This window comes from Gigantopelta aegis, chromosome 3 (assembly GCF_016097555.1).
Source record: "Gigantopelta aegis isolate Gae_Host chromosome 3, Gae_host_genome, whole genome shotgun sequence".
Lineage (NCBI taxonomy): Eukaryota > Metazoa > Mollusca > Gastropoda > Neomphalida > Peltospiridae > Gigantopelta > Gigantopelta aegis.
In genome coordinates this window covers 1,929,797-2,051,753 of record NC_054701.1, presented here as the reverse complement: position 1 = coordinate 2,051,753, position 121,957 = coordinate 1,929,797, and the positions used below count along the sequence as shown (strand labels likewise).

At 38.3% G+C, this 121,957-nt stretch overlaps 4 protein-coding genes across 6 annotated transcripts; 1 reads left to right on the top strand and 3 right to left on the bottom strand.

Annotated features, from left to right (window-relative positions):
- Positions 1 to 827: 827 nt before the first annotated feature.
- Positions 828 to 27,985, bottom strand: LOC121367370 (zinc finger and BTB domain-containing protein 41-like). Of its 3 annotated transcripts, none has more exons than XM_041491503.1 (9): positions 27,813 to 27,923; positions 17,469 to 18,681; positions 16,810 to 17,016; positions 15,822 to 15,961; positions 9,159 to 9,232; positions 6,661 to 6,744; positions 5,814 to 5,908; positions 2,966 to 3,373; positions 828 to 2,854 (listed from the first exon to the last, which is right to left on the bottom strand). In XM_041491503.1, the coding sequence occupies exons 1-8, from the start codon at positions 27,833 to 27,835 to the stop codon at positions 3,002 to 3,004; spliced, it is 2,208 nt and encodes a 735-aa protein (XP_041347437.1). In that variant the 5' UTR covers positions 27,836 to 27,923; the 3' UTR covers positions 828 to 2,854; positions 2,966 to 3,001. The 3 variants fall into 3 exon arrangements, with proteins under 3 accessions (XP_041347437.1, XP_041347436.1, XP_041347438.1); XM_041491502.1 differs by having other exon boundaries at positions 828 to 2,943; positions 2,981 to 3,373; XM_041491504.1 differs by having other exon boundaries at positions 828 to 3,373; positions 27,904 to 27,985.
- Positions 27,986 to 27,988: 3 nt separating this feature from the next.
- Positions 27,989 to 55,495, top strand: LOC121367368 (zinc finger and BTB domain-containing protein 17-like). The gene is made up of 9 exons (XM_041491501.1): positions 27,989 to 28,078; positions 32,328 to 33,404; positions 33,752 to 34,068; positions 36,961 to 37,167; positions 45,233 to 45,369; positions 50,294 to 50,367; positions 50,674 to 50,757; positions 51,355 to 51,449; positions 52,195 to 55,495. Exons 2-9 carry the CDS (start codon positions 32,351 to 32,353, stop codon positions 52,900 to 52,902), a joined length of 2,676 nt encoding a protein of 891 aa, XP_041347435.1. The 5' UTR covers positions 27,989 to 28,078; positions 32,328 to 32,350; the 3' UTR covers positions 52,903 to 55,495.
- Positions 55,496 to 59,149: 3,654 nt separating this feature from the next.
- Positions 59,150 to 68,212, bottom strand: LOC121367367. Its single transcript, XM_041491500.1, has 4 exons — positions 67,876 to 68,212; positions 64,034 to 64,158; positions 63,483 to 63,601; positions 59,150 to 59,263 (listed from the first exon to the last, which is right to left on the bottom strand). Exons 1-4 carry the CDS (start codon positions 68,146 to 68,148, stop codon positions 59,151 to 59,153), a joined length of 630 nt encoding a protein of 209 aa, XP_041347434.1. The 5' UTR covers positions 68,149 to 68,212; the 3' UTR covers position 59,150.
- A 10,038-nt stretch (positions 68,213 to 78,250) lies between these two features.
- LOC121367366 (telomerase-binding protein EST1A-like) lies at positions 78,251 to 120,830 on the bottom strand. The gene is made up of 20 exons (XM_041491499.1): positions 120,698 to 120,830; positions 113,638 to 116,116; positions 112,848 to 113,012; positions 111,868 to 112,051; positions 108,668 to 108,885; positions 107,627 to 107,705; positions 107,280 to 107,390; positions 106,325 to 106,501; positions 103,564 to 103,625; positions 102,862 to 103,007; positions 101,752 to 102,007; positions 101,036 to 101,133; positions 100,625 to 100,728; positions 99,132 to 99,308; positions 91,220 to 91,360; positions 86,856 to 87,006; positions 84,203 to 84,414; positions 80,789 to 80,870; positions 78,393 to 80,339; positions 78,251 to 78,360 (listed from the first exon to the last, which is right to left on the bottom strand). Exons 1-19 carry the CDS (start codon positions 120,765 to 120,767, stop codon positions 80,209 to 80,211), a joined length of 5,043 nt encoding a protein of 1,680 aa, XP_041347433.1. The 5' UTR covers positions 120,768 to 120,830; the 3' UTR covers positions 78,251 to 78,360; positions 78,393 to 80,208.
- Positions 120,831 to 121,957: the final 1,127 nt, after the last annotated feature.

The window sequence follows — 121,957 nt, the reverse complement described above, 5'->3', positions numbered from 1 at the left end:
AAATAAGTACCACGCCACCGTTCCTCATTATAGTAAAAACTGAATATTAATTTATAAGATTTATATAAATTTGTCTTTGGTACTTAGGTACACTAACCACAAATGATAATGTAACGCAACCTGTAAGGCTGTAAGTGTAATACCGTAAATGTACTAATTAAATTTTGTATTTCTTGTTCATGTTCTTAACATTTTTGGATAATTTTTTTTTTTTTTTTTTAAATATGTATTAAATCATAATAATATTTAAACTTTAAAAAAAAAAAAAAAAAAAAAAATTTTTTTTTTTTTTTTTTTAATGCCAAGATCTAAGGTTAAGAAGTATATATGACATTATAAAGTATTCATATAACTTATTGTAATAATGTTTTTTTTTAAATCTTGCGATTTTGGGTTAAATTGTGTGAATTTAAAAATCTCCTGCTTTTTGACAAAATCTCCTGCTTTTTCAACACACACCTCCTGCTTTCTCTTGTCTAAAGGTTGACAGGTCTGGTGTAGATGCACATTTTCAGACTACTGGAGTCAGCGATAATCGGTAAGTGTATGCCAAGTATTAGATGCATCTTTCCCATCAGCCTATATAAATAACATGACCTGCCTGTTCAATTCCTTTCAATTTCAAATTTGGATGCCATTCACAATTATATAATTTTATGTAATCAAAGCTGTGTCACATTATCATGCACTACGTTTTGCAAGAACATTTAAAAAAATCAAACAGCCCATACTCCGCATATGGAAAATCATTTATACTTCCATGTTGTTTTTAGAAAATTCTCTCATCTAAAACATCAACTAATACAAATCAAAGACGCAGTTAAATCTGGATTTCATCATTTAATAACATGATCTGCGACTGAATGAGTTCATCAAACAGATCACAAAAATGTATTAATATTAAAGAACTTTATATTGTAATTTTTCCTTTGACACTTCCATTATTATTCAAATATTAAACAATTTACTTACAATTATAGTGCCACGATATCCCCGAGTTCCAGCATTGCTTAGCAATGTTTGGCCATGAAATTGAATTGTTTTCAAACCAAATTTGCCAACAATTAACTGTGATAACAATATACTGTGACAGCTTATACCCTGCACCTTTAGAATGAAAATATGCACACTGTAATAGAAATTGGACTTCAATGTACAAACACCATACACCCTCCAAGCACCACATATGGAATATTACATCATAAATAAATCATTACAACAATTCTTAACAATCCACTGGATAATGTTTATTTGATATGCCATCAAATTTAATTAATGCAACTGCTACATTAAAATTACTAGTAAAAATTATTAAAATTCATAAACTATATTTATGTTGCAGAAATCAGATTTATGATGGAAATATGCACAGCCTATCTTGAAGCTCGAAGAGATCCAGCCCATTTGTAATTCTTCACCATAACAAAATGACAGTGCATGAAAACTTGTTACTGGCTCCAAAATAAGTTTAATATAATTTAGATAATTTTGAATTGGTTAATGTTCAATTATCAATATGAAATAGTTAACAAATGCCCTCATGACAACAGCTCTGTTCCTGGACAGTCAAAAAGTTAATTCCGTATAACACCACCATTAGAGCTCATTGATTTATTAAGGCTATTGAATGTTGAACATTTGTTAATTTGACATATTTTAGATAGCAAACCCGCTACATTTTTCCATTAGTAGCAAGGGATCTATTATATGCATCAGCACAAACAGGATAACACACACCACGGCCTTTGATATACCAGTCGTGGTGCACTGGCTGGAATGAGAAATAGCCTAATGGGCCTACTGATGGGAATCAATCTCCGGATAGTGAAATGAAGGTCAAATACTAACAGGAATGAACCATTTTTAAAACATTTATTAATATTAATTATTATTTGCAAAAATGAACAAAACGGTTCACTCCAACACTCACTTCAAAAATGTATGACCTCTTTTGAAAATCTAATTTTATACATATCTGAATCTACTGACAATATACCTTTATTTGGCCGTCTGTAGCGTACACTGGTAGGATAACCTGAATATAACGCATAACCTGTTTATTTTATACAATAATCATTTACAAATATAAATATACTAAAAAATAAATATTTTTCAAATATTAAAAACTATTTAAGTGCTTCGTCCCAACTTGTAAATCAGTAGTGTATATTTCGAGTCACAGTTGTGGATCAGTAGTGTATATATTGAGTCACAGTTCTGTATCAGTAGTGTACATTTTTGAGTCACACAGTTGTGGATCAGTATTGTATATTTTGAGTCACAGTTGTGGATCAGTAGTGTATATTTCGAGTCACAGTTGTGGATCAGTAGTGTATATTTTGAGTCACAGTTGTGGATCAGTAGTGTATATTCGAGTCACAGTTGTGGATCAATAGTGTATATTTCGAGTCACAGTTGTAGATCAGTAGTGTATATTTTGAGTCACACAGTTGTGGATCAGTAGTGTATATTTTTGAGTCACACAGTTGTGGATCAGTAGTGTATATTTTGAGTCGCACAGTTGTAGATCAGTAGTGTATATATTTTGAGTCGCACAGTTGTAGATCAGTAGTGTATATATTTTGAGTCGCACAGTTGTGGATCAGTAGTGTATATTTTTAGTCGCACAGTTGTGGATCAGTAGTGTATATATTTTGAGTCGCACAGTTGTAGATCAGTAGTGTATATATTTTGAGTCGCACAGTTGTAGATCAGTAGTGTATATATTTTGAGTCGCACAGTTGTAGATCAGTAGTGTATATTTTGAGTCGCAGTTGTAGATCAGTAGTGTATATTTTGAGTCGCACAGTTGTAGATCAGTAGTGTATATATTTTGAGTCGCACAGTTGTAGATCTGTAGTGTATATATTTTGAGTCACACAGTTGTAGATCAGTAGTGTATATATTTTGAGTCGCACAGTTGTAGATCAGTAGTGTATATATTTTGAGTCGCACAGTTGTAGATCAGTAGTGTATATATTTTGAGTCACACAGTTGTTGATCAGTAGTGTATATTTTGATAATAGTTTTGAAAGTTGATCCCTGTGTAGGGTATTGAAAAATCGTTATCTCCTGGCCCACCCCCCTGGCCCTGCATGGTTGACACGGTTGTTTCCTCCACCACATCCTTGTTGGTCTGAGATGAACACGTGCTGGGTTTGTTAACGTTTGTTGTACTCAGAGTCTCGGGAGCGACATCGAGGTTCTCCGACGCAGGGATTCTCGATCGTCCACATCGTCCCAGATTGTAGAGATGTGACAGTCGTCTCTTGTCGGGAATATTCAGACTGTGAACTGTTCTCAGATGTTTGTCGAGATTTCCCCGAACTGAACACCGGTGACTACACAGATGACATGCAAATGGCTTCATATCCTGCATGAAAATGTATGCAAGTTAAATCACAAAATAATGGGGGTTTTAAACAATTACTAGCAAATAATGACAGTCCATTAAAAAAATGGCCATGGTAGCCACATCGTCAAGATTTTTTAAATGCTCTTGACTTCTTAAACTCAGTCCTCTGCTCAGTCACAATTTTATTGCAAACCTCAGTATAACGTGCACTGTAAACAACAGAGAATTTTGAAATGTGCATTTATTATAAATGAAAAATTGGATGTAAAAGATAGGTTGGGAAGGGAGATAATCAGTATGATCTAATGGAAGATTATTAAATGGAGGCGACCAGCTTTGGTGGTGATGTCGTTAATAGGGATGGGATGGTTCGTTTTCGGTTTGGTTTTCAGTTTTTGGTCCACGGTTCGATTTATTCACGGTGTGATTAATTCATGATACGTTTTACAAGTAGTAAAGGTACGCCAATTATTATACATACATTTTTATAAACTATTTTAAGAACAAGACATTTTATTTTTAATGGTCATTTGTAAAATAATTCTAAATATAAAATTATATCTTGACTAAAAAACAAAAATGGTAAAAATGCCATGTCAGTGTGTTGCATCTGGGATACATAATGTGTCCCACAGGATTTGAGTTCAGAGAGTTGGCAAAATAATTTTGGGGCGAGAATGCTAGGGATAGTCTCTCTGGGTTTTTTTTTTTTTAATTCAGTTGTCTTTAGATGCATTCTGGAAAACATAATATATGGGTGTCATGGACACATTATAGAAATCTAAAACAAAGATATATGTCAAGACATATTTCTGTAATGTTTATTGTTACTTTGATAATGTCAAATCTTTGATGAGAAGTATATATATATATATATATATATTTTATTTTTTTTAAGTTTGGATTACTCGATATAAGCACAAATACATAATACATAGGCCTCCTGTTGATTATTTAACTCAACACAAGTTACATAAAAAGGCTGATTAAAAAGAAAAGGATAAGCAAGCACAAGTACATGCACATAATATATAATAGTGAATTACTTAACTAGTTTTTTTTTTTTTTTAAATAATTGTACTGAAAGTGAAAAAATAAATCTGCAAAGATTTATTTAAAAAAACAAAAACAGTGCAAAGTAGTTTGCATACATTGTAGTTCAGGAACTGTGAACAATTTCATCTTGATAAAAACTTACGGAAATTAGCGATGTTGAATCATTTTAAATTAATATAACAGAAATTGGGCACCATTTTATAATTCTTGAAATTAACACGTCTTTACTTTCAATGTTGACAACTGGGACGAAACATACTTAATTGTTAATCTCTCGATGGATTAATCACTGAGGTCAGTCTCTGGTAAGAAATTGCAGGTTCTGTGCAGGATCCGAACGGCATCTATCACCCATACAAACATGTTAGGTTCAAGGGAATCGAATACTGTGATTTGCCGAAATACTTTACGGGTCAATGGCAAAACCAGCAATGTGCGGAACGGTTTATACATGTACCATTTAAAAAAAAAATGGAATGAACTGCAGTTCACAAATTGAGAAACTGTGCACCAATCCGTGGGCCTAAAACCGCAATTTTTGGTAACATTGGTCCCATCCCTAGTGGTTAAGTCATTGGAAACAAAGGCTGGTAGGTACAGGGTTTGCAGCCCGGTACTGGCTCCCACCCAGAGCGAGTTTTAACAACCACTAAACCCTCGTCTCTCTCACTAACCATCAACAACTTAATAACTAACCCACTGTCCTGGACAGACAACCCAGACAGCTGAGGTATGTGCCCAGGACAGCGTGCTTGAACCTCAATTCGATATAGCACAAAATGAAGCATCAGTTGGAAAGGGAAATAAGTAGTGAGATTAGAGATTGTAATGCACCAAATCAAATGTACTGCCCGAGTGTGTTTTTAGGCTGCTTACTATAACAGTTGTATTACACAATGTTATCCTTATATGAAATGAGAACTGATTTTGTCCAATATTTAAGAGTCATACTTTCATATATGGTGTTTTTAACTGCATACATTAACATTGTCGCCTATGTGATTTTACTTGGTATAGTACATCCTATAACATATATTTATTACATTACTAATGGCAATCAGTGGTATCAGATGGAAAGGTGGTAAAGTGCTTGCTCGATGCGCGGTCGGTCTGGGATCAATCCCCGTCATGGTATGTACTACCCTGTCTGTGGGAAGGTGCATACAAAAGATCCCTTGCTGCTAATCGAAAAGAGTAGCCCATGAAGTGGCGACAGCAGGTTTCCTCTCTCAATATCTGTGTGGTCCTTAACCATATGTCTAACGCCATATAACCATAAATAAAATGTGTTGAGTGCGTCATTTTCAGATAAAAAGGGAAATAATCCATGGTATCGGTCAGGAGGGGAAATAATCACTAGGAGTGAATGGACATTCGATCTATGTTGTGACTCCAGACTTACCCTCTGTGTGTGCATCAAGCGGACGTGCTGTTCCAGCTGTCGTTTTGACGGAGACGAATAGTTACATGGCTCAAATGTACACTGATGGATTTTATCTGAAAAACAATAACAGTACATTTAAACAAAAATTATAGCCTTTAGAAAACAAGTAGACGTAAATATATCAACAAAAATCACGATTAAAATGCATTTTGTATAAACAGAATGTCTTAATCTACCATGTAATTTTTCTAGGTGAATTCTCTATCTGTTATGCAAGTCCTTTTTCAAATATAATCTCACAAAACCTTGTCAAACATTTGTTTTGATAGAATAAAAATCTTTATAAAATCAATATCAATGAGACAAGCACTGTAAACCGCATGTTGACCATACAGCTAAATGTATGCTTATATAAACATGGAGTATAATGATCAAGTAAAAGTGGATGTTTTTGTTAGATATTTTTAATGGTTATTAAAACCAATAAAGACCTGAAAAACAAGAAAGGGGGGAAAAAGAAAGATTAATGAATGAGCTTATTGATTATTAATCATCAGTCATTGGATGCCGAACATTTGGTAAGTTTGACAAATAGTCTTAGAGAGGAAACCCGCTACATTTTTCCATTAGTAGCAAGAGATCTTTTATATGCACCATCCCACAGACAGGATAACACACACCACAGCCTTTGATATACCAGTCGTGGTGCACTGGCTGGAATGAGAAATAACCCAATGGGGATTGATCCCAAACAACCACTCCCCCCCCCCCCCCCCCCCCCCCCCGCCGCATCAATTAATTGCTTTACCACTGAGCTATGTCCATGAATGGATGGATGGATGGATGGATGATAGGTATACATTACCCGAATGCCACAACATGTGAGAACGCAGAGCTCCTCCGGTTAAATATCCCTTGCCACACACTTCACAAACATGGTCTCGCACACCTGTACAGGTAAAATAAAACACACACATCATAAACATGGTCTCGCACACCTGTACAGGTAAAATAAAACACACACGTCATAAACATGGTCTCGCACACCTGTACAGGTAAAATAAAACACACACGTCATAAACATGGTCTGGCACACCTGTACAGGTAAAATAAAACACACACATCATAAACATGGTCTCGCACACCTGCACAGGCAAAATAGAACACACACGTCATAAACATGGTCTCGCACACATGGACAGGTAAAATAAAACACACGTCATAAACATGATCTCACACACATGGACAGGTAAAATAAAACACACACGTCATAAACATGGTCTCACACACCTGCACAGGCAAAATAAAACACACGTCATAAACATGGTCTCACACACCTGTATAGGTAAAATAAAACACACACATCATAAACATGGTCTCGCACACCTGTACAGGTAAAATAAAACCCAGGTCATAAACATGGTCTCGCACACCTGTACAGGTAAAATAAAACACACGTCATAAACATGGTCTCTCACACCTGTACAGGTAAAATAAAACACACGTCATAAACATGGTCTCACACACATGGACAGGTAAAATAAAACACACACGTCATAAACATGGTCTCACACACCTGCACAGATAAAATAAAACACACATCATAAACATGGTCTCGCACACCTGTATAGGTAAAACAAAACACACACATCATAAACATGGTCTCGCACACCTGTACAGGTAAAATAAAACCCAGGTCATAAACATGGTCTCGCACACCTGTACAGGTAAAATAAAACACACGTCATAAACATGGTCTCGCACACATGGACAGGTAAAATAAAACACACACGTCATAAACATGGTCTCACACACCTGTACAGGTAAAATAAAACACACACGTCATAAACATGGTCTCACACACCTGCACAGGCAAAATAAAACACACGTCATAAACATGGTCTCACACACCTTTATAGGTAAAATAAAACACACACATCATAAACATGGTCTCGCACACCTGTACATGTAAAATAAAACCCAGGTCATAAACATGGTCTCGCACACCTGTACAGGTAAAATAAAACACACGTCATAAACATGGTCTCGCACACATGGACAGGTAAAATAAAACACACACGTCATAAACATGGTCTCACACACATGGACAGGTAAAATAAAAAAACACACGTCATAAACATGGTCTCACACACCTGCACAGATAAAATAAAACACACATCATAAACATGGTCTCGCACACCTGTATAGGTAAAATAAAACACACACATCATAAACATGGTCTCGCACACCTGTACAGGTAAAATAAAACCCAGGTCATAAACATGGTCTCGCACACCTGTACAGGTAAAATAAAACACACGTCATAAACATGGTCTCGCACACATGGACAGGTAAAATAAAACACACACGTCATAAACATGGTCTCACACACCTGTACAGGTAAAATAAAACACACACGTCATAAACATGGTCTCACACACCTGCACAGGCAAAATAAAACACACGTCATAAACATGGTCTCGCACACATGGACAGGTAAAATAAAACCCAGGTCATAAACATGGTCTCGCACACCTGTACAGGTAAAATAAAACCCAGGTCATAAACATGGTCTCGCACACCTGTACAGGTAAAATAAAACACACGTCATAAACATGGTCTCGCACACATGGACAGGTAAAATAAAACACACACGTCATAAACATGGTCTCACACACCTGTACAGGTAAAATAAAACACACACGTCATAAACATGGTCTCACACACCTGCACAGGCAAAATAAAACACACGTCATAAACATGGTCTCACACACCTGTACAGGTAAAATAAAACACACACGTCATAAACATGGTCTCACACACCTGCACAGGCAAAATAAAACACACGTCATAAACATGGTCTCGCACACATGGACAGGTAAAATAAAACCCAGGTCATAAACATGGTCTCGCACACCTGTACAGGTAAAATAAAACACACACGTCATAAACATGGTCTCACACACCTGTACAGGTAAAATAAAACACACACCTCATAAACATGGTCTCACATATGTATGATAACAGTCAAGGAATATGTGAAAATAATGTATCTGGTTTGGGTCTCTTTTTCTTCTGTTGATGATCGGAAGATGAGGAATAAGTTGTATTTGTATAAGTTGCAACTGTGAACATTTGCAGTTAATTCCACAATAAGTTTTCACACTGAGATCTACAAGTCTACTTCTCATTAACCTGAAGTCTGACATCAGTCAAAATGTAAGTACTGTAGTAGATAAATGTGCAGGTTTAAAATGAAGTATTTTAAATACAGCTACAATAATCCTGAAAAGACAAAACCTTTTTGACATTTAATTACATGGATTTTACTGTTTAAATAACAGTATACCTGTGTGTACACACCTGTGTGAAGTTTTTTGTGGACAGTAAACTTGTGTTTCCTTAGAGTTTCGAAGTCACACTCATCACACTTGAATCTGTAAATGGATAAGAGCAGGAAGAAATCATTATCACTGAGCAGAAAATAAACCATCAGATGCAAACACACATGATTTTTATTTGATTTTATCTATAAAACACTTCACCTTTCAACCAGTATTTCATTGGGGTTTTAGTAAAACAAAGCACCAAACCACTTGTAAAAGATTATTTAACCTATTTTAACCATATGTATTAAAAATGTTGATTAGCTCTGTTAACAGCTATGATGATATCAAATACAAATGATGTTGGGGTTTGGTCAGTATTTATATGGCTGACTGTTAATGATGTTGGGGCTTGATCAGTATTTATATTGGGCTGACTGTTAATGATGTTGGGGTTTGGTCAGTATTTATATTGGGCTGACTGTTAATGATGTTGGGGTTTGGTCAGTATTTATATTGGGCTGACTGTTAATGATGTTGGGGCTTGATCAGTATTTATATTGGGCTGACTGTTAATGATGTTGGGGTTTGGTCAGTATTTATATTGGGCTGACTGTTAATGATGTTGGGGTTTGGTCAGTATTTATATTGGGCTGACTGTTAATGATGTTGGGGTTTGGTCAGTATTTATATTGGGCTGACTGTTAATGATGTTGGGGTTTGGTCAGTATTTATATGGCTGACTGTTTGGATGCACCAAGAGAGCTTCATGACCTGTATATTAAAGGTTATAACAGAGTAACATGATAACATAACGGCCGCTCGAGCAAAGATCCCATACCATCAATAAACTGTAGTTCATGTGATGACAATACATTTTCTCTCTAACACACAAACTGAATAACTCACCCAACAGTCATCCAGTCTGTACCAAACACAGTTATGGAGTGGGTTTTTTTAACAATATTACTAGAGAACATTAATTTATTACTAATCTTTAATGGATGTCTAACATCTGGTAATTCTAATATAGTCTTCAGAGGAAACCTGCAACACTTTTCCAATAGCAGCAGCAAGGGATCTTACACGAGCATTTTGATATGTATACCAGTCATGGCTCACCATTCAGGACACGTCGTGGACGTCCGCGTGTTACAGGGGATCTTACACGAGCATTTTGATATGTATACCAGTCATGGCTCACCATTCAGGACACGTCGTGGACGTCCGCGTGTTACAGGGGATCTTACACGAGCATTTTGATATGTATACCAGTCATGGCTCACCATTCAGGACACGTCGTGGACGTCCGCGTGTTACAGGGATCTTACACGAGCATTTTGATATGTATACCAGTCATGGCTCACCATTCAGGACACGTCGTGGACGTCCGCGTGTTACAGGGGATCTTACACGAGCATTTTGATATGTATACCAGTCATGGCTCACCATTCAGGACACGTCGTGGACGTCCGCGTGTTACAGGGGATCTTACACGAGCATTTTGATATGTATACCAGTCATGGCTCACCATTCAGGACACGTCGTGGACGTCCGCGTGTTACAGGGGATCTTACACGAACATTTTGATATGTATACCAGTCATGGCTCACCATTCAGGACACGTCGTGGACGTCCGCGTGTTACAGGGGATCTTACACGAGCATTTTGATATGTATACCAGTCATGGCTCACCATTCAGGACACGTCGTGGACGTCCGCGTGTTACAGGGGATCTTACACGAGCATTTTGATATGTATACCAGTCATGGCTCACCATTCAGGACACGTCGTGGACGTCCGCGTGTTACAGGGGATCTTACACGAGCATTTTGATATGTATACCAGTCATGGCTCACCATTCAGGACACGTCGTGGACGTCCGCGTGTTACAGGGGATCTTACACGAGCATTTTGATATGTATACCAGTCATGGCTCACCATTCAGGACACGTCGTGGACGTCCGCGTGTTACAAGGGATCTTACACTAGCATTTTGATATGTATACCAGTCATGGCTCACCATTCAGGACACGTCGTGGACGTCCGCGTGTTACAAGGGATCTTACACGAGCATTTTGATATGTATACCAGTCATGGCTCACCATTCAGGACACGTCGTGGACGTCCGCGTGTTACAGGGGATCTTACACGAGCATTTTGATATGTATACCAGTCATGGCTCACCATTCAGGACACGTCGTGGACGTCCGCATGTTACAAGGGATCTTACACGAGCATTTTGATATGTATACCAGTCATGGCTCACCATTCAGGACACGTCGTGGACGTCCGCGTGTTACAAGGGATCTTACACGAGCATTTTGATATGTATACCAGTCATGGCTCACCATTCAGGACACGTCGTGGACGTCCGCATGTTACAAGGGATCTTACACAAGCATTTTGGTATGTATACCAGTCATGGCTCACCATTCAGGACACGTCGTGGACGTCCGCGTGTTACAAGGGATCTTACACGAGCATTTTGATATGTATACCAGTCATGGCTCACCATTCAGGACACGTCGTGGACGTCCGCGTGTTACAAGGGATCTTACACGAGCATTTTGATATGTATACCAGTCATGGCTCACCATTCAGGACACGTCGTGGACGTCCGCGTGTTACAAGGGATCTTACACGAGCATTTTGATATGTATACCAGTCATGGCTCACCATTCAGGACACGTCGTGGACGTCCGCCGCGTGTTACAGGGGATCTTACACGAGCATTTTGATATGTATACCAGTCATGGCTCACCATTCAGGACACGTCGTGGACGTCCGCGTGTTACAAGGGATCTTACACGAGCATTTTGATATATATACCAGTCATGGCTCACCATTCAGGACACGTCGTGGACATCCGCGTGTTACAAGGGATCTTACACGAGCATTTTGATATGTATACCAGTCATGGCTCACCATTCAGGACACGTCGTGGACGTCCGCGTGTTACAAGGGATCTTACACGAGCATTTTGATATGTATACCAGTCATGGCTCACCATTCAGGACACGTCGTGGACGTCCGCGTGTTACAAGGGATCTTACACAAGCATTTTGATATGGATACCAGTCACGGCTCACCATTCAGGACAAAATAAACTCAATCGAAGCCCACTGAGATTTGTTCTGTGACCCAAGCAACTCGGGCGACTGCTCTACTGACTGCGCTATAGCCTGCCCCTCGTATCGAACCCAAGAGCTGACTGGGGAGGTGCAAGAGTTCACTGGGGAGGTGCAAGAGCTGACTGGGGAGGAGCAACAGCTGACTGGGGAGGAGTAAGAGTTCACTGGGGAGGTGCAAGAGTTCACTTGGGAGAAACAAGAGTTCACTGGGGAGGTGCAAGAGTTCACTGGGGGGGGGTGCACAAGTTTACTGGGGGGGGTGCACAAGTTTACTGGGGAGGAGCAAGAGCTGACTGGGGAGGTGCAAGAGTTCACTGGGGAGGAGCAAGAGGAGCCATGACGTCCGCGTGTTACAAGGGATCTTACACGAGCATTTTGATATGTATACCAGTCATGGCTCACCATTCAGGACACGTCGTGGACGTCCGCGTGTTACAAGGGATCTTACACGAGCATTTTGATATGTATACCAGTCATGGCTCACCATTCAGGACACGTCGTGGACGTCCGCGTGTTACAAGGGATCTTACACGAGCATTTTGATATGTATACCAGTCATGGCTCACCATTCAGGACACGTCGTGGACGTCCGCGTGTTACAAGGGATCTTACACGAGCATTTTGCATTTCACCATTCAGGATATGTATCTTACACGAGTCAGTGGCTCACCATTCAGGACACGTCGTGGACGTCCGCGTGTTACAAGGGATCTTACACGAGCATTTTGATATGTATACCAGTCATGGCTCACCATTCAGGACACGTCGTGGACGTCCGCGTGTTACAAGGGATCTTACACGAGCATTTTGATATGTATACCAGTCATGGCTCACCATTCAGGACACGTCGTGGACGTCCGCGTGTTACAAGGGATCTTACACGAGCATTTTGATATGTATACCAGTCATGGCTCACCATTCAGGACACGTCGTGGACGTCCGCGTGTTACAAGGGATCTTACACAAGCATTTTGATATGTATACCAGTCACGGCTCACCATTCAGGACAAAATAAACTCAATCGAAGTCCACTGAGATTTGTTCTGTGACCCAAGCAACTCGGGCGACTGCTCTACTGACTGCGCTATAGCCTGCCCCTCGTATCGAACCCAAGAGCTGACTGGGGAGGTGCAAGAGTTCACTGGGGAGGTGCAAGAGCTGACTGGGGAGGAGCAACAGCTGACTGGGGAGGAGTAAGAGTTCACTGGGGAGGTGCAAGAGTTCACTTGGGAGAAACAAGAGTTCACTGGGGAGGTGCAAGAGTTCACTGGGGGGGGGTGCACAAGTTTACTGGGGGGGGTGCACAAGTTTACTGGGGAGGAGCAAGAGCTGACTGGGGAGGTGCAAGAGTTCACTGGGGAGGAGCAAGAGGAGCCATGACGTCCGCGTGTTACAAGGGATCTTACACGAGCATTTTGATATGTATACCAGTCATGGCTCACCATTCAGGACACGTCGTGGACGTCCACGTGTTACAAGGGATCTTACACGAGCATTTTGATATGTATACCAGTCATGGCTCACCATTCAGGACACGTCGTGGACGTCCGCGTGTTACAAGGGATTTTACACGAGCATTTTGATATGTATACCAGTCATGGCTCACCATTCAGGACACGTCGTGGACGTCCGCGTGTTACAAGGGATCTTACACGAGCATTTTGTTATGTATACCAGTCATGGCTCACCATTCAGGACACGTCGTGGACGTCCGCGTGTTACAAGGGATCTTACACGAGCATTTTGATATGTATACCAGTCATGGCTCACCATTCAGGACACGTTGTGGACGTCCGCGTGTTACAAGGGATCTTACACGAGCATTTTGATATGTATACCAGTCATGGCTCACCATTCAGGACACGTCGTGGACGTCCGCGTGTTACAAGGGATCTTACACGAGCATTTTGATATGTATACCAGTCATGGCTCACCATTCAGGACACGTCGTGGACGTCCGCGTGTTACAAGGGATCTTACACAAGCATTTTGATATTATACCAGTCACGGCTCACCATTCAGGACAAAATAAACTCAATCGAAGCCCACTGAGATTTGTTCTGTGACCCAAGCAACTCGGGCGACTGCTCTACTGACTGCGCTATAGCCTGCCCCTCGTATCGAACCCAAGAGCTGACTGGGGAGGTGCAAGAGTTCACTGGGGAGGTGCAAGAGCTGACTGGGGAGGAGCAACAGCTGACTGGGGAGGAGTAAGAGTTCACTGGGGAGGTGCAAGAGTTCACTTGGGAGAAACAAGAGTTCACTGGGGAGGTGCAAGAGTTCACTGGGGGGGGGGGGGTGCACAAGTTTACTGGGGAGGAGCAAGAGCTGACTGGGGAGGTGCAAGAGTTCACTGGGGAGGAGCAAGAGTTCACTGGGAAGGTGCAAGAGCTAACTGGGGAGGAGCAAGAGTTCACTGGGGAGGTGCAAGAGTTCACTTGGGAGGAACAAGAGTTCACTGGGGAGGAGCAAGAGTTCACTGGGGAGGTGCAAGAGCTGACTGGGGAGGAGCAAGAGCTGACTGGGGAAGTGCAAGAGTTCACTGGGGAGGAGCAAGAGTTCACTGGAAAGGTGCAAGAGTTCACTGAGGAGGGGCAAGAGTTCACTGGGGAGGAGCAAGAGCTCACTGGGGAGGAGCAAGAGCTCACTGGGGAGGAACAAGAGTTCACTGGGGAGGGGCAAGAGTTCACTGGGGAGGTGCAACAGTTCACTGGGGAGGAACAAGAGCTCACTGGGGAAGAGCAAGAGCTCACTGGGGAAGAGCAAGAGCTCACCGGGGAGGTGCAAGAGCTCACTGGGGAGGTGCAAGAGCTCAATGGGGAGGAGCAAGAGCTCACTGGGGAGATGCAAGAGCTCACTGGGGAGGAGCAAGAGCTTACTGGAGAGATGCAAGAGCTCACAGGGATGGGGCAAGAGCTCCATGGGGAGGGGCAAGAGCTCACTGGGAAGGGGCAAGAGCTGACTGAGAAGGGGCAAGAGTCCACTGAGGAGGGGCAAGAGCTCACTGGGGAGGAACAAGAGCTCACTGGGGAGGAACAAGAGTTCACTGGGGAGGGGCAAGAGTTCACTGGGGAGGAACAAGAACTCACTGGGGAAGAGCAAGAGCTCACTGGGGAGGAGCAAGAGCTCACTGGGGAGGAGCAAGAGCTCACTGGGGAGGAGCAAGAGCTCACTGGGGAGATGCAAGAGCTCACTGGGATGGGGCAAGAGCTCAGTGGGGACGGGCAAGAGCTCACTGGGAAGGGGCAAGAGCTGACTGAGAAGGGGCAAGAGTCTGATGTGGATATAACCAGGAAAATAATTAAAAAACAAACAGCTGAGGCAGCATACTGGGTACGATACAATGAAAACAAATAATATCAATCTGAAAATCATACATGCACTACCTCCTGCTATACACAGGAGTACACTGGACCGACTGTACATCAAACCATCACGGGTAGGAAGGCTGCCAGAATAAATATATTATATAACAAAACATCACAGGCAGGAATGGCTGTCAGAATAAATATATTATATAATATATTGGTGACAGTAATGTCAACGAAAACAATGCGAGCACTTACAATTTACATTTCTGGGGTACTGGTATCTGGTGTTTCTGCCATAGATGTAATGTCAGATTGCGGTTGTCAGCGGTAACATGGCAACACAGGTGACACAAAAACTGTTTCTTGTGGCCCAAATGAATATTTGCTATGTGATCCTGAAACAATAATATCTGGTGTTCAACATTTGAAGAATAAAATACTTATATAGTAGAATCTAAATACATTTTTTTATTATTTCTGATTATGAAGTGACATTAAAACCTGTATTAAGACTAGGTTATCGCCAACTGAAACAAAACTTGAAGTCACTACCAATATCAAGAACCTTTTCAGTCAAAATAAATATTCTTTCGAGATGATACACAAATTTATTCACTGGTTTAGCCTAATGTGTACTCTTATGTATTCTTAATTAGCCTACTGATGTAATGTCAGAGTCTAGACCATCACTCATGTATTCTTAATTAGCCTACTGATGTAATGTCCGAGTCTAGACCATCACTCATGTATTCTTAAATAGCCTACTGATGTAATGTCCGAGTCTAGACCATCACTCATGTATTCTTAAATAGCCTACTGATGTAATGTCCGAGTCTAGACCATCACTCATGTATTCTTAAATAGCCTACTGATGTAATGTCCGAGTCTAGACCATCACTCATGTATTCTTAATTAGCCTACTGATGTAATGTCCGAGTCTAGACCATCAGTTAATTTCACTTTTACATTTTAATTGATCAAAAATCCACTGAATACATAGGAAAACATTCAGGACGGAGACAACTTAGCCGGTTTTAACAGAAATCAGACTGTGTGATCAAGGATAGTTTAGGAGTGTTCGTACATTGTAATAACTGCCTCATCCCTGCATCATCAAATGTGGAACAGCCCTTATGGAGCATACCCATTTTTGTTTTAAATACTGACCTTGGTTACCCATTTCATATTTATTTATTTATTCCCTAAACATTCTCTCCACCTCCCTCCACTACAGTGTGTTTACCTTGACAATGAATGGGGAGGAGAAAGACTTGCCGCAGATATGACAGGAAAACTTCTCCGGGAAGATGTGACTCTGGACGTGTGCGTTCAGCTCGTTTGCCAGTTTGAATGTTTTACCACAGTGTTCACAGATGTTCGGTCGGTCTTCAGTGTGGGTGGCGAGATGCTTCTCAAGACGTTTCGGGATATTTGTCTCAAAATTACAAATCTGTAAAATAAACATCAAACATCAAATTAACATACACATACATGTTCAAATGCTACATACACATTAATAGCATTTGATATTAGTAGTTTGGCCAACAAAGGTACCTACATCGTAATATAAATATATACAATGCATGTGGTACAGTAATATACATGCAATTAATGATCAACTGAATCACAAAAATATCAACCGTTGTTATTGATTTTATCTATTACCCCCTTCTCTCTGTCAGTCTACACCTACCTACACCTATCTCTCCCTCTCCCTCCCCCTCCCCCTCCCGCGCTCTCTCTCTCTCTCTCTCTCTCTCTCTCTCTCTCTCTCTCTCTCTCTCTCTCTCTCTCTCTCTCTCTCTCTCTCTCTCTCTCTCTCTCTCTCTCTCTCTCTCTCTCTCTCTCTCTCTCTCCTTGAGTAGTTTCAACAAAATAAGAAAAATCAAAATCACTAAACACCTCACATCTGTAGACTGTGTACTTGCTCTCATCAAACGGGATGTCGTGCTTCGAATGGCGGTGACTCTCCAGCTCCATGAACCGTATTGATTTGTGACCACAGAATTCACACGAATAGTTTCTCGAATACACTTGTCTCCGACGCATCTTCTTCTGAGACTTGTGTAATTCGGGAAATTCTGACTTAACGTCTCCATCACTGATATCAACACTGTCATTATCAGAGTTATTTATTACCACTTGTTTCGTGCTGCACTTAACATTGTTTTTAATTTTATTTTTCCCTTTTGAGTGAAGTTTCCGTCCTTTACATCTCAGTTTAAACTGATTTTTTCTTGCTTTACACTGGCCCGCAGGTCTTCCTCGTCTTCTTTTAACCGGTGGGGCACCCAAATCTGTGGCATATGTCATGGAAATGTCTGGCACACTAACCAATGGGTTTTCAATTTGTGGCAATAGTTTTTCATCAATACTGTCAACATTCTTCAAATCTGTGAAGCCATCATCCACTTTTTCAAGTTTAACAGAGCTTTGACAAAGGAACAATTTATTGTCCGATGTCACACAGTCATTCATAGAAAACCTTTTGGGAGTATCAGATTGTTGCAACTCTGTAGTCATGGCAACACTAGCATCATCTTCTGGTTGAGAGTCATAGTATTGCAACTTACATGTAACAGTGTTGTCGGCTATTCTTTCACTGGAAAGTTTTCCATCTGACTTAATTGTCTGTTCATCAGACAGCTGGCTTTCGTCACTCTTTATATTACCAGCACTGTTACCAGTTTCCTTCTCAGTTACAATCTCTCGGCTTCTACTTGTCAAAAATTCATGGCACAGATTTACAGCTTCGACAATAGCAAGCTTTTCGAAGAAGGCCATGTAGGAGTCGACATTATCTTCATGAAGCACAAGTCTCCCTGTGTATAAAAACTGAACGACGCCCTTCAGCTCATCAAGGGTTAAATCTGGTATATCATACGACAGCTCAGACTGCCGACCCTGATGTAAAATCCATTTCTGAAAGAAAGTACTGTTAGCCAGCAAAACGAGGCTGTGTGTTCTGAGCATTCCGTTTTTGGCATCAAGTCGGAGATCGCAGAATTTCTCAGTCTGCTGCATGTCATATAACAAGTCGAGAATGTGGTCACTGAATCCTGGAGCAGAGTAGATGGTAGTCGAAGCCTGTGTCATGTTGCTTTTCGTAATTAACCTAAAAAAAAACACCTTTAAAATCTGTAATTATAGTTAAACGTGTACAATGATATGTTTTTATAAATAATGCATCTCATACTAAAACGATTCCATTGATGTGGATCCACAACAGGGTGCTGGGGTTATGTCCCACCCCCAGAATTTGTTTATGTCCAGCAAAACTAAATTATTTTTAGAAAAAAACCCTTCAACATTTTTCCATTAGTAGCAAGCAATCTTTAAATTATTTGCACCATCCCAAACAGGATAGCACATACCACAGCCTTTGTTATATCAGTTGTTGTTCACTGGATGGATCCTAGACAGACCGTGCATCAGGTGAGCGCTATACCACTAGGCTACGTCCAGTCTCTCGATCCTAGACAGACCGTGCATCAGGTGAGCGCTATACCACTAGGCTACGTCCCGTCTCTCGATCCTAGACAGACCGTGAATCAGGTGAGCGCTATACCACTAGGCTACGTTCCGTCTCTCGATCCTAGACAGACCGTGCATCAGGTGAGCTCTATACCACTAGGCTACGTCCCGTCGCTCCATCCTAGACAGACCGTGCATCAGGTGAGCGCTATACCACTAGGCTACGTCCAGTCTCTCGATCCTAGACAGACCGTGCATCAGGTGAGCGCTATACCACTAGGCTACGTCCCGTCTCTCAATCCTAGACAGACCGTGAATCAGGTGAGCGCTATACCACTAGGCTATGTTCCGTCTCTCGATCCTAGACAGACCGTGCATCAGGTGAGCGCTATACCACTAGGCTACATCCCGTCGCTCCATCCTAGACAGACCGTGCATCAGGTGAGCGCTATACCACTAGGCTACGTCCCGTCGCTCGATCCTAGACAGACCGTGCATCAGGTGAGCGCTATACCACTAGGCTACGTCCCGCCTCTCGATCCTAGATAGACCGTGCATCAGGTGAGCGCTATACCACTAGGCTATGTCCAGTCTCTCGATCCTAGACAGACCGTGCATCAGGTGAGCGCTATACCACTAGGCTATGTCCCACTCCCTTGGGAACGTAACAGATACCCATACTGGAGTGGGTGGTCTAAAACCGGTTGTCTGTATGCTACTCCGCCAGCACTTAAAAGTCCTGCCAGGTTTCAACTACCACACATTTGTATTGTTGAGAATCCTTGAACCGGCTTATTAACAACAAACAATTTATGCGCTCGCACATTGTATTGTAATGAACAATCAGTTTGATGAAATCATGTTTTACCTTGTTCAATTTGCTTCGAAATCAAGCAAATCCTTTTATAACAATGATAGTTTCTGTTGTGAGGAGATTAAACGTATGACACAGTCTAATGTTGACATTCTTCTGATCCTCTCTTAAAACAGGCTATTGTTTTACCAACAGTGATGCATGTTACATGACTTCATCAAAACTTTTATAGAATGAATCTGTGAAGCAGACGAGACTTGTAAAACTCAGCTTTGTTCAATATTATTATCATTCCAGCCAGTACACCACGACTGGTATATCAAAGGCCATGGTATGTGCTATCCTGTCTGTAGGATGGTGCATATAAAAGATCCCTTGCTAATAATGGAAAAATGTAGCGGGTTTCCTCTCTAAGACTATATGTCAAAATTCTAACTGTTTGACATCCAATAGCCGATGATTAATAAATCAATGTGCTCTAGTGGTGTCGTTAAACAAAACAAACTGTTTTGTTCAGTATTACACATCATTTAATATACTAGTAGTGCTGCATTGAAAAATTGCTGTCATGTATACGGCACATTTGCCTTTGTAAAACAAATTTTTTATGCCTACGTGTACAGGTTTGTCTTTCCTGATTTGTGTAATTTGTTTTGGGATGTTTTTTTGTTAATTCAACAAAACTATTCTGATGTCGGTTTTCATGTGTATGCAGATTACATCAGTTGTTACTTAAATAGACCAATTTATGGGATAGTCTGTTTTAAAGTATTCCACTGTTAAAAATTCACATACTCTGCAGTTTAAAAGCTTAAAGTTTGTTTTGTTTTTGATGACACCACTAGAGCAGGGGTCGAATTAAAAAAATTGGGGGGCATGGCAAGTGTTGCCTTCGGTTTAATAACAAAAATTAGGGCACCAAGGCAAATGTTTTCTTCAAAAGAGGGGCACAAAGGCAACTGACTTTCTATCAAGTTTCTGAGACAAACATTATTTCTCCTTATGGTCTTGGACTCTAATGGTTATTTTTTATACAGCAGGGTTGAAAATTAGCAGTCGCCCAGTCGCCCATGGTGACCTTTATTGGCTAAGGGTGACTAAGAATTTTACAAAGGTAGTCCGTTGGGCAACCATCAAATTAAGTGTCTGGCGAGTATGGTAACAGTTAAAAAAATAAATGCACTGAAACTTAATCTATCCTGTAGTTTTAACTCATACCCACGTGAGTGCATGCAGACATATAAAAATAACAATGGAATTTTCCATTACTACAGGGATTATTCCAAAGGTGAGTTAATTAATTGTCATTGTTTGTATGATTCCAATGCATTCATAATTCCAATGAAACATGTCGTATACCCTCAGGATAATTTGGAATGTTTTCAAATTATTTTCAAATCACTGGCATGATTCTGCAAGTACGGTTTTGATTGGTGGACATGAGCTCCAACTGGCTGCTGTTAGATCCACATGTAATAGTGGAGCTAATTTTAATTATATATATATATATATATATATATATATATATATATATATATACTGGATTTCTTTTTCAAAATATGTTGTTTTGTTTTTTGTTTTTTTTATTAGCCCAGAAATGTCGATAGTCTCATGGATGGGGCCCTGAATCACTATGTTACAGATAATGTTGAACATAAATAATATTAAATATATATATAATACATAATGAGTATTGTTAGACTAAATATGTTCAGATTGATTGTACATTTTTCCATAGAAAGATGGAGGGAGGGAGAGATAGAAGTGAGAAAGGAGAGAGAGAGAGAGAGAGAGAGAGAGAGAGAGAGAGAGAGAGAGAGAGAGAGAGAGAGAGAGAGAGAGAGAGAGAGAGAGAGATGAAGTAAAACAGGACAGCAAGACAGTTTTAACATTAAAAAAGCATACATGCACATACATACACATACACGCAACATAGCTTGATAACAAATGTATACATGTGATTAGTTTCCTATCAGTTGTATTATAGTTTGTTAATGTTCTGTGATACTGCGGGAAGTAGATATTTTATTAAATTACTATATATTACATCTGTTGCTGGAGACGAGAAGATTTAAATAATAATAATAATAATAATAATAATTATTATATTAAATATTTTCAACTAATGAATGATACAGTGACCACTTGGTAAAAAAATTGTCAAGACTATTCTTACTAAAATATAAATGTTTTTCTACAGAGTATCTTTGTTTAATTTCTTTTTTAAAATGAATGATATTTAACTTAATCTTTTGCACTTTACATTTATATATGAAATACTTGGCTAGAAGTAGCAAGAGATCAAAAATATTATCTGTGTTAATGTTGTCTTTAAATCCAAATATGACTAGTTCGAGAGACAGTTATATGTTACATAAATGATTACAGTACTTCGATAACCAGTTTAAAAATGAATTCCAAAACGTTTGAACAAAGTTACATTCCCAAAAAAGATGTTCTATTGTTTCTTTATTTACATTACAAAAGGTGCATGTTTCAGTATCAATAAGTTTTAGCCTGAAGGCAAAAATATTTGTCGTTAGTATTCTGTGTAATATCCTATATTGGAACCATCTTAATTTTACTTGTTGTGTGGTGAGGAATGGTTTCAAATAAATAATGGGCCAGATAAGATCAGTACTAAAACGATTTTGCCATTTTGCCATAGCGGTATTTGGTACGTTCTGAATATGTGAATGTGTAATAGTATAATTTTGATCCTTTTTTAATGGAACAAAGTTTTTTTTGGACAGGCGAATTGTCTAAAGGAATATGTGTGTCTATCTTACTAATTTTAGTTTTTTTTAAGGTATACCTTGAGTGAATTAATGACTCCCCGATATTCTAAAAAAGGCACATGTAAGTCATAAATATAATTAAATTCAGTTAATGTAAAGAATTCTCCACAATCATTAACTAGGTCGCATATTTGAGAGATGCCTTTTGCGAGCCATTTTTGTTTTAGAAACGTTTTCCTTTCGATTTTTATATGACAATTATAGAAGATTGGTTCTGATAAAAAAATCTTTAAAGTCTGTTACCTTAACAGTTGTAGAGAAATCACAAAAAGCCCCAATACAATCCTTCCAAAACAAGTTGTTAATATTTTTATAACATCTTTGAGGGAAATCATTACCAAATACAGGAATATTACGTAGTTGGGGAAAACATACCAATAAAAGAGGTTTCCATTTTGAATCATTACTTTCCAGTTTTCGTAACCAAGTAATTTTCAAAGCTTTAACATATTTAAATATATCTATCATGCCTAGGCCTCCCTTTTAATAGATTTACACATGGTATTTCTTTTAATTCTATCCGGCTTTTGGTTCCATACAAACTTAAATAATATTTTATTTAATTCACGCATAAAATATTCAGAGGGATTAGGTAGTGTTAAAAGTAAGTAGCTGAGTTTAGATATTAATAAGTATTTTATTATAGCTATTCTACCAAGTGGTGTGATAATTCTTCGTATCCAATTATTTATTAGTTGTTTAATTTCAAACAGTTTAGAATTATAGTTACGTTTAGTCATTTCAACTAGATTAGTACTAAAGGTAATGCCAAGTGCTTTAAAAGTGGAAGGATTCCATTTTAAATGAAGGTTTTGTAAATATCTTACTGCACTGTTCTTAAATGAGCCAATCCATATGACTTCAGATTTATCATAATCAATTTTTAGTTCAGATAATTTCGCAAATATATTCAAAGTATTTATTGTCTCTTCAAGGGACTCTCTACTACCATCAAGTATAAAATCTGTATCATCAGCGTACTGTGAAATGAGATACTCTTTATTTTGTACTGAAATTCCTTTAATTTTCTTATTTTTGCGTACAAGTCCTGCCAGAATTTCTACACAAAGGAGGAATATATATGGCGATAATGGGTCCCCTTGTCTGCATCCCCTGTGTATTTCAAACGATGAAGATATATTGCCATTAACTACAACACATGATTTAATATTTTTGTAAAAAACTGATATCCAACGTTTAATATGAGTCTTATGTATAAATGACCATGAAATAGAGTCGAACGCTTTTTCAAAATCTACTCTTAGTAACATACCAGGAATATTTTGGGATTCAGTGTAGTATAAAATGTCATACAAAATCCTTATGTTATCGCCAATATATTGTTTGACATAAATCCAGTTTGATCTTCATTGATTAAGATATCGAGGACCCTTTTTATTCGTTCAGATATACATGTGGATGCTAATTTATATACAACATTTAAGAGTGAAATAGGTCGCCAGTTAGTTAGATAACGTTTTGGTTTATCCCCTTTAGGTATACAAGTTATTAGTCCTAGTTTCTGTGTTATCGATAATTCATCATTAATAAAAGCATAATTAACAGACCTCAATACAAAGTCACCTATATCTGGCCAAAATGTTTTTAAAATTTCAGCAGAGAAACCGTTGACTCCTGGACTTTTATTATTCTTCACACGTCTTAGAGCATTTGATAGTTCATCATACGTTAACATACCTTCTAAATCGTCAGCTTGCTCTTTAGTAAGTTTATTTAGGTCTTTTTCTGTAAGTAAGTCATTTAAATCTATTTTACTAGTGGCGTCTTCTTTAAAGGCATACAAGTTTTGGTAAAAACGTTTAGTTTCATTAATAATTTCATTTTTATCTGTAACTATAGAACCATCTTGTTTCTCATTGATTTACTAATAAAATTCCTATTTTCTAAATTACAAAAATAATTATTTATTTTTTCACCTTCATTAATTAATCCATTTAGCTCTTGATCTGATATATATACCGTCCATTTTCTTTTGTCTTTTGTCACAACTTTTCAAAATATGTTATTTGAGTTGGTATGCAAATTCGTCAGTTTCCTTTTGACGCAAACGGATTACTTACACATGGTTATTATTTAACAAAGAACATTCAAGTTTTGATTTTGGCTGTGCAGTTAAATTTTTATGTGATGATTGGAGGGCTAGTTGAATTTGAGAAGGGCCAGTAAGATTTTTCTTCAACTGGCCCTGCTGGCGGCCATGGTTTTCATTTTAATTTTCAACCCTGATACAGATATATGCCATAACAATTATTTTACAAGGTTAATAATATTTAAATTAGCATATATTCTATATTTCCTGAAATGACCGAAGTAGCAGATATGCTACCTTATTAGAGTAATATACAAATTTATGAAAATTCAAAAACCCACATGGAAGTGTTTAATGTACACTAACACCTGTAAGTTGAATGAATATGATCTAATTTTTGGTATTTATTTTGACTACTTGGTAGTGCTGCAACAATAAATCAGTATACCGGTATATCACAATGTTTAATCAGCTCGATACGAACCACAGTACAGTTTTGTGTATTGCGATTTTTACACTTTATTGTTTTCTTGTATCTTATTTGACAAACAAAAAACCTAGCACTTTACTAATTATACCATGCTGCGCACTCGGGACTATAGGCTGTCAATCAGATTCAAAACATTGAAAATGTACAAATAACCATACATACTACTCATCTGTTTATGCAGTAACTTTAACTCAGTAATGACACGAAATGGCAGCAAGCTTACATCCGTCTTTACATTACTTACATCAGTCTTTACATTACTTACATTGGTAGTTAGATTGCTTACATTGGTCATTACATTGCTTACATTGGTCGTTACATTACTTACATCAGTCTTTACCTTACTTACATTGGTCTTTACATTACTTACATCAGTCTTTACATTAGTTACATTGGTCTTTACATTACTTACATTGGTAGTTAGATTGCTTACATTGGTCATTACATTGCTTACATTGGTCGTTACATTATTTACACCAGTCTTTACATTGCTTACATTGGTCGTCACATTGCGTACACTGGTCGTTACATTGCTTACATCAGTCTTTACATTGCTTACATTGGTCGTTAGATTTCTTACATTGGAATTTACATTACTTACGTCAGTCGTTGCATTACTTACATCAGTTGTTACATTACTTACATCGGTCTTTACATTACTTACATCAGTCGTTACATTACTTACACTGATCTTTACATTACTTACATTGGTCGTTACATTGCTTACATCCGTCTTTACATTACTTACATCAGTCTTTACATTACTTACATTGGTATTTACATTACTTACATCGGTCTTTACATTACTTACATCAGTCGTTACATTACTTACACTGATCTTTACATTACTTACATTGGTCGTTAGATTACTTACATCAGTTTTTACATTACTTACATTGGTCTTTACATTGCTTACATCAGTCTTTACATTACTTACATTAGTCTTTACATTGTTACATTGGTCGTTACATTACTTACATCAGTCTTTACATTACTTACATTGGTCATTACATTACTTACATTGCATTACTTACATTGGTCGTTAGATTGCTTACATTGGTCTTTACATTGCTTACATTGGTCGTTACATTACTTACGATGGTCGTTACATTACTTACATTGTTAGTTAGATTTTTGGTATTTATTTTGACTACTTGGTAGTGCTGCAACAATAAATCAGTATACCGGTATATCACAATGTTTAATCAGCTCGATACGAACCACAGTACAGTTTTGTGTATTGCGATTTTTACACTTTATTGTTTTCTTGTATCTTATTTGACAAACAAAAAACCTAGCACTTTACTAATTATACCATGCTGCGCACTCGGGACTATAGGCTGTCAATCAGATTCAAAACATTGAAAATGTACAAATAACCATACATACTACTCATCTGTTTATGCAGTAACTTTAACTCAGTAATGACACGAAATGGCAGCAAGCGAAAAATTACATGCTTTTTAGCCTGTGAGATTTTACCGAAGTCGATATAGGTGACCATCTAGTATATGTTTGTCATTGTAATGTTGGTTTGGGTTTATTCACTATTTTTGTCTGGACAAAACGTGGGGAAATCTACCAGTAATTAAAGGTAGGTCCTAGAAGAGTACAAAAATGTTCCCTGGTGTCATCTAAAGCTGTCAAACACCCCAACGGTGTTATCTGTTATTAACTTTCTGGACACAGTACTGAATACTCAAGTCATACTTATATACATATATATATGGTAGTTAAAATTCATACATTTTATTCCTTTAATTTATTATTTATTTCATCATGTTACATTGACACAATTGGATTTGTTTCCCTTCTGCCTTCATTAAATAAAATCTATAAATAATATTAAATTTAAATAATATCAGATATATCACAATACATACTGCAATACGGTTTGCTGTATCGCAATATATATACGCAATACGGTTTTGACCGTATCGTTGTACTCCTACTACTTGGGCACTAGAGGGTTAAAATAAATTAATGCTTCAAATATGCGGGCACGGCACAAAACTACTTCATCGGGCCAGCCTTCCTGCATCGCCTGCAGAAGGACTGCTACTCAGAACTGGCTTAACAAAATTAAGCTTGTTAGTGACTGCAACGTCCCAATCATCTTGCCAAATCAAAAATACATATTGGCGCAATCACGTGGTCTACGTCTCGAAATAGATCGTCGAGCTTTGCAATTGTTGCGACGGAGTGTCACAAAGCGTAGCTGAATGTGGGTGCTGTCGGGTTTCTTTCTGTAGTAAGTGTATTGGTGATTAATATGTGGATTTTTTTGGATCACTTAACTCGAAAATTATTGATGTAAAGGTATTTGACGTCAAACATAGGATTGTTGTGGTATTAGAGCGGGACTCGTTGCCTACCGTTTGGTAGTCAGGAATTGCCAAAAAAAGACATAGGTTGGTCTCTGACTGTAATGAGAGCGTGTTTATGTCCAAATGTCCGTCTAGCTCTCTTACAGTCAGAGTACTCGGGCTACATCGCTATGTGACATGTCCCTTCCCCTGCTGTTTTTGACAGACCTGTACCGGCTGTAGCAAAAGGAGGGGGTGCACCCCCACAAGATGACAAAAATATATGTCGCAATAAAGTCAGAAAAATAACTTACAACAATTTTTTTTTACCAAACATCTGAAGTTAACTGGCTTAATTTGACGGTGTAGTTACACACCAAAAATAAGAAATTATTGCACGAGTACCTGGATTGCCAACCGATATTTGTAGATGTTACGCTTCTAACGTTTGCATGAGAAAGGTAACAGGCGTAAACCCAGTCGTGCACGCAAGGGGAGACAAGCCATGTAAAGTGTTCGTCCAAATATTTAAAATAATTATGATTTTATTGTTTATCTAATGGTAATTCAAAAGAAACAGGTATACCGCATGTTAATATATGTATGCTAACGAAAAACACGAAATGACTTAATCGTTTAATTAGAATTGTCCTGGTACATAAATAAAATAAGACGCATAGGCACTTCTTAAGTCGGCCATTTTGGAAAATTGTAGGCCTACATTATTGTTCCAAAAGTATTAAGTCTATAAATTCGTCAGGATCGCTATGTATATATTTTGTCGCTTTGTAGAATGTGAAATTTTAAGAACTTTTCTAATCAAATAGTCACATTTTAATAGCATAAATTTTAATTTTGGGGTGTTAATGTTTCATGATTGAACAAATATTGTGTCCACTGCATTGATTCGATTGAATCGATGATTGAGCACCAAGCATTTTTTTTATAAACTTAAAGTTAAAACCACATAGACATAAATAAAATTAATTAATACAAGCTGGTCGCATTTCACAGCAAGAAATATTGTCAGCGTAGTGATAAGCACAGCAGGTTATCAAGTATTTCAGAGGTCAAATTTGTTATTTTTGTAAACATTTTACTCATGTAGTTTTTCAGCTTTTTATCAGATTTGTGTGTGAGAGAGAGAGAGAGAGAGAGAGAGAGAGAGAGAGAGAGAGAGAGAGAGAGAGAGAGAGAGAGAGAGAGAGAGTGTGAGTGTGTGTTTGTGTGTCTTTAAATTGATTTTAACACAGTAGACTGGTTTGGGTGATTAAGTTTTGTTGTTCCCTATAATTCTGTTCTTTGCAATAAAACTGTCAGGAGTTACATCCCTTTGTTCAATGCCGAAAAGACAAGTTTCCTGTTTTTTAAATCATAAATGAACACAAGTTGTATTAAAAATATCTTATTATTAAAAACATATTATTTAATCCATATATATGCTTATTAAAAATATATAGGGCCTATATTATCTACATTGTATGTATATACAATGTATATTCTCGCCCAATTTTTTGTATAAACTTGATAATACTATTAAAGTTACAGGATTGCGATTCTTAATTAATTTTCTTTATTAAAATTATTGGTTCCCAAGTGTAATCCAAGCATTAAAAGTGCCAAATGCTGTAACAAAGATCAAATGGTGTCATTTTCAGTCCACTACAGGACCAACTGGAGTGGACTATCAATATTTTGTCTGTCTATAGGTCTGTCTGTCCATCCATCCATCCATCCATCCGCCTGTGTAGTTTCCTGGACTTTTTTTTCCACAATGCCACAAAATATTGATGTGAAATTTTATGTATAGATTTATTATGTAGAGTTAAGATCAAGTATGACGTTCATGGGGATTTGCCAATTTTTGACAGGGAAATGTTTTTATGCCTGGTAGGGGACATGTATTGTTTTAGCAGTGCTCTCAGAATGTTTGTTTAAATCAAAATTAATAAGCATGATTAAAGTTCCAGCTGTTTGCTAACTGGTATTTGTCACTATCTGCACATTATGTTGAAAGGCAAGGTGAACATGAGTTACATAAATATATATAATTTACTTCATCAAACAATCAGTAGCCCTGCTGGGCAAAAAAAAAGTGTACCGTAAACCATTTTCTGGTTACCTAAGATTTTGAAATATCCCCTGTATTACTCAGTTTCTGACTTAGACCTCACAAACAAATATGTGTGTATCCATTTTCCCAACCTAGCCTAATTTTATGTACTGACCCTAAAATGTTTGAAGCAAAAAAACATAAACGAAAATATTTTAAAAACAAATTATGATTCCTAATTTTTTGCAAAATTCGGAACACCTCAGCCGATTACAGTTTCTCAGTTTGATTCGATTTAAAAACAAATAATAATAATAAAATAAAATTCCTACCTACCTACCTACATATTTAAGTTTTAGGCCTTATGGAGACTAAATATACTTATCATCAGTTTGTTTGTTTTGTTTAACGACATCACCAGAGCACATTGATTTATTAATTGACTATTGGATGTCTAACATTTGGTTATTTTGACAGTCTTAAGTGAAGAAACCCGCTACATTTTTTTCATTAGTAGCATGGGATCTTTTATGTGCACCATCTCACAGATAGGCTAGCACATACCACGGCTATTGATATACCAATCGTGGTGCACTGGCTGGAACAAGAAATAGCCCAATGGGCGCAAGGACGGGGAGCGATCCAAAACCGACGGGGAGCAATCCGAAACCGACTGCGTATCAAACGAGTGCTTCACCACTGGGCTACATCCCGCTCGTTACCAACAGGTGTTCTGTTTTGGTGTGGGATCTTTTGATGGATGTGTCTGTTGCACGTAGTAATATGCACAATAGAATTAGAAGGTTTGTGATGTCATCAACTTTTACATGAAGAAAGTAAACAAATGTTTGTAACATTTGTAAACATTTTGCAAAATTGAGGTTAAAAAATAAAACAAGCAAACAAACCAAGATTGAACTTTACCTACTCATACATATGGAAACATCATTAATACCTTTTTTCTATGATTTTGAAAGACTGTAATTTGAAAGAAAACTTATATACATTTTTTAAAACAATTGAGTCAATATTACGTTTGTGTCAATATATATATCTTTTGGGTCCCAATATAGACTTTTATATAGAAACATTGTCTTTATGTGTCGGTATTAATATTGTGTTAAAATAAAATAAGGTAGATATGAATTGCATGATCTGAAATCAATGCTGTACTGGTATTGTGAGCACCATCAAAAGAGTTGCTGACATTTGACTGTAAACAGTTCACATGTGAGATGAACAAACTTAAAAGAAAATGCAAGCAGACGACGATTGTTACAGAATGCAACTAGTTATATGACTTGTGGCTTTGAGAAATTGATGACTGGTAAAAGTAGGTTAATTACTCAATTAGTTGTTAAGTAATAAAGAAAGCAGCGATCTCACTGTTTTTTCAATGACACCACTGTCAGAGCATCTGAGTCGAGAGATTCGGAGTACGGCTGCCCCATTATCACACCTAGTAACAAACGGTGTGACTTCAGTGGAATATGCATGTGCCAGTTACAGTCTCTGGGTCATTCCATGTCATTTAACCCAATGGGTGTAACCAGACCGATTCCGATTTTGATAAAAATTGGTATACATATTTGTTTTGGTCTCAAACGCCTAAATATAACACTTCAGCTTCATCGGACCAATACTTTTGGAAATATGACCCTTCGAAATTTTACATTTTTGGTCAAAACGGGCGTGGCCGCCAATCTTTAGACCCCAATATTTCAGCAACCAGTAGGCCAATCTTCATAATGTTGGTGTTGCTGGAAACGGAATTCCAGAAGGAATCCAAATCATTACTTTTAGTATAGGCTTAACTCAAGGGTTCCTGACCTTTTGGCCTTTTGTTTGACCTTGAAATTGACCTTGTGTATCACGTGATCTTGAAATGACCTTTAGTCAGAATTATAGCCCAGGATGTTAGTAACAACATGTAGAAAATCTAGAGGTGTAATATTCTTTATAGGTCAGCATTATTCAATCAAAGTATGCATACCTGAGGCAATAATGTATGCTTTGCACATATTAAACATTGTTTAATGCATGTTGGATGCATCAGTCATCAACAACCCACTTCTTCCAAAGTCTTGCTATTCTATTGGTGTCACCTTTGCTGATACTATACATTCTCCTTGAATTAGACACAACACACATAGTTTTGCTTTTTGATCACTGGTGTAACAGCTTTCAACTCGTCTGCCATTTCCTCCTCCACATTTGAGACAGATGCCAACTCTGGTGGGTCAGCTTAAGCACTCCACTTAAATGTATGTAATCGGTAAAACTGAAGTGTTCCTTTGATTGTCTTAGCCTTTTGAAACCTTCCTTTGAGCTCAGTTTCACAATTGGTAACCTCCTCTGGTGTAACTTTGAAAAATCGAATGCCCGGGATGTTTTCTGTGCAGAATGACATGATTGTCTATATTGTAAGAATTGGATCACTGTATGGACGCTGAAGACTGGCTTTTGTCAGAAGCCTCTTAACTGTACCTCCAATGCCGTCACAGGCACTTTTGCCCTGCGAGGTGACAAAAAAGGTTCCACTCTGCTTCTAACCCAGTCTTCCATATGATTACAAAGATTGATAAAATTTATATTTTTATGTGGTCCCCACGATTTTGACACAACATTGCTTGGCTGTATATTGATACACAATGAAGATGGTAAAGGGGAAAGTTAAGCCTATATGTATACGCCACGGTGTTTAAAACTTTTGTTATAATGTCCTTTAAACTTATATTACATGTTAGTAAATTCTGACAATGTGATGTATTTTCAGAATTGCCTGCCATGCATTAGCTGATGGCCGTGGAAGAGAAGAAAGCTATAGCGTACACAGCCACAGGGTTTTGTGATAACGTCCTGCACACATTGTACGAGTTGCAGCAGTCGCAAAAACTTTGTGATGTTTCTCTACAAGCCAAGGACGGTTTTGTGTTCGTGCACAGTCTCGTGTTCGCAGCCTGCAGTACGTTCTTCCAGCAGTGGCTTCTCCAGAAACCAGCACACAAGAAAAAGAAGTTGATCTTTGAAGTTCCTGAAGTTACTTTGATACAACTGAAAGAGTTGACAGAATTTTTCTACACAGGTCGATTAGTTTTAACCCCTGAAAATATTGACGCATATCTTAAACTGTTTAAAAAGTTATGTATAGAAGAAGCAGTTACCCTTTGTAATGAATTTGTTTCTAGTCAATTGAAAGCAGCAACTATGGATGTTAAAAGCAGTACTGAGTCATCTCAAAATGGCAGTGTTTTTGTTAGTGGAATGCGTGAGGTAGATGAAGAAAATATGCATTCTGTTGGTGGCAGGCTTACAACTCTTATTGCAGCTGGTAAAAACAATACATCTAATGAAAACCTTATCACTGATATGATGAGAAATGATGGTGCTGTGAATTTTGATTCTGTGAATCATCTTGAAGACAATAATGGCAGTGTAGCAGATGTGGACCAGTACACTAGTATTAGTAGCAAGCACAAGGATGTGGGAATGTCAGTAGAGACAGAAGGATCTGGTAATCAAGACGTTGCAGACAACAGTGCAGTGTTCGACGGTACTGACCGAGACGGTACTAACCGAGACGGTTCTCACAGAGACGGTTTATCTCTGGGCTGTGTGCTGCCGACAGGGTCCAAGTCTTCGAGCAGTGTGTCACCTGTAAGAAGGAGCGAGCGGGCGCGGCGGGCCTCAGCTAAGTATGTTGCTTTGAAAGAAGAAAAGACGAAAACTGCGCAGAGAAAATGTACAAGGGAAAACTCCACAGGTGACAAAAACCTATGTTCTGAGCAGAGTCTCGCAGGTGAAGAAAAAGAACAAATATTGGTCGAACAAGGCAAGAAAAAGTCTAATAAAAGTAAGTGGAAAACCAAATATTGTGTGTTGAATTTTTTTTTATATATAACTTGATATTTTATTTCAAAAACTTTTATTTCAGTAATTTCACATATAAAATTTTACATATATGTATTTTGTATAATTTGGATCAAAGGGAATCGCTAGTTTATTGATACAATGCTCTATATTTGAAACATTTCAGTAGTTTTATGACCCAGATGTATTACATGTACAATTGAGTAGATTAATTCATTGTCTATTTTAGCAACCTCAAACTCTTAGTACCCTTTTAATATTGACTTCAAACTACTACAAACTCATTTATTTTATCATTTATCATGTTATTGTCATTGTGGTTATTTACAGGAAAACAAAAGATGGAAGTAGCACCTGATGAAAGTATAATGAGTAAATCATCACTAACAAAATGTAAAAAGTTAAAGTTTACAATATCCGAAGATGTGAAAGTGAAGAAAGAGGATGAAGGGAAGACCACGAAGAAGAGAAAAAAGAAACTGACTGTGAGAAAAATACAGAGAAGAATGAAGAAATCAACGTCAGAAACATTTGAGTGTGAATTTTGCAACCATTTCGCTGTTAACTTCAAAGCTCTGGAGATGCACAAACATTCCAAACACGACATTCCTTACGATCCAACTCGTCATACAATATACACGTGCAAGGTTTGTATCCTTACGCTCCAACACGTCGTACAATATACACGTGCAATGTTTGTATCCTTATGATCCAACACATCATACAATATACACGTGCAAGGTTTGTATCCTTATGATCCAACACATCATACAATATACACGTGCAAGGTTTGTATCCTTACGACCCAACACGTCATACAATATAAACGTACAAGGTTTGTATCCTTTCGATCCAACATGTCATACAATATACATGTGCAAGGTTTGTATCCTTACGACCCAACTCGTACAATATACATGTGCAAGGTTTGTATCCTTGCAACCTAACACGTCATACAATATACACGTCTAAGGTTTGTATCCTTATGATCCAACATATCATACAATATACTCGTACAAGGTTTGTATCCATAACATCCAACACTTCGTACAATATACACGTGCAAGGTTTGTATCCGTATGATCCAACACTTCGTACAATATACACGTGCAAAGTTTGTATCCGTACGATCCAACTCGTCATACAATATACACGTGCAAGGTTTGTATCCGTAAGATCCAACACTTCGTACAATATACACGTGCAAGGTTTGTATCCGTACGATCCAACTCGTCATACAATATACACGTGCAAGGTTTGTATCTGTACGATCCAACACGTCATACAATATACACGTGCAAGGTTTCTATCTGTATGATCAAACTCTTCATACAATGTACACGTGCAATGTTTGTATCCTTACGATCCAACACATCATACAATATACACATGCAAGGTTTGTATCCTTACGACCCAACTCGTCATACAATATACACGTACACGTTTTGTATCCTTACGATCCAACACGTCATACAATATACACGTGCAAGGTTTCTATCCTTACGACCCAACTCGTACAATATACATGTGCAAGGTTTGTATCCTTACGACCCAACACGTCGTGCAATATACACGTCCAAGGTTTGTATCCTTACGACTCAACACATACAATATACACATACAAGGTTTGTATGCTTACGATCCAACTCATACAATATAAACGTACAAGGTTTATATCCTTTCGATCCAACACGTCATACAATATACACGTGCAAGGTTTGTATCCTTACGATCCAACACGTTGTACAATATGCATGTGTAAGGTTTGTATCCTTACGATCCAACTCGTCATACAATATACACGTGCAAGGTTTGTATTCTTACGGTCCAACTCGTCGTACAATGTACATGTGCAAGGTTTGTATCCTTACGATCCAACACGTACAATATGCATGTGTAAGGTTTGTATCCTTACGATCCAACTCGTCATACAATATACACGTGCAAGGTTTGTATCCTTACGGTCCAACACGTACAATATACACGTATACGGTTTGTATCCTTACGATCCAACTCGTCATACAATATACACGTGCAAGGTTTGTATCCTTACGATCCAACTCGTCATACAATATACACGTGCAAGGTTTGTATCCTTACGATCCAACACGTCGTATAATATACACGTGCAAGGTTTGTATCCTTACGGTCCAACTCGTCATACAATGTACACGTGCAAGGTTTGTATCCTTACGGTCCAACACGTAAAATATACACATGTAAGGTTTGTATCCTTACGATCCAACTCGTCATACAATATACATGTGCAAGGTTTGTATCCTTACGATCCAACTCGTCATACAATATACACGTGCAAGGTTTGTATCCTTACGATCCAACATGTCGTATAATATACACGTGCAAGGTTTGTATCCTTACGATCCAACTCGTCATACAATGTACACGTGCAAGGTTTGTATCCTTACGGTCCAACACGTAAAATATACACATGTAAGGTTTGTATCCTTACGATCCAACTCGTCATACAATATACATGTGCAAGGTTTGTATCCTTACGATCCAACTCGTCATACAATATACACGTGCAAGGTTTGTATCCTTACGATCCAACACGTCGTATAATATACACGTGCAAGGTTTGTATCCTTACGATCCAACACGTCGTACAATATACATGTGTAAGGTTTGTATCCTTACGGTCCAACACGTACAATATACACGTATACGGTTTGTATCCTTACGATCCAACTCGTCATACAATGTACACGTGCAAGGTTTGTATCCTTACGGTCCAACACGTAAAATATACACATGTAAGGTTTGTATCCTTACGATCCAACTCGTCATACAATATACATGTGCAAGGTTTGTATCCTTACGATCCAACTCGTCATACAATATACACGTGCAAGGTTTGTATCCTTATGATCCAACACGTCGTACAATATACATGTGTAAGGTTTGTATCCTTACGATCCAACTCATACAATATAAATGTGCAAGGTTTGTATCCTTACGACCCAACTCGTACAATATACACGTGCAAGGTTTGTATCCTTTCGATCCAACACGTCATACAATATACATGTGCAAGTTTGTATCCTTACGGTCCAACTCGTCATACAATATACATGTGCAAGGTTTGTATCCTTACGACCCAACTCGTCATACAGTATACACGTGCAGGGTTTGTATCCTTACGATCCAACTCGTCATACAATATACACGTGTACGGTTTGTATCCTTACGATCCAACTCGTCATACAATATACACGTGCAAGGTTTGTATCCTTACGATCCAACTCATCATACAATGTACACATGTTGAATTGCAAGCAAAGCTGTACTTGGCCTCCCAACTCTAGAGGTTACCAGTATGCACTCACCCCATTTCCTGTTGCTGGCATCTGTGCAGTGAGAATTTATGATACATGTTTTTAATTAATTTCTCGTCTCTTTGTTTATCACGACACTGGGGATCACCGTCATTTTATTAGAGTTGTTTACCATTTTGTGTTCAGTGATATTATTTGCTTCTGATGTTTATTTTCACTGCATGTTGAATGTTTCACTTCCAGGTTTGTGGCTATGAAACCCTGATGGCGGCCCGACTAGACATCCACATCGCCAGCCACTCAGACGATCGTCCGTTTGTTTGTGAGACGTGCGGCAAATCCTTCAAACTGTCCTGTGAGCTGACCATGCATGCCAAGGTTCACATAAATCCATCCATGCTCGACTGTACACACTGCGGAAAAACTTTCTCAACCGTTTATAATCTCAAGGTTTGCACCATTTTCATTTCATACCTTTAACTTGGCAAGAATATCACTATTTTAATTTTTTTAACAGTAAATTATTAGTTTGATCATCTGACATTGTGATTTGTAATTTTTTTTTAGAAAAATCTTACTTGGATTAACTCACAACTGTATGAAATGGTATGTTTTAAAGGAATAATATCCATCTAATAAATTCAACCTAAGAAATACAATAACCATCTAGTAAATACAACCTAGAAGTATAATAACCATCTAGTAAATACAACCTAGAAATATAATAACCATCTAGTAAATACAACCTAGAAATATAATAACCATCTAGTAAATACAACCTAGAAATATAATAACCATCTAGTAAATACAGCCTAGAAGTATAATAACCATCTAGTAAATACAACCTAGAAGTATAATAACCATCTAGTAAATACAACCTAGAAATATAATAACCATCTAGTAAATACAACCTAGAAATATAATAACCATCTAGTAAATACAACCTAGAAATATAATAACCATCTAGTAAATACAACCTAAGAAATATAATAACCATCTAGTAAATACAACCTAAGAAATATAATAACCATCTATAGAGGGGATGATTTTCCGCGATCACGGAAAAACGGACGGAATCACGGAATTTAGTAACTGAAACAGAATTTGCAATTTTAAAAAAATAACCTTCAAAAGTTGTATTTCTGGTTCAATCACCATAATAAATATTTTTAGTAGTTTTAAGATTCAATATTGATAATATACACATAGTGTTTTGGTATGCGAACTTTCATGGAGTGTATTGTATGCCTAAATATTTTCAGAACCGTTAATTCTCGGAAGTTACGCTTAATTGCCGTAAGCTTGCAACAAAGCATGTGACTGTTTACCTGTGTAACTTTACATAGTGAAATTTAACTTGAAATATAAAAATAAACATTTATTAATACCATTTTAGAATGTTGATTATATAATAAGATTTCTAGGACGTTCAATTTCGATATTTTTCAATAATACTTATTACGATTCAAAAGCATAGCCAATTTACACAACGCTTTTGCCAGAAAACGTAATTTCGTAAAACTTCGGGCATATTCGTTAACTTGTACGGAAACATTTCACATTTATAGTCCGTCCCACGTGGAACGCCTTTTTTCATGCTACGGAATTTACTACATGTTATTTATTTCTGAACCGATTGTTTTCTAAATTGCACACAAAAATAGCATTTTACTTTTTTTCTCACCGGTTTATTATTGTAACACATGTAGCACGTGCTACAGACCCTGCGGTTCAGGGGTTCCCGCGGTGAGGCATTGTGTACATTTTCCCCCTCTCCCCGAGGGGGTTGCAAAATATATATCTTGGAAATTGGGCCCAGCTGTTATTTGTGCTACAGGCCCCGCGGATCCTTAAACCGGCTCTGAATATATAATTCTAGGCAAATATATATTTTTTTAAAGTTATAAAATAATGTCGAAACTTTAAATGATCGACAGAACAGTGTTTAGTTTCGGTTCACTCACTACCACTGGCCTATATCCAGATTGACCCGACCTCGTTTGAATATGTAATTTGTGCACACAGCACGCTAGTTAGGTTACAGAGAAACATACATGTGTAATCGAGTGAGTACTAAAATAGTAATTCTTATGTGTGCCCCCCCCCCCCCCCCTTTGTTTTTTTGGTTCACGCTTTGTAATCATATGTAAATGTTATCATGTATTTATTTATTTATACATACTTTTTGGCAACTAATGTAAGATTACGAACAATACATTACCAAAGTTCTTGTTCATATTTTCGTGAAAATAGCGGGGTTTGTTAACGGTGTGTTTTGTTTATAAATGAAACTTACCCATACCATAATCCATCAGATGAAATGAAACTGAAAGCCACACAATCAACAATTATTTATTGTTTGAATTCAAGGGAGAACGGATCTCTTTATTATTATTAAATACAAAAAATAATTAACCGTAATTAAGTTCGTGGCTTTGTTTTAACCGCGGCTTACTTAAAGGTGCGGTTTATTTACGGATGAAGGTGGGAACCAAGTGGTGCGGTTTATACACTTCTTTTTTATTTAAAGTTTGTTTCAAAAATTATTTTTACAGTTATTTAAAAAAATAGCAATAGCAAACCAGCTCAGAGCTGGAACAATATAACAAATGTATATAGTTTATAACAATAAAACATGACACTAATTGAACACAAAAACGGAAAAAAAAACAGAATTTGCAAAAATCTGAAATGGAATGTGGCAAAATCTGAAACGGAAAATCATCCCCTCTACATCTAGTAAATACAACCTAAGAAATATAATAACCATCTAGTAAATACAACCTAGAAATATAATAACCATCTAGTAAATACAACCTAGAAATATAATAACCATCCAGTAAATACAACCTAGAAATATAATAACCATCTAGTAAATACAACCTAAGAAATATAATAACCATCTAGTAAATACAACCTAGAAGTATAATAACCATCTAGTAAATACAACCTAGAAATATAATAACCATCTAGTAAATACAACCTAGAAATATAATAACCATCTAGTAAATACAACCTAGAAGTTTATAACCATCTAGTAAATACAACCTAAGAAATATGATAACCATCTAGTAAATACAACCTAGAAATATAATAACCATCTAGTAAATACAACCTAAGAAATATATTAACAGCCTAAGAAATACAACCTAGAAATATAATAACCATCTAGTAAATACAACCTAGAAATATGATAACCATCTAGTAAATACAACCTAGAAATATAATAACAACCTAAGAAATATAATAACCATCTAGTAAATACAACCTAAGAAATATAATAACCATCTAGTAAATACAACCTAGAAATATAATAACCATCTAATAAATACAACCTAGAAATATAATAACCATATAATAAATACGACCTAAGAAATATAATAACCATCTAGTAAATACAACCTAAGAAATATAATAACCATCTAGTAAATACAACCTAAGAAATATAATAACAACCTAAGAAATATAATAACCATCTAGTAAATACAACCTAAGAAATATAATAACCATCTAGTAAATACAACTAAAGAAATATAATAACAACCAAAGAAATATAATAACCATCTAGTAAATACAACCTAAGAAATATAATAACCATCTAGTAAATACAACCTAAGAAATATAATAACAACCTAAGAAATGTAATAACCATCTAGTAAATACAACCTAAGAAATATAATAACCATCTAGTAAATACAACCTAAGAAATATAATAACCATCTAGTAAATACAACTAAAGAAATATAATAACAACCAAAGAAATATAATAACCATCTAGTAAATACAACCTAAGAAATATAATAACCATCTAGTAAATACAACCTAGAAATATAATAACCATCTAATAAATACAACCAAAGAAATATAATAACCATCTAGTAAATACAACCTAGAAGTATAATAACCATCTAGTAAATACAACCTAGAAATATAATAACCATCTAGTAAATACAACCTAAGAAATATATTAACAGCCTAAGAAATACAACCTAGAAATATAATAACCATCTAGTAAATACAACCTAAGAAATATAATAACCATCTAGTAAATACAACCTAGAAATATAATAACCATCTAGTAAATACAACCTAGAAATATAATAACCATCTAGTAAATACAACCTAAGAAATATATTAACAGCCTAAGAAATACAACCTAGAAATATAATAACCATCTAGTAAATACAACCTAAGAAATATAATAACCATCTAGTAAATACGACCTAAGAAATATAATAACCATCTAGTAAATACAACCTAGAAATATAATAACCATCTAATAAATACAACCTAGAAATATGATAACTATCTAGTAAATACAACCTAGAAATATAATAACCATCTAGTAAATACAACCTAAGAAATATGATAACCATCTAGTAAATACAACCTAGAAATATGATAACCATCTAGTAAATACAACCTAGAAATATGATAACCATCTAGTAAATACAACCAAAGAAATATAATAACAACCTAAGAAATATAATAACCATCTAGTAAATACAACCTAAGAAATATAATAACCATCTAGTAAATACAACTTAAAAAATATAATAACCATCTAGTAAATACAACCTAGAAGTATAATAACCATCTAGTAAATACAACCTAGAAATATAATAACCATCTAGTAAATACAACCTAGAAATATAATAACCATCTAGTAAATACAACCTAGAAGTATAATAACCATCTAGTAAATACAACCTAACAAATATGATAACCATCTAGTAAATACAACCTAGAAATATAATAACCATCTAGTAAATACAACCTAAGAAATATATTAACAGCCTAAGAAATACAACCTAGAAATATAATAACCATCTAGTAAATACAACCTAGAAATATGATAACCATCTAGTAAATACAACCTAGAAATATAATAACAACCTAAGAAATATAATAACCATCTAGTAAATACAACCTAAGAAATATAATAACCATCTAGTAAATACAACCTAGAAATATAATAACCATCTAATAAATACAACCTAGAAATATAATAACCATATAATAAATACGACCTAAGAAATATAATAACCATCTAGTAAATACAACCTAAGAAATATAATAACCATCTAGTAAATACAACCTAAGAAATATAATAACCATCTAGTAAATACAACTAAAGAAATATAATAACAACCAAAGAAATATAATAACCATCTAGTAAATACAACCTAAGAAATATAATAACCATCTAGTAAATACAACCTAAGAAATATAATAACAACCTAAGAAATGTAATAACCATCTAGTAAATACAACCTAAGAAATATAATAACCATCTAGTAAATACAACCTAAGAAATATAATAACCATCTAGTAAATACAACCTAAGAAATGTAATAACCATCTAGTAAATACAACCTAAGAAATATAATAACCATCTAGTAAATACAACTAAAGAAATATAATAACAACCAAAGAAATATAATAACCATCTAGTAAATACAACCTAAGAAATATAATAACCATCTAGTAAATACAACTAAAGAAATATAATAACAACCAAAGAAATATAATAACCATCTAGTAAATACAACCTAGAAGTATAATAACCATCTAGTAAATACAACCTAGAAATATAATAACCATCTAGTAAATACAACCTAAGAAATATATTAACAGCCTAAGAAATACAACCTAGAAATATAATAACCATCTAGTAAATACAACCTAAGAAATATAATAACCATTTAGTAAATACAACCTAGAAATATAATAACCATCTAGTAAATACAACCTAGAAATATAATAACCATCTAGTAAATACAACCTAAGAAATATATTAACAGCCTAAGAAATACAACCTAGAAATATAATAACCATCTAGTAAATACAACCTAAGAAATATAATAACCATCTAGTAAATACGACCTAAGAAATATAATAACTATCTAGTAAATACAACCTAGAAATATAATAACCATCTAATAAATACAACCTAGAAATATGATAACTATCTAGTAAATACAACCTAGAAATATAATAACCATCTAGTAAATACAACCTAAGAAATATGATAACCATCTAGTAAATACAACCTAGAAATATGATAACCATCTAGTAAATACAACCTAGAAATATGATAACCATCTAGTAAATACAACCAAAGAAATATAATAACAACGTAAGAAATATAATAACCATCTAGTAAATACAACCTAAGAAATATAATAACCATCTAGTAAATACAACCTAGAAATATAATAACCATCTAGTAAATACAACCTAGAAATATAATAACCATCTAATAAATACAACCTAGAAATATGATAACCATCTAGTAAATACAACCTAGAAATATAATAACCATCTAGTAAATACGACCTAAGAAATATAATAACCATATAATAAATACAACCTAGAAATATAATAACCATGTATTGATGTTCATGGAATTATTCGTTGCTGAAAAGTTTAAGTTTATATTAAATGTGCCTCCATAAATCATCGCTCCACTGAATAATCCTGTTGACAGTTCATTCAAGTTTTCTACGTGAGGAGACGGCATTGTTGCTAAAGTCGACGACAGTCACTTTTCACACCCTTGTTTTGGCTTCTTACACAATAAATATAGCATATCTTACCGTAATTTCACTAGAAATCCATATTTCGTAAAAGGTGCAATTTTTTAATCACAAGATTTTGTTCAAAGACATCCAGGTGCATTAGTAATGTTAAGAATAAAAAAATTCAATAGCAATTTTACATTGGAATTTTTTCAAAAAGGAAACGTCATGTACCCAGTTTATGGTTATTGTAAGGAGATGCAAAGTGACGTCATTGGAATACTGACGTCATTTAAATTCAAAATTAGCTGTACTATTACAATGCTGTGCCACATTAAAATAAAGACTAGTCTACTAATTCTGGACAAAATATTAATTTGAAGTTTTGAAAGATGAAAGAAATAAAACGTACCTTTTGTCAAATATATCATATCACAAAATTACGGTTGGAGATGTTTTATTTATTGAAAAAGAATAAGAATTGTGTACGATGTAACGAAGCCAAAACAAGGGTCCAAAAAGTGACTGTCGTCGACCTTAACTATCGTGGATTAAAAGCTTGTTGGTTAGTAGTGTTCCCATCTCAAGTTTTGGTATCGCGCTCATTATATTGTAAATATTTGTCACCATTTTCGTCTGTTTTCAGTTCAAATTTTCCATAAAATAACATTTTAAACAAACCAAGCACAAACTTTGTTTATATATCGCGAAGGGCATTCCCGGTAACCATGTGCTATAAATAGTAGCGTTGAATACGGTATAGTTCCGGCAGTTGGAGTTGAATACAGAAAGTTGTATTCAATTCTTGTATTCAGAGCTGTATTTATATAGTAAGATTTAATGGGTATGTAATAAAACCTAGAAATATAATAACCATCTAATAAATACAACCCAAGAAATATAATAACCATCTAGTAAATACAACCTAGAAATATAATAACCATCTAATAAATACAACCTAAGAAATATAATAACCATCTAATAAATACAACCTAGAAATATAATAACCATCTAGTAAATACAACCTAGAAATATAATAACCATCTAGTAAATACAACCTAAGAAATATAATAACCATCTAGTAAATACAACCTAGAAATATAATAACCATCTAGTAAATACAACCTAGAAATATAATAACCATCTAGTAAATACAACCTAGAAATATAATAACCATCTAGTAAATACAACCTAAGAAATATAATAACCATCTAGTAAATACAACCTAAGAAATATAATAACCATCTAGTAAATACAACCTAGAAATATAATAACCATCTAGTAAATACAACCTGGAAATATACATGAAGCATCCCAGTATTTCTTTTCTAAATCAAGTCAATCAGTCTATGTAGAAGTGGTCTTCTTGTGGTTTTTAATGTTTTAATTTAGTTCCTATAAACTTTAATGTTTGTTAATGTACGGTACCATGTGTTTTGTAAATGCACCATACTAAATCTTGTTCCAATTACATCATTGTAAAGTCTAAAACATAGATGAAATGAGGCTAACTTTCTTTATTCCAAAAAGAAAAAGGTGGGCAATATTTACCATCAAACTTGAGTTTTTCACTAGAAGATTTGGACGAAATAATGACTGAGTATAATTGTTTGTCTTTGTGAATAGTAGCAAATATCTATCAATCGAGCACGCTAATGATGAAACACTGCCAGCCTTTCAAATTCATAATGGTGATCAGTAGTGCTGCTTCTGCTGCTGCTGCTGTTGCTGCAAAAACAGTTGTTGAAGTATTATCTGAAACTGCATTTTTAACATGATTGGGAATTTACTTGATTATTTGTATGAAATTGTTGTCGTAACATGATCTAAATTTCTAGACCTCAAACACTGATAACCATGAAGATAGTCACTGAGCAAATTCTGTGGTGAGTGGTATAATATGTAGTAATACTTAGTCTTGTTTTAAAAAAAAGAGTTGTTGTTTATGAACTGCTAGTTATTGAATGAACAAGAAGGTGTATAATATATTACAGGATCACATTGAGCACCAGCACTTTGGCCGGAAGAAATTCTTGTGTCATCTGTGTTGTCACCGAGCAGTAAATCGACTCCACTTAGACCGACATCTTTATAAGTTGCACAGAGTCCCACTACCAGCAAAGTGCAACCTGTGAGTAGATGTGCTGTAAAAATGTACAAGTCATTCAAATATATCTGGTCATAAAAGAAAATATTCTCCATTTAGACACTGAGAAGCAAGGTGCCATGCCAGTGTTTTTTAGATGATGATGATGATAACTAGTTTAACGCGCCCATATACCACTAGGGTTTCGAACACGCCCATCCCGAGTCCGACCTCCGATAAGATTGGTGGCCTGACTCGGGATGGGGGGGGGGGGGGTGAAAATAGGCAGAATTTTGAAAATAGCAATTAGTAAAAAAGTTAATAAAATAAATTTAAAAAATAAAAATGTTACAAGCCAAAAATAAAAAGAATTGACTGCTCAGCCGAATATTTATATAATTTGGAGCATTTTAGAAGGACAGTCCAAAATTAAATAAGAGAAAGAAGAGAGGATCAGACTATTTAATAATATACTACTCAAAAGAATTTAAGGGTCAAAAATTTATAACCAAATAGGTTTCAGAGAGTATTAGATTGATGATGTAAACTACACCAAAAATTTAATTTATTGTTCCATATTTACAAAAAACCACAAATAAACGTCACTTTATATAAGAAAGTCACATGACATGCTGTCAAAGTTGAAGGTTGTCAAACATGGATTTTACACATTAGAACATTTGTTTAATAGTGTGTGAATCCACCCCTGGCGCGAATACACTCGACACATCGTTGCCTCATGCTGTTGATCAGACGTCTGAAGAACTCTTGGGGAATGGCCTGCCACTCTGCCATAAGAAGTTGACCCAGATCATGAAGGTTGGCCGGAGGGGCATGGTTATCCCGAACTCTCCTGCCTAATTCGTCCCAGGCGTGCTCTGTTGGGGCCAAGTCAGGCGAATATGCTGGCCAATCCATCCTGGCGATACCTTGTTGTCTGAGAAAGTCCGTTACCACCCTGGCGCGGTGGGGTCTGGCATTGTCATCCTGCAGAACTGCCCCGCCGCCAATCTGCTAAAGGCCTGGGAGAACCAACGGCCGGATAATCTCATTCAGATAGCGGATTCCATTCAGATTGCCATCCACCACATAGAGGGGGGTCCTGTGGTGGATAGAGATGCCGCCCCACACCATGACGCTGCCACCACCGAACCGGTGACGTTGTCTAATGTTAACGTCAGCGAAGCGCTCCCCAGGACGTCTGTAGACACGAACCCGACCGTCGTTGAACTGGAGACTAAACCTGGACTCATCAGTGAACATCACTCGACCCCACTGAACACGTTGCCACTGCAGATGAAGCGTGCACCAGTGACGTCTGGCTGTTCTGTGACGTGGTAGGAGTGGTGGTCGAACAGCCTGGCGACGGCAGCGTAGATTATTGGCTCTCAGACGATTGCGTATGGTTTGATCAGACACTCGAGTTCCAGTCGCAGTCCGCAGATTGTCACGTAATCGGCGTGCAGTGGTTGTGCGTTGACGTAGAGCCATATTGGTGATGTAGCGGTCCTCTCTATTTGTAGTGCTTCGGGGTCTTCCCGAACGTGGACGATTTCGAACAGAATTCGTTGCTTGGTACCGTTGCCACAGTCGGCCAACGACACTCTGACTGACACCAAGTCTCAGAGCAACATTTCTTTGCGTATTGCCATCCTGAAGCCAAGCAATAGCCCTTCCTCGATCTTCGATAGTCAGTTGACGTCGTACCATTGTCGAATTTGGAGTGTGCACCGTACACGAACGCAAGCTCCAATTATACGGAAACTCAGCATTGGGAACATGGAATACACATGCAAAGCGTGCAAATGAAGCGCTTTGTGAAAAAGCAAGTTATGGGCACTTAGCAGACCTTTCGCTTTCGCCCTAATTTACGTGCAAATGTAAGCATGTTTTCGCCATTAGAACTAGTCGACAGTGTCAATGACAGTGGATTTTAATTCATTTATGGGTTGCTTAGACCCACTTTCGTCAAAATGGAACAATACCATGCGTGACATTATGGTCTAGCTAATATAATTGACATTCAGAAAATAATGTCGAAAATATCGTCTGACCCTTAAATTCTTTTGAGTAGTATATTTAAAAAAAAGAGAGTAATTTCGACATAAAATTTTGAACGCAGATCTAAAAGTTTAAAGTCCGATCGATATGTCCACGCGAGTGGCCTCGTTACGGCCGTTTGGGTGCACAGCTTAAAGGGACGAGATGGGTTGCATCCGGTCAAGAAAACCCCTAGCTTGACAGTCAATAGACGTTGAAGGTGTAGTGCTGTGCTGAAATACAGATCTTGAGAAGCCAGATCCGTCTGAACGAGAGAGAGTATCAGACTAGGGTATAGTCCAGTCGTCATGGGTTGGTATAGTGGTGCGGACGGGCCCGACTCCGGAGGATACGAGATGGTATCACTATAAAGCAAGGGAAAGTCTAGAAAAAGAGTAGTAGGGGCTGACCCTGCTTCCTATTTCTTCTTAGAGTGGGGCGGTCAATCTTCCAGTGCTGCTAGGACAGGCTCGGACATGTAGAGACTAAACGCGAACAACCGTGGCATTCTGCAGAATGGCCGTCATACAAGTCACGACAAAAACAAGTCGACAGTCAGACGGAGAAATGACGTGGAGGCAAGGTAGAAAGCTTCATTTTGCTGACAAAAACAACGAAATGAAGGACCCCCAAGTCGAGCACACGAAAGCACGTGCAGTGTGCACAAGCGAAACAAACACGTCTTATCGCATGGAGCTCCAGACTGGGAATCGTGTTTTTTAGTACAAACTGTTACAAACATGGTGATAGTTTTGTGTGTTGTATAAAGGCAGCTGATGGGAATTGTTGATACAAATAACACATGAGTTTATTAAAACTTTAGTTGTGTGAGCTGTGCATTAGCAAATGATGTTACAATACGATTTCAGCTTTAATTAATATGATTTCAGCTTTAGTGAATATGATTTCAGCTTTAGTGATACTATGATTTCAGCTTTAGTGATACTATGATTTCAGCTTTAGTGATAATATGATTTCAGTTTTAGTGGTAATATGATTTCAGCTTTAGTGATACTATGATTTTAGCTTTAGTGGTAATATGATTTTAGCTTTAGTGATACTATGATTTTAGCTTTAGTGGTAATATGATTTCAGCTTTAGTGATACTGTGATTTCAGCTTTAGTGATACTGTGATTTCAGCTTTAGTGATACTATGATTTCAGCTTTAGTGATACTATGATTTCAGCTTTAGTGGTATTACTATTTCAGCTTTAGTGATACTATGATTTTAGCTTTAGTGGTAATGTGATTTCAGCTTTAGTGATATGATTTCAGCTTTAGTGATAATATGATTTCAGCTTTAGTGATATTACTATTTCAGCTTTAGTGATAATATGATTTTAGCTTTAGTGGTAATATGATTTCAGCATTAGTGATAATATGATTTCAGCTTTAGTGGTAATATGATTTCAGCTTTAGTGATACTATGATTTAAGCTTTAGTGGTGATACTATGATTTCAGCTTTAGTGGTATTACTATTTCAGCTTTAGTGGTAATATGATTTCAGCTTTAGTGGTAATATGATTTCAGCTTTAGTGGTAATATGATTTCAGCTTTAGTGATAGTATGATTTCAGCTTTAGTAGTATTACTATTTCAGCTTTAGTGATATGATTTCAGCTTTAGTGGTAATATGATTTCAGCTTTAGTGGTAATATGATTTCAGCATTAGTGATAATATGATTTCAGCTTTAGTGGTAATATGATTTCAGCTTTAGTGATACTATGATTTAAGCTTTAGTGGTGATACTATGATTTCAGCTTTAGTGGTATTACTATTTCAGCTTTAGTGATATGATTTCAGCTTTAGTGGTAATATGATTTCAGCTTTAGTGGTAATATGATTTCAGCTTTAGTGGTAATATGATTTCAGCTTTAGTGGTATTACTATTTCAGCTTTAGTGATATGATTTCAGCTTTAGTGGTAATGTGATTTCAGCTTTAGTGATAATGTGATTTCAGCTTTAGTGATAATGTGATTTCAGCTTTAGTGATATGATTTCAGCTTTAGTGGTAATATGATTTCAGCTTTAGTGGTAATATGATTTCAGCTTTAGTGGTAATGTGATTTCAGCTTTAGTGATAATGTGATTTCAGCTTTAGTGATATGATTTCAGCTTTAGTGGTAATATGATTTCAGCTTTAGTGGTAATATGATTTCAGCTTTAGTGGTAATGTGATTTCAGCTTTAGTGGTAATATGATTTCAGCTTTAGTGGTAATGTGATTTCAGCTTTAGTGATAATGTGAATTCAGCTTTAGTGATAATGTGAATTCAGCTTTAGTGATAATGTGATTTCAGCTTTAGTAATATGATTTCAGCTTTAGTGATATGATTTCAGCTTTAGTGGTAATATGATTTCAGCTTTAGTGGTAATATGATTTCAGCTTTAGTGGTAATGTGATTTCAGCTTTAGTAATATGATTTCAGCTTTAGTGATATGATTTCAGCTTTAGTGGTAATATGATTTCAGCTTTAGTGGTAATATGATTTCAGCTTTAGTGGTAATGTGATTTCAGCTTTAGTAATATGATTTCAGCTTTAGTGATATGATTTCAGCTTTAGTGGTACTATGATTTCAGCTTTAGTGGTAATATGATTTCAGCTTTAGTGGTAATATGATTTCAGCTTTAGTGGTAATGTGATTTCAGCTTTAGTGGTAATGTGATTTCAGCTTTAGTGATAATGTGATTTCAGCTTTAGTGATAATGTGATTTCAGCTTTAGTAATATGATTTCAGCTTTAGTGATACTATGATTTCAGCTTTAGTGATAATGTGATTTCAGCTTTAGTGATAATGTGATTTCAGCTTTAGTAATATGATTTCAGCTTTAGTGATACTATGATTTCAGCTTTAGTGATAATATGGTTTCAGCTTTAGTGATTTAGTGACATATTTGATAAGAATGTGTGTTTTCTCGTCTGCAGGTTTTCGTGTGAGATGTGTGGTTTCGAGTCATTCAAGCGGTACAGGTTTACGGAACACATGAAGAGACACAAAGGCAAGTTGTCCTGTTAATAAACTTTGAGAGGTCAGACCCACAATAACCATAGATTGCAGCATCAATTGTCAAGATAAATGTGATATTATGTAATCCTATAACAGCCATTGATTTCAGCAATATTCATTATAGATTGGGGGAACAGATTTCATATGAATGTGTAGTTTGTAAAAATGGATTTATTTGTTATAATAGGGCAGGTGAAAAAAAACTTCATATGTGTAGTTTGTAAAAAGAGATTGGATATTGACAAGTAAAAAAGACTTCATATGTGGTTTCTAAAAGGCGATTTGATATAATTGACAGGTGAAAAAGACTTCATATGTGTGGTTTGTAAAAAGGGATTTGTCAGCCAGCCAGCGCTAGCCAGACACATGATATGGCATGGAGGCAAGTGACATAAACTATGATGATTAATTTATGGACATATTTTATTCTTTTGTCCTTTCCTTGTTATCTTCTGTCGTCTTCATCTGCATTTTCACATCCTTTACCTCCTCTGAGGTCCATACCACCCCCCCCCCCCCCCCCCCGCCATAGTAGCAGCATCGTCGTCATTTTACTTCTTTTCCCTGTCCAACTCCACATCTCTGTTCTTGTCTCCTTTCCTGCCACATGTTTGCCAATCCTCATTGAGGGTATTTTTAGTGTATTTATTCTGACCATTTTGTTCATCATTCATATCTGGCTTTGTTATATGCTATATAGAAATACCTGATATGCTTCCCTACAGCAGTAATAAAAGATTAGAGATGAGCTAAATTGCTGCTGAAGATGTGTATTATAATAAATGTAAATATATTTTAATCATTATTAGTTTGCATCTAATTGTTTTATTTTTTGTACATACCGTGACTTTTGTTTCATGATGGCATACTGTGTATTCATTCTTTGTTTGTTTGTTTGTGTGTTCACAGTCTCTATAAGTAGTTTTATTTGTGTGTTCACAGTTTCTATAAATAGTTGTGGTGATATATCTGTTTTCAGAGAAGAAGTTTAAGTGCACCTATGGCGATTGTCAGTATGCCACCGTCCAGAAGAAATCGTTAGAAGAACACACGCGCCTGATGCATACTGGAAAGGTAAATATAGTTGACACTCTTCACACAAACAATTACAATTCTTAACATTTATGCTGAAATTGATCAAAAATTAATTGTTGTTGAATTTAGTGAATATATTTCATTATTATTTCACCAAACACTCATTTGAAAATAAAATATTATGTAAATTAATTTCTTTAAAGAGCTTTATTTGGTTAGATTTGTTTGACTGATTGAAACTTAAAGTTGATTGCATATTTTGGCATAAATTCATCAAATTGTTTTGGTCAAGCTGAAGGCCATGAAATTGATGATGTTATAGCTTGTGACAGAATACACAGCAGATTCTAATAGAATTGAGCATTCACTTTATCTGTTTTTGTATGAAACACAAAAGCATTAGGAAAGTGCTTGCAATTATTAAAAAATAATTATTGGTTTGAAAATCTTTTTCTTATTTTATTGTGATAAATGTTTTCCGGTTTTGAAATTATGGAGTTTGCCTTATTTTCCAGAGCCCGTACTTATAAAACTTTAGAAAGTAAACTGAAAGTTTCAATGATGTCACATACATGCATTTTGTATTACATTGCTATGATGTTAAAGTTGGAAGATGTTATTAAAGACTTTTTTTAGACATTTTATAAAAGATTTTAAAATCTAGATAGGTATTATTGTGACTTTATGGTCTATATATAGGTATTATTGTGACTTTATGGTCTATATATAGGTATTATTGTGACTTTATGGTCTATATAGGTTATATTGTGTTTATTTTCTTCAGGACGTGAAGCCGTATGTTTGTCACTTGTGCCCTCACAGAAGTGGTTTGAAAGGAAACCTCGACAAACATCTGCGAAGTGTGCACAAGCTTGATCTGGTTAACAAACGCCGGGCTAGGTACCGCTATAATCCGGTATCCTCGGGGGATGAATTCGAGAGGTCTTTGGACATCACTTCCGATGATTTCTCCATGGAAGGTCTGTCGTTAGTGAAAAAAGAACCGATGTCGGGGGAAGATACGAAGCCCATGAAACAGGCCCAGTTTGAGGCAGCCCTCAATGAGGCAATCGCTCGCTCGATGAAGTACGACGGGAGTTCGGAAACGGAGAGCTACCTGGAGGATAAGAGCCACAAATCTCAGATAACACAGACGGTACCGGACATGGAGCCCGATCAGTCCTGGCAACCCAACACCGGCTGTTCCGCCAACTCGGCCAACTCCCTCGACATCCAGGCGGACAGTTCGGGGATCGCGGACTACGGCGCACTGCAGGACGATGTGGCCAGTGCGGAGTTCACGGCGGAGAGTGCCGACGAGGCAGCGATAATCATTCACGAGATGGTGCCGGTTCAAACGGACGCAGCGACGACCACGATCGGTAATATAGGACTGGAGGAAGGCACGGCCGGGACCCAGCTCACAGTCATATGTGACAGCAAGTCGGACGCGTTTTCAGTGCTAGAATCGGTCGGCTTCAAGTTCATTTGAAATTAACTAAGATGAGTTCAGCTTGTTAAAATGATTATTCAGATTAATGATTCTGAAAACCTCTGAAAATTATAACGACGACAGTTTTATTTGCACAATGCTCCACAAGTCTGGTTTTGTATTAGCCATTTGTTCACTCTTACATTATATTTACGACATCATTTACGTAGTGATAATAATGGGTTATGCAGAAAATAATGGGTTACCTGACTTTGGTTTTATAACACAAAAATGGCCAGTTGTCAGGGTTTTTTAGGCCTGTTATGGTGTTAGTGTTATTCCAGAAATACAGGTGCCATTATTATTATTGACATGTTTTGATGTTCAGTATTGGTTTTGCCTAAAGTTTGATGGATTTACTGCAGTATTTAATTTGTTATGGTGAAAAAACTGTCGTTTGTTTAAAAAAACATGTCTTGACCAAAGCATGTTGACATAAGTGAAGTTATAATAGGATGTCAATTATACAGGCAATGCTACACACTGTGCTGTGTGTGAAGCCAGGCAATGCTACACACTGTGCTGTGTGTGAAGCCTGGCAATGCTACACACTGTGCTCTGTGTGAAGCCAGGCAATGCTACACACTGTGCTATGTGTGAAGCCAGGCAATGCTACACACTGTGCTATGTGTGAAGCCAGGCAATGCTACACACTGTGCTATGTGTGAAGCCAGGCAATGCTACACACTGTGCTATGTGTGAAGCCTGGCAATGCTACACACTGTGCTATGTGTGAAGCCAGGCAATGCTACACACTGTGCTATGTGTGAAGCCAGGCAATGCTACACACTGTGCTATGTGTGAAGCCAGGCAATGCTACACACTGTGCTATGTGTGAAGCCAGGCAATGCTACATACTGTGCTATGTGTGAAGCCTGACAAGATGTTTTAAATACAGCAGTTCAGTGCTTGAACAATGAAGTTAACCACACAATCATGTATTTATTCAGCAGAATCCATCAGTGTGAATACAGGTAAACAAGTCTAATAAACTGCCTGACTAAATATTACCTGAAAATACACTGAACCAACAAAAGACAAATGTTAATTTAGTTTTCTTTATTTACAAGTATTCAGTTTGAATCTCACTAGTGTTTGTGTCTGCTAACATTATCAGTGTCTTGTGAGCTGCATTGTAGGCCCATTTTGATATTCTCTTTACCCATAGGCATACAGGCTTCCAGTTTTGTAGGTACGCAAGGCTGCTATTTGCCCGAATGAAACGAAAATGTCAGTATCCGGTGTTTAACATTTATTAATATTACCATTACTGTCAAACAGCTACATATGGTTGCAAGTGCATTTTTACATATATTACAACTAATACTGTGGGTAGAATGATGGGAAAATGTGGTGAAATGGTTTCAGGCCAGCTTATTTTGCCTGAAATTCTTTTATCTTTTTGCATGAATTTGAGCAGTTGCCCCCCCCCCCCACTGTATTGTACACTTATATATTTACCATATTAACTGTATCAGGGAAACAAAAGTATATATATATATACAGGCGGACCTGTATGTAACGGCCATTCAAGGGACCTGGCAAAAGTTGACATTATGAACAGATGGCTGTTATATACAGGTAAATAAAGACATAGGTTACTATCAAAACTACTACTAAAGTTGAATGCTTAAATGTATCAAGTCATGAAAAATATAAAATAACAAAATATATACATAATTTTTACTACATAGAAATGTTATTAGAAACATAAATTGAAGTTATTCAAAGAGTAAAGTGAACGTGTTTTGTTGAAAGTCACTCTATTATTCACCTTTTGAAATGTCATTTATCTTCGATTGCTTTCATTGTTTCAACTGCATTCTGTTACCTATTATATTAGTGCACAAGACACAAACAGTTGCAGGTAAGACATTATTATATATTAAAAACCGGCCAGTTTGCCAATGTGTAATGGCTGAACAAACATCATGGCAGATTGCCGCAAACTGTTTGTGTTATGTCTGACTAGCACTTTACTTTATCAAGTATCAAGTGAGTGACATGTATTTACTTTACTTTGTCAAGTGAGAGACATGTATTCACTTTATCAAGTATCAAGTGAGCGACATGTATTCACTTTACTTTATCAAGTATCAAGTGAGAGACATGTATTCACTTTACTTTATCAAGTATCAAGTGAGAGACGTGTATTCACTTTACTTTATCAAGTGAGAGACATGTATTCACTTTACTTTATCAAGTATCAAGTGAGCGACATGTATTCACTTTACTTTATCAAGTATCAAGTGAGCGACATGTATTCACTTTACTTTATCAAGTATCAAGTGAGAGACAAGTATTCACTTTACTTTATCAAGTATCAAGTGAGAGACATATATTCGAAAGTTGGACATTGATTGGAATTATTCAGTCATGCACTATTTGCTGATTATTCAGTAGGATTGAATTGATAAAATTCATGTCAACAGCATTTGTAGTTTACCATTTGTAACTTATATAGAAGGATGCTCCAGTGTGCCAAAATAATTATTTATATTTGTACATTTGCACCAAACAATGAGTTTGTAATGAAATTAATTAAATATCCAAACATTATCTGATTTTTGATGAATAAAATGCATCCAGTGAATGAGCAAGGCATGTTGATAATTACTAGTCTTTCAGATCACATTGGAGAGAGGGTGGCATCTTGATAATTATCTTAGATCACATTGGAGAGAGGGAGGTATGTTGATCATTATCTTGGATCACATTGCAGAGAGGGAGGCATCTTGATAATTGGAGAGGGAGGCATGTTGATAATTATCTTGGATCACATTGGAGAGAGGGAGGCATGTTGATAATTATCTTAGATCACATTGGAGAGAGGGAGGCATCTTGATCATTATCTTAGATCACATTGGAGAGAGGGAGGCATCTTGATCATTATCTTGGATCACATTGGAGAGCGGGAGGCATGTTGATCATTATCTTAGATCACATTGGAGAGGGAGGCATCTTGATCATTATCTTGGATCACATTGGAGAGAGGGAGGCATCTTGATAATTATCTTGGATCACATTGGAGAGAGGGGGGCATGTTGATCATTATCTTGGATCACATTGCAGAGAGGGGGGCATCTTGATAATTATCTTAGATCACATTGGAGAGAGGGAGGCATCTTGATAATTATCTTAGATCACATTGGAGAGAGGGAGGCATGTTGATCATTATCTTAGATCACATTGGAGAGAGGGAGGCATGTTGATCATTATCTTGGATCACATTGGAGAGAGGGAAGCATGTTGATCATTATCTTAGATCACACTGGAGAGAGGGAGGCATCTTGATAATTATCTTAGATCACACTGGAGAGAGGGAGGCATCTTGATAATTATCTTAGATCACATTGGAGAGAGGGAGGCATCTTGATCATTATCTTGGATCACATTGGAGAGAGGGAGGCATGTTGATCATTATCTTGGATCACATTGGAGAGAGGGAAGCATGTTGATCATTATCTTAGATCACACTGGAGAGAGGGAGGCATCTTGATAATTATCTTAGATCACACTGCAGAGAGGGAGGCATGTTGATCATTATCTTAGATCACATTGCAGAGAGGGAGGCATCTTGATAATTATCTTAGATCACATTGGAGAGAGGGAGGCATCTTGATCATTATCTTAGATACGTCATTATGAGACTACTTTTCAAGTTTGTAGGCACAACGTTTACAGTTGGTCAACATTGCTTTTAGTTTACAGATGTTTTGATTTTAAGTCGACAAAACAGTCGTCTGTGATGGAAAAGGTCAGATACAGAATAGCCAGTCAGATTTTTCAATGTTAATATTTAAGGGGAGGAGACATCTTTTTTATTTACCCTCCACTCTCAAGATTAACAGAACCGTTTACCGTTGTGAGGTACAGGGCTCGAAACAGGAAGTGAAATATTGTCTGCTGTTGTTTTTGTTTAAAGTAGACCACAAGAAATATGGTCTGCCAAGAAAATCTACAGCTTACAGGAAGTAAGACGGTGAGTGGGTTGTTTGGGGACAGTGAGTGGGTTGTTTGGGACAGTGAGTGGGGTGTTTGGGACAGCGAGTGGGGTGTTTGGGGACAGCGAGTGGGGTGTTTGGGACAGAGAGTGGGGTGTTTGGGACAGTGTGGAGACCTCCGAGATGTACCATACTTTAGAACATTATAAAATTAAACTGTAAGAGAATCTCAAGCTCAGCCTCAGCTATGTAGAAGATGAGATGATCGTACATACATCTTCTTGAACAATGACCTGTGAATTTGCATAATTTCAACAGGTGAATGTTTATTTAACCTGTTGGACCCTGAAATGGACTGCTTCTCACAGGCCGCTATTTCAAGCCCTACGATATGGCAATTCCAAACCAAGAGAAAAATGTTTTGCGAGGGCCAAGGTTTCTTACAAAACCATTTTGTGCCATGGATTGAAATTGCCATATCTACACCAATTCTTTTTTTTGCCTACTTAATTACAAAGTTTTTCTTCTTAAAAGAAGTTTTTGTTCCTTCATCATTAGAATAACGAAGAATATTGTATTCTTAACTATACATCTGTAAGGGGCGGGATGTAGCCCAGTGGTAAAGCGCTCACGTGATGCGTGGTCGGTCTAGGATCAATCCCCGTCGGTGGACCCATTGGGCTATTTCTTGTTCCAGCCAATGCTCCACAACTGGTGTAACAAAGGCTGTGGTATGTACTATTCTGTCTGTGGGAGGTGCATATAAAAGATCCCTTGCTGCTAATTGAAAAGAGTAGCCCATGAAGTGGTGACAGTGGGTTTCTTCTCTCAATATGTGTAGTCCTTGACCATATGTATGATGCCATATAACCATAAATAAAATGTGTTCAGTACGTCATTAAATAAAACATTTCCTTCCTATACATTTGTAAAGAATGTCTGAGAGTATAGATGGCTTGATTCATCCAGTTTGTAAAGAATGTCAGAGAGTATACATGGCTTGATTCATCCAGTTTGTAAAGAATGTCAGAGAGTATACATGGCTTGATATATCCAGTTTGTAAAGAATGTCAGAGAGTATACATGGCTTGATTCATCCAGTTTGTAAAGAATGTCAGAGAGTATACATGGCTTGATATATCCAGTTTGTAAAGAATGTCAGAGAGTATACATGGCTTGATATATCCAGTTCGTAAAGAATGTCTGAGAGTATAGATGGCTTGATTCATCCAGTTTGTAAAGAATGTCAGAGAGTATACATGGCTTGATTCATCCAGTTTGTAAAGAATGTCAGAGAGTATACATGGCTTGATATATCCAGTTTGTAAAGAATGTCAGAGAGTATACATGGCTTGATATATCCAGTTTGTAAAGAATGTCAGAGAGTATACATGGCTTGATATATCCAGTTTGTAAAGAATGTCAGAGAGTATACATGGCTTGATTCATCCAGTTTGTAAAGAATGTCAGAGAGTATACATGGCTTGATTCATCCAGTTTGTAAAGAATGTCAGAGAGTATACATGGCTTGATTCATCCAGTTTGTAAAGAATGTCAGAGAGTATACATGGCTTGATTCATCCAGTTTGTAAAGAATGTCAGAGAGTATACATGGCTTGATTCATCCAGTTTGTAAAGAATGTCAGAGAGTATACATGGCTTGATATATCCAGTTTGTAAAGAATGTCAGAGAGTATACATGGCTTGATATATCCAGTTCGTAAAGAATGTCAGAGAGTATACATGGCTTGATTCATCCAGTTTGTAAAGAATGTCAGAGAGTATAGATGGCTTGATTCATCCAGTTTGTAAAGAATGTCAGAGAGTATACATGGCTTGATATATCCAGTTTGTAAAGAATGTCAGAGAGTATACATGGCTTGATATATCCAGTTTGTAAAGAATGTCAGAGAGTATACATGGCTTGATATATCCAGTTCGTAAAGAATGTCTGAGAGTATAGATGGCTTGATTCATCCAGTTTGTAAAGAATGTCAGAGAGTATACATGGCTTGATATATCCAGTTTGTAAAGAATGTCAGAGAGTATACATGGCTTGATATATCCAGTTCGTAAAGAATGTTAGAGAGTATACATGGCTTGATATATCCAGTTCGTAAAGAATGTTCGTAAGTATATATTATGATTTTGATATATCCAGTTTGTAAAGAATGTTCGTAAGTATATATTATGATTTTATATATCCAGTTTGTAAAGAATATTTGTGAGTACATGTCTTGATACATCCAGTTTGTATAGGAGCATAAAAAAAACCTAGAACAAAAAACAAACAATATCCATGGTTTATTGACTGCCAAGTAATTTATCAATTTGTTTCTTCCAGTCTTGCACGGTCCATTCTTCCGCGTTAACTGTCATGTCGTTTATCATGAACCATGGAACAGAATGAACACCACCTACAAGGTTAAGATGTTATTATTACAGCGTAGTGTCTCCTAGATATTCATGAACCACAGAACAGAATAAACACCACCTACAAGGTTAAGATGTTATTATTACAGGGTAGTTAGTGTCTCCTAGATGTTCATGAACCATGGAACAGAATAAAGCCCACCTACAAGGTTAAGCTGTTATTATTACAGGGTAGTTAGTGGCTCCTAGATGTTCATGAACCACGGAACAGAATAAACACCACCTACAAGGTTAAGATGTTATTATCACAGGGTAGTTAGTGGCTCCTAGATATTCATGAACCACGGAACAGAATAAACACCACCTACACAGTTAAGATGTTATTATTACAGGGTAGTGTCTCCTAGATATTCATGAACCACGGAACAGAATAAACCCCACCTATAAGGTTAAGATGTTATTATTACAGGGTAGTGTCTCCTAGATATTCATGAACCACGGAACAGAATAAACCCCACCTATAAGGTTAAGATGTTATTATTACAGGGTAGTGGCTCCTAGATATTCATGAACCACGGAACAGAATAAACACCACCTACAAGGTTCAGATGTTATTATTACAGGGTAGTGTCTCCTAGATATTCATGAACCACGGAACAGAATAAACCCCACCTCCAAGGTTAAGATGTTATTATTACAGTGTAGTGGCTCCTAGATATTCATGAACCACGGAACAGAATAAACCCCACCTCCAAGGTTAAGATGTTATTATTACAGTGTAGTGGCTCCTAGATATTCATGAACCACGGAACAGAATAAACCCCACCTCCAAGGTTAAGATGTTATTATTACAGTGTAGTGGCTCCTAGATATTCATGAACCACGGAACAGAATAAACACCACCTACAAGGTTAAGATATTACAGCGTAGTGTCTCCTAGATATTCATGAACCACGGAACAGAATAAACACCACCTACAAGGTTAAGATGTTATTATTACAGCGTAGTGTCTCCTAGATATTCATGAACCACGGAACAGAATAAACACCACCTACAAGGTTAAGATGTTATTATTACAGGGTAGTTAGTGTCTCCTAGATATTCATGAACCACGGAACAGAATAAGCACCACCTACAAGGTTAAGATGTTATTATTACAGGGTAGTGTCTCCTAGATATTCATGAACCACGGAACAGAATAAACCCCACCTCCAAGGTTAAGATGTTATTATTACAGTGTAGTGGTTCCTAGATATTCATGAACCACGGAACAGAATAAACCCCACCTACAAGGTTAAGATGTTATTATTACAGGGTAGTTAGTGTCTCCTAGATGTTCATGAACCATGGAACAGAATAAACCCCACCTACAAGGTTAAGATGTTATTATTACAGGGTAGTTGGTGTCTCCTAGATATTCATGAACCACAGAACAGAATAAACACCACCTACAAGGTTAAGATGTTGTTATTACAGGGTAGTGTCTCCTAGATATTCATGAACCATGGAACAGAATAAACCCCACCTACAAGGTTAAGATGTTGTTATTACAGGGTAGTGTCTCCTAGATATTCATGAACCATGGAACAGAATAAACCCCACCTACAAGGTTAAGATGTTATGACAGGGTAGTGTCTCCTAGATATTCATGAACCACGGAACAGAATAAACCCCACCTACAAGGTTAAGATGTTGTTATTACAGGGTAGTGTCTCCTAGATATTCATGAACCACGGAACAGAATAAACCCCACCTCCAAGGTTAAGATGTTATTATTACAGTGTAGTGGCTCCTAGATATTCATGAACCACGGAACAGAATAAACCCCACCTACAAGGTTAAGATGTTATTATTACAGGGTAGTTAGTGTCTCCTAGATGTTCATGAACCACGGAACAGAATAAACCCCACCTACAAGGTTAAGATGTTATTATTACAGGGTAGTTAGTGGCTCCTAGATGTTCATGAACCACGGAAGAGAATAAACACCACCTACAAGGTTAAGATGTTATTATCACAGCGTAGTTAGTGGCTCCTAGATGTTCATGAACCACGGAACAGAATAAACACCACCTACAAGGTTAAGATGTTATTATCACAGCGTAGTTAGTGGCTCCTAGATGTTCATGAACCACGGAACAGAATAAACACCACCTACAAGGTTAAGATGTTATTATCACAGCGTAGTTAGTGGCTCCTAGATGTTCATGAACCACGGAACAGAATAAACACCACCTACAAGGTTAAGATGTTATTATTACAGGGTAGTTAGTGTCTCCTAGATGTTCATGAACCATGGAACAGAATAAACCCCACCTACAAGGTTAAGATGTTATTATTACAGGGTAGTTAGTGTCTCCTAGATGTTCATGAACCATGGAACAGAATAAACCCCACCTACAAGGTTAAGCTGTTATTATTACAGGGTAGTTAGTGGCTCCTAGATGTTCATGAACCACGGAACAGAATAAACACCACCTACAAGGTTAAGATGTTATTATCACAGGGTAGTTAGTGGCTCCTAGATATTCATGAACCACGGAACAGAATAAACACCACCTACACAGTTAAGATGTTATTATTACAGGGTAGTGTCTCCTAGATATTCATGAACCACGGAACAGAATAAACCCCACCTATAAGGTTAAGATGTTATTATTACAGGGTAGTGTCTCCTAGATATTCATGAACCACGGAACAGAATAAACCCCACCTATAAGGTTAAGATGTTATTATTACAGGGTAGTGTCTCCTAGATATTCATGAACCACGGAACAGAATAAACCCCACCTATAAGGTTAAGATGTTATTATTACAGGGTAGTGTCTCCTAGATATTCATGAACCACGGAACAGAATAAACACCACCTATAAGGTTAAGATGTTATTATCACAGCGTAGTTAGTGGCTCCTAGATATTCATGAACCACGGAACAGAATAAACACCACCTACACGGTTAAGATGTTATTATTACAGGGTAGTGTCTCCTAGATATTCATGAACCACGGAACAGAATAAACCCCACCTATAAGGTTAAGATGTTATTATTACAGGGTAGTGTCTCCTAGATATTCATGAACCACGGAACAGAATAAACCCCACCTATAAGGTTAAGATGTTATTATTACAGGGTAGTGGCTCCTAGATATTCATGAACCACGGAACAGAATAAACACCACCTATAAGGTTAAGATGTTATTATCACAGCGTAGTTAGTGGCTCCTAGATATTCATGAACCACGGAACAGAATAAACACCACCTACAAGGTTAAGATGTTATTATTACAGGGTAGTGTCTCCTAGATATTCATGAACCACGGAACAGACTAAACCCCACATATAAGGTTAAGATGTTATTATTACAGGGTAATGGCTCCTAGATATTCTGGATTTTTTTCATGCCCAAAACTTCATAAAATGTATACACGGTAGAGATGATAAATAATTTAAAGTGTTGAAATTTACCTGGCACTGGTAAAGAATTTTCATTCATTAATTTCAACTGATTGTTCGTGCTTATATCCAGTTAAAGTTTCAAGCATGCTGTCCTGGGCACACACCTCGGCTATCTGGGCTGTCTGTCCAGGACAATGGGTTAGTTGTTAGTGAGAGAGTTGGTGTAACACGTACCCATTGAGTCATTAAAACTCGCTCTAGGTGGGAGCCGGTACCAGGCTGCGAACCCAATACCTACCAACCTTATGTCTGATGGCTCAACCACGACACCACCAAGGCCGGTTGGTAAAGAAGGAAAACCTGAAGATTTATTGTTTATTAGAAATATTCCTTGCTAAGCCTCGTATCTGCTTTGTGACAGAAACCTCAAATTCTAACACTAAATATATCAGTATTTATCATATACTAGTAATATCTTACATTTTCAGTGCAATCAAAGTATGTGATATTTTTAAGATCACATACTTTAAGAATTTGATAACTTTGCAAATTAAATGTAAATTAATCGAGGTCACGGCACTAGGTTTATTGACACTCAAGCAAATGTACTCTCCATAATTGACATGCATTCATAGTCATCGAATAAAAGCATTTCAATGGCAAATTGACACTGAAAGCTGTCCAGCGTTCAGAAAACAAAAAAAACGTTACGCCCTAGTTTGTTTTGATGTAAGGACTTAGACCACTGTGGTGACTAAGATAAACACTTACGCTGCGTTGGACCCGGCAGTGGGACATGAGCCCAGTACCTACCACACGGCGTCTTTCTGTTTATTCTATTTCTGTTTGTTCACTGACAAAACTCACGTGAACACGAATATTTCCAGCCAACTCTTGTGTCATCTTCAACATGTAAATCGGAACAACACAGTTGTGTGAAGTCGTCCTTGTCGACTTTGAATGTCTCAACCATATCCGTGAATTGCCTGAAACAAACAGTTATATGTCTTCCATTTGCAGTCTTGAGTTTCTATAACGGTCAAGACAACAAAGAACATACATTTGGTACAGAATTGGATATTCTAAGCAAGATTCTTCAGGTTTTAACCAATATTGTACGACGGACATTAAATGTCAAGTGTCTAGGACTTTCCAAAGTATGTACTTTTTCCAGATGTGTTTGAAACTGCTACAAACAAAATTACACCCAGAAACACATTGGATTTTTCCAAAATTGATAATTAAATCAAAAGATAAGTAATGTTTAATTTTAAATTAATAGTAAACAGCTGGAATGGCTTACGGTATTTTATTATTTATATTATTGGTTATTATGTTTTAAGTTTGTACAAGTCATGTAAAAAAAATTATAGCTGTGTCATCGGTTAGAGAAATTAAAATGCAGGTAGGAGTCTTACGTCATAACATCGTGTTGTGTCTTGGAATGCGCATTCTCTCTAAACAGTGACATGTTTGAAAAGATGGCTGCCATCCAGTTATACGTTTGTTGGTCCCTGGTCAGTGTGGACACGGAGTGTACAGTCTGTGAAGGAGAGCAGCGATTGGTTAACTAAACTACATATTATTTGTAACCACAGTATGTGACGGAGAGCAGCGATTGGTTAACTAAACTACAGATTATTTGTAACCACAGTATGTGAAGGAGAGCTGCGACTGGTTAACTAAACTACAGATTATTTGTAACCACAGTATGTGAAGGAGAGCAGCGATTGGTTAACTAAACTACAGATTATTTGTAACCACAGTCTGAAGGAGAGCAGCGATTGGTTAACTACAGATTATTTGTAACCACAGTATGTGAAGGAGAGCTGCGATTGGTTAACTAAACTACAGATTATTTGTAACCACAGTATGTGAAGGAGAGCAGCGATTGGTTAACTAAACTACAGATTATTTGTAACCACAGTATGTGAAGGAGAGCTGCGACTGGTTAACTAAACTACAGATTATTTGTAACCACAGTCTGAAGGAGAGCAGCGATTGGTTAACTACAGATTATTTGTAACCACAGTATGTGAAGGAGAGCTGCGATTGGTTAACTAAACTACAGATTATTTGTAACCACAGTCTGAAGGAGAGCAGTGATTGCTAACTAAACTACAGATTATTTGTAACCACAGTCTGTGAAGGAGAGCAGCGATTGGTTAACTACAGATTATTTGTAACCAGTGTGAAGGAGAGCAGCGACTGGTTAATTAAACTACAGATTATTTGTAACCACAGTCTGTGAATGAAAGCAGCGATTGGTTAACTAAACTACAGATTATTTGTAACCACAGTCTGTGAATGAGAGCAGCAATTGGTTAACTAAACTACAGATTATTTGTAACAACTGGCTACATTGGATATCATAAACACTGGCTACATTGGATATCATTAAACCTCCATCTCATGTCCGCAGTGATATTCTACTAAACCTCCATCCCATGTCCCCAGTGATATTCTACTAAACCTCCATCCCATGTCCGCAGTGATATTCTACTAAACCTCCATCCCATGTCCCCAGTGATATTCTACTAAACCTCCATCCCATATCCATAGTGATATTCTACAAAAACCTCCATCCCATGTCCCCAGTGATATTCTACAAAACCTCCATCCCATGTCCCCAGTGATATTCTACAAAATCTCCATCTCATGTCCCCAGTGATATTCTACAAAACCTCCATCTCATGTCCCTAATGATATTCTACAAAACCTCCATCTCATGTCCCAGTGATATTCTACAAAACCTCCATCCCATGTCCCCAGTGATATTCTACAAAACCTCCATCTCATGTACCCAGTGATATTCTACTAAACCTCCATCTCATGTCCCTAGTGATATTCTACAAAACCTCCATATGTCTCCAGTGATATGCTACAAAAACCTCCATCCCATGTCCCCAGTGATATTCTACAAAACCTCCATCTCATGTACCCAGTGATATTCTACTAAACCTCCATCTCATGTCCCTAGTGATATTCTACAAAACCTCCATATGTCTCCAGTGATATGCTACAAAAACCTCCATCCCATGTCCCCAGTGATATTCTACAAAACCTCCATCTCATGTCCCCAGTGATATTCTACAAACCCTCCATCCCATGTCCACAGTGATATTCTACAAAACCTCCATCTCATGTCCCCAGTGATATTTTACTAAACCTCCATCCCATGTCCCCCGTGATATTCTACAAAAACCTCAATCTCATGTCCCCAGTGATATTCTACAAAACCTCCATCTCATGTCCCCAGTGATATTCTACAAAACCTCCATCCCATGTCCCCAGTGATATTGTACAAAACCTCCATCTCATGTCCCTAGTGATATTCTACAAAAACCTCCATCCCATGTCCCCAGTGATATTCTACAAAACCTCCATCCCATGTCCCCAGTGATATTCTACAAAAACCTCCATCCCATGTCCCCCGTGATATTCTACAAAACCTCCATCTCATGTCCCCAGTGATATTCTACAAACCCTCCATCCCATGTCCACAGTGATATTCTACAAAACCTCCATCTCATGTCCCCAGTGATATTTTACTAAACCTCCATCCCATGTCCCCAGTGATATTGTACAAAACCTCCATCTCATGTCCCTAGTGATATTCTACAAAAACCTCCATCCCATGTCCCCAGTGATATTCTACAAAACCTCCATCCCATGTCCCCAGTGATATTCTACAAAAACCTCCATCCCATGTCCCCCGTGATATTCTACAAAACCTCCATCTCATGTCCCCAGTGATATTCTACAAACCCTCCATCCCATGTCCACAGTGATATTCTACAAAACCTCCATCTCATGTCCCCAGTGATATTTTACTAAACCTCCATCTCATGTCCCTAGTGATATTCTACAAAAACCTCCATCTCATGTCCCCAGTGATATTCTACTAAACCTCCATCCCATGTCCCCAGTGATATTGTACAAAAACCTCCATCCCATGTCCCCAGTGGTATTCTACTAAACCTCCATCTCATGTCCCCAGTGATATTCTATTAAACCTCCATCACATGTCCCCAGTGATATTTTACTAAACCTCCATCCCATGTCCCCAGTGATATTCTACAAAACCTCCATCCCATGTCCCAGTGATATTCTACAACTAAACCTACTTCCCATGTCCCCAGTGATATTCAACAAAATCCTCCATCCCATGTCCCCAGTGATGTGCTACAACTAAACCTTCACCCCATGTCCCCAGTGATATTCTACAACTAAACCTTCATTCCACATCTTCAGTGATATTCTACAACTAAATCTACTTCCCATGTCCCCAGTGATGTTCAACAAAATCCATCCATCCCTTGTCCCCAGTGATATGCTACAACTAAACCTACTTCCCATGTCCCCAGTGATATTCAACAAAACCTCCATCTCATGTCCCCAACAATATTCTACTAAACCTACATCCCATGTCCCCAGTGATATTATACAATTAAACCTACATCCCATGTCCACAGTGATATTCTACAACTAAACCTACATCCCATGTTCCCAGTGATATTATACAACTAAACTTACATCCCATGTCCCCGGCGATATTCTACAACTAAACCTACATCCCATGTCCACAGTGATATTCTACAACTAAACCTACATCCCATGTCCACAGTGATATTCTACAACTAAACCTACATCCCATGTCCCCGGCGATATTCTACAACTAAACCTTCACCCCATGTCACCAGTGATATTCTACAACTAAACCTTCATCTCACGTCCCCAGTGATATTCTGCAACTAAACCTTCACCCCATATCACCAGCGATATTCTACAACTAAACCTACATCCCATGTCCCCAGTGATATTCTACAACTAAACCTACATCCCATGTCCCCGGTGATATTATACAACTAAACCTTCATCCCACGTCCCCATTGATATTCTACAACTAAACCTACATCCCATGTCCCCGGTGATATTATACAACTAAACCTTCATCCCACGTCCCCATTGATATTCTACAACTAAACCTTCACCCCCATGTACACAGTGATATTCTACAACTAAACCTACATCCCATGTCCCCAGTGATATTCTACAACTAAACCTACCTCCCATGTCCCCAGTGATATTCTACAACTAAACCTTCACCCCATGTCCCCAGTGATATTCTACAACTAAACCTTCATCCCATGTCCACAGTGATATTCTACAACTAAACCTACATCCCATGTCCCCGGTAGTATTCTACAACCACCTGCTAAGCGTGTACCAACCAGACCCAGGAATGTGTTTGATGTACCTTGCTGGCCATGAACGAGAATGCGTGGTATGGTAACGGTACCAGGTGGGTCTTCAGCCGTATCTGGTCATCGCGGTAACCGTCCACCACCTCCATCAGTCTAGAGAACAAAGCCTTGCTTTTGGGACAAAACAGATCGACGAACAAATCAATTTTCATCTCAGCTTCTGGCTTTCCATTCTTGTAGACAAAACCAACCTCCCGTCTCAGTATCAAGACTGATCCACAAATAGCACCAATAGCGAACAGGTAAACAGAAGTTGTGAAGCTCATTTCAGCTTAGAAAGGGTCACTTGTTGGAAAATGATAAAATCTCAGCTTCTAACTGCACATACATTGATTTTATTGTATTGCTCTACTTAAATATAAATATAAATCCAGGTATGACCAGCTGGTGCGGTACACACACCAATAGTCCGTGTTAGAAACGTCATTACAAGGTGATGTAGATCAATAACAGACAGGTTTTCATTCCTTACATGTGTGGGATCTTCAGATTGCACTGGCATCGGTGGTGTAGTGGTTAGGCCATCGGTCTACAAGCTGGTAGGTACTGGGTTCATTTAATCCAGATACCGACTCCAAACCCCGAGTGAGTGCTCCGCAAGGCTCAATGGGTAGGTGTAAACCACTTGCACCCACTAGTGATCCATAACTGGTTAACAAAGGCCATGGTTTGTGCTATCCTGCCTGTGGGAAGTGCAAATAAAAGATCCCTTGCTGTTCATTGGAAAGAGTAGCCCATGTAGTGGCGACAGCGGGTTTCCTCTCAAAATCTGTGTGGTCCTTAACCATATGTCTGACGCCATATAACCGTAAATAAAATGTGTTGAGTGCGTCGTTAAATAAAACATTTCTTTCTTTCTTCAGGTGCTTAGAAATAGTCTGTGTTAGAAACGTCATTACAAGGTGATGTTGATCAATAACGGGCAGGTTTTCATTCCTTACACGTGTGTTATCTTCAGATTGTGCACGTGCTTAGAAGTCATGAATTCCTGCACTTTATGAACAGGTTATAGTTCAAAGTAGAAATCTCATTTCCAAGCTGTACAAGTACTTGGCAAGTAGAAATCAAATTGTTTTTGTAATCCAACTGCACTTTTAAACATGCAGTATGGTTTAAAACACAGCAAATACACAGGTGATATAATTGGGGGTGGGGGGTGGGAGAATGCACTAATGTAGGAAGTGGGGGGGACATCCCCCCCCCCCCCCCACTTTTCAGATATTTTGCTTTATAATAGTGTAAAAGTGTGTAAATATAGAAGTGTGCCCCCCTCATTTTTTGGCACCTTCCTACGCCACTGGAATGTGTGAAAGTGAATGGTGGGGTGGAAGTAAACTATCAAGTTAACTACAATCCATGATGTGACATCAGTACAGATAAGGAAGGAAATGTTTTATTTAACGACGCACTCAACACATTTTATTTATGGTTATATGTCATCAGACATATGGTTAAAGATCACACGGATATTGAGGGAGGAAACCTGCTGTCACCACTTCGTGGGCTACTCTTTTGGATTAGCAGCAAGGGATCTTTTATATGCACCATCCCATAGACAGGATAGCACATACCACAGCCTTTGATGTACCAGTCGTGGTGCACTGGCTGGATTGAGGGAGGAAACCCACTGTCCCTACTTCATGGGCTACTCTTTTCAATTAGCAGCAAGGGATCTTTTATATGCACCATCCCAGACAGGATAGCACATACCACAGCCTTTAATGCACTAGTCGTGGTGCACTTGCTAATAGCCTAATGGATCGATCCCAAACCGAACATGCATTAAGCAAGTGCTTTACCACTGGGGTACTTCTCGCCCCTCAGTACAGATAAATATTGGAAATCACAACATTTCTAAAATTTAAGATTTCTTTTTGTTCTCAAGATTTTTTAAGTTGTAGACACTTTACATACTGTGCTTCAATATGCTTTCAATAACTGTCCTTTTAAATTATTCTTTTGAGGGGTCGGATGGGGTGAATCTTATTCAGTTGAAATTTGAAAAAATATCTTGAAATGACTAAATGCATCAGGATGTAAAAAGACCATAAACATTGTTTTTTTTAAACATGGTTGAATTAAAAAATTAGGATATGAGAGAGAGAATAAAACAAAAACACTACAACAATGTCAAATGAACACACTCCATAACTTTAATACACATACAAACATTTACATCAACACAATGTCACTGAAAATAACCCAATTCAAACTTGTTGAATGAGACGCATTTACAATTTGTATAAATACGTCAACAAGACACGTTTAAACAAAATGTACACAAGTCAATGTAAGAGCATGTCTATTTGTTACAATGCTATGTGTTCTCAAGGAAGAGTTGCACTTGTTTAGTGTGAACCTAGCATCCAGGCAATATGTACATGATGTTGTGAAACTACAAGTGAATATAACTTTGAAAACACTGTGTCACCTGTGTGTACTGTGATCTGTAACTATACTGATGGAAAGAAATTAGGGAACACATCGTATTTTAGACCAAATTAGATTTTACTGTTAGAGTAGTAATGCCTGTATATAATACAGAGATGTAATGTTTGATTTCACTGTTAGTAATGCCTGCATATAATACAGAGATGTAATGTTTGACTGAAGGATGGCAAGCCCCTGGTAACCGGGGTTGGAAGGGGATGTGCCCCCCATTTGAGGATGAAAATGTACAGTATTTTGTTTTTTCTACTCTAAATAAATAAAGGTAAAAATATGACTTGTGACCACCACCATAGAAGCTGTGCACTCACACAAACCACCCACCCCTACCCCCAACCCCACCCCACTAAAGATTCTATACACACTCCAGATATTGTGCCTTTGTGCCTATTTCTAAGATGGTAAATTCCTGGATGACGGGTCTTACAGCAGTCAATATTGGCCGTTACTATAATGTGGTCCCTTATTTCTTTCTACCAGTAAATAAACTCTTCTCAAGAGTATATCCACGGTCTGACCACAGCTTTCTACTGACCGACAAGAAATGTAATATATGCCTGCTTTCTTCCACTTTCTACCTCTGTAGTCTATGTAACATCAAAGGGCTGTCGAATGAAGAGAGTATGACCCTCACTCTTCTTCAACCGTAGTAACAATATTATATAATAATGATGTTTATTTACAGTCTCTCCCCCAGTTAAGTATTCTACAAGAGACCAGCACCAAGAAGGTAACCAGTGGTATTTCACACTTCGTTTACCTCTTGATAAAAAATATTATAATAATAGTTTTTTAAAATAGAAACAATTTTTTTTTTAAAGGACAAACGAAAGCCCATAACTCAGAAGAAAGATGAAACGTGGTTTTCAAATACGACAGTAAACAACATTTAAAGTTGTCAATCTTGGAAGAAAACTTGGGTACATAGTTATCCATAATATACAAGACAAACTGTCTCAAAATATACACAGTAAAATGAAGGTGGAAAACAAGTGTAAAACAAGTTCAACAACAAAAGGCCATCTGTATCGTTTGCCATGGTATTTTATAGGTTCATCTTGCTAAGATTCTGAACAATTTTGAAGAATGAATTCAATGAAAGTTACAAGATGTTATTAATTTTTAAAATAACAAAAACAGCCGTTACCAATGCTAAATGGTGACTATAATATTGAAATATTAATACATGTATAAAATGATCATCGGTATGGTTAACGAGTGGTAACTGATAATTTTAACAACAAAAGCCACTTACAGCATAAAATGACAGGACTGTTTTGATCTGTAATGGACACAACAAGTTGTGTACTGGGGATCAATGCTAAAATTTACTTCAAAAATGTTCTTTTTATGACTAACAGTGATAGTCTCACCTTTAATATTGACCAGTGGTCAGTAAAGGATATAGGTTAAGGGGTGGTACAAGAGCTGAGGGATATGGTGCCGTTTGTAGGGTGGTCCAAGTCGGGGTGTCCTCCAACCCACCCCTGATCACTTGCACGTTCTTTAATATCACATTAAAACATTCGTGACTAATGATTTCAGAATTATCTAACAAATTCTACATGACTTTAGTGCAACTATTGGATATTCGTACAGTCTGTTACATGGATACAGAATATTTTTCTTATTAAATTAAAACATATTTGAGGCAAAGTTATATAGATCGTGACAAACGATCTATTTGATGTGTTAATTTTGCTGAAGCCTAAATAGTAGTAATGAGAAAACCGCTAGCTGAAAGAAGAAGGCAAGTTAATAGCTGGAAACCGTCACCAAACACGGACATTGCAAAACAACGGTAAATGTCAAATATCAATCAGTGTTCATCTTATTGAAAGTAAAATCAAACATCACGCACATAATTACATGTCTACTATAATAAGAAACAATAAAATGACTTTTAAATTAAAATTACAAATATGACAAATTTCTAAAATATTAAAAGCTGCCTGGAGTTAAAAATACGACTACTATTTGTTTTTCTTGTAGCTGTGTGTTTGGGCCTCCTGGTATTCGGAAAGGATGGAAATGTGTGAGGCAGTTGTTAGACCCATCAGCAATTTGACTAACTGTCATATAAGACATGTTAAAAACAAAAAAATCTGTCACAGAAATTAATGACAGCCACAGTGATGAAATATTTACATACAATGTTGTGTAGTTGTAAGTAACTAGACTTGTAAGTAACTAGACTTGTAAGTAATTAGACTTGTAAGGCAGAAACCTGCTACAACAGTGAAACCATTTTAACTGCAAGCTATTATATATTTTGACAAAGCATATTTAGCAAGCCAAAACATCCATATTAATTTTCTAAACAATTTTATTCCCACAGGGTCTGAATATTCACTTCCACCCCCCTTCCTCCCAGGGTAGGAGGCTGCCTTAAATGAAAGTGAAACAAGAAAATACTCCAATTCAGCTATTGGTGGATAGGACCGGTAATTCTGTTTACAGTCTGTATTTACCTGAGGTGATTTACCTGAGGTTCTTGTACATCCACCCTGCTTGTGCTGGGACCCGGCCAGAATCTCCCAGCACAGAACTGGTGCGACTGTGGCGGAGGTAATACATCCACCCTGCTTGTGCTGGGACCCGGCCCGAGTCTCCCAGCACAGAACTGGTGCGACTGTGGCGGAAGTAATACATCCACCCTACTTGTGCTGGGACCTGGCCCCAAGTCTCCCAGCACAGAACTGGTGTGACTGTGGCGGAGGCAATACATCCACCCTGCTTGTGCTGGGACCCGGCCCAAGTCTCCCAGCACAGAACTGGTGCGACTGTGGCGGAGGTAATACATCCACCCTGCTTGTGCTGGGACCTGGCCCCAAGTCTCCCAGCACAGAACTGGTGTGACTGTGGCGGAGGTAATACATCCACCCTGCTTGTGCTGGGACCCGGCCCAAGTCTCCCAGCACAGAACTGGTGTGACTGTGGCGGAGGTAATACATCCACCCTGCTTGTGCTGGGACCCGGCCCAAGTCTCCCAGCACAGAACTGGTGTGACTGTGGCGGAGGTAATACATCCACCCTGCTTGTGCTGGGACCTGGCCCCAAGTCTCCCAGCACAGAACTGGTGTGACTGTGGCGGAGGTAATACATCCACCCTGCTTGTGCTGGGACCCGGCCCAAGTCTCCCAGCACAGAACTGGTGTGACTGTGGCGGAGGTAATACATCCACCCTGCTTGTGCTGGGACCTGGCCCCAAGTCTCCCAGCACAGAACTGGTGCGACTGTGGCGGAGGTAATACATCCACCCTGCTTGTGCTGGGACCCGGCCCAAGTCTCCCAGCACAGAACTGGTGCGACTGTGGCGGAGGTAATACATCCACCCTGCTTGTGCTGGGACCTGGCCCCAAGTCTCCCAGCACAGAACTGGTGTGACTGTGGCGGAGGTAATACATCCACCCTGCTTGTGCTAGGACCCGGCCCGAAGTCTCCCAGCACAGAACTGGTGCGACTGTGGCGGAGGTAATACATCCACCCTGCTTGTGCTGGGACCCGGCCACTCCTACAGAACTTGTGACTGTGGCGGACCCCTGCTTGTGCCCCGGCCCAAGTCTCCCAGCACAGAACTGGTGTGACTGTGGCAGAGGTAATACATCCACCCTGCTTGTGCTGGGACCTGGCCCAAGTCTCCCAGCACAGAACTGGTGCGACTGTGGCGGAGGTAATACATCCACCCTGCTTGTGCTGGGACCTGGCCCCAAGTCTCCCAGCACAGAACTGGTGCGACTGTGGCGGAGGTAATACATCCACCCTGCTTGTGCTGGGACCCGGCCCCAAGTCTCCCAGCACAGAACTGGTGCGACTGTGGCGGAGGTAATACATCCACCCTGCTTGTGCTGGGACCTGGCCCCAAGTCTCCCAGCACAGAACTGGTGCGACTGTGGCGGAGGTAATACATCCACCCTGCTTGTGCTGGGACCCGGCCAGAATCTCCCAGCACAGAACTGGTGCGACTGTGGCGGAGGTAATACATCCACCCTACTTGTGCTGGGACCTCGCCCAAGTCTCCCAGCACAGAACTGGTGTGACTGTGGCGGAGGTAATACATCCACCCTGCTTGTGCTGGGTCCCGGCCCAAGTCTCCCAGCACAGAACTGGTGTGACTGTGGCGGAGGTAATACATCCACCCTGCTTGTGCTGGGTCCCGGCCAGAATCTCCCAGCACAGAACTGGTGTGACTGGTGGAGGTAATACAGGCACACACCCACATTAAACGTATTAACATTCTTATTACTTACACCTGAACAAGCACTAACAGTATGTACACAAACTGGTGCATATATGTTTAAACCTTCGTACTGAGGTCACATACTTGCAAAGGCTTTTCATTGGTCTTAATAAACAGATTCAACTGTATTTTGTACAAAGGCACATCAAGAGAAAAAAAACAAAAACATTTACAACCCTTGCAATAATATTCAACTAAACTGATGGCCATGATGGCAAAGAGACGAGATTAAAACTTCCTGAAGTGGATGCGTGTATTTACAGATGGCGGCAATAAAACATGTCAACTTGCGGAAATACACCATAGCAATGTTAACAACTGTTAGTGTACACTGTAACAACTTAATCAGTAAACAATTATAATTAATAGTGCTTCATAAGAACAAAATTAAAAATAAAAAAAATCTAAATAACCAGTGTTAAACAAATTGTACTAACCATGGGAAGTAAACAAAGATAACATTTCAAAAATAACACAGAGTTGTCTCTTTGTTGCTGCATACATTGCTATTACACGCCACATACGTGAGGTAAAATATGTTAATTCAAACAGTTAAAACATCACAAAGTGCTCAAAGCAAAATCCTGAGCTAAACCATTTAATACCAGCGATGAAGACCGACACATTCAACACACGACATCTCTGTCCAAAAACATCGGTGTCCGATGTAACCATTTACTGCCTAATTAAAAAAAAACTACTTTCACAGGCACCTAGAAATTATATTTGAAGTCAGCACAAGCTAATTAGGAGGATTGTACCCCAGAAAATATTTATCTTTGGATGATGTCAAGTGTGATGTCATAACAACATACAGGTAGCAGTGTTTTGGATAACATTACCAGCTGTTTTAAAGGTATAATTTTTTTTATGTTGAACCAAACACTAAAGTTTTCATCTGGAGGGGTAGGAGACCACCTCCCCGCCCCCCCCCCCCCCCCCTCAACTTGCTTCATCAAAATGTTCAGTTAACATTCAGTAAAAGGGGTTCTCACGTTATGCGTTTTGTAGTAATGACTTACAGTAAACTCGAATGAATTTGTGTGAACCCCTATATAGTAACAACTTTTGTAGGTACTACAAATCATGACATCATAGCAATTAGAACACGTCCTATTCCTAACAACAAATAGCAAGCTCTCAACCAATCAAATCACATTATGTACACCCATAAAGAATTCTGTCCTGTAGCATTTTTAGTTGTCTGTTTACAAACATGTCAAAATATTTAGATTTCTTGGCTCCATATTAAAGCCGATATTGTCGAAAATGTGGTCAGTAATTGGTTGATTATATAATAATATCAGTAAGATTTCTACATTAATATTTCCTTTATTTCAATGGAAATATGTATGCACTAATAATTTTCCACAAAAAGTTTAAACTGACACGAGATATGTTATGTCATGGAAACATATGATGTCTCGCACATTACGATTCGAGTCCCTACCACACGTCTTTTCTTTGAAAATCTTAAGATGAGAAGACCGCTTAGGAAAACAAAATATATATCTTCAATTTCAGACTGTAGAACATACTAATAACAGGCCTTCCATAAAACTAAGGTAAAAGATTTCACGACTTTGTGAGATAACTTAGAGATGTTTTATGTTTTACAACAGAGAAAATTAGAAACGGAGTTCTACGTGTGAAATACACGACCACGACAATATGGAATACACGACCACGACAATATGGAATACACGACCACGACAATATGGAATTCAGTGAACAAGAAAACTGTCATGCAAAAGGTTTCAAAGCCAACGGTAAGTGATAAATAGTATTTGTCAACATGTATTCACAAATTTGGACCTGTTCTAACACTTTGAAATATTTTAGATTAAACGATTTTATTTCTTAATGTAACTTCTTACTCACTTAAATTGTGTATTTAATACTAGTTTTAAGTAATATTGTTTCTGAACTAATGATTGTTAGTACTTGTGCATACTGTGTATACATATACCTGTATAAATACGAAGTGTATTAACTTTATGACAGGCAGAACATTATATACATGGATGCACCAGTGAGCTAGACTTGTTGTCCGAGACCTGGCTCTGACCACCGATAGTTCCCCACATGACTAGAACTATTGTTATCAGTGTCAGTGTATGAAGTGTGGTTAGACCAGCACAGACAAACAGCAACATTATATACATGGATGCACCAGTGAGCTAGACTTGTTGTCCGAGACCTGGCTCTGACCACCGATGTTTGCCCACATGACTAGAACTATTGTTGTCAGTGTCAGTGTATGAAGTGTGGTTAGACCAGCACAGACAAACAGCAACATTCAGTAGATAGTCTCATTCACAACACTACCATTCGCCTGCAGTGCAGATGTCTTCTAAACACGTCTAATCAACTAAACAATCTTTGACTACATTCAGATGTAAGTGAAAAGCTACTGTCTGATCCGGCATCTTTCAAGTACCCAGTGAGTACACCATGCGAGTACACTCACCGAGTATATCCAGCCAGTTCATTTTTAATGTACCCAGTGAAGTATACCCAGTGACTACACCCATGGAGTGAATCCAATGAATAGTTTATATGATTATCAAGCCTTGCTAGTGACCCTAGAAACATCAAACTCTGTACAGCATTTTCAACTCTACCCAATAAAATGTAAAACATCCGACAACACTAACAATACTCCAGCAACTAAAATGATCCAGTTAATTTACAATGCTGTGACAGCTGGATAAACTGGCTTCTTGTTTAGTTTAATCTCACAAACATGTAACAGAACCAATTTCATTCAATGCATGTTTTTCGTAAATTCCTCCAAAAGGGTTGCTCAAACTACTAAAGACAACATGCATTTCATTTCATCTGTGACTGATTCAGTAATCCCCTCCGTTTGTTACATCCTACAAGACAGATTGCTTAAACGAGACATTCACTCAATGATCCGTGCCTCTCTCGTTACATGTGGTAATCAAATGCTTCTCGAATGGTTCGTTATGCCAGCATGTCATATAGTGACGCATGTACTGTTAACCAGAGTGGTTCGTTACGCCAGCATGTCATATAGTGACGCATGTACTGTTAACCTCAGTGGTTCGTTATGCTAGCATGTCATATAGTGAAGCATGTACTGTTAACCTGAGTGGTTTGTTACGCCAGCATGTCATATAGTGAAGCATGTACTGTTAACCAGAGTGGTTTGTTACGCCAGCATGTCATATAGTGAAGCATGTACTGTTAACCAGAGTGGTTCGTTATGCCAGCATGTCATATAGTGAAGCATGTACTGTTAACCTGAGTGGTTCGTTATGCCAGCATGTCATATAGTGAAGCATGTACTGTTAACCAGAGTGGTTTGTTACGCCAGCATGTCATATAGTGAAGCATGTACTGTTAACCAGAGTGGTTCGTTATGCCAGCATGTCATATAGTGACGCATGTACTGTTAACCAGAGTGGTTCGTTACGCCAGCATGTCATATAGTGACGCATGTACTGTTAACCTCAGTGGTTCGTTATGCTAGCATGTCATATAGTGAAGCATGTACTGTTAACCTGAGTGGTTTGTTACGCCAGCATGTCATATAGTGAAGCATGTACTGTTAACCAGAGTGGTTTGTTACGCCAGCATGTCATATAGTGAAGCATGTACTGTTAACCAGAGTGGTTCGTTATGCCAGCATGTCATATAGTGAAGCATGTACTGTTAACCTGAGTGGTTCGTTATGCCAGCATGTCATATAGTGAAGCATGTACTGTTAACCTCAGTGGTTCGTTATGCCAGCATGTCATATAGTGAAGCATGTACTGTTAACCTCAGTGGTTCATTATGCTAGCATGTCATAACCTCAGTGGTTCATTATGCTAGCATGTCATACATGAAACGTGTACTGTTAACCTCAGTGGTTCGTTATGCCAGCATGTCATATAGTGAAGCGTGTTTTGTTAACCTGAGTGGTTCGTTATGCTAGCATGCCATACATGAAACGTGTACTGTCAACCCGAGTGGTTCGTTATGCTAGCATGTCATACATGAAACATGTACTGTCAACCCGAGTGGTTCGTTATGTCATACACGAAACGTGTACTGTCAACCCGAGTGGTTCGTTATGCTAGCATGCCATACATGAAACATGTACTGTCAACCCGAGTGGTTCGTTATGTCATACACGAAACGTGTACTGTCAACCCGAGTGGTTCGTTATGCTAGCATGTCATACATGAAACGTGTACTGTCAACCCGAGTGGTTCATTGTGCCAGCAATCAACATATCATAGAGTGAAATGTGTACTATTAACCTGGTGTAATGCTCAGTGCCTGACAACATGAACTTGAATGTCTTCAAATTTGCTGAGGGACATAAAAAGGACAGTGGCAAAACACAACAGCAGGGCAGCAAAATGTTATGAGGTGGCAAAATGTGATTAGTCTCCAAGAAAATAGTGCTATATTCAAATCGGTCTACAACTTCATTATAAATAACAAATGTTTTGAATTAATTAACCATTCACCTTCTTTTTTTCTCTTTCTATTTCAACTATGACATCTGATTCTTAATAATGCATAATGTAAAAATAATAACCTGTTCATCTTCTTTACCCTTCTTCCTTCTATTTCCCCACTCTGTTGGTAAATTAGGAATAAGTTATAATTATTAGGTTTTATTTTATTGCTTGTAAAATATTCATATTGTGAAATGTTGGGAAAGTCGTTAATATAGGCTAAGGTCGGTTGGTCAATCCCCAGACAGCTAATGTTTTTGAACAACAATAAATACTGATTAAACCAAAATGTGATTCACAGTGGTACACCCTCAACTAATATAGTAGGAAGAACAATGCTGCCCTGATAACCAACAAATGAATCCAAAGCAGCCAGTTTATGTGATTTAAAACGAGACTGTCAGTGTGTAAGAAACAAGCGATGTGTGATCAAATGAAGCACCTGACGTCACCAGGTGTTGGACCACGCAGGCTCAACAGGGTGACTGCTCCATCAATGGAGAGCAAACATATCCATCAGTTGTAAAACAAAACCATTCACAATAAAAACCTGTCACCATTAGACTGTGTACTTCAACACACAACTATCCAACTGTAATAAAGGTTGACAAAAACATTACTAAAACTGTGCTTCAACTATCAATAAAATCATCTTTCAAAACCAATTCCTACAATCCCAATACTGCTTATTTTGCGGTCAATAAATATTGTTTAAACCAATTTTTACAGCAATTCTTTAAAGTCATGTACGTAAAACATCGGACTTGTTGACTTGCAACCTTCGTCAAGCCAGTCATGTTTCTCTCTCCAGTCAAATCTAGACCACAGGAACTAGATCGCAGGAACTAGATCACAGGAACTAGACCACAGGAACTAGATCACAGGAAGTAGACCACAGGAACTAGATTACAGGAACTAGATCACAAGACCACCATCACCTTGGGCAGACATCTCTGTTAAGCCATCACGTCTCTCTGTGACGAGGGTTCTCTCACAGCTCGGGTTTTGCGTTTCATTCTAAACTAGTAAGCACAAAGGTTCGCAGGAACGGTTCTCGGGGGGGTCAAGCGATAACACAGGGCGTTGGTGACCGTGTGACTGGCCAGTGGCACTCGGCTGGTTGCACTTCACTGCTTGTCTCGACGTGCGTGGGACTGGCCTCACGTGACCTTGCTCCAGCGCATGAATGATGGGATATCCTTGACGGGCACGTTCACCGACAGAGCCTTCAGGCGCAGGTTGCGATCGTCAGTCAGCAGGACCACGTCACGGTACAGGCGGACCGGAGTGTCTGGATAAAATTAATGAAAAACATGCTTCTCCAGTACCAAACAAACTATATTTTACTTGTACAAAAAACCAACTTGCTGCAAATCATTAAAAAATAGAGTATTTAACTTTAATAGGGTTTAAAGAAATCCAAGACATCAGTGAAATTCATAGATTTTTTATTACAAGATGAGTTAAAAATCCATTCTCTTATAAACACAGACTGAAATAATTATCAAAATAATTAATAACTGTCTTAAATATACTTAAAAATTATACCAGATTTCAAAATTATGCAAGCTGTTCCTTCAATGGACGAACAGAAGAGTACAAAATAAATTTTATTTTTATGGATTCCAAGTTCTAAACTAAAAACTAGAAGTGGGGGGCATAAACAATTAAATGTTGTACTGATTTGTCTTACTTTAGATACCCATAGTACATCAAATGGTATTGCCATGTTAAGATTACCTTTCTTCCTGTTCATGTAAACGTTTGCTTTATCCTTGCAATAGTGTGTACAGCATGATAAAATAAGGTCATCATTATTGCCCTGAAAGAAAGAAAAAAACAGAATTATATTCAATAATTTAATATTTTTACCAAGTAAATAAACATGACAGATAGTATCGTACTGATAGTCAACAAATTGATATAAATAGCAATTTATTATTGCTCACACTCACTGCAACATTTCTATCAGTGTTTAAAGTTTGCTGCCATTGTCAGATGTTTGTGACTAACAGCCGTTTTGATGACTAAAATGACAGATTAGAGATAACTGCCTGTTTAGAGTATCTGTATCTGTATGAAAAACATGTTTGTTGATGTCGTAATCTTTCTAGTAGCCCAAACCAGATTTTACCTTCCAGTCATTTTGCATGTATGAAAAAATATGTATTACAAAGTAAAATGAACACTGATTGCTACAAATAGTAGCACACAACCACAAACACACTGGATAAACAGGTATTCTAAGCAAGAGAATGTATTTATGACATATTTTTAGTCACCAAAAAGACTTTGTTAATCGCAGACATCTTGCAATGGCTGCTAACTCCGAACGGTCTCTTTAAGAGTTCCATTATTTTTTGGTTGGTATTCAAAACACTTGACACAAGACATAATGTACATATTTTGGAGGTGATACAACAAGAAGCATGCTGAGAGTGCTGACAAACCAAACATGTCCCCTACTAGACCTCACATATTTCATATCGCCTAACTTCAAGAGCCACAACTCATAATGGATCAATTACATGTTTGACAGTTATGGCCCTTGACTAAATTTCCATAAAAGACAAACTTGATCTGCCACAACTGTTAAAAATGGCTTTGAAGAAATTCCCATGAAACATAAAATTGATCTGTAACTCTACATGATAAAGCTATAAATAAAATTTCAGTCTCAATATCTCGAGGCACTTGGGGGAAAAAGTTAGGAAAGCTGTATGTAGGACAGACGGACAAATAGATGAATGGACAGACAGATGGAGACAAATCTACAGTCTCCTCTTGCTGGACCGGTGGGTGACTAATAATAAACAGAACTGTGTCATACTCACACTCTTGGTGGACCGGTGGGTGACTAATAATAAACAGAACTGTGTCATACTCACACTCTTGCTGGACCGGTGGGTGACTAATAATAAACAGAACTGTGTCATACTCACACTCTTGGTGGACCGGTGGGTGACTAATAATAAACAGAACTGTGTCATACTCACACTCTTGGTGGACCGGTGGGTGACTAATAATAAACAGAATTCTGTCATACACACACTCTTGCTGGACCGGTGGGTGACTAATAATAAACAGAACTGTGTCATACTCACACTCTTGCTGGACCGGTGGGTGACTAATAATAAACAGAACTGTGTCATACTCACACTCTTGCAGAACTGTGTCATACTCACACTCTTGGTGGACCGGTGGGTGACTAATAATAAACAGAACTGTGTCATACTCACACTCTTGGTGGACTGGTAGGTGACTAATAATAAACAGAATTCTGTCATACACACACTCTTGCTGGACCGGTGGGTGACTAATAATAAACAGAACTGTGTCATACTCACACTCTTGCTGGACCATGTGGTGAATAATAATAAACAGAACTGTGTCATACTCACACTCTTGCTGGATCATGTGGTGAATAATAATAAACAGAACTGTGTCATACTCACACTCTTGGTGGACCGGTGGGTGACTAATAATAAACAGAACTGTGTCATACTCACACTCTTGCTGGACTGGTGGTTGACTAATAATAAACAGAACTGTGTCATACTCACACTCTTGCTGGACCATGTGGTGAATAATAATAAACAGAACTGTGTCATACTCACACTCTTGGTGGACCGGTGGGTGACTAATAATAAACAGAACTGTGCCATACTCACACTCTTGCTGGACCGGTGGGTGACTAATAATAAACAGAACTGTGTCATACTCACACTCTTGCTGGACCGGTGGGTGACTAATAATAAACACAACTGTGTCATACTCACACTCTTGCTGGACCGGTGGGTGACTAATAATAAACAGAACTGTGTCATACTCACACTCTTGCTGGACCGGTGGGTGACTAATAATAAACAGAACTGTGTCATACTCACACTCTTGCTGGACCGGTGGGTGACTAATAATAAACAGAACTGTATCATACTCACACTCTTGGTGGACCGGTGGGTGACTAATAATAAACAGAACTGTGTCATACTCACACTCTTGCTGGACCGGTGGGTGACTAATAATAAACAGAACTGTGTCATACTCACACTCTTGGTGGACCGGTGGGTGACTAATAATAAACAGAACTGTGTCATACTCACTCTTGGTGGACCGGTGGGTGACTAATAATAAACAGAATTCTGTCATACACACACTCTTGCTGGACCGGTGGGTGACTAATAATAAACAGAACTGTGTCATACTCACACTCTTGCTGGACCGGTGGGTGACTAATAATAAACAGAACTGTGTCATACTCACACTCTTGCAGAACTGTGTCATACTCACACTCTTGGTGGACCGGTGGGTGACTAATAATAAACAGAACTGTGTCATACTCACACTCTTGGTGGACTGGTAGGTGACTAATAATAAACAGAATTCTGTCATACACACACTCTTGCTGGACCGGTGGGTGACTAATAATAAACAGAACTGTGTCATACTCACACTCTTGCTGGACCATGTGGTGAATAATAATAAACAGAACTGTGTCATACTCACACTCTTGCTGGATCATGTGGTGAATAATAATAAACAGAACTGTGTCATACTCACACTCTTGGTGGACCGGTGGGTGACTAATAATAAACAGAACTGTGTCATACTCACACTCTTGCTGGACTGGTGGTTGACTAATAATAAACAGAACTGTGTCATACTCACACTCTTGCTGGACCATGTGGTGAATAATAATAAACAGAACTGTGTCATACTCACACTCTTGGTGGACCGGTGGGTGACTAATAATAAACAGAACTGTGCCATACTCACACTCTTGCTGGACCGGTGGGTGACTAATAATAAACAGAACTGTGTCATACTCACACTCTTGCTGGACCGGTGGGTGACTAATAATAAACAGAACTGTGTCATACTCACACTCTTGCTGGACCGGTGGGTGACTAATAATAAACAGAACTGTGTCATACTCACACTCTTGCTGGACCGGTGGGTGACTAATAATAAACAGAACTGTGTCATACTCACACTCTTGCTGGACCGGTGGGTGACTAATAATAAACAGAACTGTATCATACTCACACTCTTGGTGGACCGGTGGGTGACTAATAATAAACAGAACTGTGTCATACTCACACTCTTGCTGGACCGGTGGGTGACTAATAATAAACAGAACTGTGTCATACTCACACTCTTGCTGGTCTCCTCGCTGCGGAAGGCAATGGTTTCGAGTGTTGACCCTTTCGACGTCTGAGCTCTGAGATGTGAGTTTTTCTTTTCGAACTCGGCCTCGAGGAAGGCGACTGCTTGCTTGGCACACTGCTTCACCATCCACGCGTGGTCCGGGCTGTCGTACTGTCCCTCGCGGCTCCCCTTCGCCAGTCCGTCCAGCTCGTTTATAACTGGAAACACAGTGCACACAGTCACTTGGTAGCAAAACCCACAAGAGAAGCTTAATTATGCTGTAACTAACCAATAATATCCTTGTCATAAACCTATTTCATATTTACCATTATTAACTCGCAGTGTTTTCCCTAGAGGCTGGCAAGACCCTGCATTGACTCCGTGAATTTCTTTACCAGGACTGTAAAAATTGTAACCATTAAAAAAACGGGACTCACCTCTGTGATCAATTCGCCGATATTATAAAAAAATTTTTTAATTCAAATGCTAGTAGTCATAAATATACTAGTATTCACCAGATATGTACATTGTTAGAGCCCAATGGCCAATGAGGGGAAAACAAATAAACCACTGTGATGATGATCAAATAAAAAAAAATCAACCAACATCGATCATATGTAAAACAGAAAAAAGGATCTACAAGTCAATACTTTCTAATTTCCTTTCACATGCAACCGTTCACTAATGAATATATGGTCACCAGTAATCTATGCCCATCCGTCCAAGTTAACAAAATGTTGCAATGTCAATTTGGTGCCATTTTCCTGTAACTATTGGAGTGACTTGCACCCAAACAGTTGTTACCATAACACAGTGCAGGATTAATCATGTAAACAGTGACCAGTCTGGTCAGGTCAGGGTTTTCAAGGTTGTCAATAACCATATTTTTTTTGCAAATTTCCAAATATGTATTGTTATTATTATTTGTTTTAGTTATATTTAAACATTACATAATTAAATTTGCAAGACTTGCAAGAAATTATTTTGAAGTGCATTATATGATGAATTAACACAAATTTAAAAATGTACCTACATAAAAAAAAATGTTTTTAAAAATTCCTATTTTATTTCTCATTTTATCACCAGCTTGTCGATGGGAGTATTATACTATAAGCCTTTTAAACTGGGATACAATTTATTACCTGTTTGTCAATGGAAGTATTATACTATAAGCCTTTTAAACTGGGATACAATTTATTACCAGTTTGTGGGTGGGAGTATTATACTATACGCCTTTTAAACTGGGATACAATTTATTACCAGTTTGTGGGTGGGAGTATTATACTATAAGGCTTTTAAACTGGGATACAATTATTGTTAAAAAAATCCTTCTGGTGGGGAGGGGAAGTGACTTGCCATTACACATGTAAATAAATATTAAATATTAATTTATTGTTTAATGTTTAATTTCATTCATCTGTTTAACACTTCATTCATTACCTTTGTTTTACTCCAATAGCCAATTACTTTGTTTAGCATATTTTTAAAGACAAATTAGTAAAAGTATCCACTAACTAATCCACCCATCTGTTGTGTAAAGTAACAAACTATCAGACACAGTCTCAGTTATATAAGTATTTCAAATTGTACAATGAAAAATTATTTACTTTCTTTCATTGGTTTTATCAGTGATTAAAATTTAGCACGTAAATTTTTAAATGTGACCAGTAAATTTTTAATCCACTGTTCAGTGTGGGAAGTGTCTTTGTTTTCTTAATTCTAGAACCCCTGACAGTAGGGCTAGTGGATATTCAATCATGGCTAGTGAATTTTAAATCACCAATCCCATGGTTAGTGAAAATTCTAGAAGACCTGGATTTTAGTTAATAATGTAATGTATATTATCTATTTGTGCTTAGTCTAATAATTTTATACTTCCTTTTCAAATTATTGTTTTCACATTATGTAAATATTTAATAATAATAAAATTAACTCAAAGTAGCATTTTTTCAATGATCATTTCACTGTCCCACAAACCATGCTCTTCGATATACCAGTTGTGGAACACTGGTTGTAATGGGGAAATCCCAATCAGAAAGTGGGTCCATCAAGGGTATTTGATCCTTGGATCTAGGAACATTAGGTGAGTGCTCCACTGCTAAATCTCATCCCGGTCCAAACACAAGAGAAAGTATACAGAGGATATTTCATGTTTTTTGTCAAACGTGATTTATATCTCATTGAGTGAAGTTTGCAATCATATCTCATGAGTTACGCTTGTACAACGAGTGTGATATGATTGCAATCTTCACAAGATGAGATATAAATCATATTTGACCAAAAAATGAAATATTCTTTTTATTATATAACTTTTGGCAATTTACCTTTATTTTTAAAATGCCAGCAGCAAAATAGTTCCGGCTTTCTCACAGTGAAGATAACACTTTCTATAGTGACGATAACACATTTTAGTGTGAAATAGTGAAATTTCCACTCTAAAATGTGTTATCATCACTGAGTGACTGACAACACTTTTATTTCACTGATATTTTAAGATATTTCACTAAATGTTATATAATAAATACAAGTGCCTGTGCCTAGGACTGTTTATTTATCAACACCTCAGCACATTTTAAACTATGGCTATTTGGTGTCTCATACAGTTGTTTTTAATTAATACTTGGTCTGGAAAGGAAAGCAATGTTTATTTATCTCATACCGACTAGTGGAATCACGAGAGTAAACTTCTTCGACTGGAGAATGGCACAAAGCGGGTCAAGGTGGTCGATGAAACAGTTTGTGTCCGGAACGAGAAATATCGGGTGAATCTCCAGCTCAATCACATGGTGTCGGTTCTCGTCAACTATCGCCTGAGTGAGAAAAATAATCTTTTCTTAATATAGTGTGCAGAAATGACTGACAATTCTTATCACCGTCTTATTTGTGTAGTATGCTGAAGTTGTGGGGAACCATTAACCCTTGTTAAACTGTCATTTACTGTGATGCTTGTAGTAATGGCTAGTAGTATCTGGTCAAGTCGTATTGTGGGAAACCATTAACGCTTGTTAAACTGTCATTTACTGTGATGCTTGTAGCAATGACTAGTAGTATCTGGTCAAGTCGTATTGTGGGAAACCATTAACGCTTGTTAAACTGTCATTTACTGTGATGCTTGTAGCAATGACTAGTAGTATCTGGTCAAGCCGTATTGTGGGGAACCATTAACCCTTGTTAAACTGTCATTTACCGTGATGCTTGTAGTAATGACTAGTAGTATCTGGTCAAGCCGTATTGTGGGAAACCATTAACCCTTGTTAAACTGTCATTTACCGTGATGCTTGTAGTAATGACTAGTAGTATCTGGTCAAGCCGTATTGTGGGGAACCATTAACGCTTGTTAAACGGTCATTTACCGTGATGCTTGTAGTAATGACTAGTAGTATCTGGTCAAGCCGTATTGTGGGGAACCATTAACGCTTGTTAAACTGTCATTTACTGTGATGCTTGTAGTAATGACTAGTAGTATCTGGTTAAGCCGTATTGTGGGGAACCATTAACCCCTGTTAAACTGTCATTTACCGTGATGCTTGTAGTAATGACTAGTAGTATCTGGTCAAGCCGTATTGTGGGGAACCATTAACCCTTGTTAAACTGTCATTTACCGTGATGCTTGTAGTAATGACTAGTAGTATCTGGTCAAGCCGTATTGTGGGAAACCATTAACCCGTGTTAAACTGTCATTTACTGTGATGCTTGTAGTAATGACTAGTAGTATCTGGTCAAGCCGTATTGTGGGAAACCATTAACCTGTGTTAAACTGTCATTTACTGTGATGCTTGTAGTATTGGCTAGTAGTATCTGGTCAAGCCGTATTGTGGGGAACCATTAACCCTTGTTAAACTGTCATTTACTGTGATGCTTGTAGTAATGGCTAGTAGTATCTGGTCAAGTCGTATTGTGGGAAACCATTAACGCTTGTTAAACTGTCATTTACTGTGATGCTTGTAGCAATGACTAGTAGTATCTGGTCAAGCCGTATTGTGGGGAACCATTAACCCTTGTTAAACTGTCATTTACCGTGATGCTTGTAGTAATGACTAGTAGTATCTGGTCAAGCCGTATTGTGGGAAACCATTAACCCTTGTTAAACTGTCATTTACCGTGATGCTTGTAGTAATGACTAGTAGTATCTGGTCAAGCCGTATTGTGGGGAACCATTAACGCTTGTTAAACGGTCATTTACCGTGATGCTTGTAGTAATGACTAGTAGTATCTGGTCAAGCCGTATTGTGGGGAACCATTAACGCTTGTTAAACTGTCATTTACTGTGATGCTTGTAGTAATGACTAGTAGTATCTGGTCAAGCCGTATTGTGGGGAACCATTAACCCTTGTTAAACTGTCATTTACCGTGATGCTTGTAGTAATGACTAGTAGTATCTGGTCAAGCCGTATTGTGGGAAACCATTAACCCGTGTTAAACTGTCATTTACTGTGATGCTTGTAGTATTGGCTAGTAGTATCTGGTCAAGCCGTATTGTGGGGAACCATTAACCCTTGTTAAACTGTCATTTACTGTGATGCTTGTAGTAATGACTAGTAGTATCTGGTCAAGCCGTATTGTGGGGAACCATTAACGCTTGTTAAACTGTCATTTACTGTGATGCTTGTAGTAATGACTAGTAGTATCTGGTCAAGCCGTATTGTGGGGAACCATTAACCCTTGTTAAACTGTCATTTACTGTGATGCTTGTAGTAATGACTAGTAGTATCTGGTCAAGCCGTATTGTGGGAAACCATTAACCTGTGTTAAACTGTCATTTACTGTGATGCTTGTAGTATTGGCTAGTAGTATCTGGTCAAGCCGTATTGTGGGGAACCAATAACCCTTGTTAAACTGTCATTTACTGTGATGCTTGTAGTAATGACTAGTAGTATCTGGTCAAGCCGTATTGTGGGGAACCATTAACCGGTGTTAAACTGTCATTTACCGTGATGCTTGTAGTAATGACTAGTAGTATCTGGTCAAGCCGTATTGTGGGGAACCATTATCCCTTGTTAAACTGTCATTTACTGTGATGCTTGTAGTAATGACTAGTAGTATCTGGTCAAGCCGTATTGTGGGGAACCATTAACCTGTGTTAAACTGTCATTTACTGTGATGCTTGTAGTAATGGCTAGTAGTATCTGGTCAAGCCGTATTGTGGGAAACCATTAACCCTAGTTAAACTGTCATTTACTGTGATGCTTGTAGTAATGGCTAGTAGTATCTGGTCAAGCCGTATTGTAGGAAACCATTAACCCCTGTTAAACTGTCAGTTACTGTGATGCTTGTAGTAATGGCTAGTAGTATCTGGTCAAGCCGTATTGTGGGGAACCATTAACCCGTGTTAAACTGTCATTTACCGTGATACTTGTAGCAATGACTAGTAGTATCTGGTCAAGCCGTATTGTGGGGAAACCATTAACCCTTGTTAAACTGTCATTTACCGTGATGCTTGTAGCAATGACTAGTAGTAGTATCTGGTCAAGTCGTATTGTGGGGAACCATTAACCCGTGTTAAACTGTCATTTACTGTGATGCTTGTAGTAATGGCTAGTAGTATCTGGTCAAGCCGTATTGTGGGGAAACCATTAACCGGTGTTAAACTGTCATTTACTGTGATGCTTGTAGTAATGACTAGTAGTATCTGGTCAAGCCGTATTGTGGGGAAACGATTAACCTGTGTTAAACTGTCATTTACTGTGATGCTTGTAGTAATGACTAGTAGTATCTGGTCAAGCCGTATTGTGGGAAACCATTAACCCGTGTTAAACTGTCATTTACTGTGATGCTTGTAGTAATGGCTGTAGTAATGACTAGTAGTATCTGGTCAAGCTGTATTGTGGGAAACCATTAACCCCTGTTAAACTGTCACTTACTGTGATGCTTGTAGTAATGACTAGTAGTATCTGGTCAAGCTGTATTGTGGGAAACCATTAACCCCTGTTAAACTGTCATTTACCGTGATGCTTGTAGTAATGACTAGTAGTATCTGGTCAAGCCGTATTGTGGGGAAACCATTAACCCGTGTTAAACTGTCATTTACTGTGATGCTTGTAGTAATGACTAATAGTATCTGGTCAAGCTGTATTGTGGGAAACCATTAACCCCTGTTAAACTGTCATTTACTGTGATGCTTGTAGTAATGACTAGTAGTATCTGGTCAAGCTGTATTGTGGGAAACCATTAACCCCTGTTAAACTGTCATTTACTGTGATGCTTGTAGTAATGGCTAGTAGTATCTGGTCAAGCCGTATTGTGGGGAACCATTAACCCGTGTTAAACTGTCAGTTACTGTGATGTTTGTAGCAATGACTAGTAGTATCTGGTCAAGCTGTATTGTGGGGAAACCATTAACCCCTGTTAAACTGTCATTTACTGTGATGCTTGTAGTAATGACTAGTAGTATCTGGTCAAGCCGTATTGTGGGGAACCATTAACCCGTGTTAAACTGTCATTTACTGTGATGCTTGTAGCAATGACTAGTAGTATCTGGTCAAGCCGTATTGTGGGGAAACCATTAACCAGTGTTAAACTGTCATTTGTTATGATGCTTGTAATAATGGCTAGTAGTATCTGGTCAAGCTGTATTGTGGGAAACCATTAAATTGTTATGATTTTGTCACATGCTACAATTTATGTATCGAAAAAACAGAGTACTACAAATTGCTAGTATATGTCGTTACTACAAGTCAGTTAGAATGCCCTTGAAGCTACTTCAGAAAGTAGTGACGAATGAATGAATGAATTAACGAATGGCTGAATGAATGAATGAATGTTTAATGGTACCCCAGCATCTCAATGAATTGAGAACTAAATATTTTCATTGACACATTATTGTTTTAAGTTGTAAAAATACACATGACATATTTTAAGGATTCGTATAGTTCTACTCGTTTGTACTTTTGTACATAATATACTTAGCATACCACAGACAAATGAGAAATCATGTAAACAGGTGGGACACTGGATGAATACATATAAAAAAACACTTAAAACATATTTGCACAAAAACAATTTAAAAAAAAGTAAAAATAAAACCTTTGCATTTTCTTCCAGTTTTCTTTGTTCTTCCACCTTCTTCTTGAGTTCTAGTTTGCGAGCTCGCAGGTGACTGACATGGTCAGCTTCAATGTCTCCAGCATCAACGTCATCATCACTCTCCACCACAACATCCTCCAACTGAAAACAGCAAAACAAAACTTTATGGGCCGAATTTACGAAGCCTGTTATTCTTAAATGCAGGTGTTTATTAGAAAATTTGTTTCTAATTTTCATTATTATTCATACTTACCTAGTACTAGCACAACAACAATGCTGTATGACCCTGAGTTATAACCTCCACTGCAGAATTATCTCCCCTTGCCGGATGTATAACCTACACTCGCGCATGGGTAGACCGTATATCCTCGTTACCGATTCAAAGTCCGGAATGACTGAATCAAAAAAGACCTCCCTCGGGGCGGGTGGGAGGTAACGGTTGTTGTGCTAGTACTAGGTAAGTATGAATAATAATGAAAAGTAGAATTTTTTTTTCTAGTAGTCTTATTCAACTTACCGTACTAGCACAACAACAATGCTATAACAGACGTGATATAACACCGTTAAAGCACGAGAATTTAACATTAAAGGGAGGAGGTAAGAAAACAAGGAGGACTTAACCATTCAACCATTAGTTTTCGTCTCAAGTAATGATACAGTGAAAAGCAACCCACATAATACGAGGTATAAAATGTCAAAGTGACTTTTAAATTGAAGGACTACAACCCCAATTAAAAGTAAACCAACTTAACAAGGTGAGGAAACCCGCACACCAAGTAATGGTAAAAGACACTCGACTGCCCCAGATAGCCAACAACCCACCCCCCACTCTCCAAACAGGAGGTGGAGAACTATCTCCCAGAAAGACTGCCGCTAGCGACCGGACTAAATAAGGGTCGCCCCCTGCCCTGCAATGACTGATTGAATTTGCCGAGTTCCATCCGGACCAACAGCCATATCACGGAAATAGAACCGGTCAAACGTGTGTCGACCTTTCCAAAACCCCTCACTCTTGACCTTGAAAATATCCAAAGAATCATGGAAATTAAGGCAAGCAGAAATCACCCGAATCTCATGAGGTCGAATGGAGAAATTCCGCTGAACATGATCACCCGCCTTCTCATATACCAGTTTGATGGTTGCAGCAATCCATCTCGACAAAGCATTCTTCGTAATGTCTCCCGGTTGGCGCATGAAAGAGATAAACAGTCTCTTAGTGTTTTGTCGGAGATTTCTAGTATGCTCCAAATAGAATTTCAAAGCCCGCACTGGACAAAGAAGGCTATCAGAATTATCCGCAGAAAGCGTCCGAGATAAACACTGAATGATGGCCGGAGGAAACTCTTTCCCTGGCACCTGGTTCTTAGCCACGAAAACAGGATCAGTACATAACGTAACTGACCCGTCCGTATTGTAATCCACCAAATCATGCAAATAAGCATGAATCTCACTAATACGACGGCATTCCGCTAGTGAGACCAGAAACAAAGTTTTCCACGTCAAATGATGAAGACTGGCGAATTTCAAAAATCCCGATGGATTGGAACATGCGGGTAAGCGTCCTTCAAATCGATGGAATCTGCCCATTCCCCCACCTGAAGCAAAGCGCGAACGGACTGAACCGTCTCCATCTTCATAGATGGAATAACGACGTAAGAATTCAGCGGCTTCAGGTTTAGAATTGGCCGCCACTCGCCATTCTTCTTCTGGGCGAAGAACAGATGGGAATAAAATCCCAGAGTGCCCAAATCTACCTCCTGGATGGCTTTCTTGTCGAGAAAGTCGACAACCATCTTCTCCACAAGTACTCGTTTGTCGACAGACGGTACCGCAGGTAACTGGGGGGAGGACGTCAGTGGAGGGGGTGATGAAAACAGAATTTTGTATCCATTGCGGACACCCGACAAAACCCATGGGTCCAGATCAGGCAGTTCACGCCAACTTTGAACAAAATGGTGCAATCTTCCCCCCCACAGGAAGATCTGCTAACAGAACCTCTGTAAGCAGATGTCGATTTTCCACACACCCTCATCCCGGCTGTTTCCCACCCCTGGGCGCCTTGCGCCGAGCGGAACCACGAAAATGTGCCGGCTTCCCACGAAAACGTCCCTGTTTCGACGAACCATGGGCATTACCCAACTGTCAAGAAAAGTCGATTTCTTAACAGGTGGAGGTTTAAAAGTAGACGATGCCTGGCGCTTACGAGCAGTTCGGGACTGAGCAGCAGGGACGAATTTTGCCACTTTTTGGTCCATGACCAAGTTAAAATTAGTCCCAAAAAGTAAGGTTTCCCTTACTGAATGACTACGAAAGTAGGTTTTAACCACACCCGTCGCTCTCAGTCCCGCCAGGTAGTGATCCCGAGGAAGAAGTAGACTGTTGGCAAAAACATGCCCAGCAAGCTGAGTGACGTGATGAGAGGCTTTAGAAGCCGACAACAAACAACCCTTAGCCATCCCTTAGCCATCGGCGGAAGACCCGTGACTGCTTTATCTAACCCAAATAGGAATGTACCTAAATGGTTATTGACTTGAAAAAGAAGTTTAGATAACCTCTCCAAAGTCTCTAAATCCGTGAGTGGCATACTGACATTAGGAGATGGGTGGCAGTCTGCCTTCACCCTAGCGGAAACGACCGCTGGATGTGAAAGGAAGGAAGCTCCCAATGTCTTATACGAAAACGTGGACAAAACCTTCGCAGCAGACAACAGTTTCCCGGTAGCTAATGCTGCCGGAAACTCTTCCACCACAGCCCCCAAAATACGATCGCTACCCACAATCAAAGCACCAATCTCCGCAAGAGATTCATGCGCCTCGTGCGCTAACGGCAAGCCGAAATCCTGCCACGGAGCGTCCGTCGCTAAAGGCCCGTTTCCAAACGATACACCCTTGTAAGACTGAACAGCCTCCTCAGACGGAACTGCATCTGCACACACCAGTCGGACTTGTTCTCATACAAAACCAAGAACTGCTTGGTAATCATAATCGCCGTCTGGCGTACCATCGGCCAAAATGGGAATCTCATCGAGCACTGAACCTGGTGCCGACCCTTCCCCCGAACCACACACTCGGGGGGAAAATCCTCTTCCGAAGAAGAAATTTTCTCAAACGACGCGCCATGTGCCATAACGGAAACAAAACTGCATGGGCAGGACGATGCGGAACGGCAGAATCCGCAAACTTGTCCAACCCCAGTCTCGCTGGAAACCCCGGTGATGGAGGTGATTCCCCTAGCCAGACCATGAAATTCTCAAAAAGAGAAACATAGTCCTCCCCCCCCCCCCCCCCAAGTCCACCCCTGAGGGCGACACGAAACCATCGGACCCTGAACGAAAGGCTCCGCCCACACAGTCGAGGTATAACACCTGGAACCTCTACTCCGATCTGACAGGTCCGGGTTGACCATCGGTGTAGACACAGGCGCACCCAAGAAAGCTGCAGTTTTCCAGATCCCTGCCGAAGCAGACAACAGGACTGGTGGTGTCAGCTGAACCGGACTGTCAGGATTAGCCAACCCAGTTGACGTAGCCACATGCGAACGATCTAAAAGTTGATGACGCTGTACAGGCGCCCCAAAAACAGAAGGGACGCCCACTGGCATCGCACCCGAAACAACGCCACCCGGCTCCGTGATCGAGACAACGTTGTGAAGTAGCGCCGAAACAGCGCCCTCAGACGCCACGACTAACCCTCCACCAGAAGTCTGGTGACACAAACGGCACCGCGAAGCGGACTTCATTCTAGAGCTAATCTACCCCTCCACAGAAGGACTGATAACCCTGCCCCCATCAGCAAGATGGGAGTCGGAACTGAGAGACACAATCATTCCTACATGACTGCACTCCCTCTGACTGATGCCCCCGTTACAACCGTAACAGGTGCCACCTCCACCGACGGAGGCAAAACCAAATCCCCAGGTTGAATGGAGCCCGACCTGGAAGAAACCTCCCTCACGGTGCTGTGGGTTTACTGGTATCACCATGAAGATGGCGAACAGACGAGGAGGTGCCCTTGCGCCTACCACTTGTCCGCGAGCTCTTTGCACTTTGTATGGAGCGCGACCCCGGAGGTTGCCACTGTGCTCTGCCCGTCCCGTTCACGTCTAATCATCCTCTTACGCTCAGCATCTTTTGACAGCTTTTTAGCCTTCCCCCACTTGAAGGGGGACCAATTTACACATATGACCCCAGCGTTCAAAACAACAAGAACGGCATGCCCGACATAATAAATACTGGTCAACTGGGGCAGTCATTTAAGACAACACACAACCAACCGGTTGGAGCCCGAGGAAGCCGTGTCAGACATTAAACCACCTGTGTAAAACACCCAAAAGACCTCGTATGACAGAGTAAAACAAAATTACAAATTAATAAACAATTTGACAAAAGTTTACTAAAGCAAAACTCGAACACGACTGCAATGGAGGACTGCAGAATCAAAAACGAGGATATACAGTCTACCCATGACGGGTGTAGGTTATACATCCAATTCTGCAGTGGGGGTTATAACTCAGTCGTATAGCATTGTTGTTGTGCTAGTACAGTAAGTTGAATAAGACTAAGCATTGTACATGTATGTAGTTACACGTGTCAGACATAAACAGGTGTTTCAGCATAGCAGATATATGTAGTTACACGCGTGTCAGACATAAACAGGTGTTTCAGCATAGCAGATGTATGTAGTTACACGCGCGTCAGACACAAACAGGTGTTTAAACATAGCAGATGTATGTAGTTACACGCGCGTCAGACACAAGCAGGTGTTTAAACATAGCAGATGTATGTAGTTACACGCACGTCAGACAGAAGCAGGTGTTTAAACATAGCAAATGTATGTAGTTACACGCGTGTCAGACATAAACAGGTGTTTAAACATAGCAGATGTATGTAGTTACACGCACGTCAGACATAAACAGGTGTTTAAACATAGCAGATGTATGTAGTTACACGCGCGTCAGACACAAACAGGTGTTTAAACATAGCACACGCGTCAGACAAGCAGGTGTTTAAACATAGATGTATGTAGTTACACGCGCGTCAGACACAAACAGGTGTTTAAACATAGCAGATGTATGTAGTTACACACGCGTCAGACATAAACAGGTGTTTAAACATAGCAGATGTATGTAGTTACACGCGCGTCAGACATAAACAGGTGTTTAAACATAGCAGATGTATGTAGTTACACGCGCGTCAGACATAAACAGGTGTTTAAACATAGCAGATGTATGTAGTTACACGCGCGTCAGACATAAACAGGTGTTTAAACATAGCAGATGTATGTAGTTACACGCGCGTCAGACATAAACAGGTGTTTAAACATAGCAGATGTATGTAGTTACACGCGCGTCAGACATAAACAGGTGTTTAAACATAGTAGATGTATGTAGTTACACGCGTGTCAGACATAATAAACATGCTTTATAGATGTATGTAATTACACGCGTGTCAGCAGTAGACGTATGTAGTTACACGCGTGTCAGTAGTAGACGTATGTAATGTAGTTACACGCGTGTCAGTAGTAGACGTATGTAATGTAGTTACACGCTTGTCAGCAGTAGACTTGTAGTTACACGCGTGTCAGCAGTAGACGTATGTAATGTAGTTACACGCGTGTCAGCAGTAGACGTATGTAATGTAGTTACACGCGTGTCAGCAGTAGACGTATGTAGTTACACGCGTGTCAGCAGTAGACGTGTGTAGTTACACGCGAGTCAGCAGTAGACGTATGTAGTTACACGCGTGTCAGCAGTAGACGTATGTAGTTACACGTGAGTCAGCAGTAGACGTATGTAGTTACACGCGTGTCAGCAGTAGACGTATGTAGTTACACGCGAGTCAGCAGTAGACGTATGTAGTTACACGCGTGTGACACATAATAAACATACTTTGTAAATTCTATTTGTTTTTTCTTCATTCAGCCCATTGGGTGGGACGTAGTCCAGTGATAAAGTGTTCACTTGATGTGCAGTCGCACTGGGATCGGTTGGCACATAGGGCTATTTCTCGTTCCAGCCAGTGCACTACAACTGGTATACTAAAGGCTGTGGTATGTGCTATCCTGTCTGTTGGATGGTGAATATAACAGACCCCTTTTTATTAATGGAAAAATGTAGCAGGTTTCCTATCTAACACTATGTCTAAATTACCAAATGTTTGACATCCAATAGCCAATGATGAATAAATCAATGTACTCTAGTGGTGTCGTGAAAAAAAAACCCACTTTAATGTTAACTTTGAACCCATTTTGAAATGTTGTCTACAAGTGAAGAAATGCTCTGAATGTTGCCGACAAAGCCCACGGATATTAAAATTTTTACCATAAAACAATCACAAAGAGCATGATAGATAACAAATGTCTTGTAACCCAGATGCCGACCAGTCTAAATGTCAACCAGCCTTGGCAGATTGCCAATAGTTTGAAACAAAGATGACAAAAGTGATCGATTACAATTAAGATTACTCGATAATGTCACGATTACGATTACAAGAATATTAAAAGTAATTGATTACGATTGCGAATACATTGTCCAGTAATCATGATTCCAATCATGATTACATTTCCACAAATATGCACAAATAGTGAAATGGGTGTGTTTTTGGGGTATTTGTGTCTGTGACAGCATCAGGTTGATTGCCCATGGAATTAAGCTTGGTACAACTGGCTGGCGTCTGCAGTCGTAACTACTAAGAAAGAAAACAAATCTTCTCATGATACCGTTGGTGGACTTTTACACCTGAGACAAAACAAGGTATTGTCAAGAGTTTCTTAGTTGAATTCAGACCCACGATAACGCTGTATATGATTTGAGAGGAATGCAAGTATTTTATTATTTAAAAAAATATTATTTATTTTTACAATGAATTAGGACAAAAAATTGAGGCAGTGTGCACCACCCTTTTATGTATTGCTAGCTAAAACACTGTATTCATTCCAGTGCATTTATAGTAGATGTAAACAAGATATATGCCATTATGTTTATGTGTGGCTTCATCCCCTGGGTTACATTCATTTGATAATCCAGTCATTATAATCCTGTGTTTGTCAAGGTAAATAATAGTTCTACTATGAGAGTAGTAGACAATGGGAGATCAGTTCTACTGACTGACTAGTACTGCTTCTAACTATAGGCACTGTTACTGGAGTTGATGCTAAAGCTAAACATATCTAAGTTTGGTAAATTATGAGTAATCATGAAAGTAATCGCTGATTACGATTACATTAGCAATGTAATCGATTACAAAAGAAAGAATTTTTTTATTTAACAATGCACTCAACACATTTTATTTACGGTTACATGGCGTCAAACATATGGTTAAGGACCACACAGATGAGAGGAAACCTGCTGTCGCCACTTCATGGCTACTCTTTTCGATTAGCAGCAAGGGATCTTTTATATGCACCATCCCAGACAGGGTAGTACATACCATGGCCTTTGATATATCAGTCGTGGTGCACTGGCTGGAATGAGAAATAGCCCAATGGGCCCACCAACGGGGATCGATCCCAGATTACGATTACTGATTACGATTACCCTAGTTTGAAACCTGTACACAGTTATTGCACATTTTATCACTGCTGTGACAATTATACTAGGCAACATTTCTATAAAAAAAACCCCACATTTTTCATTAAATGTGTATGAAAAAAAGAAAAAAAAGGTGATATAATATGTTTTTAGATAGATATTATATAATTCATAACTGATTGAAAGTTAGGCATTCTGTCCAACAATATTTGGTTTTCTAAAAACCTGACAAACCAAATTAGTAGTAATAATATTTATTTATTTTTTAATTATATTTAAAAAGGGAAGAAAAAAACTGAAGAAATGACTTTTAAAAAGGGAGTGAGTTTAGTGATTTTTGCACTAGATTTAGTGACAGTGAATGTTTCTACGGCCGAGTACGAACCTCTGAGAAATGACCGTCCACATCGTCGGGTTTCTTCTCCGACTCGGTGTTGGCGACCACCACAGAGAAGTACATCTTGGTCTGCACGTTGTATGACAGCATGGGCGGGTCGATCCCACACAGGTACTCCCGGAACAGCTGCAGCTTCTCAATACGGATACAGTCTCGCGTTACCTCCTACAAACACGGCAATCAAAATGTGTTCTTTCACTTCATTAAAAATAGGTTTCTTTCTTTGTTTTCTTCTCTTGTTAATTTCTTCTCATTCTTGCAAGCTGAGCAAGACGATGTGTACAGGTTGTATGTAAACAGAGCTGCCAACCCCTAGCCACAAGTGAGAGTAGCATTCATGACAAGCTGAGCGTAGCAAATATTTGAGTGTAGCATGGCCGAATGTCATAAACAGCAGCAAAAGAAAACACCAAATAACTACATCGTAGTAACCGCAAACGACTGGGTCATGCTATTTTTAGCATAGATAATGCTTGTTGTCGGTTAAGGGATATGGACATGCCCGAAATGTAACGAATGTTGTCAAATAAGTTGGGCGATTTGAACAGGATTATGAATGACTAGAATTTTGTTTTTAAAACAGGATCGAAATGCAATAAACCCAAAATTAACTGTTGTGCGATGTGATAAATACTAAACTTGAATGCTTATATTCTTATTTCAAGTTAAAATTAAAATTACTCTATTCCTAACTGCAATTTTCTATATTCACGGCATGCAAGCGTAACACAACTAAAGAACAGTTCTTTGAAGGTTTTATAGTATGCGACACTGGGTCGGCCTACAGTAAAACTACATGTCTGTTATTGAATACATCTTACTATAACTGTTTTACAATTGTTCCTAATTCGCAAATTATACTTTTATATGTTGGAAGAATAAAATAAAAAAAGCCACAGAAATGAGGAATTCAGTTTTTAGTTACTGTATTCCAAGATTACGTCCAATGTTTAGTATAACTGCCAGAAATCACCCGCTTTTCAACTGTACTCTGTAGACCTATTATTTGTGATAAAGATGAAACGTATATGCTTGCCAAATAAAATATAATTCGTTAGTAGAAACTTTGGTCAAATACACTAATCATCCAGTTATATTTATCTATTGCAAACGTTACTACTGGTTTTCATTAGCGTATCATACTGGATTTTTTTCAACTGAGCGTAGCGATTTGGGCATGAGCGTAGCAGCATAGCAAATGTCGATTAAGAGTAGCAAACCATGCCCAAAGCAGTTGGCAGCTCTGTGTAAATGATGTCATCTGCTGTAACTATGACAACAGTCACCATACAATGTATACTCAAATAATGAGGTCTAGAATGTATTAAGTTTTAAATAACTTTGTGTGTGTAAATACATCATAGAAATCATATTTCAAATCTAAAAAATACTAATAATAAACATTAGCTTAAAGTAATGGAGACTGTTTGAATACTGTAGGCTTTACCCACAATAACATATCATGTAAATAGAAACCCTACCTTGTCGACTGTTGACTGGACGTAGCTACTTTCCAGTGGCGCACTCAACATCGGAATAAACCCAGCCATCATTGTGTCCTCGGCCAAAACTACAGGATCACAGTCTGTGAAAAACAAATCAAAACATTAATACATCATTTCATTTTATTTTCCTATTTCAACTATGACATCTAATTCCAAATTATGTATAATGGTAAAAATAAACGAAATAATATATACTTTTTAGCATATACTTTATAATCAAAAAGCACAAAATTAAAAACAAAATCTTTTGACTGAAATGCCAAAATGTAGTTGGCGAATATATATTTAAATTGGCGAAAGAAATTGAAGATTGGCAAGCCATGGCTAGTGCTGCTTTTTGTGACTATGACCGACCTGAGCCGTACTCACTAGAACTGTCGAGGTTACCTGGTCGTTTGGCTCGGTAAGTCTTTATAGACGATGTGTCGATTCTTGTTAGGCAATTGCAGAAATCAGCACAACTTTTCCAAACATCTACATCTAGTCTACAAAATAAAAAACGAAACGTATTTTAATAAGAATATGCCACAGGTGTGTAAAAGCCTTCAGATATAACACCAGCCATAAGACGAAGAGTTTACTACCAGAACTGGAAATAAAGCAATGGATTTCAGATACAAACCTGGGCTAAAGATCTCACTAATTTGGGCACCACACGTTTTTTGTCTGTTTTTAGCACACATAGGTCTTTTAGTGCTGTAATGTTAACAATAGCTGCTAAAGAGTTGTACATATTGAGAAGTGCATTTCCAGTTATTTTAATCTAATTACAGCTTCACATTCAAATTGATTTCAAGGTGAAGTGTTTGGAGGTCAGCATGTTTGTACTTCAGTTGGACTTGCTTACTTTGGGCCCACTCTTTATCACATCATCTTTGCTACAATCTAAATCCCTGACAAACCTTCTTCAAAATGTTTCAATTATTTTTCAGATACAATTATGAGGTGCATTGGGGTGTAAAACTGATTCCTATTTGACCCAATGGGATTTTCCCCATCCCAACCAGTACCCTATGACATGCATTTCAAAGGCTGTGGTATGTGCTTCCCTGTATAAAGGAAGGCAGACATAAATGAGCTGTAGCTGCTACAGTACAACATACCCCAAGTCTGGAGGTCTCACGGATGGGGGCGGGTTCCAAAGGTGGGCGTGGCAGGTCATCCAGTCTGTCCAGACTTTGACCCCGGGCATGAGCTGGTGCAGGTCCTCATTGAGCAGCTGGGTGGGGTACTCGGGGGAGGCGAGGTGAGCCTCAAGCAGAGCAGTACATCGCACCACAAGTAGAGCGAACATGTCCAGTCCCAGCTGAACCGCGTAGTCCTGGTGTAGAGACCGACAGCTGCTCTCTAGCGATGAGTCTAGATAATAAAAACAACACTGTTATAGCTGTGTATACTGCACCACAAGTAGAGCGAACATGTCCAGTCCCAGCTGAACCGCGTAGTCCTGGTGTAGAGACCGACAGCTGCTCTCTAGCGATGAGTCTAGATAATAAAAACAACACTGTTATAGCTGTGTATACTGCACCACAAGTAGAGTGATATGGGTATCAAGTCAATACCGATTTACCGTACAGAGTAAATTTCAAAATATTGCAATTTCAGTATTGAAAAATGTTTCCCGCCATTTAGTAACAGAATGAATGAATAAATGTTTAACGGCACCCCAGCACGAAAAATACATCGGTTATTGGGTGTCAAAACTATGGTACCATTTAGTAAAGCACTAAGAAACGCAAAACATGTTGATGGCCATGAGCTGTAGGAGACGCGTACTGCTGATGACGGCCGGCGAGTGTTTGATGAGAGCCTGGAACTCTCTAGTGTTTTACACCTACCTTTAAGAGCCGTGTTTTCTATGGCGAACATGTTGATGGTCATGAGCTGTAGGAGACGCGTACTGCTGATGGCGGCTGGGGAGTGTTTGGTGAGAGCCTGGAACTCTCCAGTGTTTTACACCTACCTTTAAGAGCCGTGTTTTCTATGGCGAACATGTTGATGGTCATGAGCTGTAGGAGACGCGTACTGCTGATGGCGGCTGGGGAGTGTTTGATGAGAGCCTGGAACTCTCCAGTGTTTTACACCTACCTTTAAGAGCCGTGTTTTCTATGGCGAACATGTTGATGGCCATGAGCTGTAGGAAACGCGTACTGCTGATGACGGCTGGCGAGTGTTTGATGAGAGCCTGGAACTCTCTAGTGTTTTACACCTACCTTTAAGAGCCGTGTTTTCTATGGCGAACATGTTGATGGCCATGAGCTGTAGGAGACGCGTACTGCTGATGACTGCTGGGGAGTGTTTGATGAGAGCCTGGAACTCTCGCAGCATCAAACAGCTGCTCTCTGGGAACACCTCCATGCTGGAAACAAACACAGTTAACAAGTGTTGAATGATATCACAGCACAAAGAAACACTAACAGTGAAACTATACCAGACCCTAAGTAAACTGCAAGTCCCTTGAAACTTGATGTGTTTCATGGTCCCTGTTTAAATAGCAGTACAAAAACGACCCTCTTTATACCGGATACCTCTTAAAACCAGACTTTTAACCTGGTTCCATGGGTGTTTGGTTTAGGGGTTTTACTGTAGTTACAGAAAATCAAATGAATATTACATATTTCTAGTCTATAAAGTGGATTTTTATATATTTGGATTAGCCAATTTAGTACGAGTAGAAGCAAACTTCAGCAATTCAAATGTGAGATTATTTTTAAACAGTTAAAATAGATTTCATAATATGTGCGATTTAACTGATGTAGGTTTAATACAGACAATAAAGTTTGATACCTTACCAAAGTGCTTAAATAGGTTTGCCAAATAATTTGTTCTAGAGAACAAGACATAGAAAAACTCACCTGATTTTTGTGAACAGTTTAAAAACTCACCCGATCTTTGTGAACAGTTTAAAAACTCACCCGATCTTTGTGAACAGTTTCCCATGGACATTCAAGAAGCTCAAAACAAATCTCTTGTTTAACTAAAAAATAATTAAGAAAAATTTAAAAATAAATAGTTTAATGTAAAAACTACATAGAAGTTAAAAGACAAATAGAATTTAACATCTAAATGGACAAACTACATAGAAATGTCCCTTTAAGAACTTTAATGACAAAATATTTAATTTAACAATTTATATGCAAATATAATAAAATCTTTTTGAAAATCAATTTCATCGCTTGTTCAATGGTTTTTTTTTCGGAAAAGTAAATAAATATATTTAGAAGAGTACAAACATAAGATATATTGAGTACTGAGAGTACGTGTGGTCAGCGAACCTCAACAGCGGACAGTACAGACAGGTCCTCCTCCTGGTAAATAAATATATTTAGAAGAGTACAAACATAAGATATATTGAGTACTGAGAGTACGTGTGGTCAGCGAACCTCGATAGCGGACAGTACAGACAGGTCCTCCTCCTGGTAAATAAATATATTTAGAAGAGTACAAACATAAGATATATTGAGTACTGAGAGTACACTGGATGTGTGGTCAGCGAACCTCGATAGCGGACAGTACAGACAGGTCCTCCTCCTGGTAAATAAATATATTTAGAAGAGTACAAACATAAGATATATGGAGTACTGAGAGTACGTGTGGTCAGGGAACCTCGACAGCGGACAGTACAGACAGGTCCTCCTCCTGGTAAATAAATATATTTAGAAGAGTACAAACATAAGATATATGGAGTACTGAGAGTACGTGTGGTCAGCGAACCTCGATAGCGGACAGTACAGACAGGTCCTCCTCCTGGTAAATAAATATATTTAGAAGAGTACAAACATAAGATATATGGAGTACTGAGAGTACGTGTGGTCAGTGAACCTCGATAGCGGACAGTACAGACAGGTCCTCCTCCTGGTAAATAAATATATTTAGAAGAGTACAAACATAAGATATATTGAGTACTGAGAGTACGTGTGGTCAGCGAACCTCGATAGCGGACAGTACAGACAGGTCCTCCTCCTGGTAAATAAATATATTTAGAAGAGTACAAACATAAGATATATTGAGTACTGAGAGTACGTGTGGTCAGCGAACCTCGATAGCGGACAGTACAGACAGGTCCTCCTCCTGGTAAATAAATATATTTAGAAGAGTACAAACATAAGATATATGGAGTACTGAGAGTACGTGTGGTCAGGGAACCTCGACAGCGGACAGTACAGACAGGTCCTCCTCCTGGTAAATAAATATATTTAGAAGAGTACAAACATAAGATATATTGAGTACTGAGAGTACGTGTGGTCAGCGAACCTCGATAGCGGACAGTACAGACAGGTCCTCCTCCTGGTAAATAAATATATTTAGAAGAGTACAAACATAAGATATATTGAGTACTGAGAGTACGTGTGGTCAGCGAACCTCGATAGCGGACAGTACAGACAGGTCCTCCTCCTGGTAAATAAATATATTTAGAAGAGTACAAACATAAGATATATTGAGTACTGAGAGTACGTGTGGTCAGCGAACCTCGATAGCGGACAGTACAGACAGGTCCTCCTCCTGGTAAATAAATATATTTAGAAGAGTACAAACATAAGATATATTGAGTACTGAGAGTACGTGTGGTCAGCGAACCTCGATAGCGGACAGTACAGACAGGTCCTCCTCCTGGTAAATAATATATTTAGAAGAGTACAAACATAAGATATATTGAGTACTAAGAGTACGTGTGGTCAGCGAACCTCGATAGTGGACAGTACAGACAGGTCTTCCTCCTGGTAAATAAATATATTTAGAAGAGTACAAACATAAGATATATTGAGTACTGAGAGGACACTGGACGTGTGGTCAGCGAACCTCGATAGCGGACAGTACAGACAGGTCCTCCTGGTAAATAAATATATTTAGAAGAGTACAAACATAAGATATATGGAGTACTGAGAGTACGTGTGGTCAGTGAACCTCGACAGCGGACAGTACAGACAGGTCCTCCTCCTGGTAAATAAATATATTTAGAAGAGTACAAACATAAGATATATGGAGTACTGAGAGTACGTGTGGTCAGTGAACCTCGATAGCGGACAGTACAGACAGGTCCTCCTCCTGGTAAATAAATATATTTAGAAGAGTACAAACATAAGATATATTGAGTACTGAGAGTATGTGTGGTCAGCGAACCTCGATAGCGGACAGTACAGACAGGTCCTCCTCCTGGTAAATAAATATATTTAGAAGAGTACAAACATAAGATATATTGAGTACTGAGAGTACGTGTGGTCAGTGAACTTTGATAGCGGACAGTACAGACAGGTCCTCCTCCTGGTAAATAAATATATTTAGAAGAGTACAAACATAAGATATATTGAGTACTGAGAGTACGTATGGTCAGCGAACCTAAATAGCAGACAGTACAGACAGGTCCTCCTGGTAAATAAATATATTTAGAAGAGTACAAACATAAGATATATGGAGTACTCAGAGTACGTTGGACGTGTGGTCAGCGAACCTCGATAGCGGACAGTACAGACAGGTCCTCCTGGTAAATAAATATATTTAGAAGAGTACAAACATAAGATATATTGAGTACTGAGAGTACACTGGACGTGTGGTCAGCGAACCTCGATAGCGGACAGTACAGACAGGTCCTCCTCCTGGTAAATAAATATATTTAGAAGAGTACAAACGTAAGATATATTGAGTACTGAGAGTACACTGGACGTGTGGTCAGCGAACCTCGATAGCGGACAGTACAGACAGGTCCTCCTTGTCGTCGGTGACCTGGTCCTTGGTGCTCGTCCCATCGGCACACACCCAGATCTCCACCCGCGGGCTCGGCTTCTTCTTCGTCTGCCTCGTCGCCGCATGTAGCTCCTCCTTTACCGCCAGCCGCTTCTTCTCCTGGGCATCATTCTGTACACAGGACAGCATTTAGTACAGGTACAGTGCAAACATTCAAGTCATTACACAAGACTTAACATTAAATGAACATTTTGGTATTAATGTTTAGATGAGATCAAATATCTTAAATCTGTTAACAAGAAAAAACAGGTCTAATTTATAGTGGAATGTTCACAAGTACCCACTAGTACTAACATGGTTATGAAAATGTAAGAAGGATTGAAGTTGACAGCAAGCAGCCAGCAAATGCTGCTCAAAGTACACAGTATGCTTTTCCTTTCCATATTATTATAGTATTTCAGATATATCCAAAAAGTAATTTATTTTCAGAAGGAATAAGATAAATGTTATGTTTCTATCCATGCTTGTCTCAATTCCTCACCATTACACTATAAGTATAATTTTTGTCTAATGTCAAGGACTGTTTCTCAGCTTCTAGCATTCACTTCCCTTTAAAATTTGAGAAGCAAAGATTGCTTCCCACACAAGAACATAAATTTTTAGTCTTGTATATTGGAAGACAAAGCCACAAAGCATAATACAATTGTGACAAGTTACTAATTATGGATCTATCTTTGTCAGTGTCTAAAAAGAGTAAAAAAACAATTCACATAAAAGATGGACCCACCCACCACACACACACAAAATATGACCAAGTCGTCTTTGAAGAATCAAGTAAAACTGGACTTTAATTAAACTGCAACACAGTAAAATGCGTAGCGTACTGGCTTGTTTTGTAAACTAATCACAAATAAAGATATTACAGACACTGAAATCAAAGGTAATGAACCTTTTTCCTGACATCCTCGAACACCGACATCAGACTTTCCCTGGCCGTGAGAAACGGATTGCTGGCAGCCAGACTCCGCATGTAGAAGTAAACCGCGTCAAGCTTTCTCCTCTGAAACATATCACCTTAATTTACTATTTTAATAGCATATAATAATTACATATAAAATACCAATCATTATTTAAAATTAAATATGGCTTTTTTACATTCACTCTTTGTATATTATACAGTAATTATGATTAATAACATTAACTGTTTTTTTCTTGTTTTAATTCCGACTAGTGGTTAAATAGCTGAAAAAGAAATGAGAAGTAAAACTATGGGAAGAACAGTGTATATCTACTCACAGTGTACATGGCCAGTATTGCCAGCTGGTTATAGGGACGACCATTCTTTGGTGCAATCTGTTGAGCTTTTATGTAGTAACTGAAAACAAGTAATTGTTCAATAGTATATATACTGTATTACATTACATTACTTACGCACCAATATTCTTCAATAAGCACCCTCCAGCAAGATGAATTGGGGTTTTAAAATTTCAAACGAGAACACTAACATGATTGTACACTGGCACTGAACTATCAAAAAGAACATAAAAATAAAGCAGGATACACATAACATGTAACTGAGAGAACCAACATAAAGTTTTCAGATAATTTACTTTCATGACATATGACTACTTAAATGATAAGTATTCAAATAATAACAAATCAAGTACAATAGGAATGAACATTTATCAGGAACTTAACACTAACTAAAATATGACATTATCAAACAAACAGGCCTCATTGTTTCATCAAATTCTATCAGAATCCATTTGGATTACCACATCTGACGTCATGGGAATCCACAACAATCAGTTCTTTAAAAGATTTTTCACCTTGTGCTAGGTTAGTAATCGATTCAGAATCTGATGGTCTTAAATAATATAATTACTAGCTACAAGAATATAACTGCAGGAAACATTCTGTTTCCCAAATCTTGATTAGAGATAGTTGTAATCAATTGAAGATTATCTTAAAACTGCAACCCCTGCAATCACCATGGCAACCAGCAATGCCGTGAAGATTGCCGTGGAGTTTATCATTCTCCACGGCATTTTCTTGCCTTCGACTATATTCAGGGATTTTTCAATTGCAGGTTTTTTTGCTGTGGATATTTTCTTAACTGCAGGGGGTTAAAATTGTGTGGCGATATCTGAAACTTGAGTAGCGAATTGCGATGCGATACTGAACAAAATGTTCCCCTGAATTGGATTTTGATATTACAGAAATCAGATTGCCATTAAAAACCAAACTCTCCATATCATAAGCTGAAGTTAATAAAGGCATTATCAAGAAATCTTAACTAAAAACAAGAACTACAAAACCTAAGAAGTGTTGCGTCACCTGCGAGCTCTGCCGTAGTTGGACGTGTCATTGGCCAGCTCTCTGTACCGGGCGATGTCGCCAAGGTTGATGTACACACGCTGTGCACTCAGCAGAGCCAGTTTAATACTGCGACTCAGGTTGTCACTCGCGGGGTGGTTCGGGTCGAGGAAATCATCAATCGAGAAGTTGTACGTCGACTGCAGCTTCCCAAGGAAATGTTCGTAGTACTCAGAACCCTGAACAGAAATAACAAGCAAACATGGTATAAGACGTTCTCTTGCTTACACTTATGATTAAAAAGTAACTGTTACTTCGAGGATAATTATTCTGAACTTTTAAATATTGATAATTTGAAAATAACAATGTAAATATATTATAAATACATACCATAATCTTTAAAAAAAATAAGGTTAGTGCCTTTAAAGGAAGGGACAATTAACGCATTTGGCCTGGTACGCATATTCAACGATATATAATGCACATTATTGCTTAATATCAACAAGTATAATCGTAAAGTTAATTAATAAAACGGTTAAATGTGACGGCTATTATATATAATGGGCGCAGCCATTTTGTACCATCTCAGTGAGTATGCCCTCTGGTGAGCTGGTGGTTACGTAATACTTAACAAGTAACGTCAGGAATGAGCCTTAAAACTAGAGAAACACAATCTACCTGGTTTTTGCGGGATGATAAATTGTCATACATTGCAATGTTCTATAATAATACACATCCCAGTAAGCCAGCAATAAGTATATCCAGCACTATATATATTATTTTTCAATAGAAAATAAAATACCATTGTCAAAGTGGCTACACAGCAAGTCGAAATAATTAACAATGTTTTGTCCATGCATTAACCTACGTACTGAAATGATATATGGAGTGTTTTCTTAGATAATTGGTCTATGCTGTTAGTTGCTTCTACCTGTGATTCCTGATTGACAGGTGTGTATTTGATTGGTAACCAGACGAGCCAATTAATTGACGCTGTCTAGACACAAAAATACATACCGGCATTGTGGAATATTACCTGTCGCCCCTAAAATGGTAATGGACATGGTTTATTACTGTAAATAGTTCTGTAAAACTAAGTAGACTTTTCCATCTAAAACCACAGAACTGACCAATTACTTACTCCCAAAGAAAAGAAAATTATCACCTGGGTATCATGGGTTGTTGTTTTTGCTCCAACGTAGCATATCAATAGGCCTAATAGTGTACATTTTTCCTTTGGATTATTTAACAGAGAAAAATACTATAACCCTATTTTGTTCCGTTAATGCAACTTGAAATCTATTTAGTTAAATAATTTATTACATTATTACGTCATTTATGCTGTTTGACAAGTCAGGTTGATCAAAGAGAAGCGCCGTGTCGAAAATTACTGCTTTTGTTTACACTGTACATACAGGAGATGGTCAGGAGCTGACGTCACTTCGCCCCAAGCTATCTCACCGGATGTCACAAATACGAAACAAAGTGGCTGCCCCAAGTTAGCAGGAATAATCATGTTTTTTTATTAACTCTAAAATTATGTGTTTTTCATTTGCTAAAGTGTCAGTATGTGTTGGTGGTCCAGGTATGCATCTTTCCAACACATAAGGCTCATGTTTGAGTTGACCCTACCTTTAAGAGTTGGGCTGAATTAGGCTGGGTGTAGATCAGCAAAAGCAAGTGATCACTGAATAATCTCTGTATATGATCAAACACATTTTGAAAAGTTTCTTGATTACGAAATCCACCAGAACCTGACAGTCCAGTCCCTAATTCAAACAAACTGAATACTGTTCAGTTGCAATCCATGAAGTGGGACTGATGCAGCGCCCTCAATAGTTTAAGAAGTAGCAGGCTACAACAGTGATGATAGCAGGGGGCAAAGCGGGGGGTCTGGGGCCCTCCCCGAGAAAAATCGAACCTCTGAGATGCATTCTCATGGCCTCTGTTAGCGCAAATCAGTCACCATCCATTAAATGCAGCAACTGAACAATTTTACTCGAAAAGTAGGCGGCGGCAAAAGCTGTTTCAGGCGGCGATTTTCCGCCGGAGACCGGGTACTTTTGAGGGCTCTGACTGATACATGATACTGTAATGTTATTTAACATTTAATACACTTATTGAGAACTCGACCACTCAATGAATTCTCTTTACTGTAATAATAAAAGTAACCAATCAAGAATTCACTTTTAATTGTATACTCAAAGGCAAAGATTATTGTGACATGGATTGTTTGGAGTAATAAATTTGTGAATGGATTTATGGGATGTAAACCAGAGAAAATGTGCATGAAACAGCTCAAAGAAATGCAACCAAGCAGTTGTTGCAGCGATTGCATGCTTTGTGCAAGAAACATGGAATATTCGGCAGAAATGCTGTCCAGTGTTCACCATAAAAGGCCAGACATTCAGTCGCAAATTAGTGCCACTCTGTGCAGCCTTCAGAAGTCCAGAAGTCAGAAAAACACCATTAGTGAACTGCTTGATGCAATTTCCTCATGCCACACCTCAGTGAAAATGACAGATGGCGAGTCATAGGGATGCTTGAATCTGGGACCTCGCAGCGTGAGGTCGCACGTCAATTCAACATCCACAGAAACTCCATATGGCACTTATGGCAATGATATCAACAAAACAACCAGGTCAGGGACCATCCCCGTAGCGGCCGACCACCTGTGACACCCCCTCGCCAAGACACATGAATCCGAAACACGCATCTGCGAAATAAGTTCCAGCCAGCAACCCTCACAGCCCGTACCATCCTTGGCAACAGAAGTGCATCAGCGAGGACAGTCTGGGATGAAATGGAGCGACGCTTGCGATGTCTTTCAAATCCTCCAGCAACACTACAGGAACTCCGGCTGATCCTTCCTCAGATCTGGAATGGCATTCCCAGGAACTTTGTCCAGCATTTAGTGGCCTCAGTGAGACGACGGTGCCAGGCCGGTATCAGTGCTCAAGGTGGTCACACTCGCTACTGACAGTGTGAACTTTGCTCTGGACCCTCTCTAGTGATGTGGTTCATTTGCATATGGCAGGTGCACCCATTTTCATGAACTATTGCTCGTTTCCATACCTTCGGACATTTCTCTTTCCATGTTATATTGTTTCATACATTGCGGTAAAAACTTATCATTAATTATCTTCGTCTTTTGTGTGTCACAATAACTTTTGCCTTTGAGTATATATATTTACATTGTGAACCATTACAAGAATTCTCACCTCGTTAAGTATGTCATGAAGTTGACCCTTGACCTCATCCTCGGTCTCGTCCGCCAGGTGTCGCCTGAAGACCTCGATGACCTGGTAGTAAACGGACTTCCACAGGAGGTTCTCCACATAGTGTTTGTTAGCGACATCCGGGTCGAGAAACACAACCTGTTCATACCGCACACGTAACTCCTCTCTAAAACAAGAACTACATTCATCAACAATATTCTCCATAGTGTTTGTTAGCGACATCCAGGTCGAGAAACACAACCTGTTCATACCGCACATGTAACTCCTCTCTAAAACAAGAACTACATTCATCAACAATGTTCTCCTTAGTGTTTGTTAGCGACATCCGGGTCGAGAAACACCTGTTCATACCGCACATGTAACTCCTCTCTAAAACAAGAGCTATATTCATCAACAATATTCTCCACAGAGTGTTTGTTAGCGCTGTCCAGGTCGAGAAACACAACCTGTTCATACCGTCCATGCAACTCCTCTCTAAAATAAAACCTACACTCGTCAACAAAATGTTTTAGATCTACAGTCTATATTTATGTGCTATTCATGTCAGGAAGCAGTCTGTTTAGTTTGTGTTCTAGTTACCAAACTTCACGTTCACAAAAACAGTAACATACTTTTATTAGTTGTTTGTATAATTTCTTAAACTAGAAATAACCATGATCAGCAATAAATACTTATAAAATAACCACTAGCAACTATATTACAATGTTATAAAAGAGATAATCGATTTGTTTCTTTGTAACATTTCTCAATAGTTCTGCTATTCATACAATGTTATAAGAGAGATAATCGATTTGTTTCTTTGTAACATTTCTCAATAGTTCTGCTATTCATACAATGTTATAAGAGAGATAATCGATTTGTTTCTTTGTAACATTTCTCAATAGTTCTGCTATTCATACAATGTTATAAGGGAGATAATCGATTTGTTTCTTTGTAACATTTCTCAATAGTTCTTGAGTTACCGGAGTTTCTTTATTCTGCGCCAGCCGTCTTCTCCACCAATTCGCCGAGACAACAGATTACTCAGCTGGTTGTCAAGTGGCTGAACGTCACGTAAAATCTGTTCCGCCTTCGCCTGTCGCTGTGACCTTGACCTCCCGGCAACAGCCTGGTCCGGATCATAGCCACTGAAAAGAGTTAAAATGTGGACTGTAATTCCACTCATGTAGTATGTGACACCAATAAAGATGCACAACAATAGTAACAGGCTATATTGTTTATGAATCTGATAACGTATGGGTTATGAATGCGAGTGGGTGTCTTGTTGCCTGGTAGCTAAATGTAACTATAAACGTAACGGCTAATCTGAATCTTAACTGATATTCATTTACTTCCACTGAAAAGAAAAGATATAAGAGACAAGAGCAATTCTGGATTAAAATCTGGATCCATTTTATTACTATTATTATTAGTAGTAAAAAAAAATACATCTAATACATAGCATCAAAATTCAAAAATTAATTCAAATTTTACAACTTTGCTCACTGAACATAAAATACCTGTGTATAAATCTGTCCTAAATTTAATTTGCTGTTATGTTCAATTCTAATCTCCAGAGACATAAGTATGGGGTGTTCCTGAGCTGATTTCCCTCAAACAGGATAAAATTTTATATATCCACCATACATAGCACAAAAATTAATTCTAATTAAACTGCTAGTATGTAAACAGCTGCAGACCCCCTCCCATAAACTATGGTTTCACCCACCCATCGACCATGTGAGTAATTGCGGAACAGTCCTAGATACCTACCTGTGATAGTATGGATCTTTCGCGTAAGCGTCATCCTGAAAGGGCACACACTCCTTGTAGGGCATCTGAAAGCCGTAGACAAACGGTGGTGGCGGAAGACCTCCCGGATAGGGTGGGTACGGAATTGCCGGGTATCCGTATGGCCCTGGGAAGAAGGCAGGATGAGGGGGTGGGTGCAGGGGTGGTGGCTGGTGGATCGGGTGATGTTCCTGCGGCGGGGTGTTCCTGTCACCCGTGTCCTGAAACGCCAACTTGGAGTTGGTGATCACTATCGGTTTGTTGGGATTCTTAGGGTCGTACAGATGGTGTTCGCTATCAGCGTCAGGTGCGTATGGGTTCTTCATGTGATGACTTCTACTGAGCCCAACGTCCGGTTCATCTCTAGCTTGATGAGCTGAACTGGGATTTCTCAGTGGCAAGTGTAGCAGACCACCTGGGTGATACACTTCGTCTGATGAGGACTTCTCATAGAGTAGCTTGTCCCGTGTGCCCGACACGTTGACGTGGCGCTCGTTCCTGTCGACAGTCACCTTCAGACCCTGACTAGCGGCCGCCGCCGGTTCCCCGTGACTGTTTCTTCTGTTCCTGCGTCGCCGCTCGTTCCTCGACAGAGACCCGTAGTACTCTGGCTTCTCTCTCCGCTCGTGATCAGTGTGGACAGTGTTGAGAGATTCATGACTTCCTGAGCACGGCTTCCTGAAGTTTGAACCCTGAGATCTGTCGTCTGCCCTGTTCCGGTATCCCTTTTGATCCTGTGCACAACTTTCGTAACTGCTGAATGCCTGCTGCCTCGAATAGCTGTCTCCATTTCCCATGTGCCCCCGGCCATGCCCCATGGAGTCACCAGAGTGGTGTTTTCTCCTCGTGTCAGCCGAGTGCCGGCGACCACGCCCACGCCCTCTCCTGGGGGCGGGAGTCGATTCTTCCTGACAGTTACTGTGAGCACTCGAGTCCCTGCTAGACGCCCGCGATCCCTTCTTCCTGTGCCTCCTCCTCCCAGTGTGTTCCTTACGCACATTGTTCCTGACAGCGTTACAGTTCTGATTCACATTCAGCGATGCTGTCACGTCATCGGGGATCTTCATCTCCATCTCTGCAGCAGTCCCGGGATACGCATCATCACATTGTTCTATGAGTCTCTGTGTCCCATTGTGAACGACCAGAGCCAGCTCTCGCTCCACCTCCTGACTCCAGTCAAGCGTCCTCGTCTCGCCCTCCAGCTCATCCTCAAAGCTGAGGTCACTGCTGTAACTCGCCTCGCTGCTCACACTGTCCGTACGCTGGCGCCGCTTCGACGAGTATGAGTGCTTCCGACTTCGATTAGCCGACCAGCTTTTCTGAGCTTTATTTCTCAAATCAGTTCCTTTCTGGCTGTACTCGTTTTCAGAGGGCGTGTCGTTGGCAGAGCTGGTACGAGACAGGGTCAGGTTCCCGTGTTTTGACATGTAAAATCTCTCACAGTTTCTCTCATTTGCACTCTCTGAATTTGCATTTTTACCATCTTTCGTATCCAAGGATCCTGACTTTCCAAATCTATAATGGTTTCCCTTATCTTTTCTCCTGTCCCGTGGGAAGGAATTATACCCAGTTTCGTTAACACTACTCTTAATCTCCCCCTTACCTCCAGTTTCATTATTAACACTACTTTTTGTCTCTCGGTTACCTCGCTGGTACCTTGTATCAGAGTTTGTCACTTTTTTATTCTTGGCTCCTGAAACATTGGCTTCTGAATGACCACTTTCAGTTTCATGCACAACGCGGACACTTTCTGCTGAGTTATTACCCGATACATTCACAACCGTCACTTGCATGTTAGCAAACTGAGTTTTATCCACTTTCCGCTGATCGGAAGATACAGCATTCTGGGAAGGCTGTGAAAGATGACCTTTACCTTTGAAAGCCTGAGAAGTGAGTGCGCCTGGACTGCTGGGCGCCGATGATGCCCCACTCTCGGCACTCTTCAGTGGCGACTGCAGTTCTACAGTCGGGCTGAGAACCTCGTCGGATTCCCACACTTCCTCAGCGTCACCCTCCGGAGCCTCATCAGTCTTCTTGCATTCCTGCTCAATGAGTTTGCCTCTGGGTACATAGATACGAATATCCGGTCTTTTACTGCGCTTGCGGCCTTCCACTCTTTTCAGATCCAAGTCATCCTCCGAGATATGCAGGTCACAGGCGAGAAACGAACTCCCATCAGACCCTGTTCCCCCAGACACACGCACTGCTGAAATGTTTTCACCGACACTACCGACATCTCGTTCTGAACTGCTTTCTTTGCTAACACATTCATTTTCGTCATCTGTTATAACCACTTCCCCGTCGGCTATTACAGCATCCCAGTTTTCAGAACAGATGTTTTGTCGGTCAGAATTTGTCTGATCTTTTCCTTTCTTGCTCAGTCTGGACAGCCCAGGTCGGTAGATCTGTTGAGGTGGTCGACGTGATTTCCGCTGCTGGGTTTTACTTGGTGCAGTGTTACCTGATAAAAAAAACAAGAACATTTTCAGTTGACCCACTGATAAAGAAAATTAAAGTTTAGTAAACTGTGTGGTTGTGTTTGTGTGCATGTAGGATGAAAAAAAAAAAAAAGATTCATTTCAATAATATTTATTACCAAATAATGAGAGAGAGAGAGAGAGAGAGAGAGAGAGAGAGAGAGAGAGAGAGAGAGAGAGAGAGAGAGAGAGAGAGAGAGAGAGAGAGATTTACATTAGACATAATGATTTTTGTTTTCAATAATAAATTTCTGAGTAGCTTTAACCATAATTTCATTTATGTGAAGAACAGTTTGATTTATTAGCATAATAATATTGTTATCAAGTTCAGTGTAAAGAGGACAATAGACAAACAATTTCAGTGTAATATTTTCTCACTTCTAGTACCAAAGTAAAAATATTGGTTGATTTTTTTTAATTAGATTTTTTTAAAAAGACTTTTAACTCTTTCCCTCCCATTCTCGATTGCAGTCTTCGTAAATACAGCTGTCAACATTTACAGGAATTATCTACCTTGATTCTGGGAACGCTAGAACATAGTAGGACAATCAAACACATCAACAGTTTTGACTGGTATTCGTATTTAAGTTGTTATTGCAATATCAAAAAGAAAACAAAAAATGGTATAAATTTGTGTTAATGTTATTGATGACCTAACGTGCACATGGATTTGATTTCTTGCTATGTCACTAGTCACAGGGCTAGTGGGTTTGTAAATTCTACTATCCCACCAAAATAAAGCACCAGCCCAAATTTCAGATCATTTACAACAAACTTAATATAACTTTATTATAAGGCTGAAAAATAATGTTTCTGGGAACCTAACCCCTACAGTACCTAAAAAATCCCTGGCTGATCTGTTTTCTTTTCTCTTTTCAATGTATATGTGTATAAATAATAAAAAAAAAATATTTGTATTATTAGCATTAGTATTATTCAGTGAAAATGTATCTCGACCTGTAACGGTGAATGAAGTTTCAAAAATAAATTAATACATATTTATATTTTTTAAACTGCACGACCTACCTTACGTAAAAACATTTTCAGTCTAATTTTGTCATGTTTGATCCTAAACAATTGTCCCTTTTTCACTTACCCCCTTCCCCCAAATCCTGCCACTCATCCGAAATGGTAAGTAATTTAACAAACTCATCTCTCTAACCACCACAAACAAAAGAATTAAATGCACAATACGAGGGTGTGTAACACAGTATTGCATGGTCTTGTTCAGTGTATTCGGTATTGAATTGTCATTAGGAATGGTGATGTCAGTCGCTCAAATAGCCTACAGGGCAATATATCCCATGCCAGACAGAGATCAACAAACATATGTAACTCGTTAATTGATAGACCAAAAACCCAATATTATCTTGTACAAATGTGAAACGTTATCCAAACTGCTAGGCATATTAAACAGGTCAAGCCGGCTATGTTCCCTGATTGCCAACATCCTTATCGCAAATAAGCAAGGCATTAAATTAGAAAACAACAGATAAATAAAACAAATTTAGTAATTCTAAACATGACTGGGGTTGTAGTTCAGTTATACTAGCCTGTTAATTAACTGGGACTGGCCATTCACACCTTTTTCAGCTTATTTATATGTGCAAGATTTTATTACCATGTGACTTGTACAACCAGTCAAAACATGCTATTTATTATCTATTTGTTCCTGTCCATGAAACTTGAAAGTGAAAAGAAAACAGTCTGTATCGTGTGTATTGTTGTAACTGACAGTCTTGTTAATGCATTTTGTAGAAATCTAGTCAAGTTGAATATTAATATATAATTGATTTGTTGATATTAAGTGCCCTGTGTTAAAAAGTACTAGCCCCGAGCGTCGGGCTAGCGGATTTGTCGAACTGTGCTATTTGTATAAAAAATAAATTTAAACATTATTATTTAATGAAAACTGAAGATTTGTAAAGGATATATTCGCCGAAAATAACTGATTAATACAGATTTCGAAGTAGATGATGGATGGGATTACTAGTCGTTGATTGAAAGTGAAAATGAACTTTGTGAAAACGTCATAAACAATGATGTCATGGATCGTGATCGTAGAGTTAAAAACAATGATTTAAAAAATATTAATTAAGTTTCTTTATAAATTTTATTTGGGTAATTAGACTCACTAAGATGTCCTCTAAACTATGACACACATCAAAAGAGCATTTACAAAATTTACATTAGTTGTTTTCTTACAATCTGAGGTTCAAAAATGTACGTTCACAATTACATATTTCACGTTGGAAAGTCAGTGATGACATTTTCTGGTTGTAAAGCTGGGTGGATAAGAGTTAAAGTTTATTTGTTTCTAGTAATAATGATTTATTAATAAAGAAACCATCTTTAAACACAGCTTACGAGACACATGTGGGGTACAGTGGTAAACAATATTGAAGAATCAGCTAAAATTTCATCATCAATCATTGGTTATAGTTAGTTTGAACCACCTGATCAACTTTTAGTTATACAGTTAGTTACAAGTATAATAGACTTTAGGACGAATCTGAATTTATGGACCATTGTGGCAGTATGCCTCTACTGTTTGAACACTGGGATTGACCCTACAAATACTAATTTTATCCTTAATATGTTTTAATATCTGTTTTCTTTACATACACATGAAATCAAACTCAAGCCCCAACATCAATAATAATACATCAATTCCATCATCTAAACTGTAGAAATAAATACAGCTAATATTTTTTGTTGTTTAAAACCTGTTTTTTGAGGATATGTATGAAATAGAATAATACATTCATGTTCATTAGATACCATTTATCTTACAACTTGTTGTTTAATGAGATCTCTAACTCACTGTCGCTCTTTAGATATATTTTAAAACAACTCTTTAAGATAAATGGTATCTAATGGCCACTAATGTATTATCCTCTGTATTCATCAATTTTCTATTATAATTGATAGTAAGGAATGCCGGTCAACACGTTACAATTACTGGTCAAATTGAACCAATTTGTGTTGTCAACTCACCCATTAAAAGTTGCCAACTCTCCTCAACAATTGGTTTTGAACTCTCACCAAATACACTTCATTGTATTTGTAAATTATACAATTGCAACTGTGTAAATGACATGCCAATTAACAAACAATAAATACATAATAGGGAAAGTGTTCTGAACATTCCAGTATGCTGTAATACTATCACTAATGCTGGAATAATCGGAAGTCTTGTAAAAAAACACCCATCAGAAATAGTTCTGCTCATCGCCTCCACCTTGAGAGATTGTGAGATTAAATACAGAGTTTTGCAATTTGGCGACGATTTACCCAATACTACCCAATACTTAACCAATACTACCCAATACCACTACTAACTATTATATCATCACGCAAGAACCCCTAAACCTGGATATTAGTTATATGTGTTGTTTGTGGCGAATTGTATAACCCAGAAGCAAACAATGTTTGGTCTTAATTGTTGAAACGACAAATTGAGGCCTTTCCACTTAGGGCCTAAGTAAATAATTTATTAAAAAAAATATTTAAAAAAATATTTTTAGACTTGCCCGCTCAAAAACTGTATCTAATAAACTGGTAATGTAAATATATAATATCTAATGACTAAAGGTCTTGTACCTGATTTGGCAGACGCTTCAAAAATGTATTTTTATTTTTCTCACACCTGTTGTAATTGTTTGGGGGGTTTTGTGGGGTTTTTTTTTTAATGTTTTCTGATCACAGTAATGTGATAAAAATTGCCCATATCATCAAGATTAGAATTATATTTTTTTTTTTACACTTGCCTCTTTTTTTACTTTATAAAAATTATTCGTATTATAGAAGGGTGAACGAAGGAAAATAAGTCAACGTACTGGAGTCTGCAGTGTATACAATTCGCCGCAAACAACACGTGTAACTAATAACACGTGTAATTAATTGGGTAAGTATTGGGTAGTATTGGGTAAGTACTGGGTAGTATGGGGTAGTATTGGGTAAATCGTCGCACTGGAAAATATGTAGCCAAATTCAAGCAACATTTAGCTTTAGAACAAAATTATTTTTTAAAATAGCAAACTAAATTGATACACATGCATACAAATGATACACATTTTTTAAATTAGCTTTTTTGGCAAATTGGTAAACCAGTTTAAACCCTGGTCATCATAATGGTTACCGTATGAATTAAAAACATGTTGGTATTCTTGAAAGATATCTAACTCTAAACACAACATAACTCTAATATTCATTTGATACATAAAATAAGATAATATTTTATAAGCATTTTTAAAGGGAAACGGGAGGAACTCTTGCCAAAAAACTGTTTAGTAAGAAAATAAATAAATTTTGGAAGGACTTTCCTTTGGCACTGTCACTAACCCTAACCCTAACCCTAACTCTCTATGATAAGTATTTATAATGTTCTTTATACGTGAGTGCCAAAGGAAACTCCTACCTAAATTTTAAAAATTTCTTCGTGTTTTAAATTTTGAATTTTAAGGTGTTCATTCAAGAATTTTTACAGGAATGCATTTTCATTATTTTGCAAATCCAGTGATTTTGCAAATGACGCTACTAAATGTTATGATTAAAACATATACCTTTACTTTTTGCTTGTACGATTTCGTGTAATTCGTTATACTTTATTGTAACAACATCATTTTCTGCCATTTTCGTTCTGATACCATTTTTTTACCCCACTTTTATTGAAAATTCTTCTCCTGGGGAGACAACTCTCATCATAGTATCTCTTGAATCTACAGACTACAGTTACTTGTCAAATATATTTTGGTATTGTGATTCCATGTGTACGTGATGCGTATTAGAACGGACACCGAGGAGTTCAGAAATTATCGTATTATCATTATGCATTACGCATTACGTATTATGTACTTATAGAAGCGCTACAAATGATTTCTATATAAACTGTAGTTTACGCACCACGCACACATGGATTCCTGGCCAAATGCCAAAAAAAACAAAAAAACAAAACAAATATATATATATATATATATATATATATATATATATATATATATATATATACGTGTATATATATATATATATAATGTATTTAAATTATGCAAAAATGGATATAACTTTAACTGACATATCAGAGCTTTAAAATGTTATAATTACATGGTCTATTACAAAGCTTGGGGAGCGTATTTAAATCCGCAACGTCTTATAATTTTATGGTTTGCTGTAAATCTGAGTAAATAAAACTACTTATCAAGCCCGTAGGAGCTGGGGAGGGGGTTTGGAGGGGGCTATGCCGTCCACTCGAGGACGGAAATGTACCTTTTTTGTCCTGCTCCATATAAAAAATAAATAAATCTGGCTTTGGTACTCTCGTTTACTAAAGATTGTGCCCACACTGACACACTCCTCCAAATATCGTTTCTACGTGGGCCTGAAGGTTGGGATTAGTGTAAGGGTCTATATAGGGTCATGACCTAATTTCTGTGGTTGTGACCTTGGTTATGTCCTTCCTAGCATGAATGAGAAAATGTTTGACATCCAATAGCCGATGATTAATAAATCAACGTGCTCTAGTGGTGCCATTAAACAAAACAAACTTTAACCTACCACTTCTACTGACTCAGCTGACATAGTGTGTTTAATTTTAGCGCGCTGGGTGATGGATCTTGAATGGCTAACTCTTACAGTGTATAATGTTTTGATTTTCGTTGTTGGTTTGCTAAATAAAATACTCTGCAGAACTTCTAGTGTAGAAGTTACATTTTGTAGTCTCAAAGATGTCAAGCGTGTGACAGAAATACGAAATAATTTAAATAGGTGCAGAATTCTCGTCCCATACTGTTAAATGATTAGACCTCTTTCACATTCCACTGCGCATG

Excerpts from the sequence above, each read along its gene's own strand:
- LOC121367370 (XM_041491503.1), bottom strand. The coding sequence starts at position 27,835 with ATGTTTGGTAAAAAAAAATTGTT. Across the intron at positions 6,745-9,158 it reads CCACAAAAAACTTCACACAG|GTGTGCGAGACCATGTTTGT; the intron begins GTGTGTACACAC and ends TTACCTGTACAG. Across the intron at positions 5,909-6,660 it reads TCACATGTTGTGGCATTCGG|ATAAAATCCATCAGTGTACA; the intron begins GTAATGTATACC and ends ATTGTTTTTCAG.
- LOC121367368 (XM_041491501.1), top strand. The coding sequence starts at position 32,351 with ATGGCCGTGGAAGAGAAGAAAGCTATAGCGTACACAGCCACAGGGTTT. Across the intron at positions 37,168-45,232 it reads CAACCGTTTATAATCTCAAG|GATCACATTGAGCACCAGCA; the intron begins GTTTGCACCATT and ends AATATATTACAG. Across the intron at positions 51,450-52,194 it reads GCCTGATGCATACTGGAAAG|GACGTGAAGCCGTATGTTTG; the intron begins GTAAATATAGTT and ends TATTTTCTTCAG.
- LOC121367367 (XM_041491500.1), bottom strand. The coding sequence starts at position 68,148 with ATGAGCTTCACAACTTCTGTTTACCTGTTCGCTATTGGTGCTATTTGT. Across the intron at positions 64,159-67,875 it reads TCTCGTTCATGGCCAGCAAG|ACTGTACACTCCGTGTCCAC; the intron begins GTACATCAAACA and ends TCTCCTTCACAG. Across the intron at positions 59,264-63,482 it reads CTGGAAATATTCGTGTTCAC|GTGGTGTTCATTCTGTTCCA; the intron begins GTGAGTTTTGTC and ends TTAACCTTGTAG.
- LOC121367366 (XM_041491499.1), bottom strand. The coding sequence starts at position 120,767 with ATGGCAGAAAATGATGTTGTTACAATAAAGTATAACGAATTACACGAA. Across the intron at positions 116,117-120,697 it reads CGTACAAGCAAAAAGTAAAG|GTAACACTGCACCAAGTAAA; the intron begins GTATATGTTTTA and ends TTTTTTTATCAG. Across the intron at positions 99,309-100,624 it reads TCCAGTCAACAGTCGACAAG|GAGGTAACGCGAGACTGTAT; the intron begins GTAGGGTTTCTA and ends CCGTGTTTGTAG.